This window comes from Ovis canadensis, chromosome X, assembly GCF_042477335.2.
Source record: "Ovis canadensis isolate MfBH-ARS-UI-01 breed Bighorn chromosome X, ARS-UI_OviCan_v2, whole genome shotgun sequence".
Lineage (NCBI taxonomy): Eukaryota > Metazoa > Chordata > Mammalia > Artiodactyla > Bovidae > Ovis > Ovis canadensis.
In genome coordinates, this window is record NC_091727.1 from 128,026,809 (window position 1) to 128,170,987 (window position 144,179).

At 41.4% G+C, this 144,179-nt stretch overlaps 1 protein-coding gene across 1 annotated transcript; it reads left to right on the forward strand.

Annotated features, from left to right (window-relative positions):
- The first annotated feature begins 20,207 nt into the window (after positions 1–20,207).
- GUCY2F (guanylate cyclase 2F, retinal) lies at positions 20,208–118,199 on the forward strand. Its single transcript, XM_070290954.1, has 18 exons — positions 20,208–20,937; positions 32,845–33,146; positions 46,825–47,179; positions 48,554–48,638; positions 52,477–52,573; positions 60,298–60,429; positions 67,261–67,350; positions 83,265–83,441; positions 85,966–86,122; positions 91,455–91,604; positions 95,512–95,660; positions 98,832–98,995; positions 99,785–99,977; positions 104,301–104,475; positions 108,411–108,509; positions 111,457–111,551; positions 117,930–118,018; positions 118,112–118,199. Exons 1-18 carry the CDS (start codon positions 20,208–20,210, stop codon positions 118,197–118,199), a joined length of 3,327 nt encoding a protein of 1,108 aa, XP_070147055.1.
- Positions 118,200–144,179: the final 25,980 nt, after the last annotated feature.

Below are 144,179 nucleotides of genomic sequence, written 5' to 3' on the forward strand. Positions count from 1 at the left end.
AGGTAATAATCCTAATATACTGAAAAGAAGTTTATATTAAAAGATATTCATTGTAGCATCACTTATAATAGAAAAATAGTAACAATCTAAGTTTATAATAATAGGGGAATGTTTGAGTGAATTTTGGATCATACACAAAATTAAATATTCCACAGCCATAAAATAATGCATAAGTGAAGTGATAATGATGTTAGCCAGAAACTTTCATTTTAATCCATTAAATACTAAAGGTATAATATATAAGCTCTAACACCTTTTAGGTCTATGACCTAAAAGATGATGCTGTTAAAGTGCTGCACTCAGTATGCCAGCAAATTTGGAAAACATAGCAGTGGCCACAGGACTGGGAAAGGTCAGTTTTCATTCCAATCCCAAAGAAAGGAATGCCAAAGAATGCTCAAACTACCACACATTTGCACTCATCTCACACGCTAGCCAAGTAATGCTCAAAATTCTCCAAGCTAGGCTTTAACAGTATGTGAACCGAGAACTTTCAGGTGTTTAAGCTGGATTTAGAAAAGGGAGAGGAACCAGAGATCAAATTGCCAACATCTGTTGGATCATCAAAAAAGCAAGAGAGTTCCAGAAGAACGTCTACTTTTGCTTTATTGACTATGATAAAGCCTTTGACTGTGTGGGTCATACCAAACTGTGGAAAATTCTTAAGAGATGGGAATACCAGACCATCTTACCTGCCTCCTGAGAAATCTATATGCAGGTCAAGAAGCAACAGTTAGAACTGGACATGGAACAATGGACTGGTTCCAAATTGGGAAAGGAGTACATCAAGGCTGTATAGTGTCACCCTGCTTATTTAACTTATATGCAGAGTACATCATGCAAAATGCTGGGTTGGATGAAGCACAAGCTGGAATCAAGATTGCCAGAAGAAATATCAATAACCTCAGATATACAGATGACACCACCCTTATGACAGAAAGCGAAGACTTCTTTAGAGAAGTATTTAAAGAGTCTCTTGATGAAAGTGAAAGAGGAGAGTGAAAAAGCTGACTTAAAACTCAATATTCAAAAAACAAAGATCATGGCATCTGGTCCCATCACCTCATGGCAAATAGATGTGGAAACAATGGAAACAGTGTCAGACTTTATTTTCTTGGGCTCCAAAATCACTGCAGATGGTGACTGCAGCCATGAAATTAAAAGACGCTTGCTCCTTGGAAGGACAGCTATGGCCAACCTAGACAGCATTATTAAAAAGCAGAGATATTACTTTGCCAACAAAGGTCCGTCTAGTCAAGGCTATGGTTTTTCCTGTGGTCATGTATGGATGTGAGAGTTGGATCATAAAGAAAGCTGAGTGCTGAAAAATTGATGCTTTGGAATTGTGGTGTTGGAGAAGACTCTTGAGAGCCCCTTGGACTGCAAGAAGATCAAACCAATCAATCCTAAAGGAAACCAGTCCTGAATATTCATTGGAAGGACTGATGCTGAAGCTGAAGCTCCAATACTTTGGCCACCTAATTCGAAGAACTGACTGATTTGAAAAGGCCCTGATGGTGGGAAAGATTGAAGGCAGGAGGAGAAGAGGATGACAGAGGATGAGACTGTTGGATGGCATCACTGACTCGGTGGACATGAGTTTGAGCAAGGTGATGGACAGGGAAGCCTGGTGTGCTGCAATCCATGGGGTTGCAAAAAGTCAGACACTACTGAGAAAGTGAACTTACTGACTGACCTTTTCAAAGACCTGCAAATGTGCCTTACACTTGATGAAAATTATTGGTTTCAAATTATGTAGGTAACTGCAAATTTAAAGCCAATACATCTCTGCTACTGCTGCTGCTAAGTCACTTCAGTCGTGTCCGACTCTGTGACTCCATAGAGGGCAGCCCACCAGGCTCCCCTGTCCCGGGGGTTCTCCAAGCAAGAACAAATAAATGTCTACATGTAAAAAATGTAACACATTAATTTTATAAATTATTTCTTTTTGTATTCAGAAACATTATATCAGAAAAAAATTGATGGTTAGATTATATCAGTTTGTAAGCACTGCTGAGCATACATGATCTCTGCTAAGAAGTCATAAGTTCTAAATTTCAAAAGCAGAATTTTAAAAGTTACTTCAATTTAGCAAAAAATATATTTAATGTAAGATGTGAGTACATGTTAAAAGTATAAATGGAAATATATAGAGTGGCCCTCCAAAAGTAAAAGTACATGGGGTTTAGTATGGTCTTAAAATGCTCTGCCTAAGAAATGCCATGTTTTTAGTACCTAGTGTGTGCCAAGCTCTTTATATGCATCATCTTTAATCCCCACAACAGTGCTGGTTTGTAACTCTGTTTAATCATCATTTCTTTCATAAGAGGAATTATGCAAGTATTTCAAGATGACATGGCTAGGAAAGGTGAAGCTGGAATTCGAAGGCAGGTTGGCTTAACTCCGTATCCTGAAATTTTAAGTTTATGTATGTTGTGGTGTTATTTTTTTTTAAAAGGAGCTTATACAATTGTATATGCGGTTTGATTGTGACTTTAGAAAAAAATACAGTATTCATTAAGAACAAATTTTTCTGATTTTTACTGTTCTGCATTTTCTGAATATTTTTACAAGTCATGCAACACTTAAAAAAATTGAGTTGGAGAATACTTGCTCAATAGTGACATCCTGTGGATATATGGAGGTGATTGCAGTCTTAGCTTTAATTTCAGTTTGGGAGCTGACTGCTTGAAGGCTACGCTGAGCTTTATGTTGGTCAAGATTTCTGGGCTGAATGTAGCAGAAAACTTGGTCAGGATTCCACCTTTTCTCTCAAAATTGGAGAAGAAAATTTATAGTCATTTTTTGGCAATTATACTTAAGTAGAGTTTAATGTGATTTTATTATACTTAAAATATTGTTCTGGGAAGGGTATGTAAGTTTCACAAAATTGCCAGGAGTCCACAGCAGGAAAAGTTCACTAATGCCTTGATTGGGTATATTTTAGACAGGCTACTCCACTAGCCGGGTCCTGGAGAGAAGATCACAAGAAGCGGAGCTGCCACTGACTCATAGCTAAATAGATAGACAGATAAATAGGTGAATAAAATACTCTCTAATAGCTTCTCTGCATCCTGAAGCAATATAGCAAAGTCATTAAGCTCCCAGCCTTGGATACATGTTGCCTGAATTTGAGATGTGACTCTAGCATTTCCTAGCTTTGTGATCTTGGCCAACTCACACAACCCCTCTGTACTTTATCTTTTTCTCCATCTCTAAAGTGAGGATAAGAATTGTCCCATCTTAGGGTTTTGTGAGAAAGAAATGAAATAATACACTTACAGTGTCGTTTAGGGGGTGCTTAATGATTAGTAATTATTATATTGCCTGCTGCCCAAAACTATCCTTCCTTTAAGAATCAGTATGTACCTTGTTGAGCATTATAAGCAAAGAGAACTTTGTCACTATTACTGAATTCACAAAAGAACTTTCAGTGGGATCGGGTTTATATGAAACATTTAAAGAGAAGTTGAAAATTGCCGTTCAGAGCCTGTGCTGGAATCAGGAAGATCTGGCTTGAGCCCAAGCAAGTTACCTGATCTGTCTATGCCTCATTTGTCAAAGATGGAGAAAATAAGAATATGTGCATCAATAGAGTTTTTGTGATAATTGAAGAGAGTGCCTTTCATGCTTGCAGCACATGTAGAGCTCACAGCAACTGTTAAATTTTGTTGTCCTCCTTATCCTCAGTGGGGTTACACATGACATGGCAGCCCTTGTGGCAAAACGTGTATGATTGTCTAACATCATTTCTTGTAGTTTTCCTCTCCCATTCTCAGTCATCCTCCCCTACCTCCCTTGCTCCTTAGGCTCTCACATGACTTCCTGACTGCAAAGAGCTACTTGTCCAAGCCTTGTTCTGGATGATTAACTAGGAACACATCATTCTGGACCTATTTTTATAATTGAGGCCCCAGCCTTGCAGAACTATGCATACTGTGTCTCGAAAAGAATGCATAGATCCCAGGGTAATGTCATGGAAAGCCTTGGCCACTTTCCCACAATGTATATAATTGGAGGTTTCCCGTAGTGTTTAGCAGTACAAAAAAGAATCATTACATATTAAAGGATTGTGTTTCTGTTTTTGCAGCTAAAGTTAAGAAGGAATCTAGAGATACGTGTCTGGATTCACAATCAGTTTTGTGGGGAGAGAGGGTTGGATCCCTTTGGATCCTTTTGTTCCATGGCTCCTTAGGAAATAAAGATCATCCAGAAATGCCTGAATTCTGTAAATCACTAGGCTTCAATACAGGGAACATAGAATGAGAATTGATATAAGCTTCAGTAAAATCCAGTAGAATCCCATGAACGTTTTTCAACAAGACCCCTGAGGGACAATATTTAATCAGACAATGTAGCTGAATTTTCTGACACAGTGATTCTAAAAGGTCCATAGGAATGATCCCTAAGACTGTACTTATAAATGAATGTAAAATTTTTGCAATTTTTAGACTCACAAGGAACCCAAGTGGTTTTGAATCATTGTCATTTATCATCACTAATTATACTGTCACTGAAGGAGGTCTAGAGATCCAGTGGATATTTTTGAGCTTATGGATAAATCCAGTGGCTTCACCCTATGATGCCTTTTAAGATGCCTTGACTCTAAAGCTAGACCATTTGTTTTCACAATCTGGCTCCACCACATAGTAGTTGTGCATCCTTGGGCAAGTTACTTGACCTCTCTGTGCTTCAGTTTCCTCATCTATAAAATGTGGGTGATAGTAATACTACTAATCCTATAGGACTATTGTGATGATTCAGTGATTTAGTGTATGTAAAGCCCATAGAACAGTGCCTAGTACATAGTGAACATGTAGTAACTGTTAATTATCATTATTAACAAGAGAGAGACAAGTATTTATGGATCTCAGTAAAAATATCTCTTTAGAAGTTTATATATTTTATGTAAATTTTATTCATATAATTTTATTCATGTATTTCTCAGCTACTCTTACCTAGAAATTTGGAATCTCATGTCTATTCAGGATTTTCGAGCTTTTCTTGAATATGGCTCCTTGAGCATCAATCCTAGCCCTTGTCAGAACACTCCTGTGAAGTATCTGCTGGCACTGTAGGTAGATCTAGAAGGCCCTCACTTGCATGAATATTTCCATCAGGTTACCCAGCATTCCACAATTAGGGATTGTTTCCTTTGGGTAGTCACCAGGGTTTCCTGGAGCCCCTGTTAAGATGCAAGCAGCCTTGGAGGCATAGCACAAGAGATGCGTTAATGGAATGTAGCAAGGATAAGTGGAGAAGGCAGTGGAACTCCATTCCAGTACTCTTGCCTGGAAAATCCTATGGACGAAGGAGCCTGGTAGGCTGCAGTCCATGGGGTTGCTAAGAGTCGGATATGACTGAGCGACTTCACTTTCACTTTTCACTTTCATGCATTGGAGAAGGAAATGGCAACCCACTTCAGTGTTCTTGCCTGGAGAATCCCAGGGATGGGGGAGCCTGGTGGGCTGCCGTCTGTGGGGTTGTACAGAGTTGGACACAACTGAAGTGACTTAGCAGCAGCAGCAAGGATAAGAATGGGCTTTGTTGGAGCCAAATGGCCTTGGGTTTAAATTTTAACTACATCACTTATTCAGAATCAGACTGTCTGGGTTTAAATTCTGGCTCCACTGATTAGTGGCTGTGTGACTTTGGGTAAGTTACTTTAACCTCCTATCTCTATGTCTGCAATTTAAACAGTATCTACCTTATGGGATCACTATGCAGATTAAAGGAACTAGGGATTCCAAGATAGAGATGCCAGCCATATCATCAGTACTCAATAAATATTATTATTGTCTAAGTCTGAGACTTGGTATCTTCCTTTACAGAATGGGGGGGAATAATAGCTACTTTCACGGTTATTGTGAATATAAAATGAGATCATATACATATAAAAATGCTAAAAAAAAGGCAGACAAATAATGAGTATTGACAAGAACAGGTGGAGAAACAAGAACTCTTGTGTATTTATGGTGGGATTGTAAAATGGTACAGCTTCTTTGTTTTTTAGCTTTTTAAAAATTTGTTTGTTTGGGCTCCATGTGCAACTTGTTGGATCTTAGTTTCCTAACTAGGGATGGAAACTGGGCCCCCTACAGTGGAAGCACGGAGTCCCAACCACTGGATCGCCAGGGAAATCTCAGGTATAGCCTCTTTGGAAAACAGTTTGACAGTTTCTCAGAAAGTTAAACAGAGTTATCATCACATGACCCAGCAATTTTATGTTTAGGTATATACACAAAAGAATTGAAGAATTATGTCCACACAGAAGCTTGTACACGATGTTGGTAGAAGCATTATTCATACTAGCTAAAAAGTGGAAATTACCCAAATGTCTGTCCATTCATAAATGAGGGAACAAAATGTGAAATATTCAATAAAGTAGAAAATTATTCAGTGATATTAATAAAAGCGAATGAAGTACTGATCCATGCTACCATATGTATGACCTTTGAAAACATTGTGCCAAGTCACAAATGACAGCATATTGTATGTGTGCATTTATATGAAATTTCCCGAATAGGCAAATCCACAGAAAGTAGATTGATGGTTGACAATGGCTGGGAGGAGGGGAAGAATAGAGAATGACTGCTAAATGGATACAAGATTTCTTTGTGGGGAGTGATAAAAATGCTCTGGAATTGGACAGTGGTGATGGTTATACAACTGTGTGGTTATATATATCAAAGCCACCAAATCGTATGCTTTTAAGGAGTGAATTTTATGGTATGTGAATTGTGTCTCAGTAAACCCCGTTAGTTTTTTTAATGTCTGCCATGTGGTAGTCGTCATTTAACAAAAGTCATTTTTAGCCACCGATACCTCAGCTCTTACCTTAGGATTCCAGAACAGTTCCCTGAATGAATGGCACTCATGACAAGGAAGATTGCTAAGGGAAAATGGATAGATTTAAAGGGTGAGGGTATGTGCAGAGTTGAGGGGTGGGAGTTGGGGGTTTCTCTTGGAAGGAAAGGCAGTGAAGGCATTCAAGGAGAACAGAAGAAGGAGACAAACTTCACCTACTTTGAATTTTGTAGGCCTGCAACCTTTCATATCCTGGACTGGAATCACAACTGATGAATGTTCTGGCATTTAAAGCCATCCTGGGAAAAGGGTGATATATGATCATTAGAATGGAGAAAGGAAGAACAAAGAACTCAGAGGCAAAATCCGAGGGTATATGAGTCCAACTTTGAAAGGTAGAAGAAGGCAGTAAGTAGTCTGTTGAGGACGAATTTATCCAGGGGACTGTTTGTTAATCTCTGGGTCAATGCATTTAGGTCAGCACCAACTCTGCTACAGGTGGGATCAATTTAAAGGATTAGAAGTGTCTCTAAATCCTAATCCTAGTCTTGGGCTAGGGATGCTGAAGAGTAATTTTAAAAACGGTTTACTATCCCTCTCAATTATTTACCCCATTAATGGAATTTATCAACAGACTGGAGTCCTTGGCAGGATTATGAATGCATAGAGGATGCACCAAAATGGACACACTGAGTAGCCGTGCCAGAGATTTGCCTGTGCAGACAGTAAACTGAAGACATTTGAGCAGTGAATTACATGGTGAGTAGTTGACAGCTCTTGTTTATTAGAAAGATTGTAGTGGGGAAACAACACAGCCCACTTGGCAGCTCAGACTTCTGACTGAGATACATCAGTTTTACAGCAATAAGTAGTGGGGGAGAAAAGAAACAAAATAAAGAATGAAAGAGGAGAAAGAATGAGAGAAAAGGGTTGGAAAAGGAGCTTTCAGGACTCTTTAAATCAAGATTTGGGCTCAAAGGCTCTCATCCAAGTTTTCATTTAGTTTCCCTCATGATTCTTTTTTATTTCTTTCCCATGTTGTCTTACACAAGCTGTTAACTTGACTCAGGCTGTAACTGCAAAGATCAATCATCCATAGATGTCTTCAGCTTGACAAACTAGGATGAGGAACCATTTTCCTCAGAGCTATTTGTCATAGTCTTTCTTTGTACAGGTTTAAAGAACAGTCATTTCCCTTGTGAAATTGGGCTTCCCGTCATATTATGAAAGCTACCAGAAATAAAATGTTGCATCCCTATGCTCTAGTTACTTTCCATGGGAGCCCGATTCCATGCAGGACTTCAAACCTGTGTTATCTGGGCAATAGCTCCAGAAGAGTTGTGGGTCAGTAGTATTCAACTTTCAAAATTTCATACCTTCAAACTTTCAGTTATATCCATATTTCCTTTTAACCTGAAGGAAGGCTTCAGCAAGCTGCTTGTGAAGGCGGTGTATTTTACATGAGAGCTTTTTGTTTTTAAACCCACTGAAGAAGGCTTAGGGTATCCTCTCTCACCCCTCCCTCCCTCTTCCTTTTTTTCCCTTCCCTCCTACCTTCCTTGTCTTCCTCTCTTTTCTGTCTTCCCACGTGGTTTTTCAGACTAAGTTTACTTCTGAAAAATTCTGGGATCAGGGATCAAGACTAAATTCTAGAGTAACACAGAACTTTCTGGTCTCCAAGTGAGTCCTAGAAGAGTTAGAAATACCACCCAAGGCATGAAATAGAGCCCAGGAAGAATGGAGGGACAAATCTTTAGCTTGGAAGTTGTTTAACAAAGGGCAACACCTAGACAAATACAAATAGAAAGGTATTTTCTGATACGTGCTTTGAGGAAGGATCCATGTTGTAAATGTGTAAAATTGAAAGATGCTACACAGAAAGAGCAAAATTTTAATTTAAATTTTTATTATAAGAACACTTAACATGAGATCTACTCTCTTAGCAAATTTTTCAGTGCAAAATATATACTGTTAACTTTAGGCACTGTGTTGTACAGTAAATCACTAGATCTTTTTCAACTTGATTAACTGAAACTTTATATTCATTGAACAACTCACCATTTCCCTCTCTCCATAGCCCTCAGCAACGACTATTCTATTCTCTGCTTTAATGCATTTGACTATGTTAGATAGCTCACATAAGTAGAATTATGCAATATTTGTCATGGCTTATTTCACTTAGCATAATATCCTCCAGGTTAATCCATGTAATTGCATATGGCAGGATTTCCTTTTTTTTTAAAAGCTTAATAATATTCCATTTTATGTATATGCCACATTTTCTTTTCTATTTATCCATTGATGTACATTTAGGTTGTTTCTGTATCTTGGCTCTTGTGAATAATGCTGAAACAAACATGGGAGTTCAGATATCTCTTTGAGAACCTAGTTTCAATTCGTTAGATATATATCCAGAAGGTGGACTACTAGATTATACTGTAGATCTTTTTTTTAATGTTTTGAGGAATGTCCATACTGTCTTCCACAGCTGCTACACCATTTTACATTCCCACCAACAGTATGCAAGGATTCCAATTTCTCTGCTTGCTTATCAACATTTGATATCACTTTTTTAAAAATAATAGCCATCTTGACAAGTGTGAGGGGTATCTCATTAAGGTTTTGAGTTGCATTTCCCTGATGATTAGTAATACTGAGCACCTCTTCATCTACCATCTGTCTATATTCATAGACAGCATTTGTATGTCTTATTCAGAGAAACATCTATTAATGCCCCTTGCCCATTTTTAAATCACATTATTATTATTTGCTGTTGAGGTGTAGGAGTTCCTTATATATTTTGAATATAAATCACTTATCAGATTTAGAATTCGCAAATATTTTCTGCCACTCTGTAGGTTGCCTTTTCATCCTGTTGATTATTTCCTTTGCTGTGCAGAGCTTTTCGTTTGATGTAGTCCTACTTTTCTGTTTTTGCTTTTGTTTACTGTGCTGTTGGCATCAAATCCAAGAAGTCATTGCCAAGACTAATGCCAGGAAGATTTCTGCTTGTTTTCTTCTAGGAGTTTAATAGTTCTAGCTCTTACATATTTAGATTTTTGATCCATTCAACTTAATTTTTGTATATAGTGTAAAGTAAGAGTCCAACTCATCCCTTTTCAGTTTTCCCATTATCATTTGTTGAAAAAATTGTCCTTTCCTCACAGGACAGTGAGGACAGTGTATTCTTGGCTCCCTTACTAAAGATCAGTTGACTCTATATGCATGGGTTTATTTCTATGTTCTCTATTCTGCTCCATTGATCTATGTGTCTGTCATTACGCCAATACCACACTGTTTTGATTACTGTAGCTTTGTAATGTATTTTGATATCAGGATTTGATATCAAATCCTTCCAGCTTTATCAGGATTGCTTTGGCTATTCAGATTTTTTGTGGTTCAATATGAATTTTAGGATTATTTTTCTGTTTCTATAAAAAATATTGGAATTTTGATGGGAATAATACTGAATCTATAGATTGCTTTGTGTAGTAAGGACATCTTTAGAATGTTAATTCTTCCAATCCATTTTTTGGGATATCTTTCCATTTATTTGAGAGTATTCCTTAATTTCTTTCATCATTGTCTTATAATTTTCAGTGTGAAAGTCTTTCACCTCCTTTGCCAAATTTGTTCCTAAGTAGTTTATTATTTTTGATGCTATTGTAAATAGGATTGCATTTTAAATTTACTTTTTTGTATAGTTCATTGTTAGTATATAGAAATGTGACTAATTTTTGTATGTTGATTTTATTCCTGCAACTTTTTTGAGTTCACTTTTAAGTTCTAATAGGTGGGGTTTTTGTTTATTTTGAGTCATTAGGGTTTTCTGTGTATAAGGTCAAGTAACCTAGGAACTGGGATAACTTTACTTCTTCATTTCCAATTTTGATGTCTTTTATTTCTTTTTCTTGCCTAATTGCTCTGGCTAGGACTTCCAGTACTAAGTTGAATAGGAGTGGTAAGAAAGGGCATCCCTGTCCTGTTTATGATCTAGAGGAAAAGCTTTTAGTTTTTTACCCTTGAGTATGATGTGAACTGTGAGCTTATTATATACGGCCTTTATTGTTTCGAGGTACCTTCCTTCTCTACCTATTTTGTTGAGAGTTTTTATCATGAAAGGGTGTTGAATTTTGCCTAATGCTTTTTCTGCTTTTATTGAGATGATAATGTGATTTTAATCCTTCATTTTGTTCATGCAGTATCATATTTATTGATTTATGAATTTCAACCATCCTTACACCCCAGGGATAAATCCAATTTGATCATGATATATAAATCTTTAAAGTACTTTTGAAAAACAAACTTTTTAGAACTTGGAATGGGTAAGCAGTCTGCTTAGGTGGAATGACCTGATTTATAACTTAAAAATGCCAACCTTATAACTAGAATAGACAGCTAATCACTTTGATCTGAGAAGTGCCAAAACTCCCTTTATTTTTCTATTCAAATAGTGGCCCATCCCCCTTTGCCTACCTGCTACTGATGCTTGAAATTGAAATGATAATATTATAGATTAATTCCTTTGTCATAAACTTCTCCCCACCCCATGTTTAAAAACAAACACCATTTGTTGGGGAGGAGAAAGGGAAAGTTATCAAATATTATTTTACATATCAGTGAAAAATCACTTAAAGAGTTTCTTTCTGTAGAGTTGCTTTTCCTCTCCATTAATAGAGGAAGCAAAGAAAAGTTCAACTGGAAGTTTGAACACAAACTTTGCTTACTGGATAATTTGCCAAAGGTCGTTCCTAACCAAGGTCTAAAATAGAGCCTTTTCAAGAACATGGTAATATAAGACATTTTACTTGTACTCCATGTCTCCTCTTCACTATTTTATTCAACAAATATTTACTGAATACCTATAATGTTTCAGGCTGGGCACAGCCCTGGAGATACCATAGTGAGCAAAAACAAGCAGGGAACTTACAAATTTGACTTTACATAGAACCATGTTGATGGACATTATTGCCCCTTTCCTCCTGATGTGTGTATAGTTTCTTTTCCTGGTAAAATTTCTTGTCCAAGCCTTATATACTCCCACTTTTTTTTCTTGTAGCTACAGGCCTGGCTTGCCAGGTGGCACAGTGGCATAGAATCCTCCTGCTGATGCAGGAGACACAAGAGACATGGATTCAATCCCTGGGTTGGATAGATCCCCTGGAGGAGAAAATGACAAACCTTCTCCACTATTCTTGCCTGGAAAAGTCCATGGACAAAGGAGCCTGGCAGGCTACAGTCCATTAGGTCACAAAGAGTCAGACACTACTGAGCCACGGAGCACTCACACACGCCTAGGACAAACCAGATTCTCAATGTATCCTTCCTCATAATGATGATATGATAGTGAATGGTTCTAGGAGTCCAGATTTTCAGTGTGGCATAACTCCAGCAAGGGTGGGGGGAACTTCACATTGTAAGTACTTGATAGAGGATTCTAGACCAAAATTTAAAATGATCAGGAACTGGATCTGCCAGACAGAAGCAAGTGCTAAACACTTCAGCAAAATCTAATTAGAGCAGCAAAGCCTAGGGAATGTTGAATGAATTCAGAAAGCAGTTTGATAGTGCAGAGGTTTAGAAAACCTCTTCCAAGTACTGCTTGGAAGAAGTACAGAATCCCAGGATCAATGTAGGTCAGAGAAGAAAAGGACTTGAAGATCCTCTAGTTCAACTGAAGGAGTAAAAGAGAAACCTAGAAGGGGTAATGATATCTTCAGTGTCATATGGTGAGTCAGTGGCAGTCCTGGGTTAAGGATCCACGTCTTCCAATTCCTAATGCAGTCCTCTTCCCAAACAGCAAGGAAGAACTAGTATTTACTGAAGGACAGCTGCATGCTCAACATTCTATCTTATTTAATCCCTTACCTCAAAGGCATTAAATTTACCTCTTATTTTGTAGATGAGGCAGTTAAGAAGCAGAACTAATGTGCCAAAGGTCATACTCCCAAGACTTCCACTCTCAAAGACTAGTATTAGCTTCATATAGAGTACAATGTGATTGGAGACCCATTCCCCCAGTTGTGCAATACTGCACCCTGAGTGAGGGGTCCCCAGGTTTGGCTGGAACACCGGTGGCAAATTTCTTCTGGTTGGATGATAAATTTCTGTTCATCCCTCCCAGTTTACTCCATCCGTCCCTCTCATTACATAATTTATTATTTCAAGGGGAACAAGAGATTAAAAAAAAAAAACCACCAATGAATCATTCAAGTTCAATCTGGGTAGCACAGAAGGTACAGTAAGTATGGTCTCAGTGATTTCATAAATTAGAGGCTGTTGGCAGGTAGTGCTTGATCAACTGGGGTACAAATCCCCATCTTGCTACTATGTGCTCTTAGGAAAGTTACCCTTTCTGAGCCTTAGTTTCATCATCTGAGCTCTTAGGAAAGTTACCCTTTCTGAGCCTTAGTTTCATCATCTGTCAGTTCAGTTCAGTTGCTCAGTCATGTCTGATTCTTTGTGACCCCATGAATCGCAGCACACCAGGCCTCCCTGTCCATCATCAACTCCCGGAGTTCACTCAGATTCACGTCCTTCGAGTCGGTCATCTGTAAATGAGGGTAATAACCAGTCCATTCTGAAGGAGATCAACCCTGGCATTTCTTTGGAAGGAATGATGCTAAAGCTGAAAGTCCAGTACTTTGGCCACCTCATGAGAAGAGTTGACTCATTGGAAAAGACTCTGATGCTGGGAGGGATTGGGGGCAGGAGCAGAAGGGGACAACAGAGGATGAGATGGCTGGATGGCATCACCGACTCGATGGACGTGAGTCTGAGTGAACTCCGGGAGTTGGTGATGGACAGGGAGGCCTGGCGTGCTGTGATTCATGGGGTCGCAAAGAGTCGGACACGACTGAGCGACTGAACTGAACTGAACCTCAAAAGGTTGTGATGAGTTGATTTTATTTTTTGTTTGTTTTTACTTAGTTATCACTATCGTAATTTTATTTTTCATTGAAGAATAGTTTATTTACAATGCTGTACCAATGTTTGTTGTACAGCAAAGTGATTCAGTTGTATATATATATACATTCTTTTTTATATTCTTTTCCAGTATGGTTTATCACAGGGTATTAAATATAGTACCATGTGCTATAGTACCATGTGCTATAGTATACATACATATATACATACATATGTATAGTATACATACATACATATAGTATACATACATATATACATTCTTTTTTATATTCTTTTCCAGTATGGTTTATCACAGGATATTAAGTATAGTACCATGTGCTATAGTAGGACCTTATTGCCTGTCCATCCTATATAAAATAGTTTAAATCTGCTAACCCCAAACTCCCAGTCCTTTCCTCCCCACCCACCCTCTTGGCAACCACAAGTCTGTTCTCTATGTCTGTGAGTCTGTGTCTGTTTTTTCGATAGGTTCATTTTTGCATACTTTAGAGTCCACATATAAGTGATACCATATGGTGTTTGTCTTTCTTTCTGACTTTCTTTTCTTAGTACGATCATCTCTAGTTGTTCCCACGCGTGAGTGCTTAGTCACTCAATTGTATCTGGCTCTTTTGTGATTCCATGGACGATATATAACCCACCAGGCTCCTCTGTCTATGGGATTTCCCAGGCAAGAATACTGGAGTGGGTTCCATTTCCTCCTCCAGCTAGTTGCACCCATGTTGCTGCAAATGAAATTATTTCATTCTTTTTTATGGCTGAGTAGTATTCCATTACATATATGTATACACACACATATATGTGTATGTATATATATCACACACACACTACATCTTCTTTATCCATTAATCTGTTGATGGATATTGAGTTTTAAAAATAAGGTAATACATGCAGAATTTAGCCCAGTGTTTGATACATAGCAAGAACTCAGTAAGTCTTAGCCTTTTATCTCCTAGTGCTATTTTCTGATTTAAATGTACAACTTCTGGGAGATAACCCATCAAACTAGGTATGTTTGGGGAAGAAGAGGCAGTTAATTGGCCTCCTGGCTCTGCTGCTGTCAACAGAGCTCTGCTCCCCATATAGAATGGCCTTCATTCTGCGGAATCCTAGTGGTTGAAAGAGCGAGGTTCCTAAAAAGACAGATCATACAGCTCAGTGTCGTTGTCCCAGTACAAAAATAGGGACCTCTCCCATGCTACTCCAGAGAAGGGTCTGCTCCTAGACTGACCTGGCTCCCAAGTTTTGTCATGCCAAATAAGGGAGCAGGGCCAGGGGAGGATGGAGAGAGAAGTATGTGGCTGCTGACTAGAGCTCACTTTGTAGTGCTAGACTGAGAGCTCTTTGGAGGCTAAGTCCCCATCTCAACATCTTGTCCATCATAAATCTCACCCAGATGCTTTCACCAGAGCACACAGAATGCATCTATTTCAGGGGAAGAAGGTTGCACTAGATCACTTTTGAAAGTCTAGGAATAAATTTGATGTCTTTATGCATATAAGCAGTGCAGAACTACCTTTCTACCACCTCCAAAGCAAAGTTGGAAGTTTCCCCCTCAAACCTACATACCCCCAGTTCATGCTGTTTTTTGAGCTGTCTCCTAAACTGTCATTCTTGACTGTCCTTTTGATGAGCTTTCACCTGCTCACTGATGATGGAGCATACTATTGTGATAGGTCTGTAAGATCCAGCAGATGTTCCTCTGGCTGGTTTCTTGAACAGTCAAATTTTCTCATAAAATGAGGGATGAAAGTCAAGATGATAACCAACAGACCTAGCACAGGCAGAATTGTTGCTGGCAATAAGCAACCAGTTGTGTTTGCCCAGTTCATACCAGTGCTGATTATTAGCCATGAAAAGTGTCATACCATTATTTTGATCTTTGTTTGGAATTAATAATTCACTAAGGATTTTCCTCATTAATGTCACTCCCAAGCAAGTAATTCTTTTTCTTTTTATATCCAGTGAGGCTATTCTTGACCTTAGACCAAATTTAATGTTTTATTAATTGATTTCACAAACATTTATCTGGTATCTACTATGCTTTGGCTAGGTATTAAGCAGACGGAGAAGATCGCTAGGAAATCCCATTACAGAGGGCTCTGCTCCCCATAGAAAGTTGCCCTCATTGCCCACCCCTTATAGTTGAAAGTGTGAGGTCTTGAAATACAGAGATATCAAACAGTTCAGTATCCTTGTCACAACATAGACCAGAAATAGGGACTGTTTATAAATCAAAGGAACACCTTTCCTCATGGGTGTAAGTATGAGGCACAGGTAGAAAAAAATGAACTCAACCTGAGGGTGTTAACTAAGGCTGAACAGAGTGGTGAACACTGCATTTGCGTTTTGCTGGTAGAAGGTTCATCAGGAGAATCTGAAAGTGGAGTATGGGAAGAAGGAGGAGGACATTCTAGGCAGAAGAAATGGCATTTTCCAAATCCTATGCTTGACAAACTATGTGATACAAGTCTGTAGAACTGTAAAAAATTTACTATAGCATCAGATGAGAACAGGGAGATGGGGTGTAGAGAAAAACAAGGGTCAAATGGAGAAAGGCTTTGCATGCATTGTGTTGAAAGAGTTCACCACATTTACTGACTCCACTTCATTAATTCCCATTCAGTGGGACTTCCCTGGTGGTCCAGTGGCTAAGACTCCAAAGCTCCCAATGCAGGGTGCCCAGGTTTGATCCCTGGTCAAGAAACTGGATTGCATATGCCACAACTAAAAAGGTCCCATGTGCTGCAACTGAAAGATTCCACATGCCTTAATGAAGATCAACGATCCCTGGGGCCAATGCTAAGGCCTGGAGCAGCCAAATAAATAAAAATAAATAAATAATTTAAAATACATTATAAAAATTTTCCCATTCATTTTTGACTCATTGTGGGTCCTTCCACTTGCAGCCTTACTCTCTGAATCCAAATCTAATAGACAGATACCTTTCTAGCTTACCTGACTTCTCAACAGAATGTGAGATGTGATAAACACTTTTCATCCTGAAAGTGTCATCTTCCTTGGATTGTAAGACACCACTAGCTCCTGGACTTTGCTGTTTCTCCATACTGTTCGTTGAAGTTTTCATTATGCCCTCCCTTTTCTCTGTCTGAACTTTGTGTTGTGGGTTCTCAGGGCTTTGTCCTCTGACTTCTTACTTTACTCTGCAACTCTCTTTTGTTGATCTTATACACTGCCATGTCTTCAGTTCAGTTCAGTCGCTCAGTCGTGTCCAACTCTTTGAGACCCCATGAATCGCAGCACGCCAGGCCTCCCTGTCCGTCACCAGCTCCCGGAGTTCACTCAAACTCACGTCCATTGAGTCGGTGATGCCATCCAGCCATCTCACCTTCTGTTGTCCCCTTCTCCTCCTGCCCCCAATCCCTCCCAACATCAGAGTCTTTTCCAATGAGTCAACTCTTTGCATGAGGTGGCCAAAGTATTGGGTTTCAGCTTTAGCATCAGTCCTTCCAATGAACACCCAGGGTTGATCTCCTTCAGAATGGACTGGTTGGATCTCCTTGCAGTCCAAGGGACTCTCAAGAGTCTTCTCCAACACCACAGTTCAAAAGCATCAATTCTTCGGTGCTCAGCTTTCTTCACAGTCCAACTCTCACATCCATACATGACCGCTGGAAAAACCATAGCCTTGACTAGATGGACCTTTGTTGGCAAAGTAATGTCTCTGCTTTTGAATATGCTATCTAGGTTGGTCATAACTTTCCTTCCAAGGAATAAGCATCTTTTAATTTCATGGCTGCAGTGATCATCTGCAGTGATTTTGGAGCCAAAAAGAATAAAGTCTGACACTGTTTCCACTGTTTCTCCATTTATTTCCCATGAAGTGATAGGACTGGATGCCATGATCTTAGTTTTCTGAATGTTGAGTTTTAAGCCAAGTTTTTCACTGTTCTCTTTCACTTTCATCAAGAGGCTCTTTAGTTTTTCACTTTCTGCCATAAGGGTGGTGTCATCTGCATATCTGAGGTTACTGATATTTCTCCTGGCAATCTTGACTCCAGCTTGCGTTTCTTCCAGCCCAGCGTTTCTCAGGATGTACTCTGCATAGAAGTTAAATAAGCAGGGTGACAATATACAGCCTTGACATACTCCTTTTCCTATTTGGAACCAGTCTGTTGTTCCATGTCCAGTTCTAACTGTTGCTTCCTGACTTGCATACATATTTCTCAGGAGGCAGGTCAGGTGGTCTGGTATTCCCATCTCTTTCAGGATTTTCCACAGTTTACTGTGATACACACCGTCAAAGGCTTTGGCATAGTCAATAAAGCAGAAATAGATGTTTTTCTGGAACTCTCTTCCTTTCTCCATGATCCAGCAGACGTTGGTAATTTGATCTCTGGTTCCTCTGCCTTTTCTGAAACCAGCTTGAATATCTGGATGTTCATGGTTCAAGTATTGCTGAAGCCTGGCTTGGAGAATTTTGAGCATTATTTTGCTAGCATGTGAGATGAGTGCAATTGTGCGGTAGTTTGAGCATTCTTTAGTGTTGCCTTTCTTTGGGATTGGAATGAAAACTGACCTTTTCCAGTCCTGTGGCCACTGCTGAGTTTTCCAAATTTGCTGGCATATTGAGTGCAGCACTTTCACAGCATCATCTTTCAGGATTTGAAATAGTTCAGCTGGAATTCCATCACCTCCACTAGCTTTGTTTGTAGTGATGCTTCCTAAGGCCCACTTGACTTCGTATTCCAGAATGTCTGGCTCTAGGTGAGTGATATTTTTTAAGGCTTAAAAAATAGTTATTTATTTGGCTGCACTGGGTCTTAACTGAGGCATGCGGGATCTTCATTGTGGCACACCAGCTAGTCTCTAGTTGTGGCATATGGGCTCCATAGCCCTGAGGAATGTGCGATCTTAGTTCCCCAAGCAGGAATCAAACGTGCATCCCCTGCATTAGCAAGCAGATTCTTAACCACTGGACCACCAGGGAAATCTCTGCCATCTTTTCTCATATGGATTACTACAATAGCCTCAAAACCGGGCTCCTTGCCTGCTTTCAACCCATTCTCTGCCCTGTTATTTGAGTAATCTTTAAAAAAATAGGAATCTTATTATACCACTTCTCTGCTTAAAGCTATTATCTATATGATTAAATCTGAAAGCTTATAAATGATATATAGGACTCTTGGTGATCTGGCCCCTGCCTTGCTTGACACCGCAGACCTGAGCAGAACAAATGTCTTGGAATTCTGAGAATCTAATATCAATATATCCTTTTCCTTTTTCCACCTCTGGTCCTTACTGCATATTGTTGCTTCTTCCTGGAAGGCTCTTAGCACCAACCCCCTGGCAACCCCATTCACCTAGCTAACTTTTCTTTGAAGCTCAAGTCAGAGAGACTTCCCTCCTCCTCCCTCTTCTGTGTGTGTTAGTTGCTCAGTCATTCCAACCCTTTGCGACCCATGGACTGCAGCCCTCCAGGCTCCTCTGTCCATGGGATTCTCCAGGCAAGAATACTGGAGTGGGTTGCCATGCCCTCCTCCAGGGGATCTTCCCAACCCAGGAATCGAGCCCGTGTCTCCTGTGTCTCTTGCATTGCAGGAGGATTCTTTACCCACTGAGCCATGAAAGGAATGGCAGTCCCTGTTCTACTCCCCTGAAATTTGGGCTTAGATGACCCTCTCTATCTTCCTCTGTCTGGGCTACTTCAATCATAGCACGTTTTACTCTGATTTGCCATTATCTATTAACATCTGCATCTGGCCCCAAGAGGGCAGTGTGGTCAAGAAAAATGGACATGCTTGAAACTCTAATAGTAATAATATCACTAAAATAACATTAATGATGTGTTATTATGTTAAAATATTAAATGTTAAAAGCATTTGCTGTATGTTTTAATCCATGTAATCCTTATGTAATCCTATGAGATGAGCAGCTATTGCTGAAGTTGAATCAACAGTAATTGGGGATGGATTGAGTGAGAGGAAGAAGAAGAAAGAATCTCAGCTGATTGCCAGGTTTCTGACCAGAGCAAGTATAGATGGAGGTGTCATCTCCTGAGATAAGGATTACAAGAACTAGAGGAACAGGAAGAGTTTGATCAGGGTCGGGGAGGGAAACTTACAGTTTAGGGACTGCCATTCTTTTCATGGCTCAGCAGTAAAGAATCGGCCTGCAATGCAAGAGACACAGGAGACACGGGATCAATTCCTGGGTTGGGAAGATGCCCTGGAGGAGGAAATGGCAACCCACTCCAGTATTCTTGCCTGAAAAATCCCATGGACAGAGGAACCTGGCAGGCTGCAGTCCATGGGTCGCAAAAGGCTGGACACGACTGAGCAACTAACACACACATTCCTTTCATAATTTTTATTTCCAGAAGCTTCAGGAATAATGGGAGTAATATACCTTTTCTTCTGATTGACAGGCACTTGGACACCCCACTGTCCATCTCGGAACAACAGAATCACCTTGCAGTATTTCTTCATTAGCCTGCTGGAAGCAGGAGGGCTATGTTCTTGGGACCCTGGCCTTTCTCCCACCTTATGCTCTCGTTCGTGACTCTGGGAAGACAGCGAGGACAACATGGCCTTGCATCTTTCAAGCTCCTGTGGTGTTTGTGGCTCTTGGTCCTTATGTCTCTCCCGCTGCAGGTGTGGGCACCACCCTACAAGATAGGGGTGGTTGGCCCTTGGACTTGTGATCCATTGTTCTCAAAGGCCCTGCCTGAGATTGCTGCTCAGTTAGCCACTGAGCGGATCAACAAGGACCCAGCCTTTGACCTGGGTCACTCTCTTGAATATGTGATTTTCAATGAAGACTGCCAGGCTTCCAGAGCTCTCGCCAGTTTCATTTCCCACCACCAGATGGCCTCAGGGTTTATTGGACCTGCCAACCCTGGCTACTGCGAGGCAGCCTCGCTCCTGGGAAACAGCTGGAACAAAGGGATTTTCTCTTGGGCTTGCGTGAATTATGAACTAGACAGTAAAAAGAGCCACCCGACTTTTTCTCGGACGCTCCCTTCTCCCATCCAGGTGCTGCTAACTGTCATGAAATATTTCCAGTGGGCTCACGCTGGAGTCATTTCCTCAGATGAAGACATTTGGGTGCACACAGCCTATCGAGTTGCAAGTGCTCTTCGGAGCCGCGGCCTACCAGTAGGGGTCGTCCTGACCACAGGACAAGACAGCCAAAGCATCCAGAAAGCTCTCCAGCAGATTCGCCAGGCAGATAAAATTCGCAGTGAGTGCTTTCTCGGGGCTCAGCTTTCAATGTGGCTTCAGTGAAAGGTTTCTGACCCTCACAGCCTAGGATAGCACATTACTCCCCAGTTCTTCATGCATTTGCCCACTTTAAATCCCACTCAGGCCCCAAGACTGTCCTGCTTTAACAGAGCCTATTTTATGAACTGAGTCCAAGTACAAAGACCTCTGTGGTTCAAATGCCCTTGGGTGCCAGTGCCTGCTTTCAGCGCCTCAGTGGGGCTGAAAGAGCATCAAGAGCAGCTGTGGCCACACACCCTCCATGCTCTTAGGACCTTGGCAGTTTCAGATCAGCCGAGAAGGGGTGTTCTTAGAGCTTTATTTTTGCCCAATCTAGTCACTGAAGTGAGATTTACCTTTGATTCCCTTCTGGGTACTTTCCCTTATAGGTGCCCAGTGCCCCTGGGTCATCACCTCTAACTTAGAATGTGTCTTCTCTGGACTCCAAAATGCACACCCACCCCTTCTTGCTTTCAAGTCCTTGAAAACAGGGTTTTTCTCTCTCTACAGCATACAATGAGCTGATATGGAGGGACCTGGCTGATAAAAGAAAGCATATTAAAATGAGAAACCTACCCAAATTGTAACCATTCCCCTTCCAAGAGAAGTTTTCTGTTCAAAGATGATTCTTGCAGAGACCATGGAGCAACTGTGAAGCAGAGGACTGACCCACTGACTGAGGGCGAGTTGGGTGCATTTTGGGGAAGGGGAGGATAATTCCTGGTCCTCTTAAATCAGATGGATGTGTTTTACATATACTTACTGCAAGCCCTTGTGACACTGGGTCTTGATTTTTTTTTTTCTATTCTAATTGTTTAATCTCCACCTTACCTTTTTCTGGAAAGTAGCAGTGATTTGTGGGAACACTGCTCATCCTCTACTGCAGTCATTCCATCACTTTAAGACAGATAGCTCAGAAACTACTTGTCAAACTGATTACTTCTAGGATTAGTCCTGGTCCCAGTCATTTCCTTAACATAACAATGCACTTGTTAGAGAATGGTCCAGCTTGGGGCTGGCCTATAACCCAGAAGCTCAGTTTAAGTTTTGAGTATCTCCGGTATTGGACCTTAATTATGATCATTTTGGGAGGATGAGGGCAAGAATATTTAGTTCCAGGAAGTACAGTAGTCTGCTTCTAGCTCCAGTCTACAAGATCCTATAAATGTTAAGCAATCAGTGTGGCTCTGATTACTTCATAATAGAGCCTGATACTTTCAAAGCAGAGCACAAAATTATTTTCAAAGATATACAACCATTTCCAGGGAGGAGTCATGCCAGAAACAAGCTAACATATTTAATATCATAACTTTATAATATGTTACAAATCTTCATGAAGCCCAGTGTCTCCTGCAAGTTTACATTCCATGAGCATTTCACATCCCACACATTCTAAATAGTATACTCTTTAAAATGACATTTTGTTCCCTACCATGAAATGTTAAATAAATCCAGGCCCCAAAGCTCTTTGGGTTTTCAGACTGAGAGAAGTTAGGATTGAGTGCTCAGCACCCACAACTCTTTTGAGGCAGGGAGGTAACAAATACGCTTATTATTGCCCTGCTATTAGAGATTCGTTCCCTTAGGTCAATGGTTCTCACTCCAGTTGCACACTGGAAATACCTGGACATCTATTCAAAATGAGTAGAGCCAGAGTACCACCTCTGGATATCCTGATGTTCTGGTGGTTGAGGGCCCAGCAAAGATACTCTAAGTAGCTTCCCAGGTGCTTGCAAAATAAAGCTAGAGTCAAGAACCATTGCTTCAAGTTCATGAAAATGCAAATAAACTTTCCCCACTTTAAGTTACCAGGTATTTTTTCTTAATATGACTTTGTTTAATCAGATTGTTTTCTGTATAACAGTGTGGATCAGCTCACTAAGGGAATGAAAATTTTAAGATGGGGGTGAGAGAGTAGATGGGGGCAGAATGGAGGTGGGATCCAGGAAACCTAGAGAGGACGGTATGTGGTTATGGAGCAAAGGAAGACCCTGAATAGGGAGAGAAGCAACAGAAAGTGCAGTAAGGACTCAGAAAGACAAAGTGAGTGAAGACAAAGCTGTGCTTGCAAGGATTTTACCCTGGGTTTCTGACAAAACAGGCAGATTCAGATGAGGCATGCTGGGACCTCAGCAACATGAATCAGAATGTGGGTAGGTTGGGAGTGGATGCAGGGAACCTGAGCCATTGGTTGATCTGTGGTCTGAGTATGACCTCTGGCAGTTTGGTGTGCAGTAGCCAAGAGTGTGTGGTACTCACACTTGGCACAGCTAGTTGTTGGTATCTGAGGGCGACCTGAGTGGTGGGTGGGATATGGTAGAAGGATTTGCAGAAGAGGAGTGAGTTTTAAGGTAAACTTAGTGTCCACTTGATCATTGAGAGTAGTGCACCAGCCAATAGGAGCATGAGAAGCAGGATTCAGAGTATGAATGTAAATTGAGTATTGGGACTTTAGCCACGAAGCCTGAGGTTCAGGGCACATCTCTGGTCCCATCAGAGAATGGGAGATCTGGTGAGAAACTGAGTTGGAAGCTAATGAGTCTGATGGTGATTTAGTCACTAAGTCGTGTCTAACTCTTGCGACCCCATGGACTGTAGCCTGCCAGGTTCCTCTGTCCATGGGATTCTCTAGGCAAGAATACTGGAGTGGGTTGCCATTTTCATCTCCACGGGATCTTCCTGACCCGGGAGTCGAACCCGGGTCTCCTGCATTGCAGGCAGATTCTTTACTGACTGAGCTATGAGGGAAGCCCCAATGAGTATGGATTGGGCCAACAGAACAAGGGAGAACAGTTACAGTACACCAGATTCAGCACATCCTAGATAAAATCTCTGTTGACTTTAAAAAAAACACACACACACAGTGTGAGAGTTGCGAGTTAAGTTTTATCTGGGGCAATATGAGGACAGCAGCCTGGGCGACAGCACCTCAGCTATCTCTGAGAAACTGCTCCAAAGAGGCAGGGGGAAAGGACAATGTATATGTGATTTTGGTGAAGGAGGAGTACATGCAATCAAGCACATATTTTTTTGTAGAAAGTTTCTGCTGGTCTTGGGAAGCCTCTGCTAGTCTTGAGAAACAGCCATCACCGTGAATGATTTTAGTGCTTTTCTAGATATGAGATACAAGAATTGAGCTCATAAAGTTAGCTTCCTGAAAATATCAAACTATCTGAGGACCTGTCCTGCCAGTTTCCTGGAGCACAGAGTGCCTCATCTCTGCTCTCCACCCTGAACTCCTTCAAGGGGTGTTGAAGGTCAGCAGCTGGAGGGGCACATGATTCAATCCTTGTAGAGGTAGATGGCAAGCACCCATGACAAGTGCCAATTTGTGGTTGACATTTCTAACTGATTTTCTAGCACCTTTTGACTGGGACTAGAAATATGGTAATACTGTATATAGTATTTATACAGTATAGCATAATACTGTAATAGTATTCCTAGCTGTTAACTATCATAACTGAAAAAGCACTAAGGTTTTCGTGGTGACCTCAGCTGAGAAGGACTGAGCAAGGCAGGACCTGGCCTCTTCCTTATTCTGCTGGATATGAAGCTACTTCTTAACACTATGGAGCCCCAAACAAACCTTCAGGGTAGGACCTTTTGGGATGTACAAAATATAGTAGAAAGGGATCCTTTCCTTTGGAGAGGACTGGCAATGTTTGGAAGTAATGGAAATAGTTGGAAGACTGATTTCATCTGACCTGCTCACAATAACAGTGACCACAGCCCCACGGGACAGTGGCAGTGGTGGCGGCGGTGAGACGTAGTGGTGGGGAGGGAGGGTAGAGAAAGCTAGCTTATTACTGGCTGTTATGCCACTTCTCTTTCACATAAATTTATGTTTCTGGTGCTTATTGGGCTTCTGGGTGGCTCAGTTGTAAAGAATCTGCTTGCTAAGGCAGGAGACATGGGTTCAATCCCTGGGTTGGGAAGATCCCCTGGAGAAGGAAATGGCTGCCCACTCCAGTACTCTTGCCTGGAGAATCCCATGGACGGAGGAGCCTGGTGGGCTGCAGTCCACAGGGTTGCAAGGAGTCAGACGCAACTGAGTGACTAAACATGAGCATAAGCATGAGTGCTCACTGGCACCTTACTGGAGTCAGAAGGAGTGGCTTTCTTAGAAACCGGTCTAAATTGTGCTTAAACGAAAGCAAGACAATGATAAAATTTAATTGTAAAGATGATCATAATAATAATAATGGTTATGGGCTTTCGTAAGGGGAAACAGTGGGGGCGTTATTAGAGGCTGCCACTGAGACAATGAAAACTCTACAGTTTACAAGGTATTTGCATATAGATAATGTCATTTAATCCTCTGGGTTATCCAGGAGAAAGGTATTCTCTTTTAAGTTTTACAACACCTGTGGACCTCACATAACAAGTAGGTAGATACAGACATCACTAAAATCAAAGAATGGGGTAAATGAAGTCCTAGAGGAGTCGGTATTCCGTTTCTCCCAGATTGTCAGCTCGTTTCCTTTTATCTTTGTTTCCGAAAAAGTCATAAAGGAGAGATGTTGTTCAAAGACAAAGGCCTCAATTTATGGTCAGGGCTGCTGTGTGTGGTTATGGAAGTTGTGCCCTACACAAGGGGACCTAGCTGAGTGGACATAAGGGCCAAAATTCGTTCACTCTCCACTCCTTAAACCATGAGTCCTGTTGGAGGTTTTGATCCAGTGGCAGGAAAAAGCATCTCTCACAGGATGAGCACCTGTGGAATTGCAATTACCCAGAAGTTCTTTTGCTAATTCTCACAAAGACTAGCAGGAGGCCCCACTGAAAAGCTCTTTAGAGAACTTTTCAAATGGCTATTTCAATCCCTCCTCCCTTCTTCTCACCTTTTTGCCTATCAATGCTTGGCTGATTGTGAAATCCTTTCAATTTGGGTTTACCAGACTGTTGAACCATTTGGGGATTCCTTTAAATCCTTCCAAATTGGGAATGCTTAGTTACAATATGATGTTCAGTAACTAGGACACTGTCAGAATGTCCTTCTCTTGTTCTTCCAAAATCAGATACCTTATTACTACCTAATTGTCAGGGATCTGGCCAGCCTCTACTATCTGTTGAAGATTCTTGACATACACACACACACCAAAAAAAAAAAATAAATAAATAAATAAAAACACACACACACCAGTAATAATGACAACAATGATAAAAGCTAATATTTATTGAGTATTTATTATATGTTGGTCATTTTGCAAGGGTTTTATATGGACCATCTCATTCAATTTTTGCAACAGCCCTGTAAAGTAAGGCCAATTACTATTAAATGCACCTTATGGGTGAGACTTTGGAGTCTAAGAGAGGTTAAATACTTGCCCAATACCACGTAACTAGTGAGTGGACGAAGGCTGGTAAAGAATCTGCCTGCAATGCAGGAGACCCAGGTTTGATCCCTGGGTCAGAAAGATCCCCTGAAGAAGGGAATGGCTACCCACTCCAATATTCTTGCCTGGAGAATCCCATGGACAGAGGAGCCTGATGGGCTACAGTTCATGGGGTTGCAAAGAGTTGGACAGGACTTAGTGACTAGCACTTTCACTTTCATGGATGCAATTTGGAGGCTGCTGCTGCTGCTAAGTCGCTTCAGTCATGTCTGACTCTGTGTGACCCCATAGACAGAAGCCCACCAGGCTCCTCTGTCCCTGGGATTCTCCAGGCAAGAATACTGGAGTGGGTTGCCATTGCCTTCTCCAGGAATAGGGCCCTAGAATTTGCATTTCTAACCAGCTCAAGGTAGTGCTGATGCTGATGGTTTGGGGATCATACTTTGAGAATCACTGGTTTAATAAAAGACTTAAGCTCCACGGCCTCTTGTGTACTTGAGGAATGCCCCTAAGGCATACTCACTTGAGATCCTGTGTTCCATGGTGTATAATTCAGCCCTTCCATTTTTCCCTCTTAACTTTTGTGCCCACTGATGAAATTCTTTTAAGTGCCTCAAAGTGATAAACATTATCCCATTTTTCCTAAAGTAGTAATAGTGATAGTATAATACTATGACCAAGAACCTTAGTGTTGATAGGGAATTTGGTATAGTTAAATGTTAATCAATGTGAATGGTGAAAGGACAGCTTGCTCTCATGAATGGGTCCACTATCAGTGATGATATAATTATTGAAGACCCAGCCCAAGAGAAAAATCTATAAACATCTAGGCTTCCTGCATTTAAAAGCCCTCATTTGGGCTTCCTTGGTGGCTCAGTGGTAAAGAATCTGCCTTCCAATGCAGGAGACAAGGGTTTGATGCCTGGGTCAGGAAGATTCCCTGGAGAAGGAAATGGCAACCAACTCCAGTATTCTTGCCTGGAAAATCCAATGGACAGAGGAGCCTGGTGGCCTACAGTCCATGGGGCTCAAAAGAGTCGGACACAACTCTTGTGTGTGTCTGAACATACACACACACATACACAAATCTGCATAGCAGTTTAGGAAAAGTTGAAAAAAACATATGTTGCAAGATATGAATGAATATTAAAAATGTAAGCTGGGCAGTAACGTGAAGGCAGTAAAAGTACTGGTGATACCAGTTTTACTGGGTATGAAAAAGCATGATCTAATACAGACAGAATGGCCATTGAATGTAATATGTGTCTGACAGCATGCTAAGCTACTTGAACCAGTTCAACACTGGTGGCAGGTATGTAAGTGGTGGTCTCAGGACTTAAGGCTAAAAATGTGTGTGGCATCCTCAATTGATAGAAATAGCCATACATCATGTACTGTGGTGTTCTAAAAGTATGGTTTTGAGGGCATCCTGCACTGAATCATACTTTGGGGTGGTGGTTGGGAAACATGCAGATTCTAGTTATGTATCCATTTTATAGAGTGGGTGGGGGAGAGCTGAGAGGAGAATGGTGTGAATCTACTTCTATCAGGCTGTGGCCCCATGGGTATGAATCCTGGGGGAATGTGAGACCTGGGATAAATCACACTGGATACTCCCTTCCCACTCTGACTGCTTATTCTCTCCCATCTCCCTCAATATCCGTTAACATGAAATAGATTAAGATGAATGCTAGTGGTAGGAAATGTCACAAAAGGTTAAAATGAAAATCAAGGACAGTAGAACGGAGGGTTTCTGTGGATTGGGAGCAGTGTTGTAGGTTCAGTGTTCTAGGCTATTCACAGTGTGAATAGGACTTCTAAGAACTTCTTCAGCACTAGCTAGTGAAAACATTTTCATCTCACGAGGTGTGAGACTGGGCTCAGGTTCCTCCACCAAGCACTCTATAGCCAGGAATCTGGGAGAAATAAACTTTGCTTTTGGAGAAACACAGTTCCTATATCTCAAGGAAATATTAAATAGAGTATTTTAATATAGGAAGAGAAGTAGGAGTTGAGTGACTTGGGAATTAGCTTCTAGAGTTTCATGACATTTCCTGCTGCTGCACTGAAGGGTTTTGAGCACCCTGCCATGGTGGGTACCACAGTATGAAGACATAGCTGTTAGACAACTCAAGTGGGGCTCAGGTGGCTCAGAGAAAGTGCTAGTATCATATCCTGGTGAGATGGGATCTCAGGAGGATGTATTTTCTGGTCCTTGTTTAGGCAATAGAGTGGCTTGACAGTTAACAATCAGGACGGAAACTTACAGATTAATATTATTCAGTGATTACCTGTTGACCTAGACCTTGCCAAGGATTTAAGGTTTCTGTCTACTAATCCTTTCCTGACAACTTACAGGTAAAATCCCATTTTAATGAATGTCATTTTGAGATAATAAAGCTATTTAGTAAAATAATCATGTAGAACAGATGCATCCATAAATCCTTATTCACGAAGCACACAATCTATTAAATTAAGATGGTGTTGTTTGAATTCAGTATTTATGCTTTCTGTTTTAATCATGTTCAATAGCAAAGTCTTACCTTGCAAAAAATAGAGTATAATGTGATCATTCCCTCTTGAGTCTTCCATTTCATCATCTGTAAAATAATGAGGGAGTAAGAGGAGGTAGATGGTCTCAAAGAGTCTTTCCAGTCATAAAAATTCTGACTCTTTGCCTGAAATGACCTCCGTGTGGGCCAATGAAAGGAAAATTAAAAGTAGAGGTTCAGGTTGAGGGTAAGGTCTTGAGCATAGTTAATGGCACAAGCATTAAAGACAGGCATGTTAGTATCTACTTGCCCAGCAAATATCCCTTTGAATTGTCCCTCCATACTAACGATCTGAAATGCCCATGTCTCACATCTCAAGGAACCCACAAAAGATACCCAGTTCATAACTTCTCCTTCTGAAATTTTCAGATATTCATTGTATACTTGGTGCATAATTATGTACCAGGATACAGAAATAAATAAAATACAGGTTTTTTTTTTTTTTTTGCTTCAGGGAACTCATGGTTTCATAGTAGAGGCTGACATAATAAATAAGGGCAATACATCTTGTAAGTGCCATGATGGACGTCAGTTCAGTGTACAGTGGGGATCTAAACCAGTGTCATAAGTTGGTACCCTGGAAAAAAAAAAGTATGGCAGATGGAGACTTGTCTGCAGGAAGCTTATTGGGTGATTGCTTTCAAGGACAACGTCTGTGAAGGAGATACAGCAGTAGGGTTGGAAAGAGAGAAATTAAACTGTCATGCAGCCACAACAAAGGTCCCAGCCAGTCCCAGTGGGAACTCCGGAGCTGGGATGGCCTTTCAGAATTGTCCAGAATTAAGGAGTGTTGGCTTTTATGCCTCCATATTGACCAGTAACTGGGCACAGGCTGATGCAGAGAAAGGCATGTAGTGCTGTTGACTTAAAAAAGACAGTCACAACCTGAAAGTAGAGAGTTATTTTATTTGGTGGGAATGTTTAGGACTCCGAGCCTGGGAGACAGCATCTCAGTAGCCCTGACAAAACTGCTCAGAGGAGTTTGCAGGAGGGGAAGTCAGGCTATATACAAGTTTGCAACAAGGGGAGCAGGCAGTCTGATCATGAAAGATCAGGTATCAGGTGAAGGAATTTAGCGTTCTGTGTGTGGGAAGATGCAAGCCTCTGGGCTCGCTGAATTCACTCCTTTCATATGCACCGCAGCCTTCTGGGCCGTCCTGTTTCCTTGTTCACCTTGCTTCTTGCATTCTCCCAGCTCCTCAGCAATCACGGTTGGGGGCGGCAGCATCCGGTGGATTGCAGTTTTGGGAACCCTCACTCACATTTGGAGGCCAGAAATCGCTGATGGCTGTGACATTTCTTGCTGATTAATATGGCAAGAGATATTTTCATTTCACAGTGTGATAGTAATTGTTTAACAGCCAGTTTATGGGGGAGGAGGGAAAAGCCCTGATTTGTAGCATTTGCTGATTCCCATGGTTTTGTAATGCCCACCATGGCCAATTTCAAGCTACCAACATGACATTAACTAGCTCAGAAAATCCCTGAAAATATAACCATTGGCTCTTGTGAACCAGCATGAGCCAGCTCCAGTACACTACTGAGGGGACACAATTTTGGAAAAGGTGGTTCTCCTCACCTGAGGCTAGTTCCCAGGGAGGTATCAGTTATTATCTCCAAACATTCCCTAAAGCTAGGAGAAAGAATGTTTCATTACTGAAGGTTGCATCTGGCTGGCACACCACAGCACCCGGTACACATAGTGTACATTAAAATATTTGTTGTATTTTAACCAACACGAAGCACTTAGTTTTATATGTTTTCCATTCAGTGAAGTAATTTTAATATTCCTTTCCCAGGTGGCGCTAGTAGTCAAGAACCCGCCTGCCAATGCAGGTAGACATAACAGACCTCCGTTCAATCCCTGGGTCGGGAAGATCCCCTGGAGGAGGAAATGGCAACCCACTCCAGTATTCTTGCCTGGAGAATCCCATGGACAGAGGAGCCTGGCGGGCTACGTCCATAAGGTCACAAAGAGTCAGACACGACTGAAGCAGTAGACTTAGCTCAGCATGCATGCACAAGTGAATTAAATAAATTTTATCTCTCTTGGGTAACCTTGGTCTCATCAACTAATCTGTCTTTGTAGAAGAAAGATGCCAATACTAACCTACTTGCCAAAGATACTGTTGGAAGAACTGGCCAGCTACCCGAAGCACCTGACAAAACTCAGTTTTCCCCTTCAATGGATATGTGACTGTACTAACTTGACCACAGTGATTCGTATTTAATGGTGGAGCCAAATTTAGGGACCTCCGGACCTTCTGTCCTATTTTTTCTTCTAAATCCAATCATTGCCTTGTCAGACCTCCCTTTCACTCAATTTCCCCATTATACAATGTGTGATTATGAATCAGGGAGGTTGAATTCCTTGAGTGGCTCATGAACTAGCTCCCGAGATATCCCTAGAGTATTCAATGGAAAGTTTGTGCATCAGAATATATGTAGAACCTCTCAGGATAATAATATTGAAGGAGCTAAAGGTCATTTGAAAATTCAAGTTATGGTGTGTGTGTGTGTGGATGTGTGTGTTTGGTGTTTAAATCAACTTCATAACTTACTAGGTATGCCCTAAAAAATGAAGGATACTAGCTCTGCCTCAAAGAAGAAATTTTCTGGGGATACTTAACAACTGCAAAGAAGGTTTTTGAAAATAGAGGAAGCAATATGTAAATGCCCAACATCAGTCATTGAACATAGTTTAAGCATACTCAGTTCCTGAGATTAAAGTTTCCGTGTAAGCATGTATAATTAATATTTACCAATGGCAGTAGGGTCTTTGCCTTTCTTCGAGGAGCTCAGAGTACTTGCCAGGCATTATCTAATTAAACCACTCAATGTACCTGTGAAATGCATTGGAATCTACATTTTAAAGATGTGGGCGCTGAAGCACAAGTGAACTTAAACTAAACTCATTTAGCATGCCAAGGGCGAAATTGGATATAAGACTTTCAGTCTCATTATCTAGCTGCCATTCTTCAACCGTGGCCAATCCACTCTATTCTAGCATAGCCTTGCCAAACAACATAGTTTCATAATTCTAGGAAGAATTGGAGTGAATGCAGAGTAATTCCAATTATAAGGAAGTGGGATTTTCAAAAATTGAACAGATCACCTGTAATATTATTATAGCAGAGTATGAGTTAGTGCCATTCATTTTCTATAATGGCCTTGGTAAGTGTGGGAACACTTGGTCAACATCTGTTAGAATGTATGTTTGTAGGAGGTAGGCAATAAAAAGCAACAGTGCCTATGGGAAAATCTCCCATCTTCTTCTAGGTATCTTATTCTTAGGTAAACTAATAGTTACCATTTATTGAGGGCTTCCTGGTGGCTCAGCCACTAAAGAATCTGCTTGCAATCAGGAGACTCCATTTCGATCCTTGGGCTGGGAAGATCCCCTGGAGAAGGGAATGGCTACCCACTCCAGTATTCTTGCCTGGAGAATTCCTGTGGACAGAGGAGCCTGGTTGGCTACAATCCATGGGATCGCAAAGAGTTGGACATGACTCAGAGACTAACACACACAAACACCATTTATTGAGCACTGTGTGTTAAGCCCATTATATGGATTCCTCCTTCAGTCATCACTATCATCCCCTGAAGTAAATATTTTGGCAGAGAGAGGTTAAGTAACTTACCTAAGGGTGGGCATAGAGCTAGTAAGTGGTGACATTAGGATATAAACCTAGGTCTTCCAACTCCAAAGCCTTTCATTATGCTACCTCCCACTTTGTATCTTTGTTCTTATTCCCATCTAGTGTTAGACACTGCAGCCTGTAGACATATCTGATTTTTCCCTATTGCTTAATCAGAGTCCCTGAAAAGACCTCAGCCTCAGCTCAAGGTTTCAACATCTTGCTCATCTTGAAGACATAAGATAGATATCATTTACAAATTGGTTATAGTACATTTATTTGTTTCTCCCAATCTGTAGTGTTTAGTTCTGTATCTTACTAACATATTGCCGCCATAACCTCCCTGCTTTGTTGGTTTCAGTAATCATCATGTGTATGCATTCGACTTTGATTGGGGGAGAGACTCAGACGCATCTCTTGGAATGGGCTCATGATCTGCAAATGACTGATGGCACCTATGTCTTTGTTCCCTATGACACCCTGCTCTACAGTTTACCTTATAAGCATACCCCCTACCAGGTTCTAAGGAACAACCCAAAACTCCGGGAAGCCTATGATGCTGTGTTGACCATCACAGTAGAGTCCCAAGAAAAGACCTTCTATCAAGCCTTTGCGGAGGCAGCAGCTAGAGGTGAAGTTCCTGAGAAGCTGGAGTCAGATCAAGTAAGTGCAGATTCACAAATTAATCATGATCAGAAAAACTCAAACATCAGGAAGGTAAATATTTTTCCTATCAAGTGCTTCTATTCCTGAGGAAACGCAGTCAATAACAGGCAACTGCACACAAGTTAAAAACACCTTTTGTTTGCAAAAAACTTTTGTAAAACAAAGACACATTATTGGAGTTTTTATTTTTATTTTTTTTTTCTTCAAGCTACCCACAATGACAGCATACAACCATGACAAAGAAACAAAATGTGTTTAAGAATAGGGACACAAAACTTTAATATATACTATGCTAAAATACATATTTTATATACATACATATATATATATATATACACATACATATAAGTGCTGTTCAAAGGAGCCTAGTAAAAATGAATCCTATTTCTGGCCCAAGTTCTGATGAATTCAACAATAAGAGCTGGTATGTAAGAAGATACTGGCTTTATTATTGATAAAGCTGGTATTGGGGAATACAGCTTCTGTCTATGTGCATTTGAGTTTCCCACTATTGAATCTGAAGATTGATCAGCCTTCTCCATCTAGTAACCAGCATTCAGTTCAGTTTGGTCAGTTCAGTCGCTCAGTCGTGTCCGACTCCAGACCCCTATATTCCTGCCCCATGAGGGCATGCCTTTCATTTAAATGTGTAACCTAGAAGAGCATAGTGGAGTATGTACTCCATATAGGGAGCTCACTCCTAAGAGAAAGAAGTTAGGATGGCCTGGGATATACATGTTTAATTCTCTTTCCAAATGGACCAGTCAAAGTCACTCCTCCTTTGTGGGAAGGAATGAGTAAGGTGGTGAAGAAGTTAGGTGTTTTTTGTTTTTTTGTTTTTTTTTGCTAGTAGGGCTGTCTGTATATGAAAGGAATCTTTGGGAATGGGGAAGAATTCCTCCCTAACAATATATAAGAAATAATATATAGATATATATGTGTAGATGAGTATATGTAAAAAAATATTGCAGATTCAAATCACAGCCAGAGGGACTAGAAAAAATAGTGGAGACGGGAAGAAAGCAGAGAAATGAATGGACAAAAACAAAATGGATCAAAAAATGGATACAAGACGAAAACAAAGAGGGAGAAATAAAAAGAAGACAAGGAATATGAGAGGAAGATGGGGAGGCCAAAGATAGTTACATGAGAAAAAATACAGAGGGAGTTTTTGTTTGTAGGTTAGAGGCCAGACATAGAAGGCACTCATTTTTAGAAGTATTTAGCTGCTAAGTCACTTCACTTGTGTCCGACTCTGTGTGACCCCATAGACGGCAGCCCACCAGGCTCCCCTGTCCCTGGGATTCTCCAGGCAAGAACACTGGAGTGGGTTGCCATTTCCTTCTCCACTGCATGAAAGTGAAAAGTGAAAGTGAAGTCACTCAGTCATGTCCGACTCTTCTCGACCCCATGGACTGCAGCCTACCAGGCTTCTGCGCCCATGGGATTTCCCAGGCAGGAGTACTGGAGTGGGGTGCCATTGCCTTCTCCAAGAAGTGTTTAGAGTGGCACATAAATAAGTTGAAAAGTTCTAGCATTTGCTAGCATATTGTATTAGTTATAATGTTCTGGCTATAACTAACAGAGAGCTCAACACAAAATAACCCAAGTAATTTTTTTTTTTTTTTAAGATATGGGGACTTTAGGGTCAGTTAATTCAGCTGTTCAATGACATTATCAGTGAACCAGGTTATTTTCACTTTTTTACTTTACAACCATAGCATGCTGGCTTGCCCTCATAATCTGGTTACTCTCCTGGTCCCAAGATGACTGCTACAGTTCCGGACAGCACATCCAAGTGGAACTGTCTACAACACAGTGAGAAATGTCCCTTTCTTGTGTCTCTTTTTAAAAGTGAGGAAATCTTGCCAAGAATCTCTTCAAGCAGACTTCTCCCCACACTTTCCTGATCAGTCATGTCCCATACTCATGCTAAATTAAATAATTTAGAAAGAAGAATGAGACCATTGTGACTGATCCTATGGTTGCTGGAAAAGTATGCACAATTAAAATTGTGATTCCATTAGCAAGGAAGAAGGCTGTCCTGTAGGCAATTGATTGTGCCTAACACATCCTCCATGATCTTCTCTTTTGTGTATATTATTTATTCCTTTATTCTGTGCATTGCCTTTCTATCTGAATAAATGATTCAGGTCAAGCTTAGATTTTCTTATCTCTTTCTGTCCTGAGTATTGATAGCAAAGATTTTGCTGATTCTTGTTCTAATAAAAAAAGTAACTAGCATAGATATTAACAGTTTTGGATTTGAACTTTATTGCCACTGATATGTTTATAATAAATATTTTCTTTTAGGAGACACACGTATATTTATTAAAAACAATTCATTGATTTGGTCAAGAGTGGCAAGAATCCTGCAGATTGCCAAGAATGGTTGCTCAAACCAGTTGTTTGGTGTATTCACAGGCGAGCAACCAGATGGTGAATTTTTGTACTTTTTATCCAATGATATGGTATCATATAGATACAAGACTAAATCATTTTTTTTACTTTAATCACAGGATTGAGGGAAATATAAAGAAGTGTGTGTGTGTGTGTGTGTGTACACGCACATGGTGTGTGTATCTGTGTGTGTAATATGTGTATGTGAGCAGATATTTTGATACAAAAATTTCAGACCTTTTACTCTTAGTAGTTGATCCAGTCTCTTTGAGCTGTGGAAAACATAAGGTAATTAAGGTAAAAAAAGACACCATTAGTTTGGTTGCTAGGCAGCCTGTACTCTGCTTTAGACAAGGAAATAGAGCGAAAACAAAGACTCTAAAGCTTATATATAAAGAAAGCTTGTTTAGATGCATTTCTGCCCCCACTTTGCAGGTGCCTTGGCTTTACCTTCATAACCAAAGAGTGGTAGAAGTGTAAGATAATTATTTTTGCATCTCTGATAAACAAAAACCCCTTTTCCCTTAAATTACCTTGCTAAAAGGTATTTTTAAAGGCAGCTAGTATAGCAGAATGGAGAAGGCAATGGTACCTCACTCCAGTACTCTTGCCTAGAAAATCCCATGGACAGAGGAGCCTGGAAGGCTGCAGTCCATGGGGTCGCTGAGAGTCGGACACGACTGACCGACTTCACTTTCACTTTTCACTTTCATGCATTGGAGAAGGAAATGGCAACCCACTCCAGTGTTCTTTCCTGGAGAATCCCAGGGACGGGGGAGCCTGGTGGGCTGCCTTCTATGGGGTCGCACAGAGTCGAACACGACTGAAGTGACTTAGCAGCAGTATAGCAGAAAGAGCGTATGGTAAAGAGTTAGACAAACTTGGTTTAAATCTCAGCTTTTCCTTTTGCTAGCTGTCTACCCTTGGGCAAATTACTTAGATTTTTGCGTCTTTTAATTTTACCATCTGTAAAGTGGGTTAGTAATCTACAGCTTTTAGGATTGTCGGGAAGATTAAACAAAGCAATATAGGTGAAGTGACTAGTAGAGTGCTTGACTTACAGCTACTTCCTTTTCGCCTTTTGATTTTGGTTAATGACCTTATTGGTTGATGATGACCTAGCCTCTAAGTGACAGTCTGACCTCAGCTTCCTACTCTCTTGAAGTTTTATGATTATTGGCAAAGAATTGCTCAATAGTCCCTTTGCTTACCCCTGGACTCCTGTTTTTTTTTTTTTTTCTTGTTCAGTCAACAGATCAACAGCTATTTATTAAGCACATACCATGTGCCATGCACTATGCTGAACTTCAGATAAAAGAGTAAACAAGACAGGATTTTTGTCAGTAGAATTGGAGCCAGTTCATAAAAGCCAGTTGTGTGCCTCTTTTCCCACCACTGTGTTCAGTGGCATCATATTGGTAGATTGAATCAAGTGTTGAGAATATTTATGCCACATAAATTGATAACTGCTACAAATAAGAGGTAAATGCTACAAATAAGAGGTTTTACCCTTCTCTTAGAGCTATTGCTAATATTTACTAGCACATTAATTGTTCCCAATCTTATGGGGCCTAAATTCTAATGAAAGAGAGATTGTAAATGAGTAAATAAACATATGAGAAAGATGGCTATAATTTTCCCTTGCCTAATAACTTCCAGTGGAGTTGAAAATTCTGAATATAGAAGCTATATTGCTTGTAGCAATGGTTTGCATCCTTTTAGTTTATACAATTGCGTCTTCAAAAAATTAAAAACAAAATTATCAAAGCAATGCATGCACATAGTTTTAAAAGTCAAGAAATACTAGAATGTTTTGTATCAACAAGGCAGTCCCTAGGCCTTCCTCCCACTCTTCATCAGAAACAACCACTTTCATGTCTTTTAGTTCTCTATTGTGGTATTTATATTTCTAAATATCATACTGCTACTGATTTCTTGATTACTCCACCTTGGATATTATTTGCTCATTTCCTATTATAGTTAAAGATTGTTAGCTCTTATATACTTTCTTACCCTCCTTCAGACTCTCAATACAACTATGTCACACCTTTTAGTTAAATTCATATTTTATGTTTTTAATATTTTACCTGTCTAAATATCACTCATATATAATCCATGTGGTATACTATAGTAAGAATTCATTTCAGTTATAACTTTTGATTTTTACTGGAGTTAATAATTGCTTTATTTTTATTTTTTTCCTTAATTTGGATTTCCAAGTCGTTCTGCACTGTCTGATAAAACTATAGAATCCTTTCAAAACAATTTTATACATGGCAAAGTCTGTTAAATCCCTTATCAATTTCATTTGTTTTTCCCGAGGCTCTCTGTCCTCCTATTCCAATATAAACTTGTTGCTCCCTAAGGTGGCTGTACAACTACTATGATAGGATCTTCCTTTTTGCCACTCTGAAAATTCCTTGTTCTCTTTCTTCTGTGTTGGATTCACTCTTCATGACTCTAATGATTCCCGTTTTCTTGTTTATGGTCTCATTTTGGTGGAGCACATCCTTTAGCAGATTATGAGAAAGATACACAGGAGTTAAACTTTCAAAATTTTACACTGTGAACTTTTGTTCTAGCTTCACTATTGATTGATAGTTTGACTAAGCTTGTCATCAATATAGGTTGGCTTCCCAGGTGATGCTAGTGTAAAGAATCTACCTGCCAATTCAGGAGACTTAAGAGACACGGGTTTAATCACTGGGATGGGAAGATCCCTTGGAGGTAACCCACTCCAGTATTCTTGCCTGGAGAACCCCCATGAACAGAGGGGCCTAGTGGGCTACAGTCCATAGAGTTGCAAAGAGTCAGACACAACTGAAGTGACTTAGCACAGCATGGCATAAGTATAGATTAAAAATTATTTTCTATTAGCACTCTGAAGACACGGCACTTTGTCTTATTTCCATCATTGGTGTTGAGAACTCTAGTGTCATTCTTATTCCTGATCCTTTGATGCAATGTGTTTTCACTCCTCCTTATCTTCCCTGGAAACTTTTAAGGTTATCTCTTTATTCCCTATGTAATGAAATTTCATGATTATGCCTGGATTTTTGACATGTATTGTGCTGTACATTTGGTAGGGCCTTTCAATTTAGAAATTCTTTCTGCCTAGAAAATTTTCTTTCTTTCTTTCTTTTTTTTGGATAATTTCTTCAACAACTTTGTCTTTGTACTTTCTGGAAATACCACTAATTGATATAAGATTGCCTGGGTTGATTTTTTGGAGGGGGGTTGAATTTTTAACTTGTTTTCTTAGTTCCCTTGTATCACTCATATCTTTGTTTTTAGTGTTTTTTCCTGAAAGAGTTCTTCAGTTTTGTGTTCTGACTCTTTTACTGATTAAATTTTTTTGCTATCATGTTTTTAATTCCCAAGAATTAATTCTTGTTTGATTCTATTTTGTTATAGCATCCTGCTTTTGTTTCAAGAATATATAATTTTCTCTTATTTCTCTGAAGATACTCATAGTTTCTTTGAAGTTTTCCTTTGCTCTTTGTGTCTCCCTCAGTTCCTAATTTTTCATGCTTCTTTGTTTTGGTCTCTCTATTTAATCTTGGAAGCTTTCCTTAAGTGATGATCCTGGCTGTCTGGTCATATTTAACAATGAAGCTTTAAAAGAAGGATTTGAAGGTTTATGTCCATGGTGGGCATGTTGACCTGTAGGTTTCAGTATCAGGGAATTGACTTGCCAGCTGTTTTTTTGTGTGCATGTCAATATCTGTAGATCTTGCCTCTTGGGCTAGTCATTTTCTTCAGAGAAGAATGCTTCTATCTCCTTCCTGGGAGCTGTAATCCTGGTTGTCACTATTCTAGGAGCCATGCTGGGAGAAGTAGACTGGGATTTTCATCATTAAATATGAACACTTTAGCTTCATCATTCATTTTTCTATGGCTCACCTCATTTTCACTGTCGTTTGGGTCAAGTGTTCCAGCTCTGGAGCTGCTCTGAATCAGTTTAACCTGTTTCCTGCAGGGATTTGGCTCTCCTTGGTACAGGTAGATGGCAGAAATCTAACTGTTCTGTACACACACATTCAAAGCTACCCCTCTTTTAGTGCTCTGCCTAACCCCCACTTCTGTGCATAGCGCCTCTAACTCCTAAGCCTTCCAGGATTCACAGGGGCAGATCTCCTTGTTGCTTACCAATATTCCCCTCTTCAGGTACTTAAATTTAATCACCCTCCACTCTGCTAAATCAGTTACCACTCCTGTAGCAGGTTTCTATCTTCATATTCTGTGGTTCAAGATTATAGATGTCTCCTAATACCATTAGATGTGGAAGTTTACTGTTTCTGCTTCTTGTTCTCCTTGGTGTTTGGGAGTGATGTTTGAGAAGGGGAAGAGAGAGAAGAAAAAAATTTGATTTTTCTGTCTTTAATAAGGAAGCCATGAAAGGAAAAAGAGAAGTTACAGAAGGTATACATGATACTCTTTTATTGGTGAGTTTACCATCCATTAATTAATTTAGCATGTATTTATTAAGCTCACTTGTAACATGGTAAGTAAGAGCATGGGCTCTGAGGGCAGAGTACTGCAAATTTACTTAAGCTCACTGTATCTTCACTGATTTTAAATTGGGAATAATAACAGTACCTACCTCATACAATTGTTGTGAAGAGTAAATGAGTTAATACACATAAAAGAGTTTGCCTGGCACCTAATGACTCCTCAATAAATGTTTTGTTATTATTAATGTTGTTATTTTTATTATGATGATGGCCTAGGCATTCTGCAGGTAATGTAATGGAAAGCAAAATAGAAACAAGATCTTTCCCCCAATAAGGTGAACAGGTTTACCATTTCAGGATGCTAAGGACACTGGGTCTAAAACTGGGACTGTTTTATTTATTGGTGATGAATTCAAGACTGGAACAAGGATCTTGAATACTAACTTCTAGGATGATATTACCAGAGCCCTATGCTCCTCTTCTGAAATGCAAACAATAGCAGCTATCATGTAGTCCATGCTTATTTTGTACCAGGTAATTTACATACATGGTCTCATTGAATCCTCAGTCCAAGCCTACAAATTAGGTATTATCAAGTGTATGGGGTGGCAATGAGTTGGACACGACTGAGCGAGTAAACTGATTGAACTCCATATTATGGGTGATGCAGCTGAGGCTCAAGGTAACTTGTCCACTGTCATACAGCTGGCAAGAGGCAGAGCTAGGATTCCAACCCAAGTCTCATACCAGAAGTACCAGAACCTGACTATTCAACCACACAGTAGCCTTTTAAAAAATTAGATCATTTCCCATGTCTAGTACTTTACTCAAAGTAACATTACTAAGTGACTAATACTTTGATTTGAATGGATTTATTGGATCATTTGGGGCTCCCTTGGTGGCTCAGTGGTAAAGAATCTGCCTGCAGTGCAGGAGACGCAGGAGACATGGGTTTGATCAATGGGTTGGGAAGACCCCCTGGAGGAGGAAATGGCAATCCACTCTTGATTCTTGCTGGGAAAATCCCATGAACAGTGGAGCCTGGTGGGGTCGCAGTCCATGGGGTCGATGGAGTTGGTCAAGACTGAGCACACACACACACAGACACAGACACATTGGATTGTTTTCCTCTAATAGAGGAGGTGATAGGACATTATGGCAACCTGTGAAAAGAGAAAAATAAATCTGAATGGAGAGATTAGGGGGTGGGATATCAGTGACAAACGTTCTAACTTGGTCTCAGCATGACTGGACAAGGATTATACTTTGTACCTTTATATGTTGGCATAAAAAGACTTCTGAAATAAGGTTTTAGTTCTTGCCTCCTTCACTTTCATTGTATTCCCAATCCTCGTTTTCAGTGAAATTCTATTGGCTACAAATGCATGTTGCTAGAACACATATTTTGAATATTTTTTCCAAATGTGACCTTATTTGGCTAAGCAAAAGAAGTCCTCTGGATTTCTCAGCAAGCCTGGGGGACCTGAAGCTCCTACACATATTGTTTTCCATTGCTATAGATATGGGTGGTTAGCAGAGGGCTGCTAGGCTGATGGGGATGTGGTTAAGACTAGAGCTTTCCAGGATGGGGCCTACCAGACAGGTTGTCTGAAAAGGTTGCCTGCCACTCGTAGTGGCTACAATTGTCTTTGTGCTTTATTCTATATAAAATAAGAGTGTGATGTTCATGAGTATCATGCCAAACAGATTAGGCTATTAGCCATTTCTTGGCTAAGTTCAGGAAATTCATTATTTGAGGTACCACCTTTAATAACAAGAATTAAGTTACCTTTTGGTTTCTTGATCTCTGTATGTACCTGACTTTTTGTTCAAAGGTAATGTTGCTATTTTGTCCTTCAAATGGTGCTTTCCAAGCCAGGTATATATATATATATATATATATATATATATATATATATTTTAATGTACTTCCAAAGTCAAAATTCTTTTGAAGTGTTTCGTGTCTTTTAAGCACAGTAAATCTGAACTGATAATAGTCAACTTAATGACAGCAAGAATCATTACACTGAACAAATTCAAATATCACTGCTCCTGACCCAGACCTTGATTTCCTGGACACAAGCTCCAGAAGGCCTAGGGTAGCTAAAATCATTGAAAGTCACTCAGTCGTGTCCAAGTCTTTGCGACCCCATGGACTATATACATTCCATGGAATTCTCTAGGCCAGAATATTGGAGTGGGTAGCCTTTCCATTCTCCAGGGGATCTTCCCAACCTGGGGATCGAACCCAGGTCTCCTGCATTGCAGGCAGATTACCAGCTGAGCCACAAGGGAAGACCAAAATCTCTGAGTAACAAGGAAAGATTAAATCTCAATTATCATTCATTTATTCACAGTTCACTCATTCTGATTCAGGTCTATACAGTAGTCAAAACCAATAGGCTGAGTGGTGTCACCATTCTGATCTGTGATATAACAAGGTCATCTGCCTGACAGTAGGTCCTGCTAATCCTGTCTTGCTTCTTTGGAACTATAGTCAGAAGCCAACACAGAGGGTTGTAAAGAGTGTTCTTACTTCCCTTGTCCCATCCTCTACTTCTTCTTTTCCTCATTATGTGCAACAGCTGCAACTACAGAGCTTTTGCTACTAATGCTATCAGAGTATGCCTTTGGCTTATGGGAAGGGGCAGTTACCATTGTTGAAGGGCACAGCAGGTAAAATGGCAACATAAACCAGCTAGAACACAAATCTAAGCCCTCACAGCGAGAGTGGGTCTTAGTGACAGCCCCTCTTTTGCAAATGAATGCTGTTGTCACAGCTGTGTTCTTTCCCTTAGCTTCAAGTCCCCCTACCATACTTTTTGTGGCTCTTTGTGTGTGAGTATGTGCATATGTGTGTATATGTGTGTGATATGTGGTGGAAGCTAGACAATCCTGCAGGATAAGCTTCAGGTTTCATTCATCTTGGGGAGTTACTGTCAGTGAGCTTTAACAGGGGTCAATCCGAGAGATCAGCTGAAAACCCCATGGGATGGGTCAGCCTAGAGGTAAGGATGTTGTTTTTAAGAGTTCAGATCTTTGCTTTTGGTGGTAGGTTAGATGCAGTCCCTTTCCCAGAAGGCTTTGTACCTTTCAAAACAGAATACTAGCATTCTCCCTGCTTTCAGGGACTTGCTGCCCTGTGGGTTTTTACTCATTTGTTTTACTAGTATTGATTTTATCGTCTACCTTCCAGCCTTCACTTATTGTCATAACCTACCCAAGCCCCAGGGAACAGGCAGACTCTGGCAGAAACCCTAAATACAATTAACTGGAGCATCTGAGAATGTCAGGAGGGAGAGTTAGTGCAGCCCCCTAAAGGGACCTCAGTGTGTGCTAGGCAACTAAGTGTGGATGCCTTAGTGGCAGCAGATGTCATCCACTCACCGTGCTTATTTCTATAGTGTGTGTTAAGGTAGGGTGGTGAAGGGGGATCATTGGAATAAAGCTCAGGAGATTGAGATGTTGGTTTCTTCTCTGCTATTAGCTCTGTTGCTGGGGCAAGGTCTTTGGCCTGAACAACTGGAAGAATGGAGTGGCTTTTAACAAAAATAGGAAAGCCTTGTTGTAAATGGAGCACAAAGATTTGAGGTAAAGATCAGGAGTTTGATTTGGGAGAGATACCAAGTAAGCAGTTAACTGTAAGAGTCTAGAATTTAGAAAACAGGTCTTAACTGGAAGTGTAAATCAGATTTATGGCATAGAGTGATATTTAAAGCCAGGAGAGCAGAAGAGATCACCAAGGGAGTGAGTTTAGATAGAGAAGACCAAGGACCAAGGACTGAGCTGTAGGGCACATCAATGATAGAAGGTCAGAGGAATTAAGAAGAACCTATAAACAAGCCAAACAAAAAAGTCTGCAAGCTAAATTTGCTCTCTGGACTAGATCACGATTTGGGAAGTTTCACAGGAGTTCAGAACTAGAAGAGACCACGGAGAATATGTATTTCAATCAAGAATGCTGAAATAAACAGAATCAACAGACTTGGGTTCTAGTCCTGATTTTATGCCTAGGTGAGTGACCATGACCCTTGCAGGACATTTGATCCTGTCCCAAATATCTGTAAGAAATTTGGTCTGCACCAAAATGTCATTGATATTTGGTCATGACCAAAACATCTATCTACATTTAGTTCATAATACATTTGGTCCTTGCCAAATGGTCCTTGATATTTGGTCTTCTCCAGAACCATTTGACATGGACAGAATATGCTCATGGACACTTTGGATAGGAACAAATGGTCTTGCAAATATCAAAGAGCTTTTGATGTGGACCAAAATCTTATGACTGTTTTGCTGTTTTTGTTTGTTGTTTTAGTTACTAAGTCGTGTCTGACTCTTGGCAACCCCATGGACTGTAGCCAGCCAGGTTCCTCTGTCTGTGGGATTTCCCAGGCAAGAATACTGGAATGGGTTGCCATTTCTTTCTCCAGGGGATCTACCCGACCTAGGAATTGAACCCTAGGTTCAATCTTTACCACTGAGCCACCTGGGAAGCCCATATGACTGTCTTGAACAGCAAACCAAATGTTTGCTAGTCAACCTTGACCAATCACTTAACTTCTTTGGGACTCCTTTTCATATCTAGGAAGTAAAATAGTTAGACAGGATGACTCCATTCATGATTATGTATCCTCAATTTACAGAGGAAGAGATTGAAGCCCAGAGAGAGGGAACAGTGACTTGTGCAACATATGGCATTAGGAAAAGACCCACGGGCCAGTGTGTCTTCTTCTGTACTGTTGGTCTTGAGTCCTGTGTGAATATTAAAATTTCTGGGGAGCTTTTCATAACTCTAATTACTGGGTTCCTAATCTAAAGTGTTTGGTTTTGTTAGCTGGGTTGGGTTTGGCATCAGTATTTTTGACATTCCTTGGGTAATGCTAATGTGTAGCCAGGGTTGAAAACCCCCTGCTCTACATTTTCAAGATACGACAGTGTTTTGCTAGCTGCCACACCTCTCTGCATCTTCATTTGTATTTCTTTCTTTTTTTTTAATTTTAAAATCTTTAATTCTTACATGCGTTCCCAAACATGAACACCCCTCCCACCTCCCTCCCCATAACATCTCTGTGGGTCATCCCCATGCACCAGCCCCAAGCATGCTGTATCCTGCGTCAGACATAGACTGGCAATTCAATTCTTACATGATAGTATACATGTTAGAATGCCATTCTCCCAAATCATCCCACCTTCTCCCTCTCCCTCTGAGTCCAAAAGTCCGTTATACCCATCTGTGTCTTTTTTCCTGTCTTGCATACAGGGTCGTCATTGCCATCTTCCTAAATTCCATATATATGTGTTAGTATACTGTATTGGTGTTTTTCTTTCTGGCTTACTTCACTCTGTATAATCGGCTCCAGTTTCATCCATCTCATCAGAACTGATTCAAATGAATTCTTTTTAACGGCCGAGTAATACTCCATTGTGTATATGTACCACAGCTTTCTTATCCATTCATCTGCTGATGGACATCTAGGTTGTTTCCATGTCCTGGCTATTATAAACAGTGCTGCGATGAACATTGGGGTACATGTGTCTCTTTCAATTCTGGTTTCCTTGGTGTGTATGCCCAGCAGTGGGATTGCTGGGTCATAAGGTAGTTCTATTTGCAATTTTTTAAGGAATCTCCACACTGTTCTCCATAGTGGCTGTACTAGTTTGCATTCCCACCAACAGTGTAGGAGGGTTCCCTTTTCATTTGTATTTCTAACAAAAAAACTAATTCACTCAATTTTAAGCCCTTTTATTCAGATGAAGATTGTTACAGGAGGCTAGCTTTCTAGACTTTGTGAAACCGAAGCAGCAAGTATTGGCTTTCCCTGAAGCTCAGTAAAATGGCATGACCATGGCTTTCTTGAACTGCATTCTAGAAGTGAAATGTTATGAAAAACCATGAAGCCAGTGTTGGGGCAAGGTGGGTGGGGGGGATCATTCACTCTTCTTACCTACCTTTTTTGAAAAAGGATACAAGGTTTGTTCCAAAAATAAACTTTCAAGGTTAATGAGTGAGGTATCAGACACAATAAACAAATGCTTTTTCTTTTATCATATTTATGTAGGAGGAAGAATCATGTTGTTCACTGTAGCAGCCTTACTGCTTTACAATGGTTTCTCATCAAAGCTTTGCCACTTTGCACAGCAATAGGTTATGGGGTTTCTTGATTAAAAACCACCTTCGCCAAACACAACAACATTCGGCTCTGAATTTGTGGGTGTGTATGTGTCAATATGCGTATCTGCATGTGTACTTGTGGGGGTACATGTTTAAAACTGTATTGTAGTGTTAACTTTCTCTGGAGTGCATGTATGTAAGAGAATAACCATTTTGAACAAAGTGGGGACAGAGACATGGACTATGGAGACACATTATTTACAGTCTTACCACATATACCAACCAGTCTAGTAGTCCCAACCAAATGATTTTACCGTGCATAATGCCCCAGTAATTAACCTGGTAAATTTCTTTTGAGTGCCTCTTGTTTATTTCATACTTTTTTTTAGCCCCTTTATAACTCTAAATCACTTTCTTAGTTTAGAAGCATAAAAATATATTGTGTATGACTTGGTTTGCTCATAAAATAGTCATATTTGATATATTTAAAGATGTGAAGGCCTGGGGGAGAAAAACAGAAAAAATCAGGGGAGAAACCAAGCAAGTCCTAAGAAACAATTGTTTTTTTTTTTTTCCCCCCTCTGGGTCTTCATAGCTCACCTCCACTCAGACGTGCAGCCCATAATAATGAACACAGGCTTGGAATACACACTGAGATTGCTCTAGGGCAACTAGGGCTCAAGATAATTGTAATTTTTAAAAATAGGTTTCGCCGTTGTTTGGAACCATCTACAATTCAATTTACTTTATCGCACAAGCCATGAATAATGCTATGAAAGAAAATGGATGGGCTAGTGCTGCCAGCCTGGTTCAGCATTCCAGAAACATGCAGTTCTATGGATTCAACCAGTTGATAAGGACAGATTCAAATGGAAATGGAATTTCAGAATATGTAATCCTGGACACCAACTGGAAAGAATGGGAACTCCATAGTACCTACACTGTGGACATGGAAACGGAGCTGCTACAATTCGGAGAGACCCCTATTCACTTTCCTGGTGGCAGGCCCCCTCGAGCAGATGCAAAATGCTGGTTTGCAGATGGGAAGATCTGTCGAGGAGGTAAGGAATGGAAAATCACAGGTAGTCAATTTGGCTCAGCTTGGGTTACAGGGAACCTGTTTAGGGGAAGGCATGTTTTAATGTTGGGACACTTACAGAATCAATCATTTGCAGTCAGGTGACATAAACAGCTTGGAACTCTATGTAGTTAATTTAAAATAATAAGGACAATGAGAGGTACTTTGCAGCCTTGAATAACCATCCACAATTTAAAAGCCGCCTGCAGTCGGCTTTTAAAAGGATCCCACTCCCAAAGAGGTTTTTCTAGTAAGAGGAAGGCATGACGCTTTATCTTGGTCTTTTGTATGCTATGATCTACAGTTGTTTCCCTTGCTAGAAAATTTACCTGTCCTTCCCTTGATGTATCCAAATCCTGTCAATCAGGTTCCACCACTGAAATACAATTTCTCCACCCTCTCCTATCTGAACTGCCATTGAACTAAAAGTCTGTACCTCACAGCTTAGCACAAAATTGCTCTCCAATTGTTTCTTGTGTATTGATTGTGTCTCTTCCTCCCAAATGGACTGCTCCTGGAGGGCAGGGACCAGAGCTAATAATTCTTATGCCCCACCCCCAACCACCCAACACGGTCGGCATCCCATAATACTGGCAGTTTGATTGACTGATGGAAACCCTCTGGTTTGTGGAAATGGGGACACTCCATCAAATCTCTGAGAGCCAGAGGAGAAATTTGGAAGGATCTATATTATTCCTATGCAGGTATACCCCACACCTTTCTAAAACCAAATGCATCTATTTGAATTAGACTTCAACTTCTCTTTTGCTTTAGCACCTCACTACCTCTTCACTTGCATCATTTCCCTCTGAAATCTTAGTAATCCATCCAAACACTTAGCTTTTGCAGAGGACAATTTACATCCTAGTGAAAACACTAATTATCAAAACCAGGCTCACCCTTGAAGGACAAGTGCTACGTTTTTCATCTATAACTCACGAGGTCTGTGGGCTTAGGTGGATTAAAAAGATCTTTTATTTTATGAAGGCAACATAATACCTTTCACAGGTGAGATAACATATTTATTCTCAAGAACTGTATCGCTGTTCAACTTAAATTAAGGTACTCAAAGTTTTCCATTCGTGAACTTTTTTCTCCAAAGAAACACCTGGGTCAGCCTTCATTCATGTGATTTGTTATTGTCAGAGTGGTGAATAGTTTTGCTTCAGAACAGTGAAATTGCTTTCTGTGTCCATAAAGTCAACAAGACAGACTGTATTAGAAAAGAATAGAAATAAGTTAGGTAGATGTAGCTTGATTTTAGAGTCACCAGAAAGCACGAGGAGTCGCTCTGTGGTGCCCTTTATTTACAGCCTCTTTCTGATGCCATTCTTCCCCTTCCTCTTCCTCTCTGCAGGCATCAACCCTACCTTTGCTGTGATGGTCTGCCTTGCTTTGCTTATAGCCCTGCTGTGTATTAATGGATTTGCTTACTTTATAAGGTACTCTTTTTGTTTTTCTTTTTGTATATAAAACTACAAGCCCATAATAGCCTTGTTAATATTGATTTCCAGGAAGTCATGTTTCAGTAGAATTGCCTCATTACATGACCCACTGATTTTTTTTTCCGTAGTGATTTACCATCCCTACTGGCTCCATTTAGAGTGAAGTGTTTTCATGATGCCAAGAATAACTTCCTCAGCTGTGTTGTCAGTGTTGTTGCCTATAAGTAGATCTGGCTCTCAACACTATCATGAAATAAGAGAGCTAGTACTTTAGGGTCTGCCTACCCCCCCATCTGTGCTCCCTTTTCCACTGGCAGAGTCTCCTAGAAACATTTCCCTCTGCAAGTGGTATGGACTGGGATATTTTAACAAGTTCCAAGAATTAGGCAAACTTTGGCTAGAATCTAAGATTTAGGAATAATGGTATAAATTCACAGGACTGTAGAGGGGATTAAATAAACCAAAGCCAATAAAGTACCTAGAACAATACCTGCCTCACAGTAGGTGCCCAAGAAATGGTAAATCTCAACTCCTTCTCAAGCACATGGAACTCTCCTGCTGATTGTTAGGAACCCAGAATCCTTGCTTTTAGAGTCATCACTTTTGCCCAGGGCATCCTATTGTAGATTTTTACTATCATTCTTGTTTGGACAAAATCTGTCCTAGCTAATCATCACCATCATCATTACCATCAGGTCTTTATCTTTCTTCTTCAGATCTTTAAATTCCTGACCAGCTACTCTGATGAACTAATTCAGGATCAGGGATAAATGGCTGAAGCTGGCTTTATGATATGACACCCCGTTCTTATAATCTTCACACTTTAACAGTTGGTTCCTCCCCACAGTAGGATGATTTTGGAAAATTAAATCAACCACAACTCTTCCACATTACTCTTTCTACTCTGCAAACCGCACCTTTGCTATCTCTTTGTAAGGGTGGTCCTAACAACAATATGACAAGAACTTGGTGGGGAATGGGGTGGAGCTCTCTGGGCAAATTTCAAGAAAAAAATGTGTCTATAGAGTGTCTTAAGTATCTGTGTAAATTTGGACAAGACACTGAATTTCTGTTGGCCAGAATTTTCTCATTTGTATAATTAAGGAATTGGATTAGATGATCTTTAAGAGCCCTTCCAGCTCTGATATTCTAACAAGTATGTAAAATCCTGGGTTGAAACTGACAGGTGTTATTCCTAGTGTTTAGTATGTTAGCATCACTGTGAAAAACCACTATTATCCAGTCTCCGCAGTATTAGAGACTTGATAAGGGCAAACAAAGTTGTAGGTAGCTTATGAATTGTTAAAGCACACTGGATAAAGATGATAGTTTAAAGTTTTTCTTTTGATTTCTGTAACTGTGACATGCCCCTACTCAGAACAGAAATTTAATGTTTAGCTGCTGCCAAGGAATAAAGTATTTAATTAACATCATGAGCTACTTTTAGTGAATATAAATGCCCTCCAATCAAAATCTTCCTCCTCTAGAGAGATTTGAAGAGGAGTAGGCTCTGGCTCCCCAATGGCAAAAGATACCATGGCAGGGTGGAAAATGGAGTCACTCAGCTGCTTATGTTATTTGACAACTGCCCCCCGCACCCAGCAAATGACTGATCTGACTGGTCTTTCCCATGAAATGGACTGTTCTTTGGGCTCAGAGGGAACCTGACCTGTAATTCTTAGGGAGGGAAGAAAAAAAGAAAAAAAAATCATGGAGGGGGGATTTGTTTGGAGCTTGTGGGCTGAAGGGCAAAGAAGACTGGAGAGGGAGATGATTGGAGAGGGACATGATTAGAGAGGAAAATGATTGGAGAGGAAAATGAGTTTGAGACAATTGGTACTTCAAGTGGTCACAGAAAACTCAGAGATGGGAGAGAGGCACATCATTTCCCAGAGTCACTTGGGTCTTGGTTCTTCAGCTAACAAAGCACAAAAGATGCCCTCTCTTCACTGCCTTCCTCCCTCTTTCTGCCCACCACGGCTGCAATCAGAAGAGCTGAGCGGCTGATGAGTTTCGGTAATAGATGGTGATTACTTGCAGGAGAGTGGCTCTCTGTTCCTTCCTTTTTTCTGTGTTTTGATTGTTTAAGTTTTTTTTTTCTTTTCAAAAAGAAAAACGTGCAAAGAACCCAGCCACCCCAAAACAAAGGATTCTTTGAACTCCTCCTTTCTCTCTACTCCGAACCAGATTGCCTCGCTTTTCTATAAAGCTCTCCCGTGCTTTGTAATACTAATGATGATAATGGTAATAATGAGCTCTTATACTTTCATAGTGCTTCATGCTTTTCAGAGCACTTTCACATATATTATCTCATTTGGTTTTCAAAACAACTCTATAAAGCGAGTAATGCAAGGACTATTATCCTGCTGAAGAGATGAGGACACTGGTGCATGAAGAGGTTAAATTATTTATCCAAGGTTATCTGGTTAATTAATGACAGAATCTGCACTGCATCTCAGATCTCTGGATTGGAGGGTCCGCTTTTCTTTCTACTAGAGTGTATTCTGTAGCATGATTAATTTTACAGGTGTGCCTGCCTTAAAACAATTCATTGCATATATGAAATAGACAAGTTAGGGAGTGAGGCTTTACTTTGCCAAAAGATTAATGCGCTCTACCCAAGAATTCACTATAGGGCTCTTTTAATTTTCTCTGCAGGGCAGCAGCTCCCACAATGATAAGGGACATATTTGTTGGCAGACAATTAGAAACACATTAATTGTTTGTTTACAAATCAGTGGAATCACTGAGAAAAACTGGGTTGTTGGTACTTAAAGCTACAGTGACACCTTAGACTTCTTAAAGCAACCTGACAAAGCATTTTGTTTTTCTTTCTGACAAAGCATTTTGATTCCCCCTATTCTGGCTGTCTGCTTTAGTACATTCCACAGGGTGATCATTAAGGGATTATGGAAAAAGTGAATCCAAACTAGCTATCAGAGCCCCCAAGATGAAACAGAACAAAACAACCACATGAACTAATTCCAAGATTCCCTCGAGATCCTCAGGTTGCCCAGTTAGCTCAGCTGAGGACCTACCTGACTGTGTGGGTAGACATCATAAACTTCTGTGTCTACTAATTGATTTGTAAGAAATAATTGCATTCACCGCAAATTAATGGGCATGTTTGGAGAGAATCAGGTTTAAACTGTGTCTATGTAATGCTCAGACAAGAGACCAATTCAGTCAAAGGGGAAAAAAAACAGTCAGCCCATTTGTTTGGAATCATGTAGACAAAGCAGCCAACTGATTGAATTTTTCCACTTTTCAACCTGTTGCTTTGGCAACTTTGCAAGACAAGTGGTCTTGTGGGCAGGAATCTGGGCCCACAGCCAAACACCCAGGATTCACCAGCTCTGCCTCAGGCAATGGTATCTCACACAATTTGCTTTATTTTGTTTTGTTTCTTTAATATTTTTTGTATTTGTAAAATTGAGATTAATGATTCTTGGCCCTGGTATTATTAGAATATATACTATGGTAAATGAGAAAAGGTGTTGTATTCTTTAAAAGTATTCAAAGGTGTTGTTTTGAATGTGCCCTTGATATGGAATCACTGTTTTAATAGTCTGAGATACCCATCCCTATGCTGTACCCCCCCTTCTGATACTTCTTTAATAGCATTTTCACTTTTCTCTTTTGGTCTTTATAATATTGCAAGTTATGAGGCCCAGACTTGCTTTTTCTTTGCTGTGGATACTGTGGTAAACATCCCTGTGTGTTTACTCTCTCAATTATCTTGTATATTTTTTAAACTTCTATCATAGGGCAAATTTACCCCTTGGTTTGCAAAATATCCAACCCCTGTGACCTTCTGACTTTATGCTTGTTTCAGACATCGTATAAATAAAATCCAGTTGATTAAAGGACCCAACAGAATTCTATTGACTTTGGAGGATGTGACATTTATCAATCCCCACTTTGGCAGTAAGGTAAGGAGCATCCCTTTCTCTTACTGTGTGGCCCCTGGTGGTATCCGCAAGCCACAGGTGACTTTCAGGCACTTTGCATGTGGCTAGGCTGAATTGAAATGTGCTGTTAAGAGTAAAATACATGTTGAATTTAGAGGATAGTCCAGAAACATTTAAAGTATTTCGTTCTAATATTTCAAAATATTAATGACGTCAAAATGATAATACTTTGGATATATTGGGTTAAATAAAGTGTATTACTATATTACTTGGAAGGAAAGCTATGACAAACCTGAACAGAGTATTAAAAAGCAGAGAATCACTTTGCCGACAAAGGTCTAAATAGTCAAAGCTATGGTTTTCCCAGTAACGTACAGATGTGAGAGTTGGACCATAAAGAAGGCTGAGTACCAAAGAACTGATGCTTTCAAATTGTGGTGCTGGAGAAGACTCTTGAGAGTTCCTTAGACTGTAAGGAGATCAAAACAGTTAATCCTAGAGGAAATCAACCCTGAATACTCATTGGAAGGACTATTGCTAAAGCTTAAGCTCCAATACTTTGGCCACCTGATGCAAACAGCCAACTCATTGGAAAAGACCTTGATGCTGGGAAAGATTGAGAGCAGGAGGAGAAGCGGGTGACAGAGGACGAGATGGTTGGATAGCATCACTGACTCAATGGATGCGAGTTTGAGCAAACTCTGGGAGATGGTGAAGGACAGGGAAGCGTGGAGTGCTGCATGGGGTCTCAAAGAGTCAGATATGACTGAGCGACCAACTCAACAACAACATTACTGAAATTAATCTCATCTGTTTCTTTTTAGGTTTTTTAAATGTGACTACTAGAAAACTTAAAAGTACACATGTGGTTCATATTACATTTCTGTTGGATAGTACTGGCTTTGAACAGTTTTGAGAAAGTGAAGTACTTTGAACAATAGGGTAGCAATGACTTTATATAGCTCTTCTTTTTACATTTGGACTCAACATGTGATTGCTAATTCCCCAAGGGCGGAGGTACATCTTTTGTGTTTAATGTCAGCCATAGGACCTGATGTGGTGCTGATAGTGTAATAGGTGCTTTTAAAAGCTTGGTGGATCAATCAACTAGTGAAAGAGATTTAAGTGTCACAGGATGGTGTTCTGATTGTGATTGTGTTGTATTGGCTATTTGCATTTAATGCTTGCTACTATGTCCTGGCCTTGGGCTAGGTTTTGTAAGAGATGGCACATAGTCCCTGCCTTCATGGAAATTACAGTCAGTTCAGTTCAGTTCAGTCGCTCAGTTGTGTCCAACTATTTGCAACCCCATGAATCGCAGCACGCCAGGCCTCCCTGTCCATCACCATCTCCAGGAGTTCACTCAAACTCACATCCATCAAGTCAGTGATGCCATCCAGCTATCTCATCCTCTGTTGTCCCCTTTTTCTCCTGCCCCCAATCCCTCCCAGCATCAGAGTCTTTTCCAATGAGTCAACTCTTCACATGAGGTGGCCAAAGTACCGGAGTTTCAGCTTTAGCATCATTCCTTCCAAAGAAATCCCAGGGCTGATCTCCTTTAGAATGGACTGGTTGGATCTCCTTGCAGTCCAAAGGACTCTCAAGAGTCTTCTCCAACACCACAGTTCAAAAGCATCAATTCTTCGGCGCTCAGCTTTCTTCACAGTCCAACTCTCACATCCATTCATGATCACTGGAAAAAGCATAGCCTTGACTAGATGGACCTTTGTTGGCAAAGTAACGTCTCTGCTTTTCAATATGCTATCTAGGTTGGTCATAACTTTCCTGCCAAGGAGTAAACATCTTTTAATTTCATGGATTACAGTCAGAGAGACAATTATACCATACAGAAGAGTCAGTAGATGCCATGTTGCACAAAGGACACCAGACGTATGGTAGAACTTCAGAGGAGATAGATTACTGGAGGAAGACTTCTCAGAGATCCAGAACCAAATCTGGGTCTTAAAGAATGAAGGATGGGCTTTGTCTAGGTCCCAGGTCACAAACTGGTAACCACTTTTGTTTGATCTTTTTTCTTTTTAAATTTTACTTTATTTTACTTTACAATACTGTATTGGTTTTGCCATACATCAACATGATTCCGCCACGGGTGTACACGTGTTCCCAACCTGAACCCCCCTCCCACCTCCCTCCCCATACCATCTCTCTGGGTCATCCCAGTGCACCAGCCCCAAGCATCCTGTATCCTGCATTGAACCTAGACTGGCGATTTGTTTCTTACATGATATTATACATATTTCAATGCCATTCTCCCAAATCATCCCACCCTCTCCCTCTCCCACAGAGTCCAAAAGACTGTTCTATACATCTGTGTCTGTTTGATCTTTATGATTATAAAAATTATAGCCAGAATTTTGGAATCATGAAGTTACACATAAAGTCTTGGATTTCTGGATATTCCTTACAAGTTGGAAGATCTATCAACTTTGGGTATCATTGTGGCTATTGGCTAGAATTCTGCAGTAGTTTTCCATTTTGGAAAAATTTGTGAAAACGGTGTCTGCTGTTTGACACAGTTTCCATCGCTCTCCATTGTCTTCTGCTCAGCTTATTGGGGCTTCCCTGATGGCTCAGTGGGTAGAGTCCATCTGTGATGCAGGATACACAGGAGGTGCGGGTTCAATCCCTGGGTCAGCAAGACCCCTTGGAGGAGGAAATGGTAACCCACTCCAATATTCTTGCCTGGAGAATCCCATGGACAGAGGAGCCTCGCAGGCTATGGTTTATAGGGTCAGAAAGAGTCAGACATGACGGAGCCATTAAGCATGCATGCACTCAGGTTATTTCATTAATCTATATTACCTGCCTGGCTCCTATAGGCATCCTAGGCAGAGAAAACCGCATAAAAAAGAGTTTGGGAAGAGGATGTGTAGGGAAGAGTTTTGTTGAATTTAGCTAGTAGTGGGAGAGTGTGCCTGTTTGTAGGGCTTTCCAGGTGGTGCTAGTGGTAAAGAACCCACCTGCCAAAGCAGGAGACCTAAGAGACACAAGTTCGATCCCTGGATTGGGAAGGGGGGCATGACAACCCACTCTAGTATTCTTGCCTGGAGAATCCAATGGACAGAGGATCCTGACAGGCTACAGTCCATGGGGTCACAAAGAGTCCGTCACTGAAGTGACTTAGCACATAAGCATGCACGTAACTCTTTGTGCCCAGTCTGTGTGGTTGAAATAAAGACAGTAGTCTTTGCAAATTCTAGTATGGTGGTGGCAGGGTGTTCGGAGAGGATGCAAACACCTCACATTGTCCCCATGTGCTATTTTTGCTACACCAGCATACAAGATCTGAGAAATAATTATCTCTGTGACAGAACTGATCATTTGCTTAAATGTGACACTAAAAAGGGTGCTTTAACTAGTTGTCTGGGTGAGAATGGCTTTACAGGATAATACCTTGTGCATCTGGAATCAAATGAAATGTTCAGCTGTTTGCTTTAAGTCTCAATTACAACCCTAACCTTTACGTGTGTAAATCACCGGATCCTTTTGTAAGGTTGACATCATGTTCCTGGAAGTGTATTGCTGAATGCCAAAATGATCACAGTGGCTGAAAGGTACATTCTATTCTTATGCCATCAAAGCATATTGATGTTAGTTTCTAATTTTGAAGCCACTAAAGGACCCTGGAACTCATGTGGCGTAACTTGTCTAGATTTGTCATATTCAACAGAGCTTGTATGAAATTTCCCACCTCAATTAGAAAGGGTAGATACTGAAGTACAAGCTCTAAACCAAGCCAACTAGATAGCCCAGTACTAAGAGAACAAGTATTCAATTCTGTGACAAAGTATTTTATCCTGAAATGAGTGGTCAATAATAAGAGCAGATGGCCAGTAGTTATTGTCCAAATGAAGCAATATATAGTAAAGTTTTGGTCAAAGGAAATAAACCTATTTTTAAAAGCCTTACTTGTTTATTGGTCAGTCAATTCAGTCGCTCAGTCATGTCTGACTCTTTGTGACCCCATGGACTGCAGCACGCCAGGCTTCCCTGTCCTTCACCAACTCCCATGAGCTTGCTCAAACTCATGTCCATTGAGTCAGTGATGCCATCCAAGCATCTCATCCTCTGTCGTCCCCTTCTCCTCCTGCCTTCAATTTTTCCCAGCATCAAAGTCTTTTCCAGTGAGTCAGTTCTTCGCATCAGGTGGCCAAAGTATTGGAGCTTCAGCTTCAGCATCAGTCCTTCCAATGAATTTTCAGGACTGATTTCCCTTAGGATTGACTGGTTGGATCTCCTTGCAGTCCGAGGAATTCTCAAGAGTCTTCTCCAACACCACAGTTCAAAAGCATCAGTTCTTTGGTCCTCAGCTTTCTTTATGGTTCAACTCTAATATCTGTACATGGTTACTGGAAAAACCACAGCTTTGATTAGATAGACCTTTGTCAGTAAAGTAATATCTCTGCTTTTTAATATACTGTCTAGGTTTGTCATAGCTTTTCTTCAAATGAGCAAGTGTCTTTTAATTTCATGGCTGCAGTCACCATCTGCAGTGATTTTGGAGCCCCCCAAAATAAAGTCTGACACTGTTTCCATTGTTTCCCCATCTATTTACCATGAAGTGATGGAACTGGATCCCATGATCTTTGTTTTTAGAATGTTGAGTTTTAAGCCAGTCTTTTCACTCTCCTCTTTCACTTTCATCAAGAGGCTCTTTAGTTCCTCTTTGCTTTCTGCCATAAGAGTGTGTCATCTGCATATCTGAGGTTGTTGATATTTCTCCCAGCAATCTTGATTGCAGCTTGTACTTCATCCAGCCTGGCCTTTTACATGAACTCTGCATATAAGTTAAGTAAGCAGAGTGACAATATACAGCCTTGACATACTCCTTTCCCAATTTGCAACCAGTCCATTGTTCCATGTTCATTTGACATTTGAAATGTCAAAATGACAGTTCATGTCAATTGCCTAGATATTTTGGGTCTAAAGTATCAAAACAATAAACAATGTTGAACTGAATTATCCTTTCCTTTGTATAGGCCTTGCGATGGTCCAGTAAATATAAAACCCCCTTCACCTATGCCTTCTTTCTTTCCCGTGCATGCATTCGTGCTCAGTCATATCCAACCCTTTGCAACCCCATGGACTATAGCCTGCCAGGCTCCTCTGTCCATGGGATTTCCCAAGCAAGGATATTGAAGTGGGTTGCCATTTCCTCTTCCAGGGGATCTTCCTGACCCAGGGATCGAACTTGCATCTCCTGGGTCTCCTGCATTGCAGGTGGATTCTTTACCATTGAGTCCCCTGGAAGCCCATTCTCTCTTTCCTACTAAGACACAAAACATGTTTGGCTTTCATACTAGTCCTCAGAAAACCACCATAAATAGCAGAATGAACAAAGTACCTAAGGTTTTAAAATCTTGTTCATGATAACAGATCTTTTCTTTCACTTGTGCATAAATTTTGACATAATGAGAGTTAAATAATAAACAATCATCATCACTTTTCACCATAGATGTGATAAAAATGAATAGCAACAGAAATAGATAGCCTCAGAGGGAGTGTTCTTCTTCTTCTTGACTATATTGACCCAGGTAGAAAGGGATGGCATTACCATAGGAGAACATAGCTCTTAACCTCCACATCCTTTTTGGCACTTGGCTTGTATCTGGGGTTGTGATGGGAAAAGATGGGGAAGCATACATTTTCCTTAAATGTTGTGTAGTCACAAACTTGCAGCTGGCTGGGTCTAATTGGTCAAAGCCAAGTCAAGAATTCCATCCAAATGGAATGTCTGAAAGTATAAACTCTTGGTGAATATAAAATTAATTCAGTCTAGAAAAACTGGTAGGTCAGGAGAAGTCAGGTCAGAAAGGAAATTTTTAGAAGAAAGTGAAGCTGAAGTCCAAATGTATGTGGATTTTGGCAGATTCTCTTGCTTTCTCCTTTGGCCTTCATGAAGAGGTCTATAACTCAATATACTAATCTACGTGCTCCTGCTGAGATAGGCAAATAAAGACTGAAAGATAAGTAGTTTCTCCTCTGGCCTTGCTGTCTTGAGGAAGATTCAGGTTGATGCAAGGGTTATGTGAAGAGTCAAGTTTTCCATCTTGTCTGAATCTTGAGCTGTTGGGATTTCAACACATTAAGGGCTGGGTGTAGTTTACCATTGCTTTGGAGCTTTGTGATAGTCTTGTCTTGGTAGAATGAACTGAGCTCAGGGCTAAATCAACTGGTAATTTTTAGTTTATCAAAGACTATTAAGGGCAGAGTGTGTGACAGTACTTAAGATTAATTTTTATTGGCAAACAAGAGTGAAACAAAGCATGATGTGGCAGAAAGAACACACAGGACCAGAAATATAACATCCACATTCTTCTTCCAGTCCCTAGGTCTCTGTTTCTTCACTGTAAAATAAGAGTGTCGGAATTGGGGGTGGGGAATAGCCTAGGCAATACCAACTGTGACTACTAAGTGCATTGCTATAATTCTGAAAAGGCATATTTGGAGACATGGAGAAGAATATGAGGAAACTGTTGATTTATTGGGCTTCCCAGGTGGCACTAGTGGTAAAGAACCCGCCTGCCAATGCAGGAGATGTAAGAGACAAGGGTTCGATCCCTGGGTCAGAAGATATTTCTTCATATGAAATAAGTCTGCTGGTTCAGGTGAAGATATTAAGTTCAGTTGAAGATGTTCAATTTTAAAAGTTAACTAAGGTTTCAGACAATCCCTCCTTTTGTCATTTAACTGCACTTCCTAGCCCTCTTTTATCAGACTTATGTGTGTGCTAAGTTGCATCAGTTGTGTCTGACTCTTTGTGACCATATGGACTGTAGCCCACCAGACTCCTCTGTCCATGGGATCCTCCAGGCAAGAATACTGGAGTGGGTTGCCATGCCCTCCTTCAGGGCATCTTCCCAACCCAGGGATTGAACCTGCATCTCTTACATCTCCTGTATTAGCAAGCAGGTTCTTTACCACTAGCACCACCTGGACTTATAAAGCATCAGACTTACAAATCATGGGTAGATGATCTACTCTCTACCATCTTATTGCTTTCTGAGATACCTTGTGTCATGAAGCTTGCCTGCATAGAAAAAGGATGTCATTCAAGATGGTATGGGCTTCCCAGGTGGTTCAGTGGTAAAGAATCTGCCTGCCACTGCAGATGTGGGTTTGATCCCTGGGTTGGTAAGATCCCCTGGAGAAGGAAATGGCAACCCACTCCAGTATTCTTGCCTGGAAAATTCCATAGACAGAGGAACCTGGCAGGCTACAGTCCATGAGGTCACAAAGAGTTGGACACGACTGAGTGACTGAGCATGCACGCAAGATGGTGTAACATAAAGAGTTAGGCCTAACAGCCAGAAGGGTGGGGTTCTGTCCTAGTTCCGTGCCTGATTTTTTCAAAACATTAGATTTTCATCTTTTTCTCATTTTTGTCTGTAAATGAGAATGCCACACTGAATTATGACTGGTGTTCTTTCTTGTCCCTCTGAATCACTCTAACTTCTCTAGGAGATGAAAATATCTGCAAAGCTTTGCCTTTCTTTTATGGCATATGGAGGTGAAGCAAAGAACCAATTCTAGCATAAAAAAAATGCTGGCAATAGGAAAAATTAATAAATGTCATGTTTATAGCGCTCAACTCGGAAAGTTACTTTCTTAGGAATAGAAAAAGAAAAAAAATACCAGATGAACATAGTACCTACATAGCTGTGTGCTCCGTCCTTAATCATGATAATTTTGTTCATAAACTGTCTTTCCTAATCCTTTCACAGAGAGGAAGTCACACCAGTGTAAGTTTTCAGATCACGTCGGAGGTCCAGAGTGGAAGGTCCCCAAGACTCTCCTTTTCTTCGGGGAGTCTAACTCCAGCTACCTGTGAAAACTCCAACATAGCGATTTATGAGGTAGGATATTCAACAGCTATCTAATCTGCTGCCTTCTTGGGTTTTAAAACAAGGCAGTGACTTAGAACTTGCTTAGTCTTTGTGCAAAAATGTTGAAGCTTTGGTAAGTCTTTCCTTTTGGTTTTTTTATCCATTATCCCCTTACAGACTCATTCTGCTGACCATGATTTTCCTCGGCAACTAATCTACTTAACTTACAACTTCACTGATCTTTCCACACTATTTACTTACTAGGAATGTGGAAAAAAGTCTGTGAGACTCAGTCTTAACACTTAACCATGTCACTCATTCCAGAAGACATAGGTATAATAATAGAAGAAATGATTTCCTAAATGAACTGTTTGTGATGTGATGTCTAGAGGTATGCTTTATATAGAGTAAGGGTTGGGACAAGCTCTTCTCTTCATATTCTGGTTCTTCTTCCTATACCTGTTATCCTCTGATATTACGGAAATATTTTAAAAATTATTCATTTCTTTTCTCAGTCTGTACTGACTCTTGGAGTAACAGGTTACCTTCTGCTGTCTAAAATAGAAATCCTTTTAATTTCACTTACATTTCTGTCTTTCAAGCTTTAAAAGACCACATCCAACCCCAAATCCAACCCTTATCTAAAATACTGGCATTTGGTGACCAGAACAAATCTCACGTTGGTTGGAGAGATGAACTGTTTTTTCTCAGCAGGAAAGAGTTAAAGTGAAAGTTGCTCAGTCGTGTCCGACTTTTTGCAACCCCATGGACTATACAGTCCATGGAATTCTCTAGGCCAGAATATGGGAGTGGGTAGCCTTTCCCTTCTCCAGGGGATCTTCCCAACCCAGGAATTGAACCAGGGTCCTGCATTGCAGGCAGATTCTTTACCAACTGAGCTATCAGGGAAACCCAGGAAAGAGTTAAGCAGTGGATAAAAGGGAAACAAGACTGCCTCTCTGTCCCTCCAAAGTGAGGCCTTTCCAGTGTGGTTTCCTTGTTTTGTTTGAAGATACTCCCCAAAGCAGCAAACACTCGCAACTTTAATAGTAACTACAAAGAAAATTCAAAACAGGTCAGAATGAATTTTTAGGTTCTCCATCACTGGATTATCCAAGTTGAATGCTCTCATCCATTTGATAAATAATTTATAGCTACTTAAAACACCAAGGTTAGTATGGTATATCTTCGCTCAGTTTACGGGAAGTGTGTTGACTTAAATTTGGAGCAGGAAACCTCTGGATCTTGCCTTGAACTTAATTTAATCAAATAGGAGATCTGATTCAAATGTAAACTTGAGTTATTGGGGAATTAAAAATTCTACACTCTCAAAGACCAAAGACAAAGTAATCTCAAGATACTCTTTTGAACGTCAAATGGAATGGGACTGCTGGCTTTCAAAATGTATTGATGCATCTGATTCTGAAGTAAATCTCAACAGCTAAGGCAGTCTCTTGGTTTTTCATCTGTAAATTGAGAGGTTGAATTAAATTCTTAATCTTGGCTGCTCATTAGAATCTCTTGTGTGTATATGCTCAGTCGCTTCACTCATGTCCAGCTCTTTGCAACCCCATGGACTGTAGCCCACCAGGCTCCTCTGTCCATGGGATTCTCCAGGCAGGAATACTGGAATGGGTAGCCATCCCTTTCTCCAGGGGTTCTTTTAGATGCAGGGATGGAATCTGTGTGTCTTATGTCTCCTGCATTGGCAGGCAGGTTCTTTATCTCTAGTACCACCTGGGAAGCCCTGTGGGAAACAAAAAAATACCTATGAGGCTCCACCCCTAGTAACTCTGGTTCAGTTGGTTTGGGGTGGGCCCAGGCAGTGTTATTTTTTATTTTAAGTCACCCTATATGTGCAGCCAGGGTTGAGAATTGCTGAACTGAGAGAACTCTGGGGCCTCTTCTGGCTCAAATGTTCTATGATTTTCTGATTCTGCAGAAGAATTTATGTGTTGAATTGTGGTAGGTTTTATTTGGTGCAGCTGGAAGGTTTTAGTATAGAATGAAGAAGGAGAAAAAAAATAAACATCTGTATATAATTGGCCTTTAAGAATCTGTCAGATATTTCCTCCTTTTGGAAGGAGGCAGACAGTTGAGTTAGTTGCCATAATGACCGTTGTTGGTCATTCAGATCATGGGTATTTCTTAACTGCATAGTCCATAGGGGAAGTTTATCTGCACAAAGGAGGGTATTAGTGAGAATAATACCACCCCATGAGGTCAGCATGCAAAGGAAGACAGCTGAAGCTAGAAAACTGTCTAGCTAGAGTTGAGGAGGACTTTGGGTAAGAGCAGAAGTCAATCAAATCAACAGACCAAACAAAGAGGTCCAGTATACCTTCTGAAAGGGCCCTCTATTAGGCATATTTTAAAGAAGATTCATTATCTAGTTTCTGTTTAAAGAGAATTTTCATAAGATTTTTTATTGGAGGATATGGAACCTCCAGACGATGTGCCTGGAGTAGCAGATACCTAATAACAAAGGACAGGCTTCTCTAGGATGTGCCTTTCTAGTCATTGTAATACACTGACACAGAGTCACACTTTGATGGGACGCACGGGTGCATATCCTCTGGAATTGTACAGGAAACTCAGCCCTTATCTCAGACATACACTCAAAGATGTGAAAGGAAAGCCAGCTGAGCAGGCTGCTTGGGAGAAAGAGCTGTGAATGGCAGATGCAAAGAGAACATGTCAGGATCTGTTCTAACAGCCACTGTATAGGCAAGAAGGGTGAGGCTAGCGATAGTGCCACCCTGACACACTCAGAGAGAACCCACTGAACTGTTTCTCCCTCTTCATTCTCTGACTCCTTCTGCCTCTCCACTTCTCCCTGTGTTTTTCTCTTTGTCCCATTTCTGTCTCTCCTTCACACATCCTCCACATCCATCTCTCTTTCCCAGAGCCTTGTTTTCTATCTTCCCACCTTCTAGATCCCATGTAGTTCTCTTTCCACCCCTTTCCTTTCCACAGCCATCTTCTCTCTCTCTCATCACAGAATCAGATCATCAAAGCTGAAAAGGAGCTTAGAAATCATCCAAGTAGTCCAGCTCTGTGGGTGTGGAAACTGAGACTCAGGCCAGTGAGGTGACTACCCTAAGTGTGCATGTCTGCATGCTAAGTCACTTCATTTGTGTCCGACTCTTTGCAACCCCATAGTCTGTGGCCTGCCAGGCTCCTTTGTCCATGGGATTTTCCAGGCAAGAATACTGGAGCGGGTTGCCATGCCCTCCTCCAGGGGACCTTCCTGACCCAGGGATTGAACCTGTGTCTCTTATGTCTCCTGCATTGGTAGGAGGCCACCCTTGAATTTGAGACAAAGCCAGGTGTAGAACCTAGTTCTCTTGGCTCTTAGTTAATACAACATGGCCTTAATGCAAAATTTATGGACTTTAAAAACTTTAGTGGATAGAGTTTGATGTTTCTTCCTCTTAATTAAAAAATGAATGATGAGTGAAGTATTGATATTTTATCATACTTTCTCTCAAAAGAACAAAACAAAACAAATGGTGCATGTGTGGCAAAAATAAAACCTGCCCATATCCTCCCTTTTCCTCATTATTAATAAAGTAGGACACACACAGACTCAATAAAATTTTGCTTATAATATTCGTGAGAAGTCTTTAAATCTTAAAACAAACACACAAAGCCCCCAAACTAAAGAAAGCCCATGGGAAGAAAGAGCAACAAAGTGGGAGATGGAAGACCTTGCTTCTGTTACTACCTAGCCTTCTGACCTTGGGCCAGTCATTTAATCTCTTCAGGCTTTAATTTCTTTAACTATGAAGCTCTCAAATTTGGTGATTTGGCAGGAAAAAAGCTCTGCTTAACTACTTATTAAAACTTAATAAGCAAGAGAGACAGCTAAGCCATGTCTGTAATAGGGCTGATTCCAGGAAGAAGGTAACAGGCACTGGCTATAGGCAGAGTCAGGGCTGCCAGTACTGATGCTCAGGTTGTACACTGCACAAGGGGGCCACATCTAAGAGGGTACTATTCACTAGTAGACATATACTAACTTATATGAGAGTGGTGCATGAGTGAGCAGAGGGATTCTGGTCTCCCAGCCTAGTACTGGAATGAGGTGGTGGGGCAACTTGCACACGTATCTACATGTATACCAGCATACCTGACTATGCACATAGTCACTGGTAAACAAATATGCACCTGACTTTGTGCTACCTTGACAATACCCCTGGACTTTCTTGAGATTACTTCTTTCTCCTGCCTAATATTTTAATAGACCCGATTTCAGCTTCTCACCAGCGCCTCTACAGCCTGACTCCAAACTTGCAAAGAGGCCTTACCTGGCAGGCAGTGTTTGGTGGTAGCCAGAGTATTGAAGCTGCTGGGGGAGTGTGTTTTCTGGCATCTGGAGGATGTATGAGTCAATGAGAATGTGGTATATGCATAGATACATACAGCTGGGGCTGCTGCCCAACATCACTGGGGTTCCACAGGCTGCAAAGTAATAAATAGTCTCAAGGTGAGGTGAAGTCGCTCAGTCATGTCTGACTCTTTGCAACCCTGTGGACTGTAGCCTACCAGGGTCCTCCATCCGTGGGATTCTCCAGGCAAGAATACTGGAGCAGGTTGCCATTTCCTTCGCTAGGGGGATCTTCCCAACCCAGGGATCGAACCCAGGTCTCCCACATTGGAGGCAGACGCTTTAACCTCTGAGCCACCAGGGAAGCCTCACAATTATTATTTTAACTTGAGGAAAGCACCCTTTGCTAGTTAACACAAAGGTGCCGTAGAAGCTAGCAGTGACCATGATGCAAGTAATAGAATGGCAAAGGTGCTGGAAGGCATTAATGACCATCAGTGTTTAACCCACACATGGGCTGAGTTTGTAAACTCTCGTTAGAGTTTATGCTTTCAGCTTAAACTTCAGCCTTTGATCCTGGGCAGAGTCCTCTGAAAAGGAGCAGGTAGCTCAGTGGTAAAGAATCCTTCTGCCAATGCAGGAGACACAGAAGACATGGGTTTGATCCCTGGGCCAGGAAGATCCCCTGGAGGAAGAAATGGCACCCCAGACCAGTATTCTTTCCTGGAAGATCCCATGGACAGAGGAGCCTGCTGCTGCTGCTGCTGCTGCTAAGTCCCTTCAGTCGTGTCCGACTCTGTGCCACCCCATAGACAGCAGCCCACCAGGCTCCCCCGTCCCTGGGATTCTCCAGGCAAGAACACTGAGGGCTACAGTCCACGGTGTCGCAAAGTGTTGAACAGAACTGAGCGACTGAGCACAAATGCGCAAAATACAAAGTCCTCTGAAGGCTAAAGCTTTGAGGTGTCAGGCCCTCATGACTCCCATGACTAAGTGAGTAAGTGTGGGGCCTGAGAATGGGCCTTTGTAACCAGTACCTTTGTTATTTTTTTAAATAAAATACCATTATAATTGTAAGCCATAATGGAAGCATGATTAACCTAACAATATAAAATAATTGCATACAATTTGGGGGGGTTAAGTAGAGCGATGTAGTAAGTGCATACATGCATATGTTTTCATCTGGCCAGCCAGTCTATGTCTTTGTCTAACCAGTTCCTTGGTGACTGTGATGTAGCTGGTATGGGGCCACATACAGGGAGTTGCTAGGCAAGAGACCAGGAATTGGTACTTTCACCATTCTAGTGCAGACAGGCACTATTCCTAGACTACCTTTCTGAACTTTGTGAGCATGAGCCTGATTGGCCTAGTTCTATTCAGCTGCTGAAGGCCCCTGAAAGCAAGTTCCTAGTTAAAGGGTTTTGAGTTCCTTGGCTAGAAGGTGCCCTCTGACACACAGTAGAGGCAAGTAACTCAGATGCCCGCAGCTCCTGTTATTAGCCTTCGCCTCCGGCTCATCTCCAGATGCAGTGCCACAGCTGGATATATTCCTTAATAAGAGACTGGCTACACTCTCTTATTCTTGGAATTTGACTGTATAGAGCTCTCTGCTTTATTATCTCTACTTGATGACAAATTGGTGCAGCCTGAAATGGAATCTCTAGGCTATATAGGTAATAGATGTGAAAGCACTTGGAAGAGGAAAGAGCGCTGTGCAAATGTCAGGCATTATTATTATTACAGAGAAAAAGATATCTATATATGTATTGCTTCTTTTCAAATTTAGGTTGGACAGAAACTAAATAGGGCTTGGTAACTGATGAATCCTCGAGGCTGTGCATGTAGGAGAAAATTATCTAGCAGGCACCTGTGTTAAAGTGAAGACAATAAAATAACTGTTGTTTTTGACTTGACAGGCAGCCTTAGAAAATCACTGTTTTGTGCTTAAAAATTCAGAAATAGACTTCTGAAAGAGTCTAGATTACTCATATTACTGTGGTCGTACACTTGTACATCCAGGTGAAAAATGTTTAATTGGTGTTGAAGCCAATTGGTTTATGATTAAAGCATAAAAGGCCCCCAAATGGCCTGTCCCATGAGAGAAAAATGGATCAAAGTAAATGCAGGCAACATTTGCTGCACTGCATCTCCTGCCCTACATCTCTCACCACAGACGCCTCGAGGCAGTCAGAATTGCACCACTAACCATATCCATTCATCGCAGGAAACCTGGTGCTACATCACTTAGCCATGAATGAGCAAAATGACCCAGCACTTCCTGCAGTGAATTCAGGCTCTTGTAGCATTCCTTTTCTGGGGTCTGCATTCCTGCAATTGTTTCCTTGTCTTTAATTAACTGGAATTTTAAACATAACTTCTCTGTATGACATCCTTTTTAGCTTGGGACACAGAATATCCATGGGGTGGAGGGTGAGAAAGAGGAACAGAGCTTGTGTGTGTTGATGGCCTAACTATAAACTCTTAGTGTTGGCAACTAAGGCTCCTCAACACTCTTTATCTTTTCTTTCTAGGGTGATTGGGTATGGCTGAAAAAATTCCCCTCTGGAAATTTCGGAGACATTAAATCTGTCGAATCAAGTGCAAGTGACATATTTGAAATGGTATGAAAAACACTCTCTTAAACGTATTCCCGCTGAAATCAATCATCTCTCCAAAGTAACAAATACCAACTGTTAGGAAGATCTTTTAACAAATCAGTACAGGGAAACTATAGGGAGGTGACTGACTTGTTATGACAATATGATGGAATGGCAAAAGTATGGGCTCCAGAGTCAAAAAGATGTGAAGGATTCAATCCCAGCTCTGCCACTTAAGAGGTATATTAACTTGAGCAAATCACCTAAACACTGAGCTTTACTTTCCTTAGTTGTGAAAGGAGTATATTAATGTCTGCTTCCCACGGTTAAGATGATACATATATAGTGTCTTGCACATTTCCTGACATACAGCTTCTTTGTAAAATGGTAGCTATTATGATTATTATTAAGTACATATCCCATAATCTTTCATAATCTCTAGCTGCTATACCTAGAAAAGCCATCTGGTAATTTCTATTTGTATAAGACAAATGGTGACTTCCCAATCCCACCAATTATATTCAGAAAGTCCTTGGATGGGTTGTTTAAAGAAGCAGCCTATAGATGAGGCAGAGATGATGATGCTCCCTCTCAAACCATTTAAAATCAGCTCCTTGAACTTTGAGTTCATAAAAGATTAGTGGAGACCGTCTGGTTCCATCAGACTCATGAAAATGGGATTCCTAGAAGATAATGATGGATTCCTTCACATTTCTGAATCAGGCAAGTTCAAATCAATCCAATAGGTTTGAATGAGGCACATGCTATATTCAGAACTAGTGAGAAAACAAAGGACATGGGGACATGGAAGAGGTGTGGCCTATGGGAGACCAGCTATGACCCATGGATCCCAATGAGATGTTATGATTTGGTGTTTCCCTTACATGTAGTTGTTTTTTAAGAAATTATTTATTCATTTTTCACTGTTCTGGGTCTTTGTTGCTGCTTGGGTTTTTCTCTAGTTGTGACAAGTAGGGGCTACTCTCTAGTTGCAATGCTCAGGCTTCTCATTACAGTGGCTTCTCCCGTCATGGAGTATGGACTCTAGGGTATGCGGGCTTTAATACTTGTGGCTTGTGGGCTCTACAGCATAGGCGCAATAGTTATGGTGTATGGGCTTAGCTGCTCCTCAGCATGTGGGATCTTCTGGGATCAGGGATCGAAACTGTGTCTCCTGCATTGGCAGGTGGATTCTTTACCACTGAGCCACCAGGGAAGCCCTGCATGTGGTTCTGATGCCTGGAGCTGAAGGAAAAATAATGAGGATGAATCCAGAAGGGAGACCAAGATCAGAGCTAGAATAGGAAGTTGCACACTGGCTTGATGATCTGGAATGCCAAACAAAGAGCTAGATCCAAAGTATGGAGCCAAAACAGCCAGACCTAGGGGAACTACTATGCTAGAAATGTGGAAATAAGAAGGTCCAAGGTAGAGTGCATCCATGGTATCTTTTTTGGGTAATGTAAAATTTTGATATAATTTCAAACTTACAGAGAAGCTACAAAAATAATTCAAGGAACTCCTGTGCACCCCACCCAGGTTGTTTATATTTTGCCTAGTGCTTTTGATTCTCTGTTTATAAATTTATGTACAGTTGGCCTTCAGAATCCACAGGTTCCACTACCCCAATTTAACCAACCTTGAACTGATTGAATATGCAGGTGTAAAACACAAGGATATGGAGGGTCCACCATACTACTTTATATAAGGGACTTCAACATCCATGGGTTTTGGTATCATCACAGGTCCTGGAATCAATCCCCAGTGGATACCGAGGGATGACTATATATTCTTTTTTTCTGAACCATTTGAGTGTGAGGTGTAGACATCACACCCTTTTACCTCTAAATACGTCAGTGTTTATTTCCTGAAAACAAAGACATGCTTATTTGGATGTGCATGATATTAATTGTGATCACTTGGTTTAGGTGGTGTCTATCAGATTTTGCCACTGTAAGGCTACTGTTATTTTTCTCCATTGTAATTAATACTTTGAGTCTGTATAAATATCCTGTTTTTCATCAAATTTTTACTACTAATTTTATCATCCATTAATGACCCTCTAACTCTAGCATTCTTTCTATGTTTATTTGTTGGGATTGTAGAGTAAGAAAGAGCCTTACCTTCTTTACCATTTATTCATACATTTATATCAGTGGTTTTAGTTTCATTCAGTCTATCTATATATCTATGTATATATCGATGTATCTATTATATCTAATACCTCGCATTATAAATGAATGCCACGGAGTTCATTCTTTTCTTTTCCTTTTCATATTTCCTTTTCATATAACTCCTTTATCCAACAGTTAGAAAACTGGCTCCTATTATCCTTCAGTTCAGTTCAGTTGCTCAGTCTTGTCTGACTCTTTGTGACCTCATGAGTTGCAGCACGCTAGGCTTCCCTGTCCATCACGAACTCCCGGAGTTCAATCAAACTCATGTCCATCAAGTCGGTGATGCCATCCAGCCATCTCATCCTCTGTCATCCCCTTCTCCTCCTGCCCCCAATCCCTTCCAGCATCAGAGTCTTTTCCAATGAGTCAACTCTTCGCATGAGGTGGCCAAAGTACTGGACTTTCAGCTGTAGCATCACTCCTTCCAAAGAACACCCTGGGCTGATCTCCTTCAGAATGGACTGGTTGGATCTCCTTGCAGTCCAAAGGACTCTCAAGAGTCTTCTCCAACACCACAGTTCAAAAGCATCAATTCTTCAGTGCTCAGCTTTCTTCACAGTCCAACTCTCACATCCATACATGACCACAGGAAAAACCATAGCCTTGACTAGATGGACCTTTGTTGTCAAAGTAATGTCTCTGCTTTTGAATATGCTATCTAGGTTGGTCATAACTTTTCTTCCAAGGAGTAAGTGTCTTTTAATTTCATGGCTGTAGTCACCATCTGCAGTGATTTTGGAGCCCCCCAAAATAAAGTCTGACACTGTTTCCCCATCTATTTCCCATGAAGTGATGGGACTGGATGCCATGATCTTCGTTTTCTGAATGTTGAGCTTTAAGCCAACTTTTTCACACTCCTCTTTCACTCTCATCAAGAGGCTTTTTAGCTCCTCTTCACTTTCTGCCATAAGGGTGGTGTCATCTGCATATCTGAGGTTATTGATATTTCTCCCAGCAATCTTGATTCCAGCTTGTGCTTCTTCCAGTCCAGCGTTTCTCATGATGTACTCTGCATATAAGTTAAATAAGCTGGGTGACAGTATACAGCCTTGACATCCTCCTTTTCCTATTTGGAACCAGTCTGTTGTTCTGACTGTTCTGACCAGTCTGACCAGTTCTGACTGTTGCTTCCTGACCTGCATACAGGTTTCTCAAGAGGCAGGTCAGGTGGTCTGGTATTCCCATGTCTTTCAGGATTTTCCACAGTTTATTGTGATCCACACAGTCAAAGGCTTTGGCATAATCAATAAAGCAGAAATAGATGTTTTTCTGGAACTCTCTTGCTTTTTCCATGATCCAATGGATGTTGGCAATTTGATCTCTTGTTCCTCTGACTTTTCTAAAACCAGCTTGAACATCTGGAAGTTCACGGTTCACGTATTGCGGAAGCCTGGCTTGGAGAATTTTGAGCATTACTTTACTGGCATGTGAGATGAGTGCAATTGTGTGGTAGTTTGAGCATTCTTTGGCATCGCCTTTCTTTGGGATTGGAATGAAAGCTGACCTTTTCCAGTCCTGTGGCCACTGCTGAGTTTTCCAAATTTGCTGGCATATTGAGTGCAGCACTTTCACAGCATCATCTTTCAGGGTTTGAAACAGCTCAGTTATCCTTATGACATCTTTTTGTGCTCCCTTACTGACTTGTGTTGCCATGTCAGTGCAGGTATTAACTCAGTCCTAGAGAAGGCAATGGCACCCCACTCCAGTATTCTTGCCTGGGAAATTCCATGGGCAGAGGAGCCTGGTAGGCTGCAGTCTATGAGGTCGCTAAGAGTCAGACACGACTGTGCGACTTCCCCTTCTCTTTTTCCCTTTCGTGCACTGGAGAAGGAAATGGCAACCCACTCCAGTGTTCTTGCCTGGAGAATCCCAGGGACAGGGGAGCCTGGTGTGCTGCCATCTATGAGGTCGCACAGAGTTGGAAATGACTGAAATGACTTAGCAGCAGCAGCAGGGTGTATTTAACTTATATGCAGAGTACATCATGAGAAACACTGGGCTGGAAGAAGCACAAGCTGGAATCAAGATTGCTGGGAAAATTATCAATAAACTCAGATTGCAGATGACATCACCCTTATGGCAGAAAGTGAAGAGGAACTAAAAAGCCTCTTGATGAAAGTGAAAGAGGAGTGTGAAAAAGTTGGCTTAAAGCTCAACATTCAGAAAATGAAGATCATGGCATCTGGTCCCATCACTTCATGGGAAATAGATGGGGAAACAGTGTCAGACTTTATTTTGGGGGGCTCCAAAATCACTGCAGATGGTGACTGCAGCCATGAAATTAAAAGACACTTACTCCTTGGAAGAAAAGTTATGACCAACCTAGACAGCATATTCAAAAGCAGAGACATTACTTTGAGAACAAAGGTCCATCTAGTCAAGGCTATGGTTTTTCCTGTGGTCATGTATGGATGTGAGAGTTGGACTGTGAAGAAGGCTGAACACCGAAGAATTGATGCTTTTGAACTGTGGTGTTGGAGAAGACTCTTGAGAGTCCTTTGGACTGCAAGGAGTTCCAATCAGTCCATTCTGAAGGAGATCAACCCTGGGTGTGCTTTGGAAGGAGTGATGCTACAGCTGAACGTCCAGTACTTTGGCCACCTCATGTGAAGAGTTGACTCATTGGAAAAGACTCTGATGCTGGGAGGGATTGGGGGCAGGAGAAAAAGGGGACGACAGAGGATGAGATAGCTGGATGGCATCACGGACTCGATGGACGTGAGTTTGAGTGAACTCCGGGAGTTGGTGATGGACAGGGAGGCCTGGCGTGCAGCGATTCATGGAGTCGCAAAGAGTCGGAGACGACTGAGCGACTGAACTGAGGGTGCAGAACAGTTTTTCAGAATTTACCTTGTAAAAAGTCTTAATTCCTTTCTAGTACTTCTATGTGGAGAAGGAAATGGCAACCCACTCCAGTATTTTTGCCTGGAGAATCCCGTGGATGGAGGAGCCATCTATGGGGTCGCATGCATGCATTGGAGGAGTAAATGGCAACCCACTCCAATATTCTTGCCTGGAGAATCCCAGGGATGGAGGAGTCTGGTGGGCTGCCGTCTATGGGGTCACACAGAGTTGGAGATGACTGAAGTGACTTAAGAGTAGCAGCAGTACTTCTGTGAAACAGGAAGGTGTTCTGACGATGCTATCACTGTGAGTCCAACACTGCTTTGACTACTTCTATGCTTTCATGACCTTGAAATGTTGAGGTCTGGGTACGAGGCGCCAGACTGGAAGACACATCTTGGTGAGCCAGCTACAGAAGGGAGTCCTATACAGTCAGATCGATGTTCCTGAAAGAGAAATAGCTGGAGTCAGAAGCCAAAGGACTGATGACTTCCAACATCTTTTAGGGTCCCAACTTCTGCAAAGGTGTATGTAGGAAAATCAAGCCCTATCTGTCTCTCAGTCTCATGTTCTTTCCCATTATGTGGAACTGAGCAGCATACTCCCTGTATCATCTAATACCCTGGCTACTTAGTTCCTTGCCTTAGTTCCAGAGATTACATCTCTGATCATCTTCTCTTCCATTTCACTTTAGCCACCCACTGCTATCATTATACCTTGGGCTTTGTCGTTATCTATAATTGCTACTGAAAATGCTTTACTTCCAAAATCATAGATTCAAACATCACACTCTCTGACTATAGCCTTCTCTTCTTTGAACTGTACCTATACTTTCATTGGGTCTTCCAGACCTCTACTGTCACCCACCGCATAAGCCCTTCTTTCATCTTCTTCCAGGTCCACCTTAGATTACATAATTGATCATTTGAAAACATTATATCTGTCTTTTTGGTCAGGTAAATTTGTAAAACTCATATTCTGGATGACCCTAACTCTTGACTTTCTTTGTGCCTACACTTGAACAACCAAGCATTATGGCAGAAAGTCATGCAAAGTATATTGTTTCCACTATAAATTCATGTCTCTCATCTTAAAATGCACCTTAACATTGTCCTTTAAGTCCATTACAGTACTTCATTGGTTTCTACAACCCATCTTTCAAAGCTTCTCCATTTTCCTTAAACCTCCTATGTTCCTCTCTTCCTTTATTTTTACTGTTATCATCCTGGTCCAAGCCCCCTTCATCACCCACTAGAGCTACTGCTACTGTCTTTCTTTTTAAAGAGAGAATTTTGGGTTTTAGGTTCACAACAAAACTGAGCAGAGTAGAGAGAGTTTCTATCACCCCCTGCCCCCACTCATGTACACAGCCTCCCACACTATTCAACATCCTGAACCAGAATGGTACATTTCTTATAACCCATGAGCATGCATTGACACATCATTGTCACTCCAAGTCCATAGCTTACATTAGGGTTCATATAAGGTAGTATATCCTGTGAGTTTTGACAAATGCATAATGACATATCTACCATTATATTGACAGTAACATGTAGGATAGTTTCAGTGCCCTAAAAATCCTCTATGTTCTGTCTATTCACATCTTTCTCCCCCTAACCACTGGCAGTTTTTTTTTTAATGCTATGCACATCCATTTTCACCACTGGTGATATCTTTTCTCCACACTGCAGTCTGAATCAAAATCGAACCTGATTTTGTCAGTTCTCTGTTTAAATCTCTTTAAATATATTCCTATGGTTCTTCTTTTTGTGTGGAGATTTTAAATTACAGGTTCAATTTCTTGAATAGATATTGGACTATTCAAACTTTCTATTTCTTCCCGTACCTGTTTTAGTAAGTTACAGCTTACAAGGAAGCTGTCCATTTCATATATTTTGTCAATTTTACTGGCATAAAATTGTATATAATATGTTTATCCAATCTTTTAAATAGCTTTAGGATCTGTAGTGATGCTCCCATTTTCATTTCTGATACTGATAATTTGTATTTTCTCTTTCTTGATCAGTTTTGCTAGAAGATTATCAATTTTATTAATCTTTCCCAGAAATAAACTTGGCTTTGTTGATTTTTCTCTTTTGTATGTCTGCTTTCTATTTCATTGATTTGTATTCTGATTATTTCTTTCCCTTAGTTTCTTTGTTTTTTATTTGTTGTTTTTTTCTAATTTTTTTTTTTGAGCTGGAAGTTTTTATAATTGATTCTTAATTTCTAATACAGTCACTTAAAGCTGGAAATTTCCATTTAAGTACTGCTTCAGCTACATCCTAGAAGTGTTTCTTTTTAAAGATGTTTATTATGGAAAATAACAAACACATACAAAGTAAACAGATTAACTAAACTCCATATGCCCAGCACCCAACTTCAACAATTATCACACTACAATTATTATTTCATCTATACCTCCACTCACTTCCCACATCTCTTACTTGGTTATTATTATTGTTGTTATTTTTTAGTTCTGTATTTTTGAGGTAAAATTACATACATTGAAATGCTCATATCATAGATATATAATTTTGATGAAAGGATATGCCCATATAATCTAGACTTCTGTTATGATATAGAATAGGGCCCCTGGCCTGTTTTTTACATCCTGGGAGCTAAGAATGTGTTTTACATTTTTTAAGGGTTATAAAAAATGAAAACAAAGATTATTGCAGCAGAAATCATATATAATCTGCAAAGCCTAAAATATTTACTGTATTTACATTGACAGAAGAAGATCACTGACCTCTGATAGAAAACATTTCTTTTTCTCAAGAAAGTTCCCTTGTGTTCATCAATAAATTATTTCATGCTCCCTCCCACGCTTGCCATACCACAAAGGAAACCACTGTTCTGGGTTTTTGGCCTATCTTGAATTAATTTTGCTTATCCTATAACCTTATGTAAGTGGAATCATACAGCATACTAACTGATTCATTCATGTTATATGTATAAATAGCTTGTTCTCATCATTGCTGAGTAGTAGTCAATTGTATGAATATAACACAATGTATGTGTTTTTCCTGCTGCTACTGCTACTGCTAAGTCACTTCAGTCATGTCCGACTCTGTGTGACCCCATAGACGGCAGCCCACCAGGCTCCCCCATCTCTAGGATTCTCCAGGCAAGAACACTGGAGTGGGTTGCCATTTCCTTCTCCAATGCATGAAAGTGAAAAGTGAAAGGGAAGTCGCTCAGTCACATCTGACTCTTAGCGACCCCATGGACTGCAGCCCACCAGGCTCCTCCGTCCATGGGATTTTCCAGGCAATAGTACTGGAGTGGGGTGCCATTGCCTTCTCCATGTATTTTTCCTACTGATGGGCATTTAGGCTGGTTCCAATTTGGGCTATTGTGAATAAAACTGATATGAATGTGTTTTTGATAAGTCTTTTTATGGACACATATTTTAATTAATCTTGGGTAAATACCTAGGAGTGGAATTTCTATGTTAAAATATGTGTGTGTGTGCTAAGTTGCTTCAGTCGTGTCTGACTCTTTGTGACCCTATGAATGGTAAACTGACAGGCTCCTCTGTCCATGGGATTCTCTAGGCAAGAATAATGGAGTGGGTTGCCGTGCCCTCCTCTAGGGATGTTATAATATAGTACATGTTTAACTTTATAAGGCACTATCAAACCTTTACTATTTTCATTTCTTTCACACAAGTTATGAGAGCTCCCTTTTACTCTACCTCATCACCAGTGTTTCATATTGTCAGTTTATCTGGTTTTAGGCATAATTGGTTTCTATGGGTATCTCATTGTGGTTTTCAAAATTTTTATTTTAATTAGATAGAAACAACAAAAATTACCATCTCTAGGTGTTAAGTATATTCACATTATTTTACAACAGATCATCACAGCTTTACATCTTGTAAAACTGAAACTCTGTACCCACTAAACAAACTTTTCTTTTCCCCACTCACCCTCAATACCTGGTAGCCACCAGTCTATGTTCTGTCTCTATGAATATGACTACTTTAGATGCTATACAGAAGCAGAATCATACAGTAGTTGTCTTTGTGTCACTGGCTTATTTCACTCCCTGTAATGTCTCATTGCATGAAATGTTCCCTTGGTATCTCTAATTTTCTTGAAGAGATCTCTAGTCTTTCCCATTTTGTTGTTTTCCTCTATTTCTTTGCATTGATCGCTGAAGAAGGCTTTCTTATCTCTTCTTGCTATTCTTTGGAAGTCTGCATTCAGATGCTTATATCTTTCCTTTTCTCCTTTGCTTTTCACTTCTCTTCTTTTCACAGCTATTTGTAAGGCCTCCTCAGACAGCCATTTTGCTTTTTTGCATTTCTTTTCCATGGGGATGGTCTTGATCCCTGTCTCCTGTACAATGTCACGAACCTCACTGCATAGTTCATCAGGCACTCTATCAGATCTAGGCCCGTAAATCTATTTCTCACTTCCACTGTATAATCATAAGGGATTTGATTTAGGTCATACCTGAATGGTCTAGAGGTTTTCCCTGCTTTCTTCAATTTGAGTCTGAATTTGGTAATAAGGAGTTCATGATCTAAGCCACAGTCAGCTCCTGGTCTTGTTTTTGTTGACTCTATAGAGCTTCCACCTCTTTGGCTGCAGAGAATGTAATCAATCTGATTTTGGTGTTGACCATCTGGTGATGTCCATGTGTAGAGTCTTCTCTTGTGTTGTTGGAAGAGGGTGTTTGCTATGACCAGTGCATTTTCTTGGCAAAACTCTATTAGTCTTTGCCCTGCTTCATTCCGCATTCCAAGGCCAAATTTGCCTGTTATTCCAGGTGTTTCTTGACTTCCTACTTTAGCATCCCAGTCCCCTGTAATGAAAAGGACATCTTTTTTGGGTATTAGTTCTAAAAGGTCTTGTACAGAGTTCCAGAAAAACATCTATTTCTGCTTTATTGACTATGCCAAAGCCTTTGACTGTGTGGATCACAATAAACTGTGGAAAATTCTGAAAGAGATGGGAATACCAGACCACCTGACCTGCCTCTTGAGAAATCTGTATGCAGGTCAGGAAGCAACAGTTAGAACTGGACATGGAACAACAGACTGGTTCCAAATAGGAAAAGGAGTACGTCAAGGCTGTATCTTGTCACCCTGCTTATTTAACTTATATGCAGAGTACATCATGAGAAACACTGGGCTGGAAGAAACACAAGCTGGAATCAAGATTGCCGGGAAAATTATCAATAAACTCAGATATGCAGATGACATCACCCTTATGGCAGAAAGTGAAGAGGAACTAAAAAGCCTCTTGATGAAAGTGAAAGAGGAGAGTGAAAAAGTTGGCTTAAAGCTCAACATTCAGAAAACGAAGATCATGGCATCCAGTCCCATCACTTCATGGGAAATAGGTGGGGAAACAGTGGAAACAGTGTCAGACTTTATTTTTTTGTGCTCCAAAATCACTGCAGATGGTGACTGCAGCCATGAAATTAAAAGACGCTTACTCTTTGGGAGAAAAGTTATGAACAACCTAGATAGTATATTCAAAAGCAGAGACATACTTTGCCGACTAAGGTCCGTCTACTCAAGGCTATGGTTTTTCATGTGGTCATGTATGGATGTGAGAGTTGGACTGTGAAGAAGGCTGAACACCGAAGAATTGATGCTTTTGAACTGTGGTGTTGGAGAAGACTCTTGAGAGTCCCTTGGCCTGCAAGGAGATCCAAGCAGTCATTTCTGAAGGAGATCAACCCTGGGTGTTCTTTGGAAGGAATGATGCTACAGCTGAAAGTCCAGTACTTTGGCCACCTCATGTGAAGAGTTGACTCATTAGAAAAGACTCTGATGCTGGGAGGGATTGGGGGCAGGAGGAGAAGGGGACGACAGAGGATGAGATGGCTGGACGGCATCACGGACTCGATGAATGTGAGTCTGAGTGAACTCCAGGAGATAGTGATGGACAGGGAGGCCTGGTGTGCTGCGATTCATGGGGTCGCAAAGAGTCGGACACGACTGAGCGACTGAACTGAATGTCTCATTGTGTTTTGAAAATACATTTTTTGTTGTTGTTCAGTTGCTAAAGTGTGTCCGACTCTGTGGCTCCATGAACTGCAGCACGCCAGGCTTTCCTGTTCTCCACTATCTCCTGGAGTTTGCTCAAATTCATGTCCATTGAGTCGGTTGGTGATACCATCTAACAGTCTCATCCTCTGCTGTCCCCTTCTCCTTTTGCCTTCAATTTTTCCCAGCATCAGGGTCTTTTCCAATATATTTTTTATTTAGGAATAATTAGATGGTCTGTACAATGAATTTTGATAACTGCATTTATCTATGTAACCATTCCTCAAAACAAGATACAGAATATGTTCATCACCCCAGAAAATCCCCTGCTTCCCTTATCAGTCAATTTTTTTTTTATTCCGGAGGCAACAATTTTTCTGATATCTATCACCATGAATTAGTGTTTTATTTCTGTTGTTGAATTTCATGTAAATGGAATGATAGAGTGTACACTCCTTTTTTCTCTCAATATAGCACATTTTAAGATAAATGCATGTTTTTACATGTATCGGTATCAGTTCATTAAAAAAAATGCTGATAGTATATCATTTTATGAATATATCACAGTTTGTTTATAATTTTCTTGTTGATGAAAATTTGGCTTGTTTCTCATTTTTTTGGCATTATGATTAAGGCAACCACATATATTTGTTTAATTATGAAAAACACATTATGTAAATTTTACCATCTTAACAATTTTTAAATGTACAGTTTGGCAGTGTTAAATATACTCGAATTGCTGTGAAACACATCTCTAGAACTTTTTCGTCTTGCAAACATAAAACTCTGTTCCCATTATATAGTAACTCACCTTTTTCCCCTCTTTGTATTTCTGGATAGCCATTATTCTACTTTCTATTTCCATGGATTTGACTACTTTAGACACCTTATATAAGTGGAATAATATGGTATTTGTCTTTCTGTGACTGGTGTATTTCACTTAGCGTAATGTCTTCAAGATTCGTCCATGTGGTAGCGTGTGAATAGTTTTCTTTTTAAAGGCTGAATAATATTCCATTTTATGTTATTCATTCATTTCTTGATGGACATTTGGGTTGCTATGAATATGTATATGCAAATATCTCTCTGAAATCCTCCTTTCAATTCTTTGTGTACATACCAGGGAGTGGAATTTCTGGATCATATTGTAGTTCTAATTTTAATTTTTTGAGTAACCTCCATACTGTTTTCCATAGCAGTTGCACCATTTTACAATCCTACCAACAGTGCACATGAGTTCTAATTTCTCTACATCCTTGCTGACACTTATTAACTATTTTTTAAAAATTGTATAGTAGCCATCCTAGTGGGTGGGAGATGATACTGCATTTTAATTTAGATTTGCATTTTTCTGATGATTAGTGTGTTGGGTTGTCTTTTCATAAGCAACTATAAACATTTCTGCACAAGTATTTTTGTGAACATATATTTTCACTTCTCTTGGGTAAATACTTAATAGTCTGAGTCATAGAGTAGATGTAAGTATAACTTACATGAAATGCACAAACAGTTCTCCAAATTGGTTATAAAATTTTACTTTCCTGTTAGAAATGTACAAATGTTCCAGTTGCTTTAAATTCTCAGTAACATTTGTCTTTTTGATACAGATTTCTGATACTGCAAAACTTTCCAGTGTGTAGAGAATGTTTTATTGTTGTGATTTTAATTTGCATTTTCATGATAACTAAAGTTATTGAGCACCTTTTCAAGTGCTTATAATTCATTTCTATATCTTCTTTTGTTACTTGTCTTTTTATGTTTTTGCCCATTTTTAAAAAATTGAGAGTTTTGTCTTTTAATTGTTGACATGTAGATATTCTTTTATATATCCTGCTTTTGGTCAGATATATGTTTTACAATATTTTTTCTCAATCTGTGACCTGTTTATTTAATGGTATCTTTTGATGAGCAAACTTTAATTTTGAGGAAATCCAATTTATTATTTTATTGTATTTTGTGGCTCAGAAATCTTTGCCTATTCCAAGATTTTAGATATAGAGTTATGATCCATTTTGAATTCGTTTTGTATATGGACTGAGAGTAGTGGTCACAGTTAATTTTTTTCCATAGAGATATCCAGTGTTCCAGTAACAATTGTTTACAAAAGGCTTTCCTGTCTCCATTTAATTAACTTTTCAACTTGATGAAAAATTAACTGACTATATATGTGTGGGTATGTTTTTGGACTTTCTACTCTATTTCATTAACTCATCAGTGTATCCTACTGCCAATATCCCACTGTCTTGATTATCATAGCTCTAGAGTAAGTCCTGTAGTTAGGTTGTGTAAGCTCTGCAAATTGTTCTTTTGCAACATTGTTTTTGTTAGGGTAGTTCATTTTAATTTTCAATAAGTTCTTAAATCTACTAGTCTATTACTTTAATAAACCCTTCTGGAATTTTTCATGGGGGGTTATATGAATCTATAAATCAATTTAGGGAAAATGGATATCTTAACAATATTGAGTCTTCCAGTCCATTAATGTGGTACAGATCTTTGTTGAAGTTTTCTTTAAATTTTCTCACCAATGTTTTGATACTATTATACAATATTGAGTAGAATGGTGAAGGAAGACATCCTTGTCTTACTTTTGACTCTAAAGGGAAAGAATTTAATGTTTTACTATTGGATTTCATATTACCTGAAGGTTTTTTCACACATGTCCTTTTGACTCTAACTTTTTTTTTTAATGATGAAGAAGTTTTTGTATATTCGCTGACTGCCTGCAAAAATTTATCTTTAGATTTTAGGAGTTTGATTATGATGTTTCTTCTGCTGCTGCTGCTAAGTCGCTTCAGTCGTGTCTGACTCTGTGCGACCCCATAGATGGCAGCCCACGAGGCTCTGCCGTCCCTGGGAGTCTCCAGGCAAGAACACTGGAGTGGGTTGCCATTTCTTTCTCCAGTGCATGAAAGTGAAAAATGAAAGGGAAGTCGCTCAGTTGTGTGTGTCTCTTAGCGACCCCATGGACTGCAGCCTTCCAGGCTCCTCTGTCCATGGGATTTTCCAGGCAAGAGTACTGGGGTGGGGTGCCTTTGCCTTCTCTGATGATGCGTCTAGGTGTAGTTGTTCTCATCTTACTTGACCTCTCTGGTATTTATCACATTTTCCTGAAATTCCTTCCAGCATTTATCTCACCTTCCTGAAACTCTTCTTGTGGTGTTCATAATGTTCTAAATAAGCCTTTCTCTTTAGTCCCATTTCTAAGTGTTTATGTGGGATGTTCTTCCTTTCCTCATCCTTTAAATGTTGAAATTCCTCCCTTTTCTTTTTATTCTATATACTTCTTGGGTTATCTCATTCACTCCCATTAATTTCATCTACCATTTACATGTTTACAATTCCCAGGTCTATTTATCCAGAATACACTTTTCTCCTGAGCTTCAAACTCTGATTATCTCTAGCCATCTTTGAAATATTTCCAACTTGATGTTCCACAGGCCCTTCATTCTTAACATGTCTCAAACTGAATTAATCAGTCTTCTCATCACCCAAAATTTGTTTCCCTCTCTCTTAGGTCAGATTGTCTAAAAGCTGAGCCTGAGATGGGAATTCTTGTTCAAATTACTCATTGAAAGAATGCTCTCAAGAGAAAGGGAGTGGAATGCAGAGTAAGGCAGTTAAAGGGAGAGGAATGCAGGATAAGGCAGAAGTAAAAGCTCAGCAAGTATGTGATCGCAGCTTGAGACTAGCTTCACTATGATCCTATGGGAGAAATACTGCCACACAAGTTATACCATGAGTTCCCCTTTGAGGCTAGGGAGTTGAACTTTTGTACCACTCCCAGTCAGTCAGTCATTACCTGGGATCTGTGGGTGGGCTCTAACATTTCAAGTAAGATAGCTCCCCTTTGTGTTGGGCTGTAGGACAATTTTCAAGAGAATGGAGCAACTGTGAATGATCAGCTAACATTTACAGCAGCTGGGAGATGCACGGTAAAGGGAATATGGGTGGGGTACCAACATATTCACTAGGAAACCTCCTGAATTCCTTATATTGAGGTATATCACAGCCATCTATCCAGGAATCCAAGAAGAAATCTAGAAGTAATCATGGAGCGCTTTTCTCTCTTATCCCCCATTAAATAGTAATAATAATAGATACTAATCGTTTAGTGCCCATAATATTAATTTTGAATTCTATAGTAGAGTTCTCAAAGCTGCACAGGATGTGGCTCCTGTCTCTCTCTCCAGCCTCGTGCCTCATATTCTTTCCCTGACACTGTGTTCTGGCCACCCTAAACCTGTTGCAGTTTCCTCAGCATAACATGCTCTTCCTCTTGGGTGCCCCGCCCCCTGCCACCACGTTACCTTCGTGTGGTCAGCTCTTACTTGCCCTTCATGATGGTTCAGACATTACCTCCTCAGGCAAGCCTTCTCTGACCTCCAAGGCTGAATTAAACACTTCCCATCTGAGCTCCACTAGCGTCCTGCTCTCCCTTCGATAAAAGTCATTTCACATGGAAATGTGTCAGTCAGTTTGCGTGTCTATCACCTCTCTTTGAATATGACCCCTTTCAGGGCATTGATTTCAGTTTGTTTATCTTTGTATCACTAGCATGCAGTCCAATGCCTTGGACATTGTTGGGACACCCTAAATGTTTCTCATGTTAGTGAAAAAAAATGAATGGATACAAAGGCAAAATGTTGTCCAAATTCTAAATATTTCTTCTGAAACAAATTTTCTAAGCTTTGGCCTGATGTTTATAGAAGCTATTTATTTTAATAGATGCTGACTAGATGAATATTCACAGAAAAGCAATCTATTCCACCTCTTACTGTTCTAACCTTTTTTAGTATTTCTAGGTCACTGAACTCCACTCTGTCAGAGTCCCTAAAGAAACAGGAAGAAGGCCCCAACTCCAACTGAGACAGAACAGCTGTGACTCTCTTCTCTCCCTCTGTTTCCAGATGAAGGACCTGCGTCATGAGAATATTAACCCTTTGGTGGGCTTCTTCTATGATTCGGGGATGTTTGCCATTGTGACAGAATTCTGTTCCCGAAGGAGCCTGGAAGACATACTGATGAATCAGGATGTGAAACTAGATTGGATGTTTAAATCATCACTCCTGCTGGATCTCATCAAGGTTAATGAAAGACTGAAAATCCAAGATTTTCCCCATAGATTAAAGCTTCAATATTTTGGGATGTTTTATTTTCCTTTGGTCATTTTCCTTGGATCACCCCTCCACCTTCCTTCCCTGTGTTGGCCCCCACCTCTTCTCACAGCACCTTGTTATTTGTTTTATATATCTATTATAAGGTCCTGATAAAGAAAAAATTTGTTTGTTCCCCCCACTACCAATTTGAGGGCCAGATTTACTTCCTATAGCTATTGGGCTTCTCAGTGGGTAAAGAATCTGCTTCCAGTGCAGGGGACGCAAGAGATGTGGGTTTGATCCATGGGTGGAGAATATCCTCTGGAGAAGCACTCCATTTCAGTATTGTTACTAGGAGAACCAGACAGAGGAGCCTGGTGGGTTAGAGTCCATGAGGTTGCAAAGAGTCAGATATGACTGAAGTGACTGAGCACGCACGCCTATAGCCGTCGAGCACTCTTCTGCCTTAAGCACTCTTCTTCCTTCCCATTCCTCTGCTTTCTGGATGTGAGGGTGGGCTCATTCCTGGGCTCTTTAGTTCTACTTAGCCCCATCTCCTGGCTTTCACCTTCTAGAAGGTGGTTCAGTTTAGAAATAGGTGATAGGTCTTTACATAGGTCTATGCCATAGTTACAGATGTGGAACTCAGCATGACCAAGAGCCAAAAAGACCATTGATTCTCTCAGGCAGCACTTCCATTCTCAGAGGCCAGGACTGTTAACAGCCAGTGGGGTTCACAAATGGGTCCATGTGTGCAATTCAGTGGAATCCATGAAATCCCTGGAATGATATGAAAATTGTGTCTATGTGCACCTGTAGTGAGCTGATCTGCATAATCAATGACTGGTTGAGCTTTCTGTATGTTAACCAGAGTCTTGACCCTTGTATTGTGGCCTAACCCTTTTTAAGGTAGCTTTATAGACATTATTTTGTTCCAATTTTGCATAAAAGAATTGTGATTAGCCTCCTTTTATGGAGGCTCTGAGAAGCAAAATGAGGTTTTTTTTAAAAATATAGTGTCTACCATACATAGTGCTCAATAAATATTTATCAACCAGCTATTAAGTGGCAGAGCTGATAATATAATTTAAATCTCCTAATTCCTATTCTAATACTTTGTCCACTCACTCCGTAAGCAAAATCCCATGAGTTAAGGGAGAGTTCTCTGAATGAGTCCTCTGAGGCCCATGATGAATGAAACCCAAGTATCTTGGGAGAAATCTCACCCACTGTAGACTCTGCTTGGAAGTACTGGGGACTACAGAATTTCCAGGGTGCAAGATGTAAAATGTGTACATACAAAGGAGTGTCAAGTTGCAAAATAGAGCCAGATACTGAAAAGGACTTAGCATAAACAATTCTGAGATTACTGCGCTAGAATATGGGTGAATTTGTATTTGAATGATTAAAGTCATCTGAAAAAGTCCCAGTACATCACATTTGAGTGTCATATAAGATTGCTGAACAAACTGCATAGTATTCGCCTTTCTTTTTTATTGTCTATTTTAAATTATAAAGACACATAAAATAAATTACATATATTTTATATACTTACGTATTTTATGAAAGTTATATATTTGTTATAAATTATGAACATAAAACAAGTCTATTTATAAAAATAACATATTCAATTGAATTAGAAAGTCAAATGATATAAATATATATGGGAAAAGTATTGACAATTACTCAACCCTCTCATATCCTCCCTCCAACTTCATCACTGCTAATTGCAGTTTGGTGATTAGCCTTGCAATTCATTTTGTGTGTATTTACATCATTATAGATTTTGTTTGCTCTTTAAAATACATACCGTCACATAGTTCTGCAACTTCCTCTTGTTCACTTACTTTGTGGCTTAGATATGGTTCCCTATTAGTACATACAGGTTTGTCTTGTTATTTTTTTAGCTGTTGCAAAATATTTCATAGTTTGGATGTACCACAATTTGGACATCCCTTCTTGATAGCTATTTATTATATATCCAATTATATAATATAAAACAGAGATGCAAAGAACATTCTTGTGTGTGTCTCCTTGTGTACATGCGCAAGCATTTGGAGAAGTAAAATTTCTCAGGTCACAGGGTATGTGTGCATACTTTCAATTTTGATTGCTGTTTCCAAATTACCCACCCAAAAGGCTGTGTCAGTTTCCATTCCTGCCAGTAGTGGGTGAGAGTTGGGCTAGACCTTTGGGGGGAAAATCAGAATCTTCAATTTCTTGGCAATTATATCTGTATAGATCCATCCTGTGTTTGAAATGTCAATAAATCTTGCCATAACGTACAGTTCTTTACTTCCACAAAATATGATTCTTCATCAAAGTGTAAAATTTTAGTGATAAAAGGGACCTGGAAACAATTCTTGTTGTCAAAAGTTTGGCTTTGCCTGCATGTAAGAGAAAAGAGCTGAATTCTAGAACATAGTAGCTGTGAACAATCTCAGAAAGTGGCTCTAAAAGCACAAAACAGTTAAATAAATTGCTAAATAAATCTTGTTTGTATAATCTGCAGGGCATGAAGTACTTACACCACAGAGAGTTTGCTCATGGGAGGCTGAAGTCTCGGAATTGTGTGGTGGATGGGCGTTTTGTACTCAAAGTGACAGATTATGGCTTTGATGACATCTTGGAAACCCTAAGACTCTCCCAAGAGGAACCTTCCGCAGAAGGTAAGCAATGTATTGTGCCCTTGTGACGCACACAAGGTACTCCGAAGTTCACATGAGAGCATGCCTTGGATTAAAGCCTCAGGCTGATTCAACTCCTCACTTTTGTTGAAAATCAGCCTCATTTCCAAGCCAAAGGAGTTGAATGAAATCTGCAGGCCGTAATCTCCACACAGCCCAGCCTTCTGAACAAAGCCAGTGCAATAATGTTGAATTCCTGCTGTGGCAGGATTAGGTTATATTGTCTGGAGACCCTAGGTGTCCCTGGAGGAACTTGCTGAGTGCTAGGCACACAGTAGGTGCTCAATAAATACTTGTCAGATTGAATGGAAGGTAATTTGGTAGTTGGACTCCCACAAAGCCCATTCTGGAATGGGATGTCACTAAAGCCTACCCTCACTGTCTCTGTCTAGAGAGAAGAAGCAAAGAGGGCCCCCCCCCCCCCACAGCAAGTAAATGCTCCATGGGTTGTGTGGGATGGCGTCAGACCGAAATATGGCCTTCTAGGAAATCAGTAGGCTTGGCTGTAATGCCCATATCGTGTTTTTGTCTTCTATTTGGTGCACCCTTAGCAGCACCAGACAATGCCTGTAGGGGTCATAACAGATCAAAGAAACAGGAGAAATCTGAGACTTCAGGGCTTGGGAGTGAGTGAGTGAGAGCTAGGAGGGAATGAACTGATGGAGAGGAAGAAGGAAGGAAGAGAAAGACGTAAGGAAAGAAAATGAATAGGGTTAAATAAATATAGGAAAGTAGCACATTCAATGTTTTAAGCAGTATTGCAAAGGGGAAGAGGGGAAGTGATAACACAAAAATGGAAAAGCAGACAACCCAAAAGAGACAGAGAGAGAATCAAAATGACAACATATACTCATACTCTTAAAAGAATCTTTGGTGTTAAAACTTTTAAAAATGCTGACTTTATAGGAGAAATGAAGACTGAAGGACACACAGTGACACATGCACAGATAGAGACGCAGTCCAGTCATCAGTGACGTCATTTTTGCGCCTAATAAAGCCAGTGGAATATGAGCCTTTAGGGAGTCATCTGGTCCAACTCGCCCATTTTACAAATGAGATAACTGAGTCTCAAGATTTGCTCAAATCGTGCACCTACTTAGCAGCATCAGTTCAGATCTTCTGAAGACTAGCTCCTGTACCCAGCTAAATGAAAACATTTAATAACAATTTCCTCTTTCTCTGACCATCAGTACTTTAAAGGACTTGAAGCTCTTGGTAATCACAACAGAAACATGTGATATTGTCTTTCTTTATGTCTCTCTCTGTCTCTGTCTCTTGTTCCCTCTATTTCTCTCTGTGGACCTGTTCTTGTTGACAACTGAATCATATGGTTATTATCTGGCTAATCCCAATTTGAAATCTTGGAGTAGTTGCCCGGTGTTAGGGCTAGGATGTTTGGATGACAGCTGCCGAGTGGGAAGTACTTATCTTCCTATCAAAATTACTCACCTATAAAATAAAACACAATGTCCAGCTTCCTAGGATTCCATTTAACTCACAGATTGGCAACTTTCAAACTTAAGAAACTCTAGTTTTAGAGTAAGGACAGGGTACCTGCAGTGGTTTTTTGTTTGTTTTTGTTTTTTTTTGGTGTACTGTGTCTGTCTCTTTCCCTGTTTCTCCCTCTTACACTTTCACTCCATTCTCCAAATTGCAAGGGCAATCTGGATGCTCAATCCATTCTTCACACACCGAAGCCAGAGGGAGTTTCCTGAACTGCAAATCTGATCATGTTACAGCTGTGCCAAAACTCATTGAATGGCTTCCCATTGCTCTTAGGATAAAGTTCAAACTCCTTTACATGGCTTACAAGTCTGTCGTGGTTTGGCGTGAGGACCTCTCATGCTTAACCACTGTCTCTATATTCCAGCCGTGCTGACCGCCTTCCAGTTTTTTATTTGCACTAGGTTCTCTCTTACTTCCAGAACTTTACATATACCTTGTTCATTGCTTGGAACACTCTTCCCTTCCCACTTTTACCCACTCATCTGAGTCTGGCTAAATTCTACTCCTTCCAGAAGGCTCAAATGATTCAAGAGGCTTCCTATGATCCCTTAGGCTTGGTGAAATTATCTTCTTTATGATCCTTTAAGGCTTTGAACTTTGTTTTAATACCACATTTTGTTGGTAATACATGTTTAATTAGCTGTCTTCTCTCCCTCCCTAAACTATAAGTCTTGTGAAGGTAAGAAATAAGTTTGCCTCCCACAGTGCCTTTCACCATACCTGGTGGAATAAATGTTTGTTGAATCAATGAATGGAAGAAATAAAGAAACTTGCTGCTCCCTAAGGCCTTGTAGATCGTCCGGCTCAATTTGTATTTTACAGATGGGGAAGCCAAGGTTTAGGAAGGTGAGCTGATTAGTGACCCAGATGAGATTGTGAACCCAGGATTCTTGACTTTTGCTCTGTGTTCTCTTGTATCCTATCACTGGCTCTCCAAGGTTGATTTTATCACCATGGCAGGGCTATGAGTTAGCCCTGGTTCCAGTAAACACAAAACAAGCCAAAGTGATTTTTTTTTTTTTTTTTCCTGAGAGTTCAAGTTTAATGATAGGCAGTGGCTCTTACTGGGCTCTGGAGTGGGAAGGGGGAGATGGGGGCATGTTGTAAGTGGATTCATTACTGCCTACTCTCAATTACATAAGTATAGTGCAAAAAAATCATTTTAGCCATTAACAACATACATGTAAGTGCTCTCTGAAAACACTGTTTGGTAATGATTGTATTTAATCACCCAGCTTTTTAACCGAGAGTTGTGTCCTCTTTTCCCTTCTTGTGCTGTTAAGTGTGCAGAGGGAGAGGATGCCAGGAACAAGCAGCTGCATACCATTTTCCCTGCCCCCCCCCACAAACATATGCCTGAAACCCCACGGTCAGTAATGTATTCCTTTGACTAAAGTATTATTCGTTTTTTTCCATTTCATTTGCAAGCATCAGTTCACCTAGGCAAGGTGACTGATGGGCAAAACTCTCCGGTTTTGGGCAGGGGAGTTGGGGGACAATGGCTGGGGACACCTGGAAGACAAAATGAGACAAGTATGTGCTTGGGGTGAGGCTAGAATTTCCTGGACCACCATTTAGATCAGAATGGGCTCCAAATAAGAATTTCCAGGGTGAGTTTCTCTTTCCTGGGTTTCAGCAACAAACCAAAATAATCTGACCTTTTATCCTCCTCCTTGCTTCCTAGGGCCTTGTCCTTTGGACTCTCTTCCCAATGCCCCAAATTTGACAAGCTGAAAAGTTAGCCAGTGTTTCTCCCCACCACCCCCACCCTCAACAGACAATCTTCTCCAGCCTCCTTGTCTGGTTGTCAGCCTGTTGTTTATTCCACTTCTCTCCCGTGGAGGAGCGCCCTGTCCCTTCCTTGTGCATTTTAACCTTTGTATATATCTCGGTCCTCCTCTTGCTGCTGTCACCCCTTGCACCTCACCTCTGGCTCTTGCTGTAATAATTTCCTAGCTGGTTTCCCTGATTCCAGCCTCTCTCCTCCTTCAATCCAGTTTGTGCAGGTTGCCAGATTAATCTTCCCAAACACAACTTTCATCAAATCCCTCTCCAGCTCCAGCACCCCTACTGCCTTTTGTATTCACTCCAAATGCCTTCATTTGGCTCTCGGGGCCTCTCACCTCCTGCCCTCATTCTTCCAGCCACCCTCCCTCCCCCACTTCATCAACCTCATTTCTCATTTCTCATTATTCCTTAACAGAGCCCTTCTCTTCAGCCAAGCTAATCTGCTTATCATCACTCCCATCCACAATTTGCACCTTTCTACCTCTTGTTCTTTTGCACGCACTGTTCTTTCTCCCTGCAAAGCCCTTACCCTCTCAGCTCTAGGAAACTGCATCCTTGACCTTCTTAACAAGCTCCTTTAAGATTTAACTTTTCCAGGAAGCCTTCCTGGAATAATTTGATCAGCTCAGTTTTTTTTTTTTTTTTATTAGCTCGAATCTCATGGACTTGCCAATATTGAACCATTTTTTGAGCTACAGAAACAGCAATTTCATATCGTTCAATGTAAAACATTCCCATTATTAATCGGTATTTCTTTATATGTTGCTTAAGGAAACTTGCCCCCAAATTTCTGAGTCTCTGATTGCCATGCGTGTGTATGCTAAGTCTCTTTAGTCATGTCCGACTCTGTGCAACCCTATGGACTGTAGCTTGCCAGGCTCCTCGGTCCATGGGATTCTCCAGGCAAGCTCACAGGAGGTGGATTGCCATGCCCTCCAAGGGATCTTTCTGACCCGGGGATCAAACCTGAGTCTCATAACTCCTGCATTGGTAGTCAGGTTCTTTACCACTAGCATCACCTGCAGAGATTATATTTTTTTAATGTGTGCTTAATATTGGCTTTTAATAGATTTCCTTCCTTACACTATAGAGCTTCCCAGGTGACTCAGTGGTAAAGAATCTGCCTGCCAATGCAGGAGCCACAGGAGACGTGGGTTCGATCCCTGGGTTAGGAAGATCCCTTGGAAAAGGAAATGGCGACCAACTCCAGTATTCTTGCCTGGGAAATCCCGTGGACAGCTGAGCCTGATGGGCTACAGCCCATGGGGTCACAAAGAGTCAGATATGACTGAGTGACTATGCATACACTATACAGTGGCCCACATCACCATCGCTGTTGTATTGCAATTAGGGGTACACATGTGTGTCTTGCCAGCTGGTCTGTGAACTCTGCAAGGGCAAAGGCAAGGTCTAATTCATCTCTGCCACTGCCCCATCCCTAGCACGGTGCCTCGTACATAGTAAATCCTCAGTAAATAATTGTGGAACTGAGTTGAAGGAATTGCTGCACCCTTTTGCTCTGCAAGGAACAGAGGAGGCTTGGGGATCCTCTAATCCTCAGTTAAGACCTGGAGAAATCAACTTGTGAATCCCTGAGCCCCAGCACATTCAAATTACCAGACACATGTAGATCTCAGCACACAGCAAATCCATGGCAACCAGTCTGGCAGTGCATTCGCCTTTCCCTGGAAGCTGGCCAACTGCTACTTGCAGGCTCAACAGAGCAAGAAAGCCAGCACCAGATAGTTTTTCTATTTCGAGCTTCTGTGCCCTTCCCCACACCTCTGCTGTGTCTGCCTGTATGCTCCTGGGGGTGGGGAAAGTAGTATGCTTTTGCTGTGAGTAATTCCTAGATTCATATATTCAGACCCTGGGGGCGGGAGGGCAGCACTAGCATGCCAGTCTGTCTTAATAAAAATATAAAGCAGTCAATAAAACAGCACCCTTGGAGCCCTCGAGGGCACTGCAAATGCTGTCAGTTAATTCTCCCTAGATTCATTACACAATGCTTTCTTTTCAGAGTTGCTGTGGACAGCCCCTGAACTGTTGAGAGCCCCGAGGGGCAGCAGGTTACGTTCTTTTGCAGGAGACGTCTATAGCTTTGCCATCATCATGCAGGAAGTGATGGTCCGGGGCACTCCATTCTGCATGATGGATCTGCCTGCCAAAGGTAAGCAGGAGATGTGAAAAAGGTACCAGGACCCCACCATGATCCAGGTCGTCAGGCCGACCTAGGCTGTTGTGATTTGCCAAAAGAGTGAACACGGTCCTGTGTTTGTGCTAACTGCCTGCTGGTCTGCAAGCAGCCTGTGTTGTGTGCAGGTGGCACTTGGAGCCAGAACGCTTTAGGCATTTGGAAGGAATTCCCCCCACCCAAGAAGCTGGTCCTTTTCCGAACTATGACATAAGCCAAGAGCCTAAAGGACTTTTATGTTAGCTTTTTTTTTTTTTGGCAGCCCCCTACCATTCCTTTCAGATACCCCCTGCCAGAGATTTCAGTGCCCCCTCCATGATGCTCCTGGATGTCAGAATCCTCCCTTTTCCTTGTGACCTGCTGTAGTCTTTCATCCTTATCTCCCATCAGAATCTTTGGCTGCCAGGCAAAAGTTTGAGGAGAAGCAGGATGCTGACATATTCTAAAAGTATGAGCTCACTAGATATTAAATAATTAGGAATGGAAAAATAGTAAGTTTATTAGTGGAGGACCCTGACGACATTGCTTTAACCAAGTGATTGAGGAACATCGTGTCTCCCCTGCCATAATGCACTGAGAAGGGCACAGTACCACCCTTGTGGTCTTCTTGCCCCCGAATGCATAAGCTCAATCTTACCATGAGAAAACATCAGACATAGCCCAACTGAGAGGCATTCTGACTGGCCAGTACTCATCAGAAGTATCAAAGTCATGAAAGACAGGGAGAGAATGAGGCACCATCACAAACTGGAGGAGACTGAGACAGAGCAATGAAATATGATATGGATGTTGAATTGGGTTGTGAAACAAACACAAAAGGATATTAGGGGGAAAATAATGAAATTCAAATAAAGACTCTAGATTAGTAATAAGCATTGTGCTGATATTAACTTCCTCTGTACTGTGATTTTATAAGTTGCTAACATTAGGGGGAAGCTGAGTAAAGGAGATATAGGCAATTATTGTATATTTAGTTTTTTACAACTTTTCTGAAAGTCTAAATGTATTTCAAAATACAAGATTTTAAAAATGCAAAATCAAACCAAACCTAAAATACTTAGTAGTATTTTGTCCCACTCAAAGCTTTATTTCTACCTAAACCCCCTCCCCAACAGTTCCTCATCACAAGTTAAATGAAGCCGTCTCCTCACATAACACACACAATCTGGTCCCTAGCTGCATCTTTAGGCTTATCTTCTGTCATTCCTCATACTCCAGCTAAGCTATGTGACTGGCAGTGCCTTGAAATCACCACTATCTCTCCCACCTTGGTGCCTCCACATGTGTTGCCTGTTTGCCTCATCCAACTCATGTCACCTTCACTGGGAAACCTTCTCTGACCTTTTAAGTGTGGGGTGGATGTCCCCTCTGTGCTCTCCCGTGTGTATGCCTGCTAGAGCACTTATATCGCTGGTCCTTGTTTATCTTTCCAATTGAACTGTGAACTCCTCAAGGACATGAACCATGCTGGGCCTAAGAACAGAGGTGACCTAGTTCACTTGTCAGTGTTCTGACACAGGGACAAGGGAACTTGATGGTATTCTGACAAAGAGACTCCTGTACTAGTGAGTTGGGTGGGGCAGTTGCACTCCATAGGGTCAGTTTCCATGGAATCTATTGCACTGGGGCCAGGGTAAGAGATGTGATGGAGAAACCATCACTGCATGGGCCAGCCTGAGTTAGCAGAGCAGAAGGTGTCATGTCACAAGGAGCAGAGGCAACAACTGAAATTGTTTCATGGAGGCTAGGTGATATTTCTTATGTGGTATAAAGGCATACTGCTGGAGGGTTATAGCCAAGGCAAAGGTAGGAAAGACACACTGGTGGTGCCAGCAAGGTTTGGTTCATGATGAGGATGTGAGAGTCCAGGGTGTGAAGAGGGGACTAGGGATAAGCAATGAGCTGAAGAGATAGTCAGGGCTTGGATTTTATCCTGTGGGTGATAAAAATCCATAAAGAGATTTCAAGCAAAAAAGCGACATGGCCAAATTCGTGTTTTCAGAATGGTTTGGAGAAGGCTGAGGTGGAAGCAGAGAGACCATGCAAGGTCTGATACATAGTAAATGTTGCACTCAGAGTGGAAGTCAAGTACTAGCAGCCAGGAGGATCCCAAGAGCCCCTGAATGATTTAATGGTGTTCTTAATTCCCTTCCCCTAGAGACCAGGCAGGGCCCATAACCTGGGCCTTCAGTGGGGGCTAATTGGGTCTACTGTGGGGATTGAAAGGCTTAGATATTTGGGGATAGGTGAAAGGAGCTAGATCATTGAAGCAATGGATAAATAACAAGGTCCTACTGTATAGCACAGGCTTCCCTGGTGGCTTAGTGGTAAAGAATCCGCTTGCCAATGCAGGAGATTTGATCTCCATGGATTTGATCCCTGGGTCAGGAAGATCCCCTGGAGAAGGGAATGGCAACCCACTCCAATATTCTTGCCTGAAGAATTCCTTGGACAGAGGAGTCTGGTGGGCTTCAGTCCATGAGGTCACAAAGAGTCAGACACAACTGAGGGACTAATGCACAAGCTGGAATCAAGATTGCCAGGAGAAATATCAATAACCTCAGATATGCAGATGACACCACCCTTATGGCAGAAAGTGGAGAGGAACTAAAAAGCCTCTTGATGAAAGTGAAAGAGGAGAGTGAAAAAGTTGGCTTAAAGCTCAACATTCAGAAAATGAAGATCATGGTATCTGGTCCCATCACTTCATGGGAAATAGATGGGGAAATGGTGGAAACAGTGTCAGACTTTATTTTGGGGGCTCCAAAATCACTGCAGATGGTGACTGCAGCCATGAAATTAAAAGACACTTACTCCTAGGAAGAAAAGTTATGACCGACCTAGATACCATATTGAAAAGCAGAGACATTACTTTTCAACAAAGGTCCATCTAGTCAAGGCTATGGTTTTTCCAGTAGTCATGTATGGATGTGAGAGTTGGACTGTGAAGAAAGCTGAGCACCGAAGAATTGATGCTTTTGAACTGTGGTGTTGGAGAAGACTCTTGAGAGACCCTTGGACTGCAAGGAGATCCAACCAGTCCATTCTGAAGGAGATCAGTCCTAGGTGTTCTTTGGAAAGAATGATGCTAAAGCTGAAAGTCCAGTACTTTGGCCACCTCATGGGAAGAGTTGACTCATTGGAAAAGACTCTGATGCTGGGAGGGATTGGGGGCAGGAGGAGAAGGGGACAACAGAGGATGAGATGGCTGGATGGCATCACTGACTCGATGGCTGTGAGTCTGAGTGAACTCTGGGAGTTGGTGATGGACAGGGAGGCCTGGCGTGCTGCAATTCATGGGGTCACAAAGAGTCGGACACGACTGAGCGACTGAACTGAACTGAACTGATACCAGAAATTAACACAACATTGTAAATCAACTATATATCAATAAAAAACTTAAATAATATGTAGCAGAAGCAGAACAAAGCTGTGCTTAAATGATTTTTGTTGTTTTGTCATTAAGTCATGTCTTTGCGACCCTATGGAATGTAGGCCACCAGGGCCCTATGTCCATGGGCTATCCCAGGCAAAAATACTGGAATGGGTTGCCATTTCCTCCTCCAAGGGATCTTCCCTACCCAGGGATGAAACCTGCATCTCCTGTATTGGCAGGCAATGAGCCACCAGGGAAGCCTGCTTAAATGATACCAAATACCTCAGTTAATTATTAATAGTTTCTCACTCCCTTTCTTGACTGATTGATATAGCCTTTGCTCAGATATAATTTATATTCAGGTCACCTAAGGAGAAAGTGGAATAGATGGCCTTTTTGTGATTTCTCTTGCCTGACGTCATTCTTGTTTAAAACTCAATTATCTTTACCAAATATTGGTACTTTCCCCACAATTTGTAGACCTTTTTTTTTTTTGCTTCCTGACAGAAATCATAGAAAGACTTAAGAAGCCTCCTCCAGTGTACAGACCAGTGGTTCCTCCTGAGCATGCACCCCCAGAATGTCTCCAGCTGATGAAGCAGTGCTGGGCTGAGGCTGCAGAACAACGACCAACATTTGATGAAATATTTAACCAGGTAAGGACTCTGTGAAGCTTAGCACTGCCCAGAAGCCATCTTGAAGCCAGCCTACCAAGACGAACTCCTTTGGTTCTCATCATATTGTGGAAGGACCCTCTTGCAAGAGAAGAAGGCATTCATCATGGGGATGAAGCATGGAACTGGCTATTTGAAGGCCCTTTGGTGCTGGATCATCTCCAGTACATCCCCCAAGTGCATTAGGATTCATTTTGGTCTCTCCTGTATCTGAACCTCTGCTCCATACCATCCACAATCTGACCTAACTGACCTTTCAAAGATGAACTTGAACCACCAAGCATTTGCAAGGCACTGTCATTGAGACCATTAGTAGAAGGAGTAGGTGGATCCTGGAATAGATGCTTTGGAAACTCCAGAGAACTCTGATGCGTATCTCATTTAAGTGAAGCCAGATTGTTTTGGGAGGGTATGGAAAAATATGAAGAGTTTGAAAGGGTTTTCAGGCTGGAAGGAAGTGCAAACATGGAGTGCAAAAGCAGGAGATTCCTTTGGTTCCTAGGGAACTGCTTGAGGCAATAAGCCCCGTGTGCTCAGTCATGTCTGACTCTTTTGACCCCGTGGACTGTCACCTGCCAGGCTCCTCTGTATATGGAATCTCCAAGGCAAGAATACTGGAGTGGGTTGCCATTTGCTTCTCCAGGGGACCTACCCAGGGATCGAGCCTGTGTCTCCTGCATTGGCAGGCAAATTCTTTACCATTTAGCCACCTGGGAAGCCCTACTTGAGGCAATAAAGTACATGAAAAGTGATACGTTCCCTCCTTAAGATACTGAGTTTCTAAAGAGCTTGACTCTTGCCCTAGAAGTCAGGAGCGGAGAGAGAGCCCTGCTAAGGTGCAGTTCCTATGTCAGAGCATGCACTTGAGCACTTTGTTCAAATGACAGGATACCGAAACTGAGGTAGTGCTCTGTCAGCGGTGGCGGAGAGGCTTTTGAACCTGGCTGGTGTACCGCACTGAGATGCTCAGTGAGTGGCAGGTATCTGAGGTGGAAAACAGAAAGAGTTGGATTGAAAGCCTGGGGGGCCCTGAATATTAAGTCATCCATGTCCCCAGCTCAGAATGCCTCCATTAGCCTGGCTGAGTCTCTTGAGGACACTCAGACAGGTGTTCAGTAGTAGCAGGGGAAAGGCACAGAATTATGGAGGTCAAATTTCTGAAAACTTACCATGAGGCAGGAAGAAAAGCATTCACCCTGGTGTTGATGCTAGAGATGTTATTTCAGAAGGCAGCAGAGAAGCTGGTGAAAGATAGAAGGAGTACACATCTAGGAGCTCAAAAAACTGTCTCCTTTTAATTGGTCAATTTCCAGGCAAAGTCATGAAATGACAAATAGAAAAACCAAGGCATCAAAAATGTAAATGACTTTCAAACAGGATGGCTTGGGGCTGCCCTCACTGAAATGCCTCCCCAATCCCTGCAGCTAATCCAACTGAAATGGGGAGAGGAGGAGGCTCCCTGGGTTAGGCAATAGGGGAATTGGAAAGATCCCCTGTAGCGGGGCACAGCCACCCACTCCAGTCTTCTTGCCTGGAGAATCCCATGGACAGAGGAGCCTGGTACACTACAGTCCATGGGGTTGCACGGAGTCAGACACTACTGAGCATCTGAGCACCAAAGCATCTGAGTTTGCTCTTGCGATTACCAACAGGACCTCGGTGGACAGGCAGATGCAGACCAGGCTCAGAAGGAAGCTTAGCCTTGGGGCATTGAGTGCTACGTAGAACACATGTGAACCCTTATGTGTATAAAAGGGTTCACTGGGACAGATTCCTAGGTGTTTGTTGAGCAAAATTACCACCAGTCTTCTCTTGGTGTCAACCCAGCCTTTTGCCTGCTGAATACAGCAGTAAGGAGGGGCTACCCTTCATGAAGATTGAAGGCAGGAGGAGTAGGGGATGACAGAGGATGAGATGGTTGGATGGCCTCACTGACTCAATGGACATGAATTTGAGCAAGTTCCAGGAGTTGGTGATGGACAGGGAAGCCTGGTGTGCTGCAGTCCATGGGGTTGCAAAGAGTCAGACACGATTGAGTGGCTGAACTGAACCAATGTTATGACAAACTCCTTGTCCCTGTACATGAACAGGGTCCCAGGAGGGCACATTGCAAATCTGTGGCATGCAGCCACCTCTAAAGGATCAGGGGCAAGACCAGTTGAATTTCTACATGACCCTGACATGAAGGCCAAGTCTTAGGAGACACCATTACTCTTGGGCCCCATGGTAAGAAATAAAGATAGATCTTACCATGTAGATCTTACCAGGCTTTCCTGGTGGCTCAGATGGTAAGGAATCTGCCTGCAATGCAGGAGCCCTGGGCTCGATCCCTGGGTTGGGAAGATCCCCTGGCAACCCACTCTAGCCTTCTTGCCTGGAGAATTCCGTAGACAGAGGAGCCTGCAGGGCTACAATCCATGGGATCACAAAGAGTCAGACATGACTGAGGGACTAACAAACATTTTTAAAAAAATGTAGATCTTGGGTCACATTTAAGAGGTCAAGGAACCTCCAGCTGTCCAAGTACTGGTAACATGGTGGCATTAGAAGATAAGTATAGTTTTGTAGGTTGATGATCTAGAAGAGTAAAAGAGCCCTCCTCTTTCCCTTATCCCACTTCACGACTGGCCTGAGCTCCAGACCAAATCTTGCCTTTGAAGTGGCCCCTGGTGGCTCAGACGGTAAAGCGTCTGCCCGCAATGCGGGAGACCTGGGTTCGATTCCTCGGTTGGGAAGGTCCCCTGGAAAAGGAAATGGCAATCTCCTCCAGCACTCTTGCCTGGAAAATCCCATGGATGGAGGAGCCTGATAGGCTACACCCCATGGGGTCGCAAAGAGTCAGACAAGACTGAGCGACTTCACTTCACTGCTTATGTGTTAGCATCTCAGAACTGAGGGGTACTGACCAGAGAGCACCTTTGCTTAGACTTGAAAGAACCAGAAGGGTAGGGGAAGAACTACTCAGGGAAAAAGAGCTCTGTGAATGGGCCAGGGTGACAAAAGAGTGAGAAGTGACTTTTCTTATTTATACATGGCTTTACCTCTCTTGCCTTGGCATTTTAGAGGAAGGGATGTGTGATAAAGGGTCTTGCTCCATCGCCTCTAAGTTTAAGGAGTAAGAATTCTCTGGCTCTCTTTCTGCTTTACTTCCAGTTTAAAACTTTCAATAAAGGGAAGAAGACTAATATTATTGACTCTATGCTTCGGATGCTGGAGCAATATTCTAGCAACTTGGAAGATTTGATCCAGGAGCGAACTGAAGAGCTGGAAATTGAAAAACAGAAAACGGAAAAGCTCCTGACACAGATGCTACCACCGTATGTGTGAAACCTGAGGAGTGTGAATGCTTGTAGCAGTGTGTTCTATTAAAAATAGAAAAAAAAAAGTGCCAATCAGCTAACTGCTCCCTCCCCATGTCCTGTACCCTCTCTATTCCCAGTAGGTTTGAGTCACACCTTCAAATCAAAGAATTGGAAAACCCAGGGAGCAGAGCACACTTCCTAATTTTCCACTTCTTGTGGATCATGCTAGTCATTTACATTTTTGATGCCTTGGTTTTTCTATTTGTCATTTCATGACTTTGCCTGGAAGTTGACCAATTAAAAGGAGACAGTTTTTTGAGCTCCTAGAGGGAAGTAGCTGGGTTGTCTTTCTAGGCTTTTCCTTCCTTAGAGTGGGAGCCTTATGTGTTGCTACCATTTCCAAATTTTTCAAGTCCCCTTATCATGATCTGCTAGGAGATAATCAGGGAAGTTAGTCTCCTGCAAAGGCAAACTCCTGGGAACATTTCGTGCCCCTAGGTGGGGTGGAGTGGGTGGGTCGGGGGAAGCAGAGAAAGAAGGATAGAGAGTTGGAAAAAGTCCACAAAGGAACAAACCAGGACTCTCTGCTCAATGATGTATTCCAGCACCTGGCACATTGCCTGGCACATTGTAAGCACTCAATATCTGTTTGTGAAATAAATGAAAGAAAGAGTGTTTGCATCCCAGTGACATTTTCTTCCTTCTTACCTACTTGGCAGTGAATTTTGGAGAAATTGTGTTCTAGCAGATGTGGCCTGGAGGGAGGCCTGTGTCCTCTGAGGAATGTCTGTGTCTGCTTTTCAGATCAGTTGCGGAATCTCTCAAAAAGGGCTGCACAGTTGAACCGGAGGGCTTTGACTTGGTCACCTTGTACTTCAGCGACATTGTGGGCTTCACTACTATCTCAGCCATGAGTGAGCCCATTGAGGTGGTGGATCTTCTCAATGACCTGTACACCCTCTTTGATGCCATCATTGGCAGTCATGATGTCTACAAGGTACATTACTTAGCAGGACAATATGTTCCAGAGAGCAGTTTTGATATGAGGCCCACCTGTGTGTACTCCAAAATTGAAGGAAGGATGCAATTTTATCGAATGCCGTTATTTAGGAATTAAAATTTAAATAGTATACCACTTCCATTGGTCTCCATTGAAATCGAAGGCCAAATAAAATGCATATAGTGTCACATTTTTCAAAATAACAAGCTCAACACAGCAAGAGATTGCTGGTCAGATTTCTTTTGAGCTGTTTTCTAGAACTGGGACTAAAAAGAGGTTGAGACCAATAAGTATTGTTGTTCTTCAGTTTCCAAGTACCCACAGGGCAGGCATGGAAGGGCATACAGAAGTGTTAGTGTTTGGCCCATAGTTGATGACTAAATTCATCTTGGGAAATTTTGTGTATATATAATACATGCTATTAAAATTTGGTTCCCTCCTTTAGGTACTGTTTTTATACAGGAGGAAACTCAACTTTGGACCTGAGGCTCTCTGGGATTGCTACAGGGTAACCTAAAGCCCACCTAGTGGTCTGAGGTTTCAAGAAGTGATTAATTGTGAGGTTGTAACCTGCTGCTCCCCGGAGAAGGCAATGGCACCCCACTCCAGTACTCTTGCCTGGACAATCCCATGGTCGGAGGAGCCTGGTGGGCTACAGTCCATGGGATCTCGATGAGTCGGACACGACTGAGCGGCTTCACTTTCACTCTTCACTTTCATGCATTGGAGAAGGAAATGGCAACCCACTCCAGTGTTCTTGCCTGGAGAATCCCAGGGACGGGGGAGCCTGGTGGGCTGCCGTCTATGGGGTCGCACAGAGTCGGACATGACTGAAGCGACTTAGCAGCAGCAGCAACCTGCTGCTCCCACTTTCCCTGATCCCTCCAGCATGTCACTTTCCACTATTTCTGTCAAAGGTGGCAGAAGATGAGTGGAGAACAGATGACTATATTCACTCATTTTGGTGCCATGCTTTTTTCCTCTTGATTGTATGTGTTGCCCTGTCTCTAGGCAGAAAAATGACTAAAAATCTCATAGCTGCGCAGGAACATGTCCATGTTGTCTGCAACATTGAAACTTGTTTTAGTGATGGAAAAAGATGCCCCAGGCATCCCACACTTTAGACAGCTCCTCTGTCCCAGGAACCCAGCTGGAGCTGGAGAATGAGTAGCTCCATTCATTGGATCCTTCACAGTAGCCTGAAAGGTTCCAACTCTCAAATCACACACAGGGCAGTGTGTCTATCTCAGATTAGACAGGGCTCTTTCAGGTCAAGTAGAGAGCCTCGGGGCTAGGCCAAGCTGCCTAAACAGGGCTCAGAAACAGGCATCATGCCTGTCAATCAGCAGGAGCTGCAAACTAATCAAGAAGCATACGTGGAAACCATGGTGCAGGAAAAATCCATGGAATCAGACTACCTGTCTTAACTTGTTGAATTCAAGCAGCCTGAAGAGAAAAACAAATCACTGAAAGCTAATTCAGTTGAAATTAAAATCAAAGATGATTCAGTGTGGGCAGTAACACAGCCACGAGTTTAATCAATCCAGCTGATACTGTTCAGACAATTGTTGGGGGTCTTGGGAATGAGGCTGTTAGGTATTTTGATACTTCATGGCTGCAATAGGAAGCTAGCGGGCTGTTTTCAGGACAGAGTAGGGCTATATGAATCCAAAAATTACATCTAAGTAGCCAGTCCTTTTTAATAAAAACAACACAGTACAGAGGAAATAAAAATTGAACCAGTGGCGGATCACCAAATCCGTTTGTGTTTGCATTTTCTTTACCTATAAAATTGGAATCGCCTCCCCTGGCACTTGCTAATCGGAAGTGGAAGTGAGAAGGCTGCTGCAGAATTATGAAGTTGGTGATTTGTTTTCAGTTTCAGTTTTCCTACTACCACTCCATCTTAACCAGACCTTTCCTATGCCTTATCTACCCTTTCTGTGCCCTTATTCTGATTTATGCAACCCATTTCCCTACACCAGTGTCACACCAAGGCCAAGAAGCACCCATGTTCCCTGTCCTTCTAATTTTCCCATCCATATCCCTGGGGTCTCCTGGGTGACTGACTCAGTAAAGCTGAAGGATCAACCACCAGTCAATGATAATAGCCAGCCAGTGAGTTTCTCCCTCCTGTGCATATAGTATTTGCATTGTACCATTGCCGTCTTCTGTGTGAGCAGGCATGCTTATTTATCTGAGAGCAGGAATCCTTTTCTCAAATTGTATTAGGTAAGAGAGGCCCTGAATGGAAGCATCCTGAGGTACAAAGCCCCATAGGTGTGAAGGATCACTATAGAAAGTCATAATGTGGAGCCTATTGCCAAATACTAAATTTTATCTGGAACTGAGTCATAGGCACAGTCCTGTGGTTTATTTCAAGACACGTCAGTTTGGCTATGATGATGATGGTGATGATGATGATGGTATTGGCTGGCACTTATCCCCCAGGCAGGTTTTAATTGCTTTGACATTTATTAAGTTACTTTGTCCTTAAAACACTCTATGAGGTGGGTGCTCTCATTATCCCTATTTTACAGATAAGGATACTGAAGCACAGAGGGGAAAAGTCATGTGACTAAGGCCACACAATTTGTAAAAGGTGCATCTGGGGTTCTAAACAAGGCTGTGTGATTTCAGAGTTTCATGCTCTTAACCATGGCACCCTGTAAGTGCAGTTATTTAGGAGAACATAGATTTTTAGGGCCATTTTAAAAAAAATTTATTCATTTTAATTAAAGGATAATTGCTTTACAATATTGTGTTGGTTTCTGCCACACATCAACATGAATCAGCCATAAGTATACTTATGTCCCCTCCCTCTTGAACCTGCCTTGCACCTCCCACCCCATCCCACCCCTCTAGGTTGCTAAAGAACCCCGGGTTAAGTTCCCCAAGTCATACAGCAAATTCCCATTGGCTATCTATTTTCCATATGTTAGTGTATATGTTTCCTTGTTGCTCCCTCCATTTGACCCACCCTCTCCTGTCCATTGTGTGTCCACAAGTCTGTTCTCTATGCCTGCGTCTCCATTGCTGCCCTACAAATAGGCTCATCAGTGCCTTCTTTCTAGATTCCATAGATATATATGTCAAAATATGATATTTATTTTTCTTTCTGACTTACTTCACTCTGTGTAATAGGCTCTAGGTTGATCCTCCTTACTAGAACTGACTCAAATGACTTTATATGACTGAGTAATAGTCCATTATATATATGTACCACAGCTTCTTTATCCATCCATCTGTTGATGGACATCTAGGTTGCTTCCATGTTCTAGCTATTGTAAATAGGGCTGCAGTGAACATTGGGGTACATGTGTCTTTTTCAGTTTTGTTTTCTGGAGGAGCCTGATAGGCTACAGTCCATGGGGCCGCAAAGAGTCGGACATGACTGAGCGACTTCACCTTCACCTTCACCTTCAGGGTATATGTTTAGTAGTGGGATTGCTGGGTCATATGGTAGTTTTATTCCTAGTTTTTAGGGAATCTAGGAGAACATAGAGTTTTAACTGAATGGAAACTTGTACTAGCAGAGTCTGATTGGCACATTTCATAAACATCCCTTCAGCTTACTTATCTTTTGGATTTACTTGCAAAGCTTCACCTTACTAGTCACTAGAAAGAGTGGATACACTTCTGTGGGGAAGATGAGGAGCACAGAGTCACCTTAATTCACAGGTGTCCAGTTCTAAGTGCCACCTGCAAGGAGTGGAGGGCTAGTACTGCTGCTCCTTAGAGAGGTAGTGCTAGGATGGGGAGCTGGTGGGAAAAGACAGTTCTCACACCTGGGGAAGCTGCAAAACTGTCATATTAGCAAGGCAAAGCAGAAGGAACAGACTGTTTCACTTCCTTCCTTTCCTTTTCCCTATATTTGCCTTTAAGCTACCCTAGCTCTTTGACCCAAATGGTCTAGAGAAATGCTTGCTGGGAAAGCACCTTCTCCAAGGGTGCTCCCCAATGAATATCCATGGACAGTCCCAGAAATCTCCCCTTTCCCTTCCCCAGGAATTGTTTGGAGCCAGAGAGTTCATTAGGGCCAGAAAGGAACCTGAGAAGTAACTGTAAAATCTATAGGTGTAAGACTTAAACATCAGTGTTTTTTAAATGAAGTTTCTTAAGTGATTCTACTGTGCAGCCAGGCCTGTGAAGCACTGAGAGCCTCTTTCTGACTTCTTCACTTTATAAGAAGAACACCTAGCGTCCATCATACCCTTTAACTGTATGAAAGGTCACACGTGCGCTCATGTATGCATGCTCTCACACACGCACACACACACAAATTATTTACTTGCTCATTCTATTTCCCCTGATTTCCAGGTGGAGACCATTGGAGATGCTTACATGGTGGCCTCAGGCCTCCCAAAGAGGAATGGCATGAGGCATGCAGCCGAGATTGCAAACATGTCCCTAGACATCCTCAGCTCTGTGGGTACCTTCAAGATGCGGCACATGCCAGAGGTGCCAGTCCGGATTCGAATAGGCCTGCACTCAGGTAACAACCAGCAGCTAAAGTGGGAGAAAACATTATGCACTGCAAGGGAAGGCTGGAAACAGGAGGAAGAGGGTAGCCCTTCCCTGATTATCGGCAGCTGGATTATCCAGGTGTCTAGTGCTGCCTCATTCCTTTTTGTCTCCCCAAGTTTCCTCTCCTTCCAGCACCTGCCCTACCCCAGTGGGCAGCAGCTCTTGTTCTAAGTACCAAACCCTTCCAGTCCACCTTTCTGGTTAGAGCCAGCATCTCCTTGTTTATGGTACAAGACCAGCCTGTATGTGTAGTATTTAAAGGATCATTCCTTTAATTCGTTGAAGTCTCAACTCCTGGAGTATTTATTCTCCCACCTCCCTCCTCACTTGCTTGAACATCTTCAGGATGCCCCCTCATTGTACCCTTTCCATCTGTCTTTATACATTCCCAGGTATCTTCTCAGGCCTCTCATCTTCTAGCTTCTGTTCGCCTCCTGTTTATCTTTGCTCTTCTAGGCCCCTTTTCTTCTCCCATCATTTTCATCCCTTTCCTACCAAATTTTGTAGAAGGATGATTGACATTTATCACACCATTTCTTCACTATCCACTCCCTCTTTAGCCCCTTTGCCATCTGGCTTCAGCCCTCATCACTTTTCCCAGTCCTAGTCTACCGCTATCTCTGCAGCACTTGGTAGTCTTGACAATTCCCACCGCCCCCATTGGCTTTTATGACCTGCTCCTCACTCTCTGAATGCTTCTTGTCCATTTCATTTACTGGCTCCCTTAGCAATCCCTGCTGTCTAACTGCTCCCACATTTTCTGCAAAACTCTGAGCTGTGATCTCCTTGCTCTCTGTATGTCCTGACCTTGAATTCATTTCTCAACTCATTCAAAACTGGCTTTCATTTTCTACCATTGTCTGATAATCTCATCTGTCTTTGTCTGTGTGCATGCTCAGTTGTGTCCGACTCTTTGCAACCCCAGGGACTGTAGCCCACCAGGCTCTTCTGTCCATGGAATATTCCAGGCAAGAATACTGGACTGGGTTGCCATTTCCTTCTCCAGGGGATCTTCCACATCCAGGGATCGAACCTGCATCCTTTGTACCTTCTGCATTGGCAGGCAGATTCTTTACCACTGTGTCACCTGGAAAGCCTTCTGCCACGGTTCTGTCCTTCATCCGCTGTTTCTCTCCCCTACTATGCTCTTCTGGGTGATCTCATCCATGTCTGTGGTTTAACTACCACTTGTGTACTGATGACTTCCAACTCTTCAGCTTCAACACCTGTCTTTTCCCTTAAGCTTCAGCCCTGTATATCAGACTTACTGCTGACATTTCCATTTGAATGTTCCACACAGACATCAGACCAACACATCCAAAATAGAGTGACTTTCTACCTATATAAATGATCTCCTCTTCCTGTATTTATTTTCTGTTTCAGTTGGTGTCACTACCATTCAGTTAGTCTTGAGAGTCATCCTCCTTGACTCTGCCCTCACCCTGATCTTCACCATTTAACTAAGTCTTACCTTTTCAATATTTCTTGATTCTGTCTTGTCTCTTCTTGACTCTCACTACTCAAGTCTAGGCCACCAGCATCTCTTGCCTGGATCACTGCCATAGCATCTTCTTGCTTCCACTCTTGCTTCTTTCTATCCATCCTTCTCATAGTTATCATCATCTTTGCTTGCCTGTCTGTCCATTAGACTATAAGCTCCTTGATGGCAGGAACCAGATCTTACTCATGTTTATATCCCGAATGCTTAGCCACATAGGTGATTTTCATCACTTTTCTTTTAAACAGGAGCCTTCATCTCTCATTGCTGCTTCAGTTTCACATCAACAACTCCCCTCAGCACAACTCTTCTTGGATGATTTACCATTACTTCAAATCTTGCATTTCTAAAACTTTAAGTCATCTTTTCCCACAAACCAGCATAAGTTCTCAAGCCCACATGCTAATTTTCTCATGGTTGTCAGACACTCAACATGTCTGTTGGTTCTCTTTCCCTAATGTCTCTCTTTTATCCCTCCTTTTTGCCCTCTATCATCACCTCCTTTCCAGTACTTACAACTTTGTGCTCGAGTTACTGTAATAGTCTCTTAACTGTTTTCCCTGGTTTTACTTTTCTCCCCTTTCAGTGCATTCTATATACTGATGTGAGAAAAAAAGAAAAAGAAATTTCATTATGTAATCCCCTGCTCAAAATTCTCTAGTGGTTCAAGGTCCACCATCTTGTACAACCCAATAGCCAATCTTGTCTCTAGTTTCTCCCCAGGCACCTGAACTAAGCAGACTGCTCTCTATAAGAGTTTCCCAAAATTCCAAACTCAAGCCCAACCACAAACCTTTGATTTTTGTCCCTTTTCTCCTACTCAAATCCAACTCACTCATCAAGATCTAAATCAAATCCTGCCTTCTCCACTGGATCTTTTTGGACTGAACCAAGCCTTAATAAACAACCCCTCTCCCATTTTCTAAACTATTAGAGCACTTCTGCCTGTACCATTTATCTTGCCTCAACCATACATTGTCTTGGATTGTTGCTTAATTGCTTCTGGTTTGGTAGTCTCCTCTCTTCAGTTAAACTCTAAATTCCTGCAGAACTGAGGCTATATGATACGTTTCTTTTTTATTCCCCTTGGTGCCTAGTTCAGTGCTCAGTGAATGCTTCTTAATGGGTGAGACATGAATTATAATGAGAAACATAACTTTTGTAGTTTTTTTTTTTAATTTTTATTTTTACTTTATTTTACTTTACAATACTGTATTGGTTTTGCCATACATTGACATGAATCCACCACGGGTGTACATGCGATCCCAAACATGAGCCCCCCTCCCACCTCCCTCCCCACAACATCCCTCTGGGTCATCCCCGTGCACCAGCCCCAAGCATGCTGTATCCTGCATCGGACATAGACTAGTGATTCGATTCTTACATGATAGTATACATGTTTCAATTTTTAACTTTTATTCTTACAAATGAATGTCCAGAAGGAATTTTTTAGAGCAAAATTATTTTGTGTGTGCATGCTTAGTTGCTCAGTCGTGTCCGACTCTATGCGACCCCATGGACTGTAGCCTGCCAGGCTCCTCTGTCCATGGGGATTCTCCAGGCAAGAATACTGGAGTGGATTGCCATGCCCTCCTCCAGGGGATCTTCCCTACCCAGGTCTCTCGCATTGCAGGCGGATTCTTTACCATCTGAGCAACTAGGGAAGCCCTTCCCTAACTCAGGGAACAGCAAAAAGATAATGCTGAACAATTTTCACTTAGAACAGAGACCAGAAAGGTGAAGTTGAGACATTTCTAGATATTTTTGAACTAGATTTTCAGTATGGTTGCTGAAATTTCTTTCAAGTAATGTTCATTCTCTGAACATTTAGCATGGTTGTATTAAAATGTAAAAGCAAAAACCATTCTAAGGGTAAATAGAAAATATTCTCAGATCATCTTTATATACTACACAGATGATTGAATGTCAACTATACTTCTTTTCAGATTTTCCAACTGTCTTAGCAATAATTCTCTTTATAGACACAATTTGGGAGACAGATAGCCCCATGGATACCTCCTTCCAACCCTAAGGCACAAGAAAGACTCACATTTTTCCCTTGAAACAAACATGCTTGGATCCTGAATCCCTGCCCAGGCTTTCCTTATTGGGTTTAATGCTTGGTTGTCCCTATTGACAGATATAAGCATCTTGGGTGTTACTGTTACTTGGAACAAAGACATCAATCAGAAGGGTAATCATTTCTGCATTGTCATAAATTTGTTTTTTTTTAATAGGGCAAAGAATGCATTACTCACCATAAGATTTCCTTCAGAGTCCCAGAGCTATGTAGTGGCAACTTTATTCTTTCATGCAGCTACATTCCTTCCCTTGGCAGTGTCCCTCTATTAGCATTGGATTCATACCTGATGACTATAATCCTGATTACCTGTGCTCCTCTATAGGGCCGGTTGTTGCTGGAGTGGTGGGCCTCACCATGCCCAGATACTGCTTGTTTGGAGACACTGTGAACACAGCTTCTCGGATGGAATCAACAGGGTTACGTGAGTATCTCTAGAGGGATGAATGGGATGGTAATCTCCTGCTACTGGGAAAGTGATTCTTCCTCAAGAGAGGGGAAAGAGAGCAGAGAGATGTTTGAATGTTTCAAAGAATTATTAAAAGGTAATTTGAGAATCTTAAGGGGATGTAACACACAGGTTTTTGTCTCTAATGGCAAACCAGTAGGGGGTGATGTTGGACTGAACATGTACCTTTCTTGTTTTAGAAATGAAGCTGTAGCTAGGTGACACTGAAACAGCCAGCAGTTTGATCAAAACAACAACAACAACAACAAAATCCTTCGGGTAAAGGAAAAAATTGGCCAGCCTGGTGGGTTTGTGGGCATCATATTGAAAAAAGAAACAGGAAAGGCACTGACATTGTTTTTTCAACTAGTTTGTAGAGACACACCCAGAGTCAGCTCTCTCCCAACCAGCTGATGTTTCCTGCTTTAGTCTTTTTTTGAACTGGTTAGGACCCCAGGAGTTCTGGCTTCATCAAAGCACCCTCAAATTTAGCTAGCAATAATGCTTCAATCTGAGGAGCTTGGAATTCTGAAATAATTTCAACTTGCCTGTATATAAAACTCTTAGCTTCTATCAAACCAGGTATGGTATCAAAGATGCCATTTCTCCCCTATTGCTTTGAGAAGAAAACCATACAAACCATTATGCCATTTGTCGGTGCCTGGCAACACTTTCTTGTTTATTTCCTATCACTCCTAAGGCAATGTCAGAATCACAATGTGCTTTACCTATATCATAGGCAAAGTGATTTGTTCAAGCTAGTATAAAAAAACAGAGACAACAATAGATTTTATATACAGTTTTCATGGATTAAATATTAGAAAAAAATCACTTAAGCCCTTAGCAGCCCTGGCTCTGACAGCTACTAAGCAGGACAAGCTCTTCTCAAACTTCAGCAGCGTATGCAGCCTAGTCCCTGATGATATGGTGGTCTCTATCACAGTGGGTGGTGCCCTGTCTGACCCCACGTCTCATCACTCATGTGCCGAAACAGACTTGAACAATAGGCCCAGTCTTAGTCAGTCTAGCCCGTGCAGCCATGATAAAGGAGGCAGCACGGAACTTAGAAGCTGTTGTCAGAATAAATTTTCTGACATCTGGCAAAGTCTTCAAATGCTGCAGACATGGCAGAGGCCATGGGAGTAGTCATCCAGGAACTGCGGCATGCGCGTAACTTTGCTCTAGAAGCGCAGCCCAGGAGGAAGTGAAACTGGCACAGTTCTCTGGACTGATGTAAGCCCGTCGAACAGTGCAGTCATATTCTGGTCTGCACTAGGGAAACTCCACACATTTCATGTTGGAAATACAGAGCTGAGAGCGGAAAGCGGATCATGAGAGAGTCATGCACAGCAGATGTGTGTGGAGCACTGACTCTGTAAGGAAGGCATTGTGAGGGATATGGAGAAGTGTACATATGTAGTCTCTGTACTACAGAAGCTGGTTAGAGTGCTTTTCTGGAAGCTAATGACTGTGACTGAAACGTGACATTAAGTGCTGCTCCTGACTGAAGACCTGTAAAGAGGTAGCTTCTAAGTTCGTGTTGGATATGAGATTAGGACGCATCATAGGTCTGTTTTTAAAAAATCAGTTTCATCAACACCTCTTTTATGCTCAGTTGAATCTACTGATTCTAAAATGGAAGTGACTAGTGACCCAGCCCTGGAGTGATCTTCCTTGCCACATGACTGGATGGTGGTTGGAATCAGCTATCTTTCTGTGTTGAACTGTGTGTTCCCCATCAGTAGGATTATTCTATTGAGATATTCCCTCATGACTAGATGCTAGTGGAATGTCACACATAGTGCTAGCTAGGGACACACTAGGTGACTTTTAAGAACCATTTGGAGTGGAGGTTTGGGGATGACCGTGAAGTAGTGAGGAAGACACAAATGACAATACTGAGCTGTCAAGAGAAGGCAAGTCCTTGTAGAAGACAGCAGAAATTTCTTGCCATTCTTTTCACTCATGCGATGCTACTCGGATTGTACTCAGATTCTAAAAGAATTATTGGGAACACTGTAAAGCAATTATATTCCAACAAAAAAAAATAAATGAAAGAAAAATAATTATTGGGTTAGCCAATAAGTTTTCTACTAGAGCTTATGCAAAAACCCAAACGAACTTTTTGGCCAGCCTCAATACTTTCTCAAGTGTGTGTGGAACTGTCTTGGACTTTTACTGACTACTCAGCCTGAACAAGATCTTACTTCACAGGAAGACAGTTTTCAGGACAGTTAAGGATCCTACCTCAGTTAAATGATTGCTCTTCACCAAAGAATTACACTTAATTTCTGAATAGATGTTTTAGTCATAGTTCCCCAGTCTCTTATCCTAAGTTGGTATTAGTTGGAAAATCATTCATTCATGTGTGTACACAGCTAGAGGCATCTGCCGAAAAGACAGCTATAGATGTAGTCACCACACAATGTTGGCAGAGGTCTTGGGACATTTCTCATTGATGTCTTATTTTAAGTACAGCAGTGTTGAAAGGTAGTTGGATGGATGTGTGTGGAAAAGATACCCTTTTGTCTCTTAGGTAGGATATGCCAACCTTGAGGGTTCAGCCCCAGCAGCAGCCTGTGAGACTGTAACTTCCCTCAGAGGAGATCATGTTTCAGCTGAGGGCAAGTAGTGGTTGCTGTTTTCTTCATCTCAGTCATTTCTATTGCATGGCCTTTAATCTGAGATAGTGTCTAGGAGGCTGATAGGTGCTACAGTTAATGCCTTATTTGGGCCTGGTGAGGAAGACCATTCCTTCCCCTTACCTCCTCCTGTGAAACCCTAACTAAAGCGTACTCTCTCTCTCTCTCAGGGAATTTGTTTAGGGTCTTGTCCATTTAGAAGTGGGAGCATTTATGACATTAATATTCTCTCACTGCTTTTACCTGAAGGACCCAAAGTCATGCCTCTCTTGCTTTTACAGCTTATCGCATCCACGTCAGTCACAGCACAGTGACAATTCTTCGAACCCTGGGTGAAGGCTATGAAGTGGAGCTTCGAGGAAGAACAGAGCTCAAGGTATAATGTCCTTTTGTGTTTTGAGTCAAACCACTTGGACACACCTGCTACTGGAGAGGTCATGGTCTGCTGAAAGAGTTTACCTGGGTGTCTGAGACTCAGAGCTGTAATTCAGGCAGAATTCTCAATTTCATGTGTGGTTCTGCAAAGATCATTCCCTTTGCCTCAGTTTTCATCTCTTTAAAATATGGCTGCAGTGAGAAGGATCGTTAAAAGTCCCTCTGCATTTTTTAGACTGTGAGTTGCATTTTTCTCTCTTAAAAAATTGCCCAGAATTTTGCATTATTATTTACATTGTCAAACTTCCATCTCATTTAATATCTGGCAGTGCCAGGTGTTGTTCAATAAACTACACTACTGGAGAGTTTGGATTCTCTGTCCATTGGCTTGGTGGCCCTCCTTTCGCATTTTTCATCCCCAACATTGATCCCCTGTGTACAGAGAAGCTTTATCTATTTCCCCAAGGACCAGGAAGAATGAAGTCAGTTCTGATGAAAGACAAACATAGCACCTTTTCTTTGTAAGGACTATCACTTGATCTAGGATTCAGGATTAGACTAATATCTCTTTTTCTTTTTCACCATTTCCACTGGATTCTTTTCATCTTCCTCTGGATGGCCCTAGGGCCCCTGGTGGTCCCAACTGTAAAAGACTCTAGAGATTTGATCATTTAACTCCTTCAAATTTCAGATAAAGAGCCAAGGCCCAAAATAGTGAAGTAATTTGATCAGGGTTACATAGTCAGTTGATGGCAGAGTCAAGCCATAACCCAGGAAGCCTGACTTCTCCTTCATTAATAATAATGTTCATTTATTTAGTTTTGGCTGTGCTAGGTCTTTGTCATTTTCTCTAGTTGTCGCGAGTTGGGGCTACTCTTCATTGCAGCATGTGGGCTTTTCATTTCGGTGGCTTCTCTTGTGTAGCATGGGATCTAGGGCATGTGGGCTCAGTAGTTGAGGCTCGCCAGCTCTAGAACATAGGCTCAATAGTTGTGGGACATGGGCTTAGTTGCCCTTCTTCTTGTCGGATCTTCCCAGACCAGAGATCGAACCCATGTCTCCTGCATTGGCAGGCAAATTCTTTTCCACTGAGCTACCAGGGAAGCCCTAGAAGTCTTTCTGTGTTACCATTGTGCATGAAAATTGTTTTCTCAGTGATTATTCTCTGTGTTTAGTTGCTCAGTCATGTCTGACTCTTTGTGACCCCATGGACTGTAGCCTACCAGGCTCCTCTGTCCATGGGGATTCTCCAGGCAAGAATACTGTAATGGGTTGCCATTCCTTCCTCCAGGGCATCTTCCCAACCCAGGGATCGAACCCAGTTCTCCCTCATTGCAGGCGGATTCTTTACTGTCTGAGCCATCAAGGAAGCCAAAATCTCCAGCAAAGCAAAATCTGGGCACTGAGTGATGCATAATTTGTTTCTGTCACTGGTATGCCTTCCCCAGATGGTTGCAATTTACATATAAAGGAGTTTCAGAAGTCAAAGATTGAAAGGCCTGATTATAGTTGATCAGTTAATTCCTTCTATGGCTAATCCTAGATTGTCCCTTCCAATAGATCCTTAATGTCTTCTAGCAGGGGGAATGGATCACTTATTAGGGGACAGAGGTTTCTTTCCCACCTCTGCAGAGAACGCAAAGATATGATGGGGTGGCGATATTACATGGACAGTGAATCAAGTCACCCAAGGCTTTTGTGATCCCTCTATATATTTGGTCATTTCTTGGCAGAGGAGGACAAAGGTGGCTTGGTTTCCTGAAGTGCTTGCCTCCCTAATGTTACTAGACACAAATTCCTTCATTTAAGAGAGAACTTAAGGACTGAAGAGGTGCCACTTTATGCAACTGAAAAGGAAAAATATGCCTTCACCGCCTTCACCGCCCCCCGCTGATTTTTATTGCCTGCCCCCATACTGGTTAGGAGTAATCACAACTTTGGGTGGTTCACAGACAAAAGTAGGACTGCTTCAAAAGGGCCCTTTGCAACTTCACAGTTTCCCCTATCCCAGGGAATCTGGAGGAAGAGGCAGCGAGAGGCTGCCCCCTAAGGCCAGCCACATCAGGCCTTGGTTATTGGGTTATCAGGGGCTTCCTGAGGAAGAGAGATTGAGAGGGAGATATTGAGAGAGAAAAAGTGAGAGTGCCCGAGGGGAAAGGAAGGGCCAGTGAGAAGAAAGATAAGGATGAGAAGTAAGACCCAAAGGAAGGAAGGAAGAAGAGGGGAGATCTTTTTCTGTCTCTGAGCCTCCTCCTCCCAGCCAGGGAAAGGTATTGACTATCACCTAGTAGGGACTAGGGGACAGAGGATTCCTTGTCCCTTGAGGATATGCTCTAGTACATGGCTCAGAAGGACCACATTTGATGGGGAGCCAGGTGTGATTTCAAAGTTGATGGCCAAAAATATCCTCTCCTTCCAGCTGGCTGATGCTTAAAATTCCTCCATCTGAGCTTCTTCTCTTAAGCTCAAGGCTTGGATCCATCATCAACAACACTCTTCCCCGCCAACCCCATCCCCTCTCCATTGGAGTGATGACGCTTTAAGTTGTTTCTCTTAGTGGGATCAAAGATGTGGGTTGGATTGGCTGAGAGAAGAAAACACAGAGCAGTTGAGTAATTGGGTGGGTGAGGGGTACAAAGAGAGACACCAAAATAAGGAAGCTTAGAAGAAGACACATTGAGAGATGAGAAGCTCATGCTCTCTAGGAAGTTGTCCCACTGTCCACTCCAACCCCCTCTTGTATTGTGCTTAGTCGCTCAGTCGTGTCCAACTCTTTGCGACCCCATGAACTATAGCCTACCAGGATCCTCTGTCCATGGGGATTCTCCAGGCAAGAATACTGGAGTGGATTGCCATGCCCTCCTCCCAGGGGATCCTCCCAACTCAGGGATCGAACCCAGCTCTCCCGTGTTGCAGGAAGATTCTTAACTGTCTGAGCTACCAGGGAAGCCCAGGAATACTGGAGTGGGTAGCCTATCACTTCTCTAGGGGACATTTCTGACCCAGGAATCAAACCAGGGTCTCCTGCATTGCAGGCAGATTCTTTACCAGCTGAGCTACCATACTGGCACAAAAATCATCAGTGCTTAACTGGCTATTTCTGTTTTTTTTGCAGTATTTTTTTCCAAGTAGCCTGGTGATAAATCATCTTATTACCTCTTCTCTTACGTGAATGAGTCCTGCTTCACTTATCATTTTCCTGACAAGTTTGAAGCTCCTTGCTGAGACTTTGTATATGTCTAGGCTTCTTCCCTTTCACTTTTCACTTTCATGCATTGGAGAAAGAAATGGCAACCCACTCCAGTGTTCTTGCCTGGAGAATCCCAGGGACGGGGGAGCCTAGGGGGCTGGTGTCTATGGGGTCACACAGAGTTGGGCACGACTGAAGCGACTTAGCAGCAACAGCAGCAGCAGCAGCAGCAGCAGCAGCAGCAGCAGGCTTATCACATGCTTTTGCCAGGGCCTCTCAGGTGGATTTACATTCTAAAAATATTTTCCCAAATGGTTGTTCTCAGGTGGTTTCTGTTGTCTTTGCCAGAGGTGGACATTTACATACCAGCAATTGAGCTAAGAAGTAATGAAGTTGTATTGACAGAGTCATGAAGGTCAGAAGGTCTGGTCTGTAATTCTTGTCCTATAGATGACTCAACGTGTGACATTGGACAAGTAACTTCATCTTCCTTGTGCTTCCATTTCTCAACATAGAGGCCTCTTCTGACCTGTGATTATCAGGAAGCTCATTAATCGCAAGCTTTAAAATTACCAACAGTTGCTTTTTGGTCGCTAGACCTGCCCCTTGACTCCAGTGTGTGGGAAAAGCTATACAATGGAGAGGGAAGAACATTTAAACTTTGGAGTTTAACTACATGTTAACTAGACTTATTGTTGTGATCCTGAAACTAACATAATTGTTTGCTTGATGTTCAGTCGCTCAGTCGCTCTTTGCGACCCCATGGACTGCAGCACACTTGGCTTCCCTGTCCTTCACTATGTTATATGCCAATTCCACCTCAATAAAATATAGAAAATCATAGTAAAAAATAAAGTTTATAGTCTAGCAGAGTTGGGATCAAAGTCCTACCTATGCCAAGTCATTTTATAATCATAAACAAGGGCTCCATTTGCAGAATGAAGTTAATAATAAACCTGTTTTCCAGAGTTTTTATGAGGATTAAACAAGACAGGAGATGTCTTAAAAGTGTCGGGCCAAAGGAAGGTGCTATTATTTGGGAGGTCTCTGGGACTGCCTAGGGATTGATGCTGAGTCAAAGAGTTCACTTTAGCTTTAGTTGTTGCTTACTTGTTTCCCCACTCTGTCTTTCAGCAGAATTTTGGAGTAGGGTGGGTAAACAGAGAGCTAGGATTCTAAGAATTCTCCTGGATGGGCTCCAAAACCTCAGAGCACCCCTGGAGCTCCCCAGCATATTCTTTGATTTGGAAGCTTGCCTGAGTCCGTAACACTCCCATTCTATTTTGCAACCATTAGTTTTGGCATCCCAGCATGTCCCAGGACTCACCCAAATATCTGGACAGTCCTGGCATCTGCAAATGTTCCCTTGGGTATTGGCATGCTGTCCTGATAGCTTCTAGAGCTCAAGAAAAACAGTCGACTATGGCTGGGGCTTGGGATCAAGTTTTGAGAGTATGTTGTACCAAAGCGAGGTCCAGTGACACCATGGGGATTAGAATACTCAAGGGATTAGAATGCCAGGGAATGGAATAGTCTCTGTTTATTGAGCACCTATTCTATATGAGATGCTGAACTAGATTCTGTGAGGAAAAGAAACTGCTTAAGAGGCAGAAGAGTTGAGCTTCTGTTTAGGGCCCAAGACATGGCCTGATAGTTGTTTTTATTTAACTATACTATGAGCTCCTTGAGGACAGATCCCTCTCTGTATTTTCAGCCCAGGTGCAATGAGGGCAAAACAAATTTAAGAATGAGTGATATGAGCATATTTTCAAGCTGCTCACTTCTTCTGGTCCCAAATAGTTCACTTATGTGGGCTTAGGGTGGGCTGGCTGTCTGTTCAGGGAGGTTGGGCTATTGTGGTGTTCTCTTCCTCCTAGAGGGCTCGCTCAGAGTCTTGAATCAAATATTTGTGAAAAGTTTTGAGATTCTCCAATTAAATATGCTAATAATTATTATGGTTGCTGTCATGATTGTTAAGGGATGAATACATGTGATATAAAATAGAGAATAATGGATTTGATATTTAAAGGGGCAAACCTAATTTGGAATTTCTAAGTTAAGCAATTTAGAACTGTTCCAAATAAGATCTACTGAGAGTAAGACCATATTTCAGATTAATGAATTGGAAACACATCCCATTACTTTTTTCAGTCTTAGTAAACACATTTTCCCCTTATGGATTGGGGAAAATTGGAGGACAGACAAAACAGAATTGAAAGGAGGAGAGAGAACCATGTTGTTGAGGAGGACTGATTGAAGAAGAGGGGATGGTAGGGCAGGGGCAGAAAATGTGGCTCTTTTGAAGTCATCTCTTAGGCTCTGGGGCAATGAACTTGAGTTTACATTTGCTTTCTCTTCTTGGACCTGTGGTTCTTGACAATCGACTAGTGGGGCTGTAGGTGGAGGCCTCCCTTGGGGTCTCTCTCTGCCTGTAAGACTCCCTTGGCAAGAAGAAAAGAAACACTGCAGAAATGGTGACTTCTCAAAGCAGCCAGGGTGCCCTGGGCTTAAGAACCAAGTTGCATGGTGTGCTTTCCATTTTTATTCCCTTTTTGGTTTTTGTGAGAGACATTGGATGGTGGAGGGTTGGGGGGAGGTGGACTCTGAATGTATGTACTCTGGGTACAAAAGACAATGGGTTGACTAATGCCAAAAGATCAGGGCAAAAATGACAGACAAAATCTTCAATTGAACATACAGCTCTTTGGCAGCTGTGAAGCGAAACAGCCACATATTCCCAAAGATGGAGCTGTGTGGCGGCGGGTAGGCAAAACATCTGGATGACAACTTGAAATGCTGTTTGCTTTTTATCTAGCTGTGGTGGCAGCTTATGGAGCTTGTGTGTGTGTGTGTGTGTGTGTGTGTGTGTTGTGTGTATGTTAGCTGCTCAGTCATGTTCAACTCTTTGCAACCTCATAGATGGCAACCCACCAGGACCCCCTGCCCCCGTCCATGGGATTCTCTAGGCAAGAACACTGAGTTGCCATTTCCATGTCTGAGCCTTGGGTATATATGACAAAGAAGCCATATTGGAAGGAAGATGCCAGGGAGTGGGGACAAGGGGAAAGCAGAGGCAGTTTCTGAGCCAAATGGAATGTTTGTAGACATTCTATTCCTATTGACCAGAAAGACTTCTTTAGAAAAATTGGTTATAGTACCTTTAAGATTTTCCATCTTTTCTCTAATAAGGGCAAAGGCACAGAAGAGACCTTCTGGCTGGTTGGGAAAAAGGGCTTCACGAAGCCCCTTCCTGTGCCCCCACCAGTGGGCAAAGATGGGTAAGTGGAGATCACACGTAATTAGCATCTTCCCATGCCCCTCTCTGCCACATACTCTTCGCTAACTATTTTTGTGTTGCTCCTGCCCCACAGGCAAGTGGGCCATGGCCTTCAACCAGTAGAGATTGCAGCCTTCCAAAGAAGAAAAGCAGAAAAGCAGCTGGTGAGAAACAAGCCATAAGGTAATGGCCAGCAGGGAAACAGAGCTCAGGAGCTGGCCAGACTTTCAAAGCTGGGGCTCCCTTTGGCATGGGTGCCAGTGTCAGCCTACACTCTGTGGGCAGAGTGTGATGGAGCTGGCGAAATTCCAAGCTTCCCTGAGTTGTGCAAAAACCTTGTGAGGAGGCCTGTTGCAGAGCGAGCTGCCTCAGAGGGAGGTTGGCTGCCCCAGCCTGAGAGAGATCCTTGCCTCCTGCACTGATAATGTGTTTGAATGTTAACAAGGCTGGCCTTGTTATCCAGTTCTCAGGCAGGTGCACCCATCTCTTTCACTGTCCAGCACCTGGGCCACATGGTGAGCCACCTTAGGCCTTTAGAGATCCTCTTCTATCTAAGCCACACGACAAGATGCTTATGTCCTTTCCTCTGGCAGCCCTGCCCGATTGCTTCTGAGGTTGGTCTTACCAACCAAAATAAGACTGGCAACTTCTTAACTGCCTGGCTTGAATTCAGGACAATTTCCTTCATCTCTCCTCCCTGACAAGAAGGGTATCATTCCCAAGCAAAAACAACAGACCAGTTATCAAGGATTCTCCCCCATGTATCTCTCTCAGAGGACGCCAGTGCCTTATTGGGCTCCTGTCAGTGTCTCTTCTCTTATCTTGCTTTCTTATTCCTTCTTTCATGGAGACACTGACTCTCAGACCATCGCTTCCTCCACATAGCTTGGAAATCACAAGATTCTAAAGTAAATGTTACGGTGTCTCCACACACTCCTGTTTCCTTGTCTTTTTAACATGTTCCAGAATAATCACAGTTCGAGCTGCTACACAATGACCAAAGGCTGTATACTTCCTCTATTCCCAGTGGCCTCTGTTGACTTTGTCCGCTATCATAACTGCTTTTCTCCTAAGAAAGCCAAGGTATCCTCATTTCTGTGATGATCACAGGTACCCTCTCTGAGTTATAACATTTATGCTTCAGAAATCTTCTGTACTGAGCACATGGCTGCCCTGCAGCCCGCACCACCCTCTGCCACCCTGCTACCTGGGCCTGGGCTCTGTTCTTTTCTGTTGACCAGTACAAGCAGATAAGCAACTGGTCTTTGTCTCTCTGACTCTCTCACAGCAGAAAGGGTTTTGGAAGCTCTTGATGGGTTTTCCCTTTGGTAGGGTGGCATGGGCATTGGAGGTACTGTACAAGAACCTATGCATTCCTAAGACTGTGTTGGAGTTGGCAGCAGAAAACACTGCAGCAGGCTTACCGTCATTGGCTGTGTGCTGGGTAGTGCTTTCCCAGCATTGCAGCTGGGTGTGACTGAGGCCATTTACACTCACTCATCTGGGTCGCCTTGCTAGAGGGGAAGATGCTGTGGGCTGTGAGTCTATGGGACAGATTGAAGCCAATTGGCTCAAAAGTGAATTTGACCACTGGCCTCATTAGCATGGGCTTCCCTGGTGGCTCAGTGGTAAAGAATGTGCCTGCAATGCAGGAGATACGAGTTCGATCCCTGGGTTGGGAAGATCCCCTGGAGAAGGGTATGGCTACCCACTCCAGTATTCTTGCCTGGAGAATCCCATGGACAGAGGAGCCTGGTGGGCTACAGTCCACAGGGTTGCAAAGAGTTGGACACGACTTAGTGACTGAGCAGGCACACACTCATTAGCACTTGGGCTTTAATTAGCATGTTAATTGACCACAATGGCCTTGGCAGGTTGTGCAAATCTCAAAAATCCTCAAAAAGAGCACCCCCAATAAATTTTAGAACGCTTGACATAAATCCAAGATTTCCCAGACATTTCACTTACCTCTCTTTAAATATTCTATGTTGCTGTCACCCAGTAACACCCCGTATTCCAGAATGTTTCCAACTTTTTCTGACTTTTCAGGTTGACCCTTAGTGAGTTAGCCCCAACTTATTAAAGACCTGCAAGACCATGGGAGCCATTGAGGAGAAACTTGAAAACCTTTAGAGAGCACTGTGGTATCAGACAGAGAGGGAAGAAAGATCCTGAGAAAGGGGGTATAACTTTGGTGAACTGACTACAGGACTTGCCTTTCAGTCTGTGCCCTGCTCTCTACTATAGCTCTTTCCTCTTGTCCTCCAATATCTACCATTTCCTAAAACTTCCTCGAGGTTATTACTTTATCTGTTTACTTTCCCTTAAATTTCATCAACTGTGGTTAATGTGGGATTGACAAGCCTCCTCTTAGATATACCATTAGTTAAGTGTTGCTCATTCTTGTCCAACTCTTTGCAATGCCATGGACTGCAGCCTGCCAGGCTGCTCTGTCCATGGGATTCTCCAGGCAAGAATACTGGAGTGGGGAGTCAGTCCCTCCTCCAGGGAATCTTCCTAACCCAGGGATCAAACCCGGGTCTCCTGCATTGCTGGCAGATTCTTTACCATTTGAGCCACCAGGGAAGCCCAGATAAACCATAGATATACCTTTTGGAGAGGAAGGGGCAATTCATCTAATATTATAATGAAGTTGAACTGAGTCTCATGCTCAGGAGGACTGGGAACTTTCATTTTCATGTGGACTAGGAGAAATGAAGAAGATGGCAGTTTTGAAGAATGAAGGATCACAGTGGAGGCCTTGGGACGAGACAAAAGCAGTGAATCCCTAGGAGATAGAAGAAGGGTGAAAACAAATATGAGGGTGGGAAAGTCTGTTTAGATTCCCCTACTTTCAAAACTTATGCTTTGGGTTTTCCTTGGACCCAAAGAGTGGGAAGAAAGCATGCTTTTCCTTCTGCTCTCAAGACCTAGGACCTCCGCCAGAGAGCTAATACAACTCTGCTTCATGTGGGTTAAATCGGCCTTTGTGGACTGGCCTAGAAACCTGACCACCACATATATAACAGCTTCCATGCAGCAAGGCATTCCAAATCCAAATCATTGACTTATAAATGTTTAGGACACATCTCATTAGTTAATTAAGAATTACCTATATATTAATATGCCTCCTCTTTTGTGTTAAAATTGATTAAAAAAAAACCTTGTTAGTAGCAACATTATGCAACTGTAATTATGAAATCCTGACAAATGTAATGATGTTTATTTGTTCAATGATCCAGACAAGTTCAGCAATTTGCAAGCTGCTGGTGGAGTAGCATGGTATTGCAGGGTTGGAATCATTCATATTGAAATCCTATGAAAGGCCTAGGATGGGGAAGGTATACTTACTGTTTCCTCTTTCTCCCACCCAGGAGTGAAGGGCTCCATGATTGGAATCTTCTCTTGGTGAGGCAATGGAAAAGCTTGCTCCAGTTCAACAAACTGACCTGTCTGGGCAAGAAATTAGTGAACGATGTTACCTCTGAGGATGACCAATCTCTAGGGTTACTCAAGCCTAATTCTACTGAAAGGGGGCCCCTGGGAAATAACATTAATAAGCTTTGCTCACTATACATCTATTCCCAAAAGGCCATGTGAATGTATACAATGAATATGAACCCTAAAGAAGGGCAGAGAACCACCTCCAAGTTTAATCATTCCAAAATAGCAGGCCCTACTTGGACTAAGATAAGAAGGACTCTATTTTCACAGGAAAAAGTAGGAGGCGCTTTGTTTTCTTTTTCATTTCATTTGAATCTCTAGAAAGTATTTAATGAGCATAATTTATAACTCAGATACTATGAGATTAGTGCCAGGAAAAAAAATCTTCCAGCAAACATACATACATCTGAATCCCAGTGCACTGTGACCTCAGTTGGCTGGAATGCATAGGCAGGAGGAGTGGGGAGAAGGGTCTGGTTAATTGTGTTGTTTGGATATCTGAGGGCTAAAAATAAGTTCCTTTGTTTTCTGATCCCTTATTACTCAAAATCTTTCCAAAACTGTCATGGTCTCTTTTCTTGTCTAAGTAAGGAGAATTTAGGTAACATAATTGAATTGTCCTTGCTAGATGAGTAGCTCACTGGGTCTCATGGTCACATTCTGAACATTGACAGAGCAGAGAGATGTAAGAGATACTGTCAGGGTAAAAGATATAGAAGTCATAGACTGACTTGAGCAATTCCCTTAAAGTGTGGTACTTTCCTTTCCTTTTCCTGCCCACCCTGCCCTTAAAATAAATCCCTCTGAACATTTGTTTTTACTTTCTGCTTTTAGTTTTCCAGATTCTACTTTCAAGGGGTTGTTGGCAGTGGCTTGCCACAGTCACATGGATTGAAGCAATAAGGCTTAAGTCACAGGCATGTTTAAAATAGTTAAGCAAGCTTTTCCTCTCTTTTATTATAAAAAATAATCTCTTTATTAAAACAGCTGAACCCAAACATATCAGCTAGTAAAGCAGTTAATTCTTTTAGAACAAGCCTTTTTAAAGAAAGAAATGCCTAAGGTATAATTTGATACCTTTCTCACTAATATTTAATTTTTCCATTATCAACTCACCCTGAATCTGAGGTTAGAGTCAAAAGCTCTTCCCAGCAGTTTTCCCTTAGTCTTCAGTCAAAGCACCCTTGGACTATTTCTCTCTTCACAGAAGCTCACTTCTCCCAGCCTCGGGGTGGTCTATTTACTATGCTAAAGCTCTTCAAGAGGATGCAGAAAAGGCTCAAGTTGCCTTTCAATCTCCTTGAACTGAGTTTCTAATCCTCTTTTCTAGACATGGCAGAGGAGGAGGAGACATGACATATCATCCTCTACCGGTGAGAAGTGTCAGTCCAAAGCTGAACTTTTAAGGCTTCTAGAAAGAGGCAGAGCCTGAGGGAAGTTTCAGAGAAAAGTATCAACTCAATACATGACTTGACTTCTAGAGGAGGTGGCACTGCCCTCTTCTATGAATATGGAAAGATTGGGGGGGGGGCAAGGGAGGAGCAATGAGGCTGCACCTGTAGGCACTATGGATGAGGATTCTCCTAGACATGGTCTAGTGCTTTAACCCTAGGAACTGTCTAGTCCCTGGGCTGAACATGTAAAGTGAGGACTGACCAGCCATGGTGTTTAGTAAGCCATAAGATTAAGAGTGTGATTGCTAGCTCTGGATCTAATCCTACCTACCCTCTAGTTCCCTCCTTGGTATTCCTGTAGTCCAGCATACCAGCCAAGCCTACCTTGTCTAGCCTGCTAGTCCTGTCTTGGTCGTGATCACATCTTCCTTTGCTTGATTCTATCATGAACCTCTATCTAAAATCACTCCCTCCTTTCTTGGATTCTTTTTCATTAAAGCCTTCTGCCTTGACCCAAACTAAGCTTTCTTCAATTTGCCTTCGTGTTTTTAATTATTCATGGAAAAGAAAAACATTCTACTTTCAGGTACCATTTGATTTATTTAGTGGAGTATAGCCTGATTCTTGTAGACAACCAATTATTTCTCGATTCGTCTGTTGCTAATAACACAGGAGGTTGAGTTAGTGGTTAAGAGGGACCAAAATGATTTTTTCAAAATGATGTTTTTCTAAGTAACCTATATTCATTTGTACAAAACAACTTGGAAAACAATTTAGACAAGGTTTTAAAATAGATATTTAAATTAGTTTTTTATCACATCTCCTATATCTGCTTGTTTTCTTGTGATTTGCTTCTTCTCAAGATGGATTATTTGAAAAAGAAAGCCAAATGCTGATGAACTACAAGTTGGGCTCTGCTTACTTGAGGTTTTACTGTACTCTACAAATGTAATGTAACAAAATGGTCATCCCAGGGGGATTACTTAAATCCATTCAGGTTTTTTTCTTTTCCTTACTGATCTCAACAGCAATACGTGTTCATTGTAGAAAATTTAGAAAACACAGAAAGGCACAAAGGAAATTAAAATTATTCAAAATCCCTTTAGATCCTTTATTCTATTTTATCATTCTTGTGTGGGCTCACTTCATAGATTATTACATGTTATTATAACATTCGTCCATCCAAAGAATACCTGAAGTCAGTCTGATTCTCAAATTAGTCCATTATACTTTTATTGCTGGCAGTGTTACTCTTATTTTCGACAGTAGAAGTGAATCTGTTTAGATTGTGGGCAGCTTTCAGTGATCCACTTGTTTCTTATTTCACTTGATGTAGCTAAGCAGGCGGAGAAGGCAATGGCACCCCACTCCAGTACTCTTGCCTCGAAAATCCCATGGACAGAAGAGCCTGCTAGGCTGCAGTCCATGGGGTTGCTAAGAGACAGACACAACTGAGCGACTTCACTTTCACTTTTCACTTTCATGCATTGGAGAAGGAAATGGCAACCCACTCCAGTGTTCTTGCCTGGAGAATCCCAGGGACAGGGGAGCCTGGTGGGCTGCCGTCTATGGGGTCGCACAGAGTCGGACACGACTGAAATGATTTAGCAGCAGCAGCAGCTAAGCAGGAGGAGATAGCAGATGGCTATCTACACTATCTGTAACTCGGTTTACTACACAAAGCTTCTCAACCAAAAAGTGTTGTTCCAAGGACTCCCATTCTGCCTACAATGTCTTAGTATAAACGATTTTATTACCTGGCTACTCATCTCATCACATTCTTGTCCTTAATCCAAGTGGAATCTACTTGCAAGGAGTGGGAGGTGGCAAACAGCCAAATGGTAATACTTCGTACATTGGGCGGTCACATCTATGTGACATCAAGCAACTTGAAAACTCAGTAAGCATTAATTATACAAAAGGCCACAATGGATTTGTCTTTTTACTTTAGCCTCCTCTATAGCCAAAGCTGGCTGACCTAACCAAGCACATTTCCCACCTGGCTGGTTATTTCTAGCCCATTAAAATAATGGAATCTGCAATATGATTCTCTCTTACCCTTTCTCTGGTCCATGTCATCTTCTCAGGTCAAGATGATTGATAGGTAGATCACAGACATAGATACAAGGTAACTTTTAAAAACATAGATCTGTTATTTGTGAGTTGTTTGGGTTTCTCTGGAGTGGTTTGTAAAAACCCTGCTATCTTACCTCTTTTCCAGTTTGGATTTGCTGCTGGCCAAGCAATAGTGAATCTCTTTCAAAGAGGCACTGAGAGCAGAGGTGACCACTAATCTATATTCTGACTTTGGCTCACTGCAAATTAGATGCCACTAAAGATTTTTCAAAGGTGACCTAATTCCAAACAAATGAATGTGCACATAGAGTTATAGAGCTGGAGGGCCTGGGAGACCATCAGCCCTGTTGAAATGTGGAAGAGTATATTAGGGTCCAGAGAGGAGAAGCCATCTTCCTAAATTCTCCATCTAGTTAGGAAAAGAGGGGCTATTCTTACAAAGTCAAAAAAAGATCTGAGTTATCAAGGACAAGCCCTGACCCTTAGGAACACCTCTTAGAATTCCTGGGATAAGACCCTTAACTGTATAAATGGGCATAAGCTTGGTAGTAATACTTTGGTTTGAGGTGTTTTTGAGCTAGTTGACTGTATTGACATTAAAGTCCAGACAGAGAAAATAGCAGATTCCTTGGTCACTAAATCACCTGTATCACACAGATAGGATCTCATCCAGAGCCATACATGTTCCTAAGTTGATTTGGTCTGAGTGGATAGAAAACAAACCTCCAATTCTGTCCAGCCTCATGGATTTTTTTGTAGTTGATAGCATATGGTCTTAGTTCTATTTATAGAATTAAAGTCTCAGAAATACCTGAGAAGAAGCATGACTTCAGAGGACATCTTAGGGACATTTTCACTGTGCCGATCATCCAACTAAGAGCTGCAGTATATAATGAGGGAAGTCAGAGGAGAACCAAGCCTGCAAACTTCAAAGCGAGATAAGATCCAATTCTGATTACCACTGTTGGTGGCTCAGAGGTTAAAGCGTCTGCCTCCAGTGCGGGAGAACCGGGTTTGATCCCTGGGTCGGGAAGATCCCCTGGAGGAGGAAATGGCAATCCACTCCAGTATTCTTGCCTGGAGAATCCCATGGACGGAGAAGCCTAGTAGGTTACAGTCCACAGGGTCGCAAAAGAGTCTGACACGACTGAGCGACTTCACCTCACCTCGCTATTGACACCACCTTTCTCCTCCAGAGTTGTGAAATCTGCGTTGTGAGAATAGACTGGCCAGGGAGGGACTTTGACCCTGCACTTACTGGCTCCAGCTGCTTCAGGGAGATTGACCCCATCATGGGCAGTAGTCCCAGGTAAATTTTTCATGATCATGATTTTCTGGACCGAGAGATCAAAGGAAAAGCAATTACCCTGAGCAATTGCTTGGAATCCAATAGGGAACTAGCTGATGGAGGTAGATTCTTTATAAATGGCAGTATATTAACTTAACTGGGACATATTTGGTGTGATTAAGAAGCAAGACCTGCTTGTTCTTTTTGGTATCCTTTGGTCCAGGAGCAATCTAGGGTCAGATTAAATTCACTGGGATGGTTGTGAGTCTGCAGAATCTGTCTCATTGGTCAGATTTGAGTTGACTTGGTCGCTGACCCCAAAGGACAAACCTTAACAAGAAATATCTTTATTTATGTCTATAAAGTGCAAAACTAATGGTTTGTTGTGACAGTATTCCAAAACGGTGTCATATGATGGTCATGTTACGCTAGAGAAGTAAATTTTTTCCCTCTCTGTGTATATCTCCATCTAAATTTCAGTGCACTTTTCTGGGATTAAAGTTTAGATCTTATAATTTCCGTTAACTTCCTTCTACAGTTTATGCTCTAGCCCAAACCTATTGCTTGCTCTTTCCCCTGACCTTTCCTGATTCCTTGACTTTATTAATAATTTTTCCTCTACCTGAAATTTCCTCTGGCCTTCTACCACCACACTTCCTCCTAAAAGCCTTCCTTGTTCCCAATAGTGATATGCCCCTATTTCTCAATTCCTGTAATAATTTTACCTATACTTCTTTAATGGCTATATAATATTAACTTGTTTTATAGCTATTTGTATACTTATTGTCTCTACTTGATCTCAAGAGAAAAAAATAAATGTTACAAGCTTCTTGATGACAGGAACCATGTTCTATTCATCTTTGTACTCTGCACAGTGCTTGACATATATAAAAGGCACTCAATAAATATTTGTTTAATGAATAAATGAATGTTTCTATGCCTCTCTGTGTACCTTCCCTCTATGCATTTTCATCTCTTTTTCTTTTTTACTTAATGTTTTTCTGGTATTCCCATCCACCTTTTTGTCTCCTACCACCCTTCTCTGTATCTCTATATAAATACATATATGTATAATTTAATTAACCATTATAAAAAAGCAAAATGTATTTTGTATTTGTTGTGTTAAAGTTGAGGTTAAATGCCTTGCTTTTCATTTAAAAAGTAGTAGTGTTTTCATATTCCCTTCATAAAATTTCCAAGAGATAAATTAAGTCACATTTTTATTATGCCATTGTTGGTTAACATTTTTTTCTTGATGGCCACTGACCTTTGATAGCAAAAATGTTTCTTCCCATTCATGAATTGAAATCTAATAATCTAATTATTGTTTACAACAGTTTTCTCTTAAGGCACTGAGAAGGGCCAGTTTTAAGAATTATAATACTTGGCCAAGAAGACTAAAGAACTAAATGGGGGTCATGATAGCTCTCTTGATATATGTGAAAGGATACAATGGAAAGCAAAGCTTCACTTTGCTTTATGAGGTCTCAGGAGATAGAATCTGTTCAGTTCAGTTCAGTCGCTCAGTCATGTCCGACTCTTTGCGACCCCATGAAACACAGCACGCCAGGCCTCCCTGTCCATCACCAACTCCCGGAGTTCACTCAGACTCACATCTATCGAGTCAGTGATGCCATCCAGCCATCTCATCCTCTGTCGTCCCCTTCTCCTCCTGCCCCCAATCCCTCCCAGCATCAGAGTCTTTTCCAATGAGTCAACTTTTCGCATGAGGTGGCCAAAGTACTGGAGTTTCAGCTTTAGCATCATTCCCTCCAAAGAAATCCCAGGGCTGATCTCCTTCAGAATGGACTGGTTGGATCTTCTTGAAGTCCAAGGGACTCTCAAGAGTCTTCTCAAAGACCACAGTTCAAAAGCATCAATTCTTCGGCACTCAGTTTTCTTCACAGTCCAACTCTCACATCCATACATGACCACTGGAAAAACCATAGCCTTGACTAGACGGACCTTTGTTGGCAAAGTAATGTCTCTGCTTTTCAATATGCTAAGTTGGTCATAGCTTTTCTTCCAAGGAGCAAGTGTCTTTTAATTTCATGGCTGCAGTCACCATCTGCAGTGATTTTGGAGCCCCCAAAAATAAAGTCTGACACTGTTTCCACTCTTTCCCCATCCATTTCCCATGAAGTGATGGGACCAGATGCCATGATCTTCATTTTCTGAATGTTGAGCTTTAAGTCAACTTTTTCACTCTCCTCTTTCACTTTCATCAAGAGACTTTTTAGTTCCTCTTCACGTTCTGCCATCAAATGACAAAAGCTAGAGACATAAGGTCAACACAATGAAGAATTTTCTGGAAATCAGAGCAGTCTAAAAATGAATGTTTGGGCATCAGAAATAGTTCTCTGTTATGAGGGGTATTCAAATAGAGGCTGGATGACTGTGTGATGGGGAGAAAGTAGGTAATGTTTCTAGGATTGTATGGGGGTTGCTATAAATGATCTTTAAGATCTCTTCCCACTCTGAGAGTATTTGGGTTTATGATTCCCTAACATGCCTCCTTAAAATAGACCTAGGCAGTTTTCAAGTTTTAAGAACATATAAGAACAGATTAATTCAAATTGAAAACAGAATAAAAGTTTATAGGAAACATAACTAGAAAGTTCAGACAGCATTATGATAAATTACTGTCTTTGACCACTTAATTTTACTCTGAATTTTTTGGTAAAGTAAAAATGGAAGAAATCAACAAAATTGAATTACATGGTTCTCTGTCAAGTTAAAAAAAAAAAAGATGCCTGTGAGTTCATCTGCCTAGACAGATATTTTTTCCTGCCACTGAATTCTAGGAGGAATTTAAAATGCAATTCTTTGTATAATTTGTAGTATTTATTATAATGGACAGTGTGGTTTTACAAAAGATACAGATATACTCTTTAAATGAAAGTATTTTCTTCCCCTTAAAAAAGGAAATGTGTGTAAAAAGTCAAATTTTAAGCCAGTAAGACTCTTTTTCTCTCAGAAAGCTAAGATATTACACTTAAGTTGCTCTCTGTTGATCTGCCTCAATATGGAGACCCAGTACAGAGAAACTATCAGAATGAATAGTTAACATGACCCTTATCTGCTCTCAAGTATATCCTGTATCAAGTGATCCTTTGGATCACAGACAATTCATTGTTGAATTCTCTGAGAGGTCGCTTAAGGAAAATTGATTAAGAGCCTAAGGATGTGTGGTCTCTGCCAATCTTGTGTGTGTGCTAAATTACTTCAGTCGTGTCCGACTCTTTGCAGCCCTATGGACTATAGCCTGCCAGGCTCATCTGTCCATGGGATTCTCCAGGCAAGAATCTCTGGAGTAGGTTGCCATGCCATCCTCCATGCACAAATGAATGTGCACATATGGTCTTCCTGACCCAGGGTTCAAATATGTGTCTCTTACATCTCCTGTATTGGCAATCAGGTTCTTGACCACTAGGGCCACCTGGGAGACCCCTCTGCTAATTCAGTTCAGTTCAGTCACTCAGTCATGTCCAACTGTTTGTGACCCCATGGACTGTAGCATGCCAGGCTTCCCTGTTCATCATCAACTCCCAGAGCCTGCTCAAACTCATGTCCATTGAATTGGTGATGCCTTCAAACCATCTCATCCTCTGTCGTCCCCTTCTCCTCCTGCCTTCAATCTTGACTAGCATCAGGGTCTTTTCCAGTGAGTCAGTTCTTCACACCAGGTGACCAAAGTATTGGAGTTTCAGCTTCAACATCAGTCCTTCCAATGTACATTCAGGACTGATTTCCTTTAGGATTGACTGGTTTGATCTTCTTGCAGTCCAAGGGACTCTCAAGAATCTTCTCCAACACCACATTCAAAAGCATCAATTCTTTGGTGCTCAGCTTTCTTTATAGTCCAACTCTCACATTCATACATGACTACTGTAAAAACCATAGCTTTCCCTCTGTCGGCAAAGCAGTCTGTGCTTTTTACTATGATGTCTAGGTTGGTCATAGCTTTTCTTCAAAAGAGCAAGTGTCTTTTAATTTTATGGTTGCAGTTACCACCTGCAGTGATTTGGGAGCCCCCCAAAATAAAGTCCATCACTCTTTCCATTTATTTGCCATCTATTTACTGTTCCCATCTATTTGCTATTAAATGATGGGACCAGATGCCATGATCTTAGTTTTCTGAATGTTGAGTTTTAAGCCAACTTTTTCACTCTCCTCTTTCACTTTCATCAAGAGGCTCTTTAGTTCTTCTTCACTTTCTGCCATAAGGGTGGTATCTTCTGTGTATCTGAGGTTATTGATATTTCTCCCAGTAATCTTGATTCCAGCTTGTACTTCATCCAGCCTGGCATTTTGCATGATGTACTCTGCATATAAGTTAAATAAGCAGGGTGACTATATACAGCCTTGACGTACTCCTTTCCAGATTTCGAACCAGTCTTTTGTTCCATGTCTGGTTCTATCTGTTGCTTCTTGACTTGCATACAGATTTCTCAGGAGGCAGGTCAGGTGGTCTGGTATTCCTATGTCTTTAAGAAGTTTCTGCAGTTTGTTGTGATGCACACAGTCAAAGGCTTTGGCATAGTCAATAAAGCAAAAGTATATGTTTTTCTCGAATTCTCTTGCTTTCTTGATGATCCAGTGGATGTTGGCAATTTGATCTCTGGTTCCTGTGCCTTTTCTAGATCCAGCTTGAACATCTGGAAGTTCATGGTTCACGTACTGTTGAGGCCTGACTTGGAGAATTTTGAGCATTACTTTGCTAGTGTGTGAGATGAGTGCAATTGTGTGGTAGTTTGAGCATTCTTTGGCATTTGCCTTTCTTTGGGATTGGAAAGAAAACTGACCTTTTCCAGTCCTGTGGCCACTGCTGAATGTTCCAAATGTGCTGGCATATTGAGTGCAGCACTTGCACAGCATCATCTTTTGGGATTTGAAATAGCTCAACTGGAATTCCATCACCTCCACTAGCTTTGTTCATAGTGATGCTTCCTAAGGCCCACTTGACTTCACATTCCAAGATGTCTGGCTCTAGATGAGTGATCACACCATCGTGATTATCTGGGTCATGAAGATCTTCTTTGTATAGTTTTTCTGTGTATTCTTGCCACCTCTTCTTAATATCTTCTGCTTCTGTTAGGTCCGTACCATTTCTGTCCTTTATTGTGCCCATCTTTTTATGAAATGTTCCCTGCTAATTACTTGCTGGCAAAGTGAGACGATAAGAGGCAGAAGAGGAGGAAACAGACTGCAAGTGTCAGACGACGTTCTTTTTCCTTCTCTATACAAAATTAAAAGGAGGTTTCTTTTACAATTCTGTTATCATGACGACACCTGTTTCCACCTGAACTTAACTTTCCTCAAACCTTGAGCTAACCAATGTGTTTTTCTTATGGAATTGTTTTCCTTAAGCTATGTTAATGAATTATGTATTTACCTTAAACTGTCTTTCTTCAAGTTGGTTCAGCCTAAGACTCAGGAGCGATAATGGCTCAACAAACCAGTATGTTCTACTCATGGAAATGTTCTCTTAATCTATGTTTATGAAACTATGTATTTACTTGGAAATCTGCCTTTTTTCAAGATTCACGTCAATTGTTTTATGGCCCGGGATGACTCACCTTGTGCCAATGCTATCTCAAAATGCATGTTGTGGGTGAGGGGCCTGGTGCCACTCTGAGTTTTGAGACATTTCCTTTCTCTAATTAGCAGCTTGCTAATTAACTTCTTGCTAAATACTAGCAAGGGGGCACTCTTTCAGCCCCCTCTATGTCTATGTCAGAAGCTTTCTCTATCTCTTTTATACTTTAATAGAACGTTATTGCACAGAAGCTCTGAGTAGTCAAGCCTCATCACTGGCCCCAGATAGAATCCTGGCTTCGTTTATGTCCCATAGTTTTGCCAAGCAGCAACCTTTGAATAGGACACTAGAGATATGCATCCTGGTCCTACCTCTCCAATAGAGATGCCCTGAGGATGGAAGAAGAGAAAATACATGTCAAAGCACTGTAAGAGAAAGTTACAATATCTGAACCATATGTCAAGGGTGAGAGATATAGTGTTATTGCCACCAGACTGAATCTCACCAGGGCCTAAGCCTCTGGCGGGGCTTTGGAGGTTAGCAACTGGGAAAAGTCAGTTGGTCAGGTTTGCTATGAAGTGTTATTGCACATCTACAGGGCAAGGCATCCAACCTCATGGAAAGATGGTTTGGAGAAATTAATGAAGCATTGATAGAGTAAGGACTCTCATTGTCCAGTATTAGAGTAGGTCTTAGTCAAAGACATAGGCTAGCAACCAAAAGTAATTTCAAAATAATTCAAATTCTCACACTAATCAAAAACCATGAAGGGGATTCAGAACAACTCATTAAACACCCCTTTGTCTCCTGTGTTTTTTTGGCATCACATTCCACAGGTCTCCATTGTCTATCTCCTTACTTTGTCCCCCACAGTTCCAACTTTTCCAGGACTTCCAGGCAGAACAGCTCTCTTTTCTCAATATTTCCCTCTCTCCAAGTACTTCATTATGTGTATTGGCTTAGAAGGCAGCCTAAATCCTTTCCCTCTGCTTCTCATGTATTCTTGCTTTCTCTTCTTGGTTGTGTATCACAAAAGGCCAAAAATTAGTTTTGTCAAACATAGGAGAGAGATATTGTAATGTTGAGAATCTGAGAAAATAAACCTCAACTTCTCCTTGCTGCACTGGGAGAGGGAGAAGATTGTTAACATATACACATGAATAATTTTCACCCCATTTACATACCACAACGTGGAAATTTAGTCAATTCTTCATTATAGACAGATGGATCATCAGAATAACTCACTTTCACTCTTTTGTTATTAACTCAGTTTCTCTTGTTTTTCACTCCAACTTATTGAACAGATTTTCCCACAAGAGTTGGAAACAAAGACCCTTGGAAACAATAGATAATTATCACAAAACCTCCTTGTGGATGTGGTGAGAAAAGGTAAAAGCCTGGTGGAAAGGCAGGGGTTCCTCCTGGACTGGTTGTATACATCATTCTAAAAGATGATCTTTTGTGTGCAGAAGGAACAAGGAAGAGTGAACTAAACCTCCCAGTGCTTCCTATGTCTTCCCTTTGTGATGCAGCGTCTCAATATTTGGCTTGTAGTATGAAATTCCCAAGCTTTAGGAATACCTCTTCAAACAAAAACCCAACCCCAAATTCTAAAGCCAAATGTAAATATTTTGGTAACTGATCACACCATTCATTCTTATCTATTGGCAAAGATTCTGGTTAAAAGACAGAAACTGAGTTGAAAGCCCCTTAATGGTGTGGAGAAAACAGCTTCATCTTCTCATTTATGGCTCTAAAACACCGGCTACAGAGTTAAAGAAATGTCAACTTCTGTGTATTTTAGAAGGACCCAGGAAGTATACAGTATGTCTAGATTTCTTCAAGATCCCACCCAGATTAAGACTGTAAATCATTTTTGTGGTCCTTCTAACCTTACTATTTCATGTAAGTCATGGGATGCCAATAGCAGATGAGATATGCCTTCTGATTATAGATCTGGGAAATAGTAGTTTGCATAAACATATAAATGAGAATAACTCAGTGATTCATACCAGTGTTGGCATAATGTCTAAAGCACTTAGCAAAGGCTCTGGCATGTATTAATGAAAAAGCAGGTCAAGCTTAATGGTGATGAAAAGTATATTCATCCTTAATCATCTACCCAAATATCTCACTTACAGACCCCTCCATATACAGTTTTCATACCTTGTTGCTTTTTTTTTTTTAATAGTGTCAGCAAGTAGATTCATAGAATTTCAAAGCTGGAAGGGACCTCAAAGATCAATTAGTTCAACTTCTTATTTGATAGACTGGGAAACTATTCCTAGAGAAGAAAGTACCCTCTCTAAGTTTGCACAGCTGGTTAGTGTCAGAACTGGGACTAGTACTTCCTTTTTCCTTGTTTCAGGTGCATGGTTACTGTTAAATTCAAACACTGGCTATTGGCAGAGTATCCACTATTGAAAAGGCACCAAGTGTCCTCCATAACTCCTGTGCTTCAATATATTCTGACCCCTTTCCATTATGAAGCTGATGAAGCCTTAATAATTAATTAGATCTTCATGTGGCACTATCGTTTCTAACCTGCTCCATGATCTTGCATTTTCTCCCTTCATCTTTGGCACCAATTGAAAAAGCTACACAAATTATTTTTTTGGATGAGCTCAGTTAGTTAGTTACATCACATCAGTAGAAAGGAAAGACCTCAACTTTTGATTATTTAGTCTACACATTTAAGAATTTCCTGACTTATACTTTCTAAATGGACTTAGTCTTTAGACCTTACAAGGAAGTAAATCATGCTTATGTGAGTAATGTATTTAGTCAGTGCTCTCCCCACCCCGCCCCCAGCCATGGGAAAGAGGCTTGAATTTACCAATCTATGGATCAGTTTAGGATCACATATCAACCAATTAGTTTCCAAATCCACTAACCCAAATCTTCTGACTGTGAAAGATTACAACTAGAACAAGAATATGTTAAGAGCTGCCAGATCTCCCACATAACAGTTTTTCAGACTAGTTAAAATAATGCTCTCATGATATTACATTAACTGATATTAACATTCCATCTTGTATTTATGCCAGTGAGTTCTAATTCACTTAATTAAGGCACTCACCAGAGTGGTATTATCTATCTTAAGAGAGGATTGAATTTATTCGAAGTCAGTTGTAGGCAGTGGGGACACAACTTCAATGGAACTGTAGTTCTGACCTGTCCTTCTTGTCCTTTATAAATATAAACTTAGCTTCCAGAAGGATGATTTAATATATTGAATATGAACCAGTAAATAGGCTAGTATTATTACTTGGAGGTCTAATACACCATTCACTTACCCTACTGCAACAGAGCAATTTGGGATAGGCTGTTGTCTAGCTTCTGTCCAAGGCATTACTCAATAAAGTAACTAATTCATTGGTTAATCTGCATCCTGTGAGATCAACTGGATATTCATACAGCCTGGCAATCTTGAGTATATGCTTGGAAGTTTCTTCAGTCATTTTTGACTCATAGTGTCAAAGAGGTACTGGCAAATGGGCAATAGTTGGAGTTTCTTTGCCACTTCTTTTTCCAATCTCATCTCTGAACCAAGGAATCAATGCAAGAATGACACATATGGCAAAGAGATCTGGGCAACTTCCCTATTCATCAAGTCTGCAGAAATAGCAAAACTAGATCCCCAAAGTGGAGTTTTGTTTGTGGTAGGGGTGATGAAATGATCTCGGTTGTCTATGAGAAATCAAATAACTGAAGAATTTTCAAAGCTTTAGCTCATCAACCTTGGAGTAAACGTCAAATGTGGCTATTAATTCTAGGCATCATTAGATTTCTGATGAGCCAGATAACATGTCATGTTCAGATCAGAAAATTGCTCATTTATTCCTTTTGGCAGAAAATCTCATCATTATCATAAGCACTATTATTGTGTACCTACTATGTGGCAGAAACTGTGCATACATGATCTTTTCTGATCCTCACATCAGTCTTGGGAGGCAGGCACTATTATTGAACCCAATTTTGAAATGAAGAAACTAAAGCTCAGAGGGGTAAACAAATTGCCCAAGACTTTGTGGCAAGTGGAATCAAAACCAGATTCACATTCTACTGTACTCAAACAATGCAAAATTATCCAAGGAGACCAAATAACATTTTCACTGCAGACTTTGCAAGGCAGTGGACTATTTAGAATTCTGAGTTCTAGAAATTTATTTCCCACTTGAGGGAACAGTTTCCTAACGTTGAGGCTTGGTTCAACAGACACTTGATGGATGAGGCAGCTACTGGAGAACACGCAAAGGTGGGGGACAAGCGTATTCAGAGTGTGTGCTCCTTGTGTTTTGCCTGGCAGGGTAGGTAGAAATGACTTCCTTCAAAATGTGAAACAAAATAAGCAAATACAAACCATTAAATCACTTTGTTCTTAACTGAAATTTCACCGTTAGAGAGGTTTTGTTTTAAAACATTGGTCAGTGGAAAAACTATCTACTGAATCAAATTTAAAAAAAAATTCATATCACTGAAACCATCAATGCTTCAAGACCTTTGCTTATAGAAGGGCCATCTGATGGATGTTGAATACTGAAATTTGGATGAAACCAAACCAAGAGCCAAATACTAAGATTGGCCATATTCATTTGCTAAGCCATATTTCACCAAATAAAGCCAAATATTCTCACTGAACTGTGACCTGAACCAAAATTTGTTGTTATTGTTTTTTTTTCTCTTTAAACAGTGAATTGATTCAAACTGAAACCAATGTTGTATATTTTCTGAAATGATTGAACCCAAACTAACACCAAACTTCAAAATATATAATCTTACTATTAAGCCTAACTTAATTGGAATCAAGATTGCCAGGAGAAATATCAATAACCTCAGATATGCAAATGACACCACCCTTATGGCAGAAAGCGAAGAGGAACTAAAAAGCCTCTTGATGAAAGTGAAAGAGGAGAGTGAAAAAGTTGGCTTAAAGCTCAACTTTCAGAAAACAAATATCATGGCATCTGGTCCCATCACTTCATGGGAAATAGATGGGGAAACAGTGGCAACAGTGTCAGAATTTATTTTGGGGTGCTCCAAAATCACTGCAGATGGTGACTGCAGCCATGAAATTAAAAGACGCTTACTCCTTGGAAGGAAAGTTATGACCAACCTAGATAGTATATTCAAAAGCAGAGACATAACTTTGCTGACTAAGGTCCGTCTAGTCAAGGCTATGGTTTTTCCTGTGGTCATGTATGGATGTGAGAGTTGGACTGTGAAGAAGGCTGAGCACCGAAGAATTGATGCTTTTGAACTGTGGTGTTGGAGAAGACTCTTGAGGGTCCCTTGGACTGCAAGGAGATCCAACCAGTCCATTCTAAAGGAGATCAGTCCTGGGTGTTCTTTGGAAGGAATGATGGTAAAGCTGAAGCTCCAGTACTTTGGCCACCTCATTGGAAGAGTTGACTCATTGGAAAAGACTCTGATGCTGGGAGGGATTGGGGGCAGGAGGAGAAGTGGACGACCAAGGATGAGATGCCTGGATGGCATCATGGACTCGATGGACGTGAGTCTGGGTGAACTCCGGGAGATAGTGATGGACAGGGAGGCCTGGCGTGCTGCGATTCATGGGGTCGCAAAGAGTCGGACAAGACTGAGTGACTGAACTGAACTGAACTGATGTGGCATCTAAGAAAAATGATACAAATGAACTAGACCGCCAGGGAATTCCCTTCAGTTCAGTTCAGTCGCTCAGTCGTGTCCGACTCTTTGAGACCCCATGAATCGCAGCACGCCAGGCCTCCCTGTCCATCACTATCTCCTGGAGTTCACTCAGACTCATGTCCATTGAGCCCGTGATGCCATCCAGGCATCTCATCCTCGGTCGTCCACTTCTCCTCCTGCCCCCAGTCCCTCCCAGCATCAGAGTCTTTTCCAGTGAGTCAACTCTTCCCACGAGGTGGCCAAAGTACTGGAGCTTCAGCTTTACCATCATTCCTTCCAAAGAACACCCAGGGCTGATCTCCTTCAGAATGGACTGGTTGGATCTCCTTGCAGTCCAAGGGACTTCTCCAATACCACAATTCAAAAGCATCAATTCTTCGGCACTCAGCTTTCTTCGCAGTCCAACTCTCACATCTATACATGACCACAGGAAAAACCATAGCCTTGACTAGATGGACCTTAGTCAGCAAAGTAATGTCTCTGCTTTTGAATATACTATCTAGGTTGGTCATAACTTTCCTTCCAAGGAGTAAGCGTCTTTTAATTTCATGGCTGCAGTCACCATCTGCAGTGATTTTGGAGCCCCCCAAAATAAATTCTGACACTGTTTCCACTGTTTCCCCATCTATTTGCCATGAAGTGATGGGACCAGATGTCACAATTTTATTTTTCTGAATGTTGAGCTTTAAGCCAACTTTTTCACTCTCCTCTTTCACTTTCATCAAGAGGCTTTTTAGTTCCTCTTCACTTTCTGCCATAAGGGTGGTGTCATTTGCATATCTGAGGTTATTGATATTTCTCCCGGCAATCTTGATTCCAGCTTGTGCTTCTTCCAGCCCAGCGTTTCTCATGATGTACTCTGCAAAAAAGTTAAATAAGCAGGGTGACAATATACAGCCTTGACGTACCCCTCTCCCTGTTTGGAAACAGTCTGTTCTTCCATGTCCAGTTCTAACTGTTGCTTCCTGACCTCAAGAGGCAGGTCAGGCGGTCTGGTATTCCCATCTCTTGAAGAATTTTCCACATTTATTGTGATCCACACAGTCAAAGGCTTTGGCATAGTCAATAAAGCAGAAACAGATGTTTTTTCTGGAACTCTCTTCCTTTTTCTATGATCCAGCGGATGTTGGCAATTTGATCTCTTGTTTAACCTCTTGCAATTGTCATGCTGTCTTGTTATATTGCTGAACTAAGTTCCAGGGGACAAAAAGAAAATAACTTTCTAGTCAATGGGCCTGACCAGGCTTACTCCTTGGCAGAGTGTGCCTAAAATCCAGTCTAGCTGAAGTCAGATTCCAAATGGATTCTCTCTGCCAAAACTTGCACTCGTCCTGGAAATGAGCTGCACATTTGAAACAGGGACTCAGAGCAATGACCTATTTGGTTCAGCCAGCTCGTGGACCAGGCTGGAGGCCCCTTAATCCTTCCAGATTTAGGCAATTATCAGTCTCTCAAATGGCCTGTGACACCCAGACCCAATGAAGTAAGCAGTTGACCTCTTTCCTGGCATTCTGTTCTGCCTTCCTCTCGCTTGCCATGGACATACACTGAACAAGTCATCAGAAGTCACCAGATATCTTGGTGTCCTGGCAGGTATTCACCAGCTCCAAACCCAAATCCAATACAGCTAAACAACAAGCTGTTGATGAATTCTCTGAATTAAATTCATGTGAAAGGTGCTATAGTCTGTACATACAAAGATTCTTATTCATTTTCCATCCATCACCTGGGCATGCCTTTAGGGATTGCAGCCTGGCAATGGTACTTTGATGAAGTAGGAAAACAAATCTGCTTTCCCCCAAAGTTTCAAATGAATTGACTGCACAGCCATTAGCTAATGGCCCAAATGAGACTTAAAACTTCATGCTGCAAGAGATTTTAAAGGCAGTGAGGGTGGACAGGGTGAGTAAAAGCTGAGGCTGCCTTCTAAATAAAAGAGAAAAAAGAACATCTAAAGAGTTTTCTAATCCCTGAGGCCTCTGTTATAATTTAAGGGTAAATTCTGAGATAGGGGACAGGGGACAGGAAATTGAGCTCTTCATTTTCTCTGCTTACAGCCCACTCCATTCCAGCTCTGCCTCAACCATTCATCCCTTTGATCTTTTGTTTCTGGAGATGGTGGGATTAGGGTGGTGATGGTGAAACAAGTCCATTACTGTCCTTAGGAGTCAACTGCAACTTTTAGCCCTTGCTAAGCCTGGGAGGGGCCCTTATTGCTCTGCTTCTGGCTTACCACACTCATGCCTGGCTCAGGGATCTAAATACTTTTGGCACTTCTCCCTCTCAGGAATCTTATGGCCTAAGCCTGCCCTCCTCCTTCAACTCCAGTTTAAATTGGCACCAAATTTACATTCACAGATTAGGTTGCTTTAAATGTTTTAAATTACAAGAGACAAGCATACCTGTTGACAAATTGTCAACCAATACTGACAGTGTATAATCTAGAATGGAAAATGTTCCCTTTAATTCCCCGGTCACCATTTCAGGGGTTAATGCTATAAGTGGTTTGGTATGTTTAGTTCCAGACAATTTTCTATGTACTCAATGTCCAAGCAATTCAACCAGATCATTAAAAATTTCCGGGGAAATTCAATTTTGAATTCTGGTAATGTCAGACGCTACAGACCACAGGATAATTAGGGGAGGTGAAAAAGTCCTGGATGGCATGGCATGGCATGGCTTTGAGACCCCTCCTGGTGGGTGGCAATGCATGTGGTGGATAGTTAGTTGTTTGTTCATGAATGAGGTTCTTACTGAGACATAAGAGCTCCCCAAGTGGCACAGTGGTAAAGAATCCACCTGTCAGTGCACAAGATGCAAGAGACATGGGTTCAATCTTCCTGGGTCAGGAAGATCCCCTGGAGTAGGAAATGGCAACCTGCTGCAGTATTCTTGTCAGGAATATTCTATGGACAGAGGAGCCTAGCAGGCTACAGTCCATGGGGGTCACAAAGTGTTGAACGCAACTGAGCATACACATACATTGAGACATATATGGCACCTATACCTCAGTAAGCTGTCCTGAGGCAGCCTAGAGCTTAGGCTAAGTATTCTTAGCTTACTTGGCAAACTCTGGGTTGCAGCTGAAGCCATATCCATGCCAGCCTGAGAGAGAAGATGTCTTGGTAAATGTAAAAGGCCAATGTCTTTAGTGAAATGTTGATTTTTTAAATGGGTGCCTCCTACACTGCTACTTATTCTACTTTGGCTCCTCTCCCAGAAATAAAAAGCCTTAGTCAAGTTAGTCAATTAGTCAAGAGAAAGCTCTTAGTAGATGAGCCTCAGATGCAACCAAGAAAAGTGACATGCCTACATAATGGGTTCATGGTTAGTGGTTAACTAAGTTTTTACTGTAGAAGGGATGAAGATACGTGAGTCAGAGATTTTTGGAATGCCTAAGATCTTTATACTCAGTCATTCATCCAGAGCATCCTACGGCCTTTCACCATTAAGCTCTTTGCCTTGCCACCTCCTCACAGATGTCACAAGTTGTTGTCCTCTTTGAGTCACCAGTGAAGAAGCAGAGAAAGGGTAGAGGTCAGGTACTTAGCCTGTGATAAGGACTGTGGAAACCTCAGCAACGGGAGAAAGAAATAGTGGAAGCCCAGAGTTGCACACCCTGATGTATGCTTCTCAAAACTGTGTTCAGTAGAGTCAGACTTTTAGCTTGCTTCCCAGCATTCACTTGTTCACTCTCCACTTCATTTTACCAAGGACCTGAGGAAGTTAATGATGACAACTGTTCTATCTTAAAAATTCTGCACAATGGGAAGTGACACCTCTTTCTCCAATCTGAATAACCACCAAGTAGCCCGGTAGGGTTGAGCTTAGGGTTTGTAAAACTCAGGAGGTTAGAAAACTCACTGCTTTAAGAAGTATGTTGCCTTGTTCAGGAAGTTCAGTTAGTTCAGTCGTGCAGTCATATCCAACTCTTTGTGATCCCATGGACTGCAGCACTCCAGGCTTCCATGCCATCCAGCCATCTCGTTCTCTGTCATCCCCTTCTCCTCCTGCCTTTAATCTCCCCTAGCAACAGGGTTTTTTCTAATGAGTCGGTTCTTTGCATCAGGTGGCCAAAGTATTGGAGTTTCAGCTTCAGCATCAGTCCTTCGAATGAACATTCAGGACCTATCTCTAGGATTGACTGGTTTGATCTCCTTGCAGTCCAAGGGACTCTCAGGAGTCTTCCCCAACACCGCAGTTCAAAAGCATCAATTCTTCGGTGCTCAGCTTTCTTTATGGTCCAACTCTCACATCCATACATGACTACTGGAAAAAGCATAGCTTTGACTAGATGGACCTTTGTTGGCAAAGTAATGTCTCTGCTTTTTACTATGCTGTATAGGTTGGTTATAGCTTTTCTTCTAAGGAGCAAGCATCTTTTAATTTCATGGCTGCAGTCACCATCTTCAGTGATTTTGGAGCCCAAGCAAATAAAGTCTGTCACTGTTTCCATTGTTTCCCCGTCTATTTGCAATGAAGTGATGGGACCAGATGCCATGATCTTAGTTTTTTGAATGTTGAGTTTTAAGCCAGCCTTTTCACTCTCCTCTTTCACTTTATCAAGAGGCTCTTTAGTTCCTCTTTGCTTTCTGTGATAAGGGTGGTGTCGTCTGCACATCTGAGGTGTTGATATTTCTGCCAGCAATCTTGATTCTGGCTTGTGCTTCTTCCAGCCCAGCGTTTCACATGATGTACACTGCATACAAGTTAAATAAACAGGGTGACAATATACAGCCTTGACGTACCCTTTCCCAATTTGGAACCAGTCTGTTGTTCCATGTCCAGTTCTAACTGTTGTTTCTTGACCTGCAAACAGATTCAAAGCAGAGACATCACTGCCAGCAAAGGTCCATATAGTCAAAGCTATCATTTTCCCAGTAGTGCGAATTTTCCGTTGTTCCTGGAAGTCCTAGTCTAATCAGAAGGTCTAAAGATCACTGCAGGTTTCAGCTGATAATGTATAGATCCACTGACTGGCAGAGCTGGAAGGAGCCAAAATAATATAATATCCCTAATTTTACCCTAGACCTGAGAACACCAAAGCACATGGTCTCATCAGACCATGGGCATGTCATCCATCTCCTCCTGTGGCTTGTTGTTCAGTCACTCAGTCGTGTCCAACTCTTTGTGACCCCATGGACTGCAGCACGCTAGGTAGGCTTCCCTGTCCTTCACCATCTCCTGGAGCTTGCTCAAACTCATTTCCATTGAATCAGTGATGCCATCCAACCATCTCATCCTCTGTCACCCCCTTCTCCTCCTGCCTTCGATCTTTCCCAGCATCAAGGGTTTTTCCAGTTAGGTGGCCAAAGTATTGGAGCTTCAGATTTAGCATCAGTCTTTCCAGTGAACATTCATTGTTGATTTTCTTTAGGATTGACTGGTTTGATCTGCTTGCAGTCCAAGGGACTCTTGAGAGTCTTCTCAAGCATCACACTTTGAGAGCATCAGTTCTTCAGTGCTCAGTCTTCTTTATGGACCAACTCTCACATTTGTACAATACTACTGGAAAAATTATAGCTTTGACTATATGGACCTTTGCTGGCAAAGTGAGATCTCTGCTTTTTAATATGCTGTCTAGGTTTGTCATAGCTTTCCTTTCAAGGAGCAAGTGTCTTTTAAGTTCCTGGCTGTAGTCACCATCCACAGTGAGTTTTGGAGTCCAAGAAAATAGTATCTATTGCTGCTTCCACTTTTTCCTCTTCTATTTGCCAGGATGTGATGGGACTGGATGCAATTGATGTTATTTTTTTTAATGTTGATTTTCAAGCCAGCTTCTTTACTCTCTTCTCTCATCCTCAATCAAGAGGTTCTTTAGCTCCTGTGGCTACCACTGGCCTATCAGAGATCAGAAGACTTTGCGTCATTAGAAAAGGTCCTTCTCTTGCCTTGCAGCTTTCAAGTTTTTATTCCTCCAAGAGTTTTGTATTTGTCTTGCTTCCCAGTTCTATCCTGAGAAGAAAGTACTTTTATTCAGACTACAACATTGAGGTGGGAGTAAAAAACCTGAGCAACATTCTAACTGCACCCTTTGCTGTCATCAAATTCCCTTTTGATGTGTCCCCAGTGGAACAAATTATTTTAATCTTGTTAATTGCTAAGAAGATGAGCCTGAGTGTGTGTAAGGTTCACATCATGAGGCGATTAATTTATTAATAACACTGTGGCTACCTTCTGTGCCATTAACAAACAGGCCTGGTGTGTGTGCCTTCCTCTAGGCATCTCATTAAGCATTTGATAGAGCTGTGATTAGCATTAATATTATTAATACCTGACACTGGCTGTGTTCCTGGCATCTGAAGATTTACCTTTCAGGGCAGGAAGCAAAGTCAAGAAAATATGCAACAAGTAGAGATAATAAGGCCCAGAGAGGGGCTAGATGTATTATTAGAAACAGTTTGAGTTGCTTGTATCAGTGCTGTCCAGAATTTAGAATTTCATAGAAGAGTACTAATTCTTTAATTTGTAAATGGCATAGGATGGTCAGCTGTTATTTTGTTAAAAAAACAACACCTCTACATGCAAAAGTCTCTACCACTTCATTAAACAGTGACACTTTAACTCCAAAAAGGTAGGAAGAACAGAATACATTTAGACTAAATTCAATTCATGAAGAACTCACTGCATTGCCTTGATTCCTCTCACTTCAACACAGCCTAGTAGAAACATGGTCTGGAAGTGGTCTGCACATTGGCTTTTGGAAAATTCTCATCCGTGTGAAAGCTAACAATCTCAGCCTTATGGAGGC

Coding starts and splice junctions, on each gene's coding strand:
- GUCY2F (XM_070290954.1), top strand. CDS start 20,208: ATGTTCTTGGGACCCTGGCCTTTCTCCCACCTTATGCTCTCGTTCGTG. Junction 91,605..95,511: donor GATGGATCTGCCTGCCAAAG/GTAAGCAGGAGA, acceptor GCTTCCTGACAG/AAATCATAGAAAGACTTAAG. Junction 111,552..117,929: donor GAGGAAGAACAGAGCTCAAG/GTATAATGTCCT, acceptor TTCTCTAATAAG/GGCAAAGGCACAGAAGAGAC.